Consider the following 115,363-nt stretch of genomic DNA (forward strand, 5'->3'; position numbering starts at 1 on the left):
CGGTTCATTAAATCCATAAAAGCTGCTGGTGCATTCGTCAACCCAAATGGCATAACCAGAAACTCGTAATGACCGTAACGAGTCCTGAACGCCGTCTTAGGAACATCATCCCTACTAATCTTCAGCTGATAGTACCCAGACCTCAAGTCTATCTTAGAAAATACACAAGCACCTCTCAGCTGATCAAACAAATCGTCGATACGAGGCAATGGATAACGGTTTTTAATCGTCACCCGATTCAATTGTCTGTAGTCGATACACAGCCTCAAAGTCCCATCTTTCTTTTTCACAAACAACACTGGAGCGCCCCAAGGTGAAATACTAGGCTGAATGAATCCCTTATCCACTAATTCCTGTAATTGCACTTTCAATTCCCTTAACTCAGCGGGAGCCATACGATAAGGAGTTAATGAAATAGGATTGGTACCTGGAAGCAACTCAACAGTGAAATCCACATCTCGATCTGGGGGTAAACCAGGTAAATCTTCAGGAAAAACATCAGGGAAGTGTCTAACCACTCTCACATCCTCAATTCTGCTTGGAACGGCCTCCTCTAGTACCACATGAGCTAGATACCCCTGACAACCTTTAGTCAACAACTTCTTCGCTCGTAAAGCCGAAATAACACCATGTCTTACTCCACTCGGCTCACCCACAAAAGTAACCTCAGGTAATCCAGGACGGTGAAACGTAACTACTTTCCCGTAACAATCAATGTTGGCACGATAGAAGTGCAACCAATCGTTGCCCAAAATCACATCAAAATCGACAATATCTAACGGGATAAGATCAGCGGGCATAACAACACCCTCTACTAACACTGGACATCCTGGGTACATACAATCTACAACACATCTCTCTCCTCTAGGCATAGCGAACTCTAAATCGTACCCTAGAGGTGTGGGGCGAGGTTGCGTTACTTGAGCAAATGTATGAGAAATAACGGAATGTGTAGCTCCACAATCAATTAAGACTCTAGCAAAATAACCAAGAATGTTTAACGTACCCATTATCAAGTCCGGGTTGTTCTGAGCATCCTGCAGGGAAATATTGTGAATACGCCCCTGGCCCTGCTGTCGTCCTCCACGACCTCTGCTCGCTTGAACACCGCGACCTTGAGCTCCACGCCCCTGACTGGGCTGACCCATTTGTCTCGAAGACCCTGCACTACTAGTAGCATTCTCATTCTGCTGATACTGTCCTCCTTGGTACCACTGAGAACCACCCGTTGGAGCTGGAGGATACGGCATGTAGTTGCTGGGATACGAGGGATAACCACCTTGTGAATACGGGTCCTGGGGGTACTGATACGGTCCCGGAGCATAGGGAACAGCATCACCCTGATAGTGATAGGCACCACCTCTACCTGTTTGACCATAACTACTCGGACCTTGGATTTGCCGAATCGGTGCAGGTGGCGGCATAAAGGTCTGCTGCGGCTTCTGTTGCTGACTCTGGGGACAATTCACCGCTCTATGTCCCATCTGCCCACACGTGAAACAAGCACCGTTGCCACGCCTACACTCGCCGAAATGTCGATTATTACATCTACGGCAAAATGGGAGTCGGTTTCGGCCACCATCATCTTGTCTCTGGCCTCGAGCACCTCCATAAAACCTACCTCCACGTCCTTGTCCAGAGGCACTGAAACCACCACTAGACGAACTTGAACTTGCACCACCCCTTTTAAAGTTCTGAGTTTGGCGAGGCCCCAACGATGTTTGACCTTTTCCTTTGTCGTCTTTCTTCTGATTGCCGTTTTTCTCTTCGTCACTATCACTTGACATATTCTCAGAGTCCTCTACCCTCAACAATATCTCATAGAACTCCTGATATGACTCACAGTGAGTAGTAGTTACCATAGAACGCCATTTCTTCTTAGTGCCCAAGCGAAAACGACGAAGCATCTCCGCCTGATTACCAGCGACATCGGGATAGTAACGAGACAAATCAGTGAACTTACGATAGTACTCGTTAGCCGTCATCTTTCGCTGTTTCAATTCAGTGAATTCCTGTTTCTTACGGTCGATATACTCAGGGGGTACAAATCTCCTTTGAAACACGTCTTTGAAAACATTCCAATCGGTCCTCTGAGCTGGAGTCAACCTACGAAGTTCTTGCTCCCACCAAGCTGCAGACTCCATCTCCAGAAACCAAGAGGTTGTCTCAACCCACCTATCCATAGGAAGGTTCCCCTGGTTATGTAACACACGAAAAGTCTTCTCTATGTGTTCTAACCAACGTTCTGCGCCTTCGTGACCCTCGTTACCTTTAAACTTATCCAACTTCAAGTTATACATAGTCTCCAGAGGAGTCCTCTGGGGAGGGCGCATCACTGTTTGAAGGGCTGTAGCAATCACTTCCCCCAACTGAGTAAGATCAGGAAAACTAGACTCATCTGAGCGACGTGGTTCCCGACGAGGCGGCATGATTCTGACATAAGACACCAACTATTAGAATACTCACAAAGACACAGGACTGCCAAACCTAGGCTCTGATACCAAGCTGACACACCCCGACCGAGATCAGGGCGTGCTGGCCGTCACACGAAGGTGACGTAACCATGTGCGCGTGCGGAAGCTAATTAAGAAGGTAATATAAAAGTACGAATAATTAAAAACCTAATAACATACAAAGTACTAGTGTATGTGAGACACAATTCAGAGCAAGTCTACAACAGTCCAAAAGGAAAAGATACGACATATGTACACCCGAAGGTGACCCTACAATGGTGAGTGTCTGTCAGAAATTGCCGGGACGCCCTCTGGGGAAAACCACCGAACCTTCTAGACCACTAGAACCTGGAGGGGCGCAAAAACAAAAGCGTGAGTGGGCAAAAACAAAGTTCTTTGAAAACTCTTTAGCAAAAAATGTTCTAACCCCTCGCCGTAAAACCTGTATACTTCCCAGAAAATGAACATATATACGTATGTATAGATATGTCAATCATGCTCCACATATGCCATTCATGCTCACAATATGCCATTCATGCTTTGTAATATGCCATTCATGCTTGAGAATATGCCATTACAGAATATCATAATCAATTATAAATGCTCAAGCGTAATTCACATCGAATATATATAATCTGGCAGCCGGGAGTCACCTAACGTGACCTGTACGGCTGCATATAGAGCTTCAATCTCAACTCAATATCTGAATCTGCACACGAGTCGGAACCACCTAACGTGGTCTGTACGACAAGACTGGGTGTAATATATACGCTCTAGTGCTACGATCACGTGAAGACTGTGCGAATAATCGCGGGTCACCTACGAGTCGGAACCACCTAATGTGGTCTGTACGACAAGGCTTGCACCTAACTTGGATCCAAGGCGAGCGTGTGGTGCTGGTGAACATCACGTGAAGGACTGTGCCCTGGCCCTGGGCGGGAGCACTAACACCGGGGGTGCAGATTATGAGCTCTCTAAGCATTTCAAACTACTATTGCATAATAAACAGGAATGCATAACCACATAAATACCGCTTACCTGGCACTTACCTGTGCGTCCACAGCACCAAATACACATTTATATATGTATGCCAACTACCAACGCACGTGATGATGCGTAAACAATATTCAAATGATGCATGGCATAAAACATATAACCTTTTCTATTTAATTTCTGGGAATTAATATGTATATAGGTATATACGGAAAACAAAAGCCCACTCACTGATAATTAGAAGGGTCGTAGCCCCCCTGCCTCGAGTGTGTACGCTCGTCTTCGGAAAACGAATCACCTATACGCGACAAAGTTACGAAAACATTAATTTAAAAGCACCTAAGCAACTTCTCGTAATAACTTCTCATACATTGCTCAATTTGGACAATTGAATATACCAACGTGACCTACACAACCTCAGGATCACACCCATATTTTTAGAAAAAAATTTTGGACCACGCACGCGCCCCCACGCGCCTGACCCCGCACGGACCTACGCGCCCCCACGCGCGGCCCACGTGCACTGCACACTGACGGCGTCAGTTGACGCCGTCAGGAATATTCCGTTAACTGACGGAATATTCCGTCAAATCTAACCGGATTCTGTCACTGCCGTTAGGAATATTCCGTTAGACTTAACGGAATATTCCTCTTTCTTCTCCGGCGAACCTCCGGCGCCGGCGACGGCGCCGGAAAACTGGGTAATTTTCAAACCTTGTTTTCTCCTTCGTTTTTCAACCAAATTTCACGTTCTTTATACCAAAATGAAGCCTAGGACTAGTAGAACAACGTTAGACTAATTTTAAGGCCTAAAAATTGCTAGATCATACCTGTCTTCAACTTCAAGAATCGGCCAACTTCGTACAGGACGATCCCGACGTCCAAATTCACCCAACGAACCACTCCGAGGCTCCTTGGGACCTCACAAACACATCTACAAGCTTAGAATCTCCTAAAACAAGCTAGATTAGGTTTGCATGAACAGTGCAATAATCGGACCTCGTTGAAACGACGTGAAAACAACGATATCCTTACCTGAAAATGGCACCTTTGAACTCCTCTCAGCTCCACGAACACGATGGTGGTCTTGGTTTCTTGTTTGGTGAAGATTTGATTAGGTTTGTATGTGTGTCCGTGTGTAGAGGAAGAAGAAGAAGGTGAACTCGGGGAGGAAGAGAGAGAGAGAGAGAGAGAGACTGAGAGAAGAGACAGAGAGACAAAGAGTGAGGGAATGAGGGAGAGAATCCCGGGAGAAAAGAGAGTGTATGAGTGTGTGTGGTCCCACCACATCACACAACACAAAACTAATCGTACACGAACGAACTAGGGGTAATAACGTAAATTTAAATGTACGTTTCTTTAGTTTCGGGACGGGATGTTACAACGATATTATCCGTTTTGGGCCCCGACCACGCCCTCACGGTTTTGTTTCTGAAAACTCACACAAAAACTTCCCAATGGGTCACCCATCCTAGAATTGCTCTCGCGCGAACTCGCTTAACTTCGGAGTTCCTACGGAACCCGAAGCCAGTGAGCTCCCAAAAGGCCTCATGCTTGATAGAGATGAGAATATACATATAAGGCTTACATGATCCACTTCCCTAGACGATGTGGAATGTTACAAGGGTGGTGTTGGGGTTAAAGCTTATATTTTAAGCTTTATCCCATGAGTTAAAAATAATCTTTAAAAGGTGATATAAAAAATGTAGTAAGAATAACGTTTTTGTTTAATACTTAGACGATGTCGAAATGTCGTAAGATGGTATTGACATGTGTTGATATCGTCGATACTTTAGAATCCTCGATGAGCTCAAGTGTGTAGAGAGTTATCTGCATTTTTCATGACAATTTTGATCAAATCTAAAAACTCTAAACAGCGGAATATTGGATATTATGTAGCATTGGCGACTCATCTTCCTTCACTTATTTCTTCATGCTGCTCTCGTGGGACCAAATCACTGGACATACAATTGACAAGAAAATAAACAATTCGTTCAATGCTGTAATAGTTGTGCGTATCAATCCGTTCAGTGTTGTAATTAACACGTTAAGTATCCCGCTTGAAGAATACTTTCCCAAGAATAAAACTCAAAAGAATTAATGAAGCCACACAAGTGGTGGAGCATTTGTTTATTAACTTAATTCTGCTATAACGGGAATTAATGAAATTAACTTGCTTCTAATTTTATTAATTTAATCAAATAAGGTCCCTTTGTTGTGTTCAAGTGTGAGGAAATCCAGCTAAAATAAGGTGGACTGCATATAACATAAACTGAATTTTAGTCGTTAAATCTTTGATCGAGTCCAATAACAAAAAGACATAACTAAATTTTGTCAAGTCCAATAACAAAATATATGACTCAAAATTCCGGCCGCATAAGATACACAAAAGCACAAGAGAAATTTTTTCGTACAGATTACGAATACAGAGTTTTGATCATACAAGAGAAACTCAAAAAAACACTCTTAAAACACTTGATGCCGGAACTGTTCTGTATTTTTCACCATCTTTTCACGAGTTTTTAAGACAGAAGGTTTACTCATCCATGTCAACATCTTCATCAATTTCCTCAATCTTCATCTTCTTAACAGCCTGTTCTGCAACAGACCTTGGCCCGTTGGCATTCGAGACCTGGATCAACACATCCGACTTCTGCCCTGTCGCCGCATTGACAAGCCCTCCGTTCTTCTCAACCCGGTACACCAGCCCGGTTCCCGTTGGTGCTACATCTATGAACACGGTCGAGTTTTCATCTATTTCTTCTCGCACAAGCATCCGCGACAACTCCGTCACCACCCTCTTCTCGAGCCATCTCCGAATAGGTCTAGCACCGTAAACCTGGAAAGGGAAAAAGAGTACTTGTTTAGCATTACATATGATACAGGAGTAAAGCAGTAAAGATTTTGGATTCGCGAAACTGATGCTTACGGGATCATAACTCTCGTCTAGTATGTAATCCAACGCTGCGTCTGTAACTGCCATCGCGACGCCCCTCTCAGCCAATCGGACTGCAACATCTTTCATTTGCAATCTGGCAACCTTCCTCAGTTGATCGCGAGAAAGAGGATCGAACACAACAATCTCATCGAGACGATTCAGCAGCTCAGGCCTAAAGTGCTTTCTCACCTATTCAAGAAACAAACTTGTTAAGTATTCAAAGAACCAAGCGAAGCACGATAATTCAGAATTAGGGTAACCAAAGATGATACCTCTTGCATAACTCGATCACGCGCAACCTGCATCGAACACTTGCCCATCAAACCGGAGAGGAGATGTTCTGCTCCCAAATTCGAAGTCATGATGATCACCGTGTTTCTGAAATCAACTGTACGGCCTTGTCCATCAGTTAGTCTTCCATCATCCAAGACTTGGAGGAGAGTGTTGAAAACGGCGGTGTGAGCCTTCTCCACTTCATCAAACAATACAACGCTGTAAGGCCTCCGCCTCACAGCCTCTGTGAGTTGCCCGCCTTCATCGTGACCAATATACCTGTAAAATATGAATGAGTCAGATTTCATAATGCTGCGGATGAGCTCACAAACAGGCTTGTGTGAAGAAAACTACAAATGCACTTACCCAGGGGGAGCGCCAATTAAGCGCGAAACGGAATGTTGTTCCATATACTCGGACATGTCAATTCTGACGATCAGATTTTCGTCATCAAAAAGTTGTTCAGCAAGCGCCTTCGCAAGCTCGGTTTTACCAACACCAGTTGGACCCAAGAACAGGAAGGAACCAGTAGGCTGTTGTGGCCTTCCTAGCCCCGCTCTTGACCTTAAAACCGCCTCCGCGACAGCTTCAACTGCCCTGTCTTGCCCCACTACTCTCTTATGCAACCTTTCCCCAAGTCCAATTAACCTTTCTTTGTCATTCTGGCCAAGCCGCGTGACAGGTATGCCAGTCCAACGGCTCACCACCTCTGCAATTTGTTCTGGTCCAACTGTCTCCGTCAAAATCAAGTTTTCGTCGGTACTACCTTCAAGTTTTGCAATGGTGGTTTCCACCTCCTGAATAGCGCCATAACGCAAGTCTGCGGCCCTAGCTAAATCGTATCTTCTTTCGGCCTCTGCTAACGCTACCAAGAGCTCTTCACGCTTCTGCTTAAGCTTTCGAAGCTCATCAACCCTTTCCTTCTCCTTTCTATACTTCATCACCAGCGGCTGTAGCTTGTCTCGCAGTTCATCGAGCTCTTTTCGCACCTGAGAATAAAATGGTAGAACAACCAACGTAAGAACAAAAACCATCAAGAAATTGAATAGAAAAGAATACCTGCGACTTCATCAGACAAATATTCTCAAATCATAAGTTATGGATGAAGTAATCACCTCGACAAGACGAGCTTTGCTAGCTTTGTCCTTCTCTTTCTCAAGTGCGTGAAGCTCAACTTCCAGCTGCATCCTCTTCCTTTCGAGGTTATCAATTTCTTCAGGCTGGCTGTCGAGTTGGACTCTCACATTCGCACAAGCTTCGTCAACTAGATCAATCGCTTTGTCAGGGAGATGTCGCCCTATAAAGCAAAAGGAAGGAGGAAAACTTCAGAACCAAGTAAATTTTACACAAAATTAAATTCAAAATCAAATGCTTCACAATCCCTAAACATAGAAAATTGACCACAATTATTAGCTAGTTTTAATTCATACCTGTGATGTACCGGCTAGAAAGCTGTGCAGCAACAACAAGAGCTCTGTCCAGAATTCGAACACCATGGTGACCCTCATACTTCTCTTTCAGTCCTCGAAGGATGCTAATTGTGTCCGGAACAGTAGGCTCCGCCACGAAAACCTGCTGGAACCTTCTCTCAAATGCAGCATCCTTCTCCACATATTTTCTGTACTCCTCAAGAGTTGTTGCGCCAATGCACCTCAGCTGCCCCCGTGCGAGCATTGGCTTGAACAGGTTGGCTGCATCCATAGACCCCTCTGTCCTTCCAGCGCCAAGAACAAGGTGAATTTCATCAATAAACAGAATCACCTTCCCCTCAGCCTCTTCCACTTCCTTCAAAACGGCCTTCAGCCGCTCCTCGAACTCCCCTCGGTACTTAGCCCCGGCCACCAAAGCTCCCATATCCAATGCAATGAGCCTCACATCAGCCAGATTACTAGGGACATCCCCACCCACTATCCTCTGAGCCAGCCCTTCAACCACAGCAGTTTTTCCAACTCCCGGCTCTCCGATCAGAACCGGATTGTTCTTAGTCCTCCTCGAAAGAATCCTCACCACCCTCCTTATCTCCTCATCACGGCCAATAACCGGGTCAAGTTTCCCAGCCTGCTCAACAAGGTCCCGTCCATAAGTCTTCAATGCCTGAAATGCAGTATCCCCTGAAGCACTCTCCACCTTCTTCCCTTCCTTCCCACGAAGCTTTTCAACTTCAGATTTCACTTTGGCCGTAGCAACGCCGGCTTCCTTCAACAAGTCCCCAATCTGGGAATCCTCAAGCAGACCGAGAATCAACTGATCAACGGCCAAGTGTGTGTCCCCTCGTGTCTTCTGTGCCTTCTGTGCTCTCCTAATCACTTTGATGAGGGATGAACTGGCTGGGATTTCGTCCGGCGGAGGTGATTGAGATGGAAGCTTCTTCAGGGCCTGGTTGAACACCCTCTCTACGGACTTTGGAGCATCGGGATTGCCAGCGCCGTTGGCGATGGCTTGGCTGAAAATGCCGCTGGGATCAGATGCCAATACGGTTGCAAGATGGAGCGGCGTGATCTGTGCGTGGCCGGCTTCCATGGCCAGGCCATGAGCTCCGGCAAGTGTCTCATTGGTCTTGTGAGTAAAGCTATCAGGATTCATTTTCCTTCACCAATTAATTGATACCTAACAAACACTGCAAAACATCATATGTGAGAAAATGAAAAAAATCGTCGTAAAAATTCAAACTTTTGATCTGGGTAACTTCCAATTCAAATAAAAATTAAAACTTCCAATCTGGGTTTCTTTCATTTCAACTAAAAATTAAACCATTTTATCTGGGTTCTTTTCAATTCAACCCAACAACACGTAGAATCATTGTTCATACTTTTCTCAATTTACGAAATTCAGATTTTCATCTGGGTAACTACGCAGTTCAAATTAAAATTAAAACTCTCTATCTGGATTCCTTTCAATTCATATTCTTCCCAGTTTACGAAATTCATCAACCTCTTCGTTTCTTTTTCCAAAATTTAAGAAATGCAGAGGCTATGCAACTTAACAAATATAAATTCGTTCAAAACCCAAAACCCCATAAGAAAATCAACTCTAACAACTCAAAGCAACTCTAAAAACTCAAAGATTCACAGAAAGAGAGAGAAATCTTGGACGTACCTTGTAAAGAGGAAGCTGAAGCTTTTCTGCAGCAATGGCGGGTATATATATACAATTGCGTCTAAAGAATTTGAATTGGTATTTCTTCTGGTTGATGGATTGCTTTGATTTGTCTGTGTTGGTTGTAGATGAACAGAGACGAGAAGTCGAAACGTTCTGAATTTTCTGATGGATGCTCCGGAGAGTGGGAGAGATTTTAAAGGAGGATGAAACAACTGGCCGACACGAAAGCAACTGGAACATACCAGAGTTTAGACGAAGCGGGAAGCTTCCAGGGCATTTTTCGTAACTTCCAGAATGTTCTCTTTTTTTTCTTTTTTTTTTTTTCTTTTTTTTTTTAAATGTAAACTTCGGCTTTGGACGTATCAAGTATCATCGAGTAAGTTCCGCGGGACCCAACGTAACTAATTACGCAGCCACTTTTTAAAATTTTTTATTAATTAATCAATTTTTTAAAATTATTTTAATGTTCATGTAGATCAGGTTGACATATGACGTCTCATTGTCCATACTCGCATCACAACACAAATTACGAATCAGACTTATGGTTAAAACACTTGATGCAGGAAACTGTTCCGTAAAACTTTTCCTTGGATTTGGGTTTTGCTTCGATTCCAAAACTTTGCCGGCTGTTGTGGAGGGGTGTAGTCATTCATTCTTAAAGTTTTTGAGTTCCAGATGTTATATTTGTGATAACTGGGTATTTTTCGATATGGGTTGCTGTTTTTCAATCCGTTAAGTCCGGAATATTTCGCGGTTTTTGCGTTTGTTTATGTCTGATTTGCAGTGATTTTGGTCACAGATATATTTCTGATTTTGTTTTCCGTTTGAGCAGCGGTTGTTTTTGCATTGGTGAGAAGTTAATTTTCTGCAACTGAGGTATGTTTTCTAAATGCAGATGGTAACAGGTTGGCATACCACTGCTTTCAAATGTTATTCCAGGCAACAAGAAAATTCAATCTTTACATTAAACGCAATTGAGGCTCTTTTCATGCGGGATAAGCAAAGATGGAGAATCTCATGTTGTTGAATGGAAAGAAAATGATGGTGTAATAAAGAGGAATTACGTAGGATTTCAAAAAGCTGTGGCGAATTTGTATAAAGCTTTTAGCTGTTGAAAGTGTTTTATCCATCCTAGCAAGCAGTCTACTAACTTAATGCCTAATTTGTTAATCCCCTACCAAAATAAACAGATCATTTTAGTTAGTTTTGGCCAAATTTTCTTTCAATTTTGCCCCTCACTTTTAAACACGACATGAGGAGGGCAAAATAGTAATTTTGTACATTTTGACAAAATAACAATCATATCCTCATTTTTTCTATTTTACCCTCACTTTTGATGCAGTATATTTACATAATAGAAGGCAAAGTGGTAATTATGTAATATTAAGACGAATATACCCTTATTAAGGAGAGCTATTAAACTCACCCCATTGTCCTATTTTTCCATCCACATTTTAATAAAAATTTCAAAGACATGTATATCCTTTTAGGAAAAGACTTTAAAATCCCTACATGTTTATCTCCCCCACCGCCTCTCCCTTCTCCATTCTCTCTCTTCTCGGCTTCTCCACCAACCGTTACATTTTTTCTTCCCGTCTCTATCTCGGAAACCAATCTCAAATCATTCGAAACTCTCCCTCTCTCTTCCCCAACCCAAATCTTATGTCACCTACAATCCTAGCGGAACCTCTCCTCACCCAATATCCCTTTTTACCCTCTTTGTCTATTTATGATTTCTATTTGCTTCCACTGTCAATTTTGTTTTCGAATTAATTTTGGAATTAATCAATTTTCGAGCTAGGGTTCATTTTTATTTGAATAAAACAAGATTGGTTGTATTCGCATTTGACTCCAACAAAACCAATGACTATGTGGCCTTCAAGGTTGTAAATTTTCACCCTTTTTAATTTTTCACAAGGTAAGTTCATTTCTAGGTTTGTTCAGAGATTTGCAATCTTGATTTTGGTACAAAGTTATTTCTTAGAGGTGTGGCGTTTAAAGGTTATTTTAGGAATAACAATGGGTGAGGAAATAAAATTTTAAGTTCTTAATTTTTTATGGTGGGTTGAAAAATAGATCAATATAGTGGATCTAACATCACTCTTATTAAGAAATCTCATCATTATTGTCTCATACTTTTTTTAAAAAATTGAAAAACTAATCACTCCTTAATAAAAAAAACAAAAATTAAAATGAAACTCTTCACACACAAAGTGTGTGCTTATTCCCTAATCTTCTACTGACACAATCTTTTATATATTTGAAGCATAATTTTTCATACGATTTGTAATCCCGCGCGTTACTATTTTCCAGTCTTCATCTATTTCCTCAATCTTTCATCTTCTTAACAGCCTGTTCTGCTCAGACCTTGGCCCGTTGGCATTCGAGACCTGGATCAACACATCCGACTTCTGCCCTGTCGCCGCATTGACAAGCCCTCCGTTCTTCTCAACCCGGTACACCAGCCCGGTTCCCGTTGGTGCTACATCTATGAACACGGTCGAGTTTTCACCTATTTCTTCTCGCACAAGCATCAGCGACAACTCTGTCACCACCCTCTTCTCGAGCCATCTCCGAATAGGTCTAGCACCGTGAACCTGGAAAGGGAAAAAGAGTACTTGTTTAGCATTACATATGATACAGGAGTAAAGCACAAAAAGATTTTGGATTCGCTAAACTGATACTTACGGGAACATAACTCTCGTCTAGAATGTAATTCAACGCTGCATCTGTAACTGCCATCGCAACACGCCTCTTAGCCAATTGGACTGCAACATCTTTCATTTGCAATCTGGCAACCTTCCTCAGTTGATCGCGAGAAAGAGGATCGAACACAACAATCTCATCGAGACGATTCAGCAGCTCGGGCCTAAAGTGCTTTCTCACCTATTCAAGAACCAAACCAGTTAAGTAGTGAAAGAACCAAACATAATTCACAATTGGGGTAACCAAAGATGATACCTCTTGAATAACTAGATCGCGTGCAACCGGCATCAGACACTTGCCCATCAAACCCGAGAGCATATGTTCCGCTCCCAAATTCGAAGTCATGATGATCACCGTGTTTCTGAAATCAACTGTACGGCCTTGTCCATCAGTTAGTCTTCCATCATCCAAGACTTGGAGGAGAGTGTTGAAAACGGCGGGGTGAGCTTTCTCCACTTTATCAAACAATACAACACAGTAAGGCCTCCGCCTCACGGCCTCTGTGAGTTGCCCGCCTTCATCGCGACCAATATACCTGTAAAATATGAACGAGTCAGATTTCATAATGCTGCAGCTGAGCTCACCAAACATGCTTGAGTGAAGAAAACTACAAACGCACTTACCCAAGGGGAGCGCCAATTAAGCGCGAAACAGAATGTCGTTCCATATACTTGGACATGTCAATTCTGACGATCTTGTCATCAAAAAGTTGTTCAGCAAGTGCCTTCGCAAGCTCGGCTTTACCAACACCAGCTAGACCCAAGAATAGGAAGGAACCAATAGGCTGTTGTGGCCTTCCTAGCCCTGCTCCTGACCTTAAAACCGCCCCGGCAACAGCTTTAACTGCCTGGTCTTGCCCCACTACTCTCTCATGCAACCTTTCCCCAAGTCCAATTAACCTTTCTTTGTCATTCTGGCCAAGCCGCGTGACAGGTATGCCAGTCCAACGGCTTACCACCTCTGCAATTTGTTCTGGTCCAACTGTCTCCGTCAAAATCAAGTTTTCGTCGGTACTACCTTCAAGTTTTGCAATGGTGGTTTCTACATCCGGATTACAATTCAAATAAAACATCCTAGGAAAATCACCTCTTCTTAGAGCCTCTGCAAAGAGCTCTTCACGCTTCTGCTCAAGCTTTCGAGGCTCATCAACCCTTTCCTTTTCCTTTCTACACTTCATCACCAGTGGCTGAAGCTTGCCTTTCAGTTCATCGAGCTCTTTTCGCACCTGAGAATAAAATGGTAGAACAACCAACGTAAGAACAAGAACCATCAAGAAATTGAATAGAAAAAAATATCTGCGACTTCATCAGACAAATATTCTCAAATCGTAAGTTATGGATGAAGTAATCACCTCGACAAGACGAGCTTTGCTAGCTTTGCCCTTCTTTTTCTCAAGTGCGTGAAGCTCAGCTTCCAGCTGCATCCTCTTCCTTCCGAGGACTCTCACATTTGCACAAGCTTCGTCAACTAGATCAATCGCCTTGTCAGGGAGATGTCGCCCTATAAAGCGAAAGGAAAGAGGAAAACTTCAGAACCAAGTAATTTTACACAAAATTAAATTCAAAAAATGCTTCACAATACCTGAACATAGAAAATTGATCACAATTATTAGCTATCTTTAATTCATACCTGTGATGTATCGGCTAGAAAGCTGTGCAGCAACAACAAGAGCTCTGTCCAGAATTCGAACACCGTGGTGACCCTCATACTTCTCTTTCTGTCCTCGAAGGATGCTAATTGTGTCCAGAACACTAGGCTCCGCCACAAAAACCTGCTGGAACCTTCTCTCAAATGCAGCATCCTTCTGCACATATTTTCTGTACTCCTCAAGAGTTGTTGCGCCAATGCACCTCAGCTGCCCCCGTGCGAGCATTGGCTTGAACAGGTTGGCTGCATCCATAGACCCCTCTGTCCTTCCAGCGCCAAGAACAAGGTGAATTTCATCAATAAACAGAATCACCTTCCCCCCAGCCTCTTCCACTTCCTTCAAAACGGCCTTCAGCCACTCCTCGAACTCCCCTCGATACTTAGCCCTGGCCACCAAAGCTCCCATATCCAATGCAATGAGCCTCACATCAGCCAGATTACTAGGGACATCCCCACCCACTATCCTCTGAGCCAGCCCTTCAACCACAGCAGTTTTTCCAACTCCCGGATCTCCGATCAGAACCGGATTGTTCTTAGTACTCGAAAGAATCCCCACCACCCCCCTTATCTCCTTATCATGGCCAATAACCGGGTCAAGCTTCCCAGCTTGCTCAACAAGGTCCCGTCCATAAGTCTTCAATGCCTGAAATGCAGTATCCCCTGAAGCACTCTTCACCTTCTTCCCTACCTTCCCACGAAGCTTTTCAACTTCAGATTTCACTTTGGCCGTAGCAACGCCGGCTTCCTTCAACAAGTCCCCAATCTGGGAATCCTCGAGAAGACCGAGAATCAACTGATCAACGGCCAATTGTATGTCCCTTCTTGTCTTCTGCGCCTTCTGTGCTCTCTTAATCACTTTGATGAGGGATGAACTACGTGGGATTTCATCCGGGGGTGGTGATTGAGATGGAAGCTTCTTCAGTCCCTGGTTGAACACCCTCTCTACGGACTTTGAAGCATTGGGATTGCCAGCGCCATTGGCGATGGCTTGGCTGAAAATGCCGCTGGGATCAGATGCCAATGCGGTTGCAAGATGGAGCGGCGTGATCTGACAGTGGCCGGCTTCCATGGCCAGGCCATGAGCTCTGGCAATAGACTCATTGTTCTTGTGATTAAAGTTATCAGGATTCATTTCCTTTACCAATTTATTGATACCTAACAAACACTGCAAAACATCATGTGTGAGAAAATGAAAAAAAAAATCGTGATAAAAATTCAAACTTTTCATCTGGGTAATTTCCAATTCAACTTAAAATTAAAACTTCCAATCTAGATTTCTTTCATTTCAACTAAAAATTAAATTATTTTATCTGGGTTCTTTTCAATTCAACCCATCAAAACAAACATGCAGTTCGAATTAAAATTAAAACTCTCTATAGGGGTACCTTTCAATTCAAATCAACAATATCGAAGTGCGAAAACAGAGCGTACAAATAAATCGTAGAATCATTGATCATATTCTTCCCAGTTTACGAAATTCATCAACCTCTTCGTTTCTTTTTCCAAAATTTAAGAAATGCAGAGGCCATGCAACTTAACAAATATAAATTCGTTCAAAACCCAAAAACCCATATGAAAACAACTCTAAAAACCCAAAGCAACTCTAAAAACTCAAAGATTCACAGAAAGAAAGAGAAATCTTGGACGTACCTTGTAAGGAGGAAGCTGAAGCTTTTATGCAACAATGGCGGATAAATATACAACTGCGTTTAAATAATTTGATTTGGTATTTCTTCTGGTTGATCGATTGCTTTGGTCTCTCTGTGTTGGTTGTAGATCAACAGAGACGGGAAGCCGAAACGTTCTGAATTTTCTGACGGATGCTTGGGGGAGTGGGGGAGAGATTTAAAGGAGGACGTACCAGAGTCTGGACGAATCAGGAATGTTCCAGAGGCATTTTCGTAACTTTCCATTTCATTTGTAAACGTCGGCTTGGGAACGTAAGTACGTGTAACAAGTATCATCGAGTAAGTTAGACGGAACTCAACGTCACTGATTACGCAGCCCCTTTTTTTCAATTTTTATTAATTAATTAATTTTTAAAAAAAAAATTTAATGACAACATAAATCCAAATTGACATGTGACGCTTAATTATTGTTTATGCCGATGTCATGTCATAGGTTAACAGCTATTTTAACATATTGTTCTAACAAATATATAAAAGTATCCTAAAATTAACACTTTATGTACCAGTCTAGGATGAAAAAAAACTTTACTTATGAAATGTTCAAAACTAATAAACTTCTGTTTGTGCAAGATTACATTTCTGCCCATAATTTTATTTTGTGACCGAATATCAAATTGATTTTTCACTCTCTTTTAATTGACAAAGAAAATTTTATTAGACAATTTAGATTATTTTGTTTTATGTTTTTACTAATTATATACTATTAAGTAAACATACTCTAAAGATTAGTGGTTGGAACAAAATAAAGCTAGACTAATGGCATGTTTTGTTGTTTACCAACATTACCAAAGTGTCCTATTAAAAAAATGTGTTTATTAATATAAAATACTTTTAGAGATGTTTAATTTAAGAAAACTTTAATTTTAAGAAAATTTAGGCTAAATATCATGTTTTTATTTTAGGTACGGATGAAGAAATCAACCAGAACACTTCTACATACACTACTATAATTTAAAATATTTACATGATTGACAATTCTATCACGTTTTTTCACCGGCCAACTTTTTCCAACTTTTTCTTGCGACTGCTTGAACAAACTTTCGGACAACCAGCCAATCAAATTTTTTTTCCATCTCAATGTCACTGTTCAATAGCGATCTCGAAAAAAATTGATGTGATGAGATCAAAATACACAAAATCTTTATGCTTTTTACTTTTTTTACACAGCTTTACAGATGACGTCATCCGAGCGTCCCTTTTTCCCAATAGGCCTGGTTGATGGGCAAGGCTTAAAGCAAAACCACTTTGAAATTTCACGGCCAGAATAATTCTAACTATTCCTCTCCTCCTTCTCATGAAGCATTTTGCCATATATAATCAGATTATTCATTTCAAAGGGGCAAAAACTGTTCGAGAGATCTCCCGAATTCACAGCAATTTTGCCAATTTAGCAAACTACTCGTTGCTATATACACACAGACACAAAACAAAGTTCCAACACCAAAGCAAACATTTGAAGAAACATAAATCCGACCAACCATAAGTTTTGTTTCCGAAGACCCAATTTGAGACTAACAATTCACGTCATCTTTGAACCTATGGCATTTTGGTTTCGTCTCTGGATCATCCACCCGGGATGACAAGGCTCAGCCTAGCCGAGTTGTCTGCAAAGTAATGTGAGATGGCTAAAGAGTGAAAAAAATCATGACGTCTTAAAGGTGGCAAAGTACTCACTGGAATCATCCAACCGAAGGTTTTATTCCTCATCACTATCATAAACAACAGCCATTCTGCGATGTGGTGCGGCCTTCCTAGGAGGAGAGTCTTCATCTGACTCGACTGCCTTGCGCTTGTGTCCAGAGTCCTTAACCTTTTGCTTGGGCGCCTACAAGTATACCGAGAAACACGTGTAAAAGTAGAAGTACATAGGTTGTAGAAGAGTTGACCAAGACCATAAAATTTGCCCTCGTGTCAAACGACATTATAGGCAAACTAATTCCGCACATAGTAACAACTAAAGAACCAAAGAAGCTTTTCCCTCCGTTTGAAGAGTTAACAGCAAGTAGATTTCCACTTAAAAATACGGAACGGTAATTGTCAGGGGGAAAATCCAACTCAGAAGCAAGATTAATGGTGCCGTATTCTTCTATTTTATATCTTAGTGATATGTGACTATGATTCCTATCAAAATAAATTGTTGACATATGATAGACCGAACTACGAGAAACACTTGCGTCTATGGTAACAACATAACAGATCCACATGCTCAACAATATATATACAGAAACATTTTTACTAAAAAGAAGAGGGACATACCTCAGCCTCCACCTCCTCTGATGCATCATTAACCTCGGCATCATGATGCTCTTCCTCATCTTCTTCTTCCGAATCTTCATACTCTGGCTCTGAATCCTCAGCCATCTTACGTGGAGGCTCCTCATCTTCCCCATCAGTCTCATACTCAGACTCGTCTGACAAACCCATTGAACGCCGATATGAATTGGCAGTTGGCAAGGATGACTTGCGTGGGATATCTTTAGGTCCCTGTGACTAAAATTCCAGGTGTGAACACTTTTTCCAGAAAAGATACAATCAAATTATGTGCAAAATGTAAGAATTAAGTTGTAGGACCTTCTTAGCATTTAAAATGCGTTTCTCTCTTCGAGCTTCCATTTCGAAATCCTCCTCCATATGGCGGCGAGAACGACGAGAGTCATGATAATTTGGTTCTTCATCCTGAAAATCAGAAGTGATCAGATAAGACACTTAATACATAGGTAATAAATACAAAATTCCAGCATGTATTAGAAAATGACTATAGAGGCTTCCACACCCATAAAAAAGTGAAAAAGAGAATTTTCTTCAAATGTCATAAACAGGAAAGCTATACGTCTTAGCATTTGATTATGCTGTAAAGGAACAAAACCATGAAAAATAGAGAGAATACAAAGGAAATTCCCACCGTGCCCACCCTCCACTCCTACCCCAATAGCAAGACCATACCTCATCAAGAGCATCTTCCAAGAAACCAGGTGAAAGTTGGCGCCTCCTGTCCCCAGTTGTTGTATACTTTCGGCTCACCTTCTCCTTCTTCCGATTAAGAAGCGAATTAGCTCTGATATTTTGACTTTCAGCCTACAGAACCAAACAAAAAATCAATCTACATGTTCCATGAAGAAATAATAATAATAAACAGATACAACTAGCTTGTGCAACAACTTACCCTTTCTTTCTCCTCCTTTTCTCTCTCAGGATCGATGTCAGTAACGCAGTTCTTGACCTTGTATACTTTTTTATGTCGAGAATCAACCAGAGCAGTCAGCAAACGATGTGAATTTGATGTCAAGGACGATGGCATAAACCTCATCTTCTTCAGAACCTTTCCTTGTGACTGGAGGATTCCCTGTAAGAACAATGCACAGGTATTTATGACAATTCTTTGTGAAGACCGAGCTTTTTTAGCTGCTTAGTAGACAGTTAAGAATTCTTTTCAACCACTTTTTTTAGCTGTTTTTCCAGATTTATGATGGAAACAGACCATTGGGTATATATTCATGGATTCCACAACGCCAACAATATGGAATTTTACCTTTTCATGCCTGAGAAATAGGTGCGCTTGATCATGCTGTGCTTCTTGCACAGATATATCTAGAACTTCATTCCCAATTAATAGCTGCAAACTGCCATCAGACCATCTCACAAAACGTGCATTGCTTTCACTCTACAATCATAGGAAATAATAGTTGAAGCACTGAGTGCATATATTTGTAAACAATGCAATGTAAAATGGGTATTGTGGTAAACTTAAAACTATATTGCCTTTCAAGATGAAAAGAGAATTGTAAAATCCAACAACAGATATGAGAAAAATCGAAATGTTAAAGTTCCAAGGAACTGCAAGTCCACAGACACAAAGTTTTCCTAATCTTGAAAAAAGAAGCCCCATCTCGAACAAATTACAAGCCATTTATACATGGGAAGTTTTACTTTGGAAAAGTGATACTCAAGTACTCAAATGGATAACCCACTATAACATTGATCCAACTCAGTGTACACTTTGCAGACGAGGAAAAAAGTACACAAACACAAAGTCCACCCACTGCAATTCAATGACAAATAAATGCAAGCATGGATCTTTGACACAATAATGACACATAAAGTCTGCAGCAATCCATCGCATTGCACACATGCACGAATATATATAACAGAATATAATAAAGATGATGACTTACAGTTGTCGTGCCATCTGGATTTCTAACTCTCCTCCAGCGCACAATGTTGTTCTCCAAACGTATACGCTTCTTAGATCCTGATTCATCTGTCACAAATGTATCCTCTTCCACATATGTCTTTGGATCAAATGGTTTGGGGTCAATGCCCATGATATTTGAAACTTTGATCATGTTCATCTACATCAGGACAAAATTTGAATATTAATATAATTTTTCTTCTAACTATTTCATATCTGATGGTAAACAGACTCAAATCATTCATAAAGTATCCCAAATGATGCCCAAATGAAATAAATGAGGATGGACAAATAGATCATCCCAAGGTATGTAGACGATGTTTCTACTAGGCAGCCATATCATAGCTTACACATCCATTACTTCATTGATGACAGTATATGTTGGCAAATCCTGCTGTAACCCATCCAACCGTTTGAAGAAATAGCACCAGTGCATTCGCATCGTACTTTTGAGGTCCGTGAAAATAACTGGTACGTATTTTGTATTTTATCTGATTGCAGTCAGAAACTTATTTTTTCCATCAATAAAACTGAAAAGCTATTTTCTGGAAGTCATTTGGAACCAAACTACAGTCCATGTTCCCAACAATTAGTGCATTATATCTCTTCAACATAAGCAAATGGGATTATTCTTTAAACCCAAAATTAACTACAGTTTGTTCCTGTTAATACAACAGCAATCTTAAACTCTATCACCACCAATTTATATGTCATCTTACACAATTGCATCAATTTTATATGGTCTTAGAAGCTGATACACAAAACAAACAAATAATATTTTAAAAAGAAATTCCACCATGTAGAATAAGAACTCAAACCTTTTCTGGACGAGCAGGAGGTGGACGTAGTGGAATCTCTAGCTCCAATGGGGGGCCAACCGGTTTATCTCTAGGTTTAGCCTCAATATTGTCCTCTTCTGAATCATACCTAGCATCTTCATCAGGCATCACATCCTCTAGTCTTGGACTCTTTCCATAGCTGCCTTCCTCCTCCATTGGTGATCTCTAAGACAGGAAATGATGTCACATCATTTTAAACACCATGACCGACTGACAGCATTTACAAAAGAAAGATTTTAAGGATATTGCTTTCCAAATTGGTACTAACATTTGATTCATGCTGGATGTCATTCCGAACAGCATAATCTGTCTCCTCTTCTTCTTCTTCTTCATCAGAGTCACCAAATACATTACGAACAGCAGAGTGTGCGATGTTATTATGGTCCTCTTCCTCCTCAGGGGATCTACCGTTGGCAATCAAGAGAATTGTCCTTAAAGTCAAACTAGGTAGTTGCTTGCTCTAAACAAGTCTATGTGCAAGAAGCATACAGTCATCTTTATGTTCTTCTCTTTGGATACAAAAATAAAAATGACTGGTGAACAAACCATCATGAGCCCCAATCCCATAAAAATCCAATAAGATATATGAGAATAAAAAATGTTGCTTCAGATACTGGACAAGCGTGTGTGTGAGAGAGAGATAGAGAGATGGGCAGATGGAGACAGAGATTTACCTTGAACTTCTGGCCTGATTAACCTCATCTTCAATGTCAGGGTAATGGTTTTCCATAGACCTCTCAGACCCACTTTCAATCACATTTCGTCTCCGGCTGGTTAACTCTTCTTTTTCATCAGTATCTGTATATTTTCCTTCACTTTCTTCTCTATGATCACCAATATCTACTTCTTGGGAACTTTGTTCTCTTTCGCCCTCACTTTCTCCGGGATCAGGATCAGCATTACGCTGCTCACCATCACTCTCTGCTTCTACCTCCCCCTGGCCCTCTACTTCACCTTCAACCTCAGCCTCCAGAGCGCCCTCTCCTTCATCCTGGAAACAAAACCATTACGTAGTTGTTTAAGCAAATCACTCTGCTAGCGGTATAGTTGTCAAAAGTACTAAAGGATCATTTCGACATAAGCATAATCACGAGACATTAGAGCTAACTACATGTTTCCCTAATAACTTACTATCACCACATCATGTATAAGATATACAATTTTTAAACGCTCCCAAGTTCCTTATGATAAAAAATTCCCTCAGGTTCAACCTTCCACACATTTTCGCCTCTAAAGAAGTTTCAGGATTCCCTTCAGCGCGTAGCTTACATTCCAACTGTCGCGGATTAACAAGTAATACAATACAAAAAATTTCCTCAGGTTCAAACTTCCACACATTTTCGCCTCTAAAGACATAAAAGTTTCGGGATTCCCTTCAGCGCGTAGGTTACATTCCGACTGTCGCGGATTAACAAGTAATACAATACAAGTTACAACTATTATCTTCCAGCTTAAATTCTGAATCCTTCATTCTTCCACAACAAATAGCAAACCTACACAATTCCAAACCCTAGAAACAACCACAACCAATAAAATCCCCAAGATACATTCGTTCATCCTTATTCCACCGCCATTAACAAAAGCACAAACTATATCTTCCTTCAGTTAAGAACATAGCAAAACTGAAACCCTAAACATTCCCAAAACATGCAATTGGAATCTGAACCAAAAGGAAACGTGAAATTAGAGGATCGTACAGAATTAGGCTGGGGATTGGACTCGTGCTCGGAATCGACCTCTTCTTCCTCCTCTTCGGATTGATCGCCGAACAGGTTCTGCATCATCTGGTGCCGCTTCTCCTCCCCCATCGCTGCTGCTGCGTGTTGCGTCGGAGCTCACGGGGATTTTAACTTGGCCGCGGATCTGGGCCGGTTCTCCTGCACCCACTGATTTTGTTCTCTCGGCGTTTAACCCAAATTCGAATTTATTCACAATTTTATGTAAAAGTAAAATAATAATAATAATAATAATAATAAATTTAAATTAAAATACCCCTTTTGTCATAGGGTCAACCAAATTTCTTGATATATTTATCTTCTTTTTTTGAAAAAATAAAAGAAACAAATTCTTATTCACTTGTGACTCACTAGATATTCTTGCTAGTTCAAAGGGGAGAGACCGGATCCGAAAATATGAATTAGATTTAGGGGTGGTTTGGTATGGAATCTTAAATTGAAAATGATATATTGAATTTCAAATTGAAAATTTTTGGGACGAGAATTTGAAGAATATTCACAAACCGAAATTTTGGTATTCTCAATTTTTTAAAATTCATGAAATGTTTTCAGTATTTTAGGATGGATTGGGGACTGAATTTTGAGTTTTGGGCTTTTGGGTTAAAGTTTTAGATTTTTGAGTTGTGGGAAATTTTGTTGTCCAATTTCATATTAATTAAAATTTACTTTTTTTACCTCTTACCAATTAGAAATTTCATACTAATTCATCCATACCAAGTCAAATTGACGTTCTAAAGTTCCAAAATATTTAATTTCATATTTTTATTTCTAATAGTAGTCTACTATTAAATTACTTAAATTCAACATTACAACCAAATATATATATATATATATATATATATATGGTTCAATTCGGGATTCCCAAACCATGAATATGTATTCCCGATTTCCATACCAAAAAGTTGTTGATCGGTTCGGATGTGGATCTATAAAATTTCGGTATTATCGGTTTCAAAAATTTTCGATATAAGATCGGAAATTTTTTAATATGATCTGAGATTTTCGGAAAAAATTTGGCAGTAGTTTGTCTAGAAACCGACGCTAGACGACAAAGATCTGGCTGAAACCACAACCACCTAATTATATGCGTAATTAACACACTAAATTTACTAGACAAAATGACAACTTCACGGTCGCACTCCAAACAAATCAAGTCAAAGTCAAAGAACATATGAACAGGAAGTGGACGGAAAGAAATGAAAATGCAAAAATCTTTTTTTCTTTTTTCTTTTTTTTTTTTTAACATTCAATTTTCTTTTACTAACGATGGATGGTAATTTAGATAACCAATATATTTTGCACCATGTTATATATACCTATATTAGAAAAGAGGAGATCACAAATAAGAGAAAGAAGGTAAAATATAGCTACACTTAGTAAAATAATAATAGACTTTGTTGGTTTTTTTTTTTTTTTTTTTTTTTTTGTTAAACAACAAATTTTGTTATATTATATGTTAGATCAGTCACCGATGGAGTTTAAATCCATGCCATCATGCAAGGGATCAACACCATTACACCACTATAGTAAAGGGCCTCTTGTAGACTTTTTTGGTTGAGTAAATAAGTACTCTTTGGGAAATGACTAAAAGCGATTTAAGATAAAATGTTTTTGAATTCAAAAACACTTGAAGTGCTTCCAGGAATAAACTCCAGTTACGTGTTTCTTCCAGGAAGCAGTTTGAGTACTTTTTTATGATTCAATTGCATTATTATTAAGGATTAGTTTCAAAAACATTTTATTACAAAAAACGCTATTAATCATTTTAAAAACATTTTCAAACGAGCTATAAATGGATGATGTGGTTGGATGTTTTAGGGTCGAGACAAATGAATAATTGCTTTGATACAAATAAGTGTTTAATTGGCAGATAAAAAGTCAATGTAATTTTCTTTCAATTTTTATTTAATAATTTTGTTTTAATTAGTCTAAGGCATTTCATATTAAAAATTAAAAAAAAAAAATTTTAAGGAGTTTCGAAGCCATTGGTTACAAGATCCTTTTGCTACATACATAAAAACATCACGTTAAGAATTTATGGTTACTTGTTTAACGATAAATTCATACACATACTTGTTTGGTCTACCGTAAGTATTTTCAATACACAAACTCAAGAGAATACATTTTTGCCACCCTCTTGTGAATGTGATTTTTATATCCTTTCGATACTCCTAAGATAAAGAAGTTAAAATTAAATTAGGTGTGTAAATAATAGACTATGAGATTTTTATTTTTTATTTTTGTTTGTGAACAAAAATTGTCTTAATTTACTATATGATGTTTTGAAATCACTTTAAGCATGTTGTAAGCTATTGTCTGCTTGAGTTAATAAGACGCCTCACCAAAAAAGAGAGATTATTGTAAAGAGGCGATTACACTTTTGTCCACGTTTCAACATTCACAAATCACGCTACACATTATTGTAGACTTGGAGTTATACGGAGGATGAAAACAACCTTTGCCATTTCGACAAAACCTATCTCTATCAGTCTATCTCTTCTATTTGATTTTTGTCTCCAAAATGGATTCATTTCTTTCAAGAGACTACAATGCAAAAAACTTCTTTGATGCGATATTTGTGATTTCCGAATAAGATAAAGTTGAGAAAGATGAAGAAAAAGAGACAATTATTGGCAAGTACAATTGTTTGCATTAGGAAAAAAGTAGTTTAATTGGGGTTTTCGTGATGATTCAACATTTGCTGCAACTTACACACAGCAAGCCCTTGTTAGAGACTTCAATTCTTTTTACTGCTACTTTACTGGTGAAGTGATGTCATATCATATGAGTGAATTATATAAATTGGAGGGAAATAACAAGTGTTCTTTTTGTACTTTCATTATGGTGAGAATCTCTCAATACAAGGGAGTGGAGGAGTCAAAGGTTGTGCGATGTACCTTCTCATTTGGATTTTATTACGAGCGCAATTCTCACTTTACCATTTTAAGTACCGTGAAATTCGTATTTTGCTAGATTTAATTTTTTTTGTCTTACTTTCGTATCTAAAGTTACAATATGCTTTTAAAATCGTACTTCTGTTAGTTTATGGCTTATTTGGATGTGCTTTTAAAATGATTGAAAGTATTTTTAGAGAAAATGTTTTTAGGTTCCAAAAGTAGTTTAAGTGTTTTCTATAAGAAGCATAAGTTATGTGCTTTCTATAAAAAGCACATTTTAGGAAGCATTTTAAGTGTTTTTTTTTTTTTCAGGATTTACTAACATTTTCACTAAGGATTGTTTCCAAAAATATTTTCACCAAAAGCATTTTCAATCATTTTAAAAGCACATCTAAACGAGTTATTAGTTAATCTCTAGACAAGTTTTTCATTTTAAAAGCACATCCAAACGAGTTCTTAGTTAATTTCTAGACAAGTTTTTCGATAAACAATGACATGGTAGGCCTTTGGCCCACCACAAAAAAATTTAAAATCGTGAAAAAAGTTTGGGCGATAAAAACATCATAAATCTAAAAGAAAACTACAAAATTGAAAAATCTTTGCTTGCACTTTACAATCCCATCCTCTGTCTTTTATGGGTGGGCACAACATCCTCTGTCTTTTATGGGTTTGCTGGGTTTGTTGTTCAATTTTATATCAATTGAAATTTACTTTTTTTACTTCTTATCAATTCGAAATTTCATACCAAGTTACACTGACATTCCAAAGTTCCAAACTATTTAATTTCATACTTTTATTTTTAATATTAAACTACTTAAATTTCAATTGAAATCTACTATCAAACTACTTAAATTCAGCATTCAACATGCATGCAACAAAATATATATATATATATATATATATATATATATATTCGGTTCAATTTGGGATTTCCAAACCATGAATATGTAATCCCGATTCTCGTACCAAAAAGTTCTTGATCGATTCGGATATGTATCCCAAAAATTTATGTATTATCGTTTTAAAAAAATTTCGGTATGAGATCGGAATTTTTGGCTTGGTTTGATATTTTCGGAAAAAAATTTGGTAGCGGTTTGTCTAGAAACTGACGCTAGACGACAAAAGATCTGGCTGAAACCACTACCACCTAATTATATGTGTGTAATTAAGAGGCTAAATTTCCTTAACGTGATGACTACTTCACGGTGGCAGTCCAAATAAATCAAATGAAAGTCAAAAGAACACATGAGGAAGTGCACAAAAAGAAATGAAAATGTAAAAATCATTTTACTTCTTATTTTTTTTTTTTTTTTGGTTAGAAAAATCAATTTTCTTTTACTAACTATGGATGATAATTTAGATAACCAATATATTTTAGGAAGTCATAACAAAATACTCTCGGTACTATTTACTTTTAAAGAAAAATTACACTTTTACCTTTTACCTTTTACTTGTACTATTTACTCACATTCATTTGTCATTTTTCATTAAAACTAAAGTTTTTTTAGGCTTTTCATTAGTTTTTCTTATATTTTACACCTTGTTAGATTAGATGTAAGATTAGCCACTAACGGGGTTCAAACCCACACCGTCATGCAAGGGCTCAATATCATTCCACCACTGTAGTAAATGGTCACTTGCAGACTTTTTTGGTTGAGTAAATAAGTACTCGTTGGGAAATGACCGAAAGCGATTTAAGAGAACATGTTTTTGAGTTTCAAAAGCACTTGAAGTGCTTCCAGGAAGAAGTTCTAGTTATGTACTTTTTCCAGGAAGCTGTTTGAGTATTTTTTTAGGATTCAATTGCATTTTTATTTAGGATTAGTTTCAAAAACATTTTATCACAAAAAACGTTATTAATCATTTTAAAAACACTTCCAAACGAGCTTTAAAAACACTACAATGATGTGTAGTGTGATTTGTGAATATAGATATATCTATCTATATCTAATTTTGTTTTATTTAGGATTCAATTGCTCGAGTTAATAAGGCACCTCACCAAAAAAGATAGATTATTGTAAAGAGACGATTACACTTTTTGTCCACGTTTCAGCATTCACAAATCACGCTACACATCATTGTAGACTTGGAGTTATATGGAGGATGAAAACAAACCTTTGCCATTTCTACAAAACCTATCTCTATCAGTCTATCTCTTCCATTTGATTTTTGTCTCCAAAATTGATTCCTTTCTTTCGAGAGACTACAACGCAAAAAACTTATTTGATGCAATATTTGTAATTTCCTAATACACGAAAGTTGAGAAAGATGAAGAAAAAGAGACAATTATTGACAAGTACAATTGTTTGCATTGGGAAAAAAAGTAGTTTAATTGGGGTTTCCGTGATGATTCAACATTTGCTGCAACTTTACACAGGGCAAGCCCTTGGTAGAGACTTCAATTATTTTTAGTGCTACTTTACTGGTGGAGTGATGGCATATCATATGAGTGAATTATATAAATTGGAGGGAAATAACAAGTGTTCTTTTTGTACTTCTTTTATGGTGAGAATCTTTCAATACAAGGAGTGGAGGAGTCAAAGACTCTGCGATGTACCTTCTCATTTGGATTTTATTACGAGCGTAATTTTCACTTTACTAATTTAAGTATCGTGAAATTCATATTTTGTTAGGTTTAGTTTTTTTTGTTTCACTTTTATACACCTAAAATTGTGATTTGCTTTCAAAATCATATTTCTGTTAATTTAGTTAATCTCTAATCAAGTTTTTCGTTAAACAATGACCTGATAGGCCTTTAACCCACCACAAAAAAAAAAAATTTAAATCATGAAAAAAGTTTGGGCAATAAAAACATCATATATATAAAAGAAAACTACAAAATTTAAAAATCTTTGCTTGCACTTTACAATCCCATCCTCCTCCTCCTCCTGTCTTTTATGGGTGGGCACAACATCCGTTATCGGCCCTTTTTTTTTTTTTTTTTTTTTTTTCTTCTTCGAACAAACAATATTATTTATACTAAGTCAGCAATAACGTGGTTTAATTCGCCTTTAGTAAGAATTAAACCTAAGATTTGTCACTTACAAGTGAAGATGAATACACTAGACGGGAGTACTAAGTGAGTGACATATTTATGTTTCTTTTAGTAACATTTTTTTATATTAACTTTAAATTTTTTGGTGAGCCAAAGACTTGCCACATCATTGTTTAACGGAAAACTTAACAACTAAACTGAAGGAAGTATAATTTTGAGAGCAAATCGTAACTTTAAGTATAAAAGTGAGATAAAAAATAAGAATATCAAATGTGAATTATACGAATACTTGAACGGAGTAAAATAATAATTATCCTAAAATTTATCATCAAGCAGGCGCCACACTCCATAATTCCACGTGGCAGAATATAATTGCAGGAGTACCTAACTCTCCCTCTACCCTCAACAACTCTTCAGAAATACCCACCCCGACGCGTTCGCCAAAACGCCTCCCTTTCCCTGCACCCAGCTTCGGATCCGAACCACCCAGCTTCGGCTGCCGAACCTCAGTTTTGTCCCTCGGTTCGTTGAAAATTTCGCAGTATTTCGATCACTCTCTCTCTCTCTCTCTCTCTCTCTCTCCCTCTTCCCTTTCTCTCTCCCTATCTGAAGCTGAAAGACACAGTCCTCTCTCTCTCCGATTCGAACCCTAACGCTTCTCAATCTGACAGTCTCGGAGGATCAGCTTCCAGCTTCAATGGCGGCCGCGCAGCGTCACTGTGAGTTTCCCCATTTTTTTCTATCAAAAAACCCTAATTTTCTCTCCGCACGAACCATCTCTGCTGGTAATTCAAATCTAAGCTAGGGTTTTGGCATGCCATGGCTGGGCAGCTCCGTCTGCTTGTACAGTTGAAGTGTCGGTGCTTTGCTTTCGATCTTATCTGTTTTTGCTATAAATGTGGCTTTAGCATTCCTTTTGGTTGCTCATAAATGGACCGGAAAGGAAAGAATTAACAACTCAAATTTTAAAACTTTCTGTTAGTTTTTAAAATTTAATTTATTACAATGAAGCATTTTGGCTGGATTAGTTTTGTGTGGTTTCGTAGAGAAATTCCGGGAAGTTTCGTTCTTTTGCCTGCTACTTGCATTATAGCCAGCCAATTGGAGCAACAGGTTATAGTGTCAGATTTGGGTTGGGTTGATGGATTTCACATATCTGACTGCCTCCGGTTTTCCCCACTTGACGATTTTTTCGAGTGAGGTGCTCAAGAGGGCAGGGAACACTGTCGATTGTATATTCCTTTTCACTTGTTTGTATGACTGTTGTTTCTGTGAAACTGTCTTTTATTTTAGTTAATGCTTTAATGTGTTATCATAGGATACACAGGTTTGTGTTGTTTACATATAGGTTTGAAATCATTGCTGGATAGCAGTCCATTTCCCCACCATTAAATTTACTTGAGAGTGGGTGAACTTTATTGACCTACCTCACGGTGTAGTTTGTTAGATTGACCAATATTTATAGGAGTGTAATGTAATGAGCAAACCATATGAACTTGTCATGGAATTGAAGCCGAGTTTTCTCAATACAAATATACATGCACAAGATAATAGAGTATTCTGAAAAGGGTCCATATATTGCAGTCCTATAGTGCAACTTAATCAAACCATATGAATTAGAGATCTACCAAATATCGGTTCTGGTATTTTGATTGGGAATTTTTTTAACAGGAATTATCGTGATGGATATCTGATAGCTGTTATTTTGCCTCTAATACATGATGTACTTGATGTGTGCCTAACCGTCACATGGTTATATTCAGGATAAGTAGTTTGGGCGGGGAACATGGCAGTTGGATTGGCACTAAATTATATTGGAAAAAGGTGTGTTTCTGAATGGGATTTTGTTTGGTCGAACTTAATATGATTTTCTGGTATCTTAGAATTGTTGGAATATGGTAGCTCTGAACTCTATTCATATTTTTTGTAGGTAGTATTTTTCTTAAAAGAACATTAGCTGCTGCAAATTTGTGGCTGGATTATCTATGCCTGGAAACGAAGTTGGAGACAGGGTCCATAATTTCTTTGGCCAAGAGAACTTGTCACAGGGTCAGCATCATCCTCAGGCTGTTGACGGGAACTGGCCAGGACTTAGCAACAACCTGTGGGTTGGGGGCCAGAGACAAAGTGGAGCTCCTGTTAATTCAAGTTTAAAGAATTATAATGTACTGCAACCAGGTACTAGTCATTTAACTTCTTGATTACTATAAGGTTGTAATGGTTTTTGTGTTGCCTGAGCCATCACCTCTTTCTAAACATCTCTATTCTTTTATTACGAACAGATTCGGAGAGAGGGCATGGGGGTCAGCCGTACCATGTGCCTCATGGTTTGAATTTTATGCAATCAAATGTGAGACCCGAGTTTGGCAGAGCTCAGTATCAAAATCAACAGGCTAACCTGAATGGCTATGCTCATGGGCACCAGATGTTTAGAGCAAGGCAGAATGAAGCTAACTTTTCGGGTGTGGATTCAGAATCTGATCGGCAAAATTTAACATCTAGAGGCTTGCCGGTACATGAATCACAGAGAGGAAGTGGCCCTGAGCATAAGAGTAATTCGGTGAGATTAGAAGCTTCAGAATCCCCAATTGGTTTTGATTTTTTCGGTGGTCAAGAGCACATGAATGGTCCACATCCCGGCATGATGCAGTCTTTGCCTAGGCAGCAATCAGGGATTAGTGACATGCAGCAGTTACAGCGACAGGTTATGTTCTCACAAATTCAAGAATTTCAAAGGCAGCAACAACTTCAGCAACTAGAAAGGCAACAGGTTTTTGCAAATCAGGCTTCCTCCATTACAAAACAGGCTGCTGGTAACCACTCACCAGCTCTGATCAATGGTGTTCCCATCAATGAGCCATCTAACAATCAATGGCCACCTGATCTTCTGGCTGGTAACACAAACTGGCTACAGCGTGGTGCTTCTCCTGTTATTCAGGGTGCCTCTAGTGGACATGCATTGACCCCTGAACAAGCCCACTCACTACGCATGATGGGTTTTGTTCCTCAACATGCTGATCAATCTCTGTATGGGGTTCCAGTTACTAGCACAAGTGGCTCAACAGGTTCATATCCTCATGTTCAAATGGATAGATCGGCAATGCAGCAGATGTCGGCAAGTAATAATTCCTTTCCAGGTAATCAATATTCTGCATTTCCAGATCAGGTTAGCATGCAAGATGGATCTCGGATTTCTAGACAGGATTTTCAAGGCAGGAGTATGCCTGGGCCTATTGCTGCTGAAGGTTTGAATAATGGGTTTAATTTGGAGAACTTGAATCAAGGAAATCCCCATCAAAGAAATGAACCCGTGGAAGAATTCCAAGGGAGGCCACAACTAGTTGGATTTTCAGAACCATTGCAAGAGAAAGCAGTAACACAAGTTGCACCCGCACAGAGCGTGGCTACACTAGATCCAACTGAGGAAAAGATTTTGTTTGGTTCGGATGACAATCTATGGGATGCCTTTGGCAGCAGCACAGATGTGGGAATGGGAGGTTCCACTGTGTTGGATGGCACGGAAAGTTTTGGAGGACTTCCTTCTCTGCAAAGTGGGAGTTGGAGTGCTCTTATGCAATCTGCAGTAGCAGAAACTTCTAGTGCTGATATAGGGCTACAAGAGTGGTGTCCTCCAAGTTTTGGAAATCAAGAACCTCCAATTGTGAATCAGCAGCGCTCAAATGTTGGTAATACTCGCAAACAACAATCTGGTTGGGCTGGTAACAACTTGCACTCTTCCTCCGACTTGAATTCTAGAGCTTCTCCACACTCTGCTGATGCCCATAGGACGAATACGACTGCTAGTTTTTCTAATGTTCAGGGATTTCAGCAACCAGGACCCAAAACTTCGCATGAACGAGGTGAGGTCTTTCAGAATGATTCTCCTCAGAGATTTGTTCATCAGGTTCCTGAACAAGGAAGTAAATGGTTGGATAACAGTCCTCTACAAAAGCCGCCTGTAGAAGGTAGTCATTCATCAGGTACAGAAATAAATGCAAATAGCATTTCAGGTTCCTGGAACCGTCAACAAAGCATTTCGTCAAATAATGGTGATGGCCAGCCGTTCAATATGTTAAATGGTAGGAAATTTATGGAATCTATGCCAACAGATATGGGTAATAATCTCAAAAGTCATGGGAATCAAATTTTATCACGATCAATACCAGGTGGTGATCGTAAGAGAGGCATCCATGAGGAAATGAGCCATGCTGCTGGTATATGGAAGGCTGATTCTGTTCAGAATTCAAATTCTGAAATGGAGCATGCAAAATATCCCTTTGGAAGTCCACAGATGAATAGAGTGGGTTCAGCCACAAACAATTTAGGGAAATCAAATTCCAGCAGTGCAAGAGTCAACCACGAAAGCCAGAAACAACTCACAAACAATCATGAATTCTGGAAATCAGTTGATTCTCAAATGAACTCTCAGGGAAATGAGGTTGAGAGGAAAAACCAGCATCATCTGGATAAGAATCATCTAGTCTTGGAGTCATCAGGGAACAATGGCTTAGAGAAGAGAGCAGTTGAGATGCATGATATGGAGAATGTGAATAGAAAAGAGAATTCTAATGATACTTTTTTCTCTAATGCACACCACCCTGCTCCAATTGGTGGTTTGAAGGAAACTGTTGCCTCTGATGCTGGTGATTCATTTGCTTTTCCGGGAAGTAAACAAAAATCATCTAGTAATGCTGCTCGAAGACCCCCTGCAACTCGCAAGTTTCAGTATCATCCAATGGGGGATGTGGATGTTGAAGTGGAACCATCTTATGGGAAAAAACATGTGACACATTATTCGCAAGCTATGTCCCAGAATGTACCTCCAGGTTTTAAAAGTTACAACCAAGGGGGGCAGTCAAACTTTATTGGTCACACTGATAGAAGTTCTATGGAAATTGAGAAGGTGATCAATTGTATTTTTTTTTTTTTTTATATCTTTGAGATTGATGCCAGAGTTTTTAGTTTTGATTTTCTTGATTCATCTATATGTTTTTGCTTTAGGTCTTCTTATTTGATTTTCTTTCTTTCGTAATCCTAAAATTAAAGTTTAGTTGACATTTTCTACCCACTTGTGCGTTTACCTGGTTGTCAGGGTGATGCAAAACATTTAGATGAGACACCTTCCAAAAATTTGCTTCCAGGTTTTGTACCAAGCACGTCTACTCCCTTTGACAGATTCCCTGGTAGTAATGCCCCAATTAAGGCTGCGCCATCAAGGTAATTGAATAATTTTATCTTTGCTACCATTCTTATTTTTGCTTTAGTTGAATACTGCATATGTACAATGCATATATAGATAGATTTGCTTGATGATACAAGGCTTTAATATTTTCAATTCCTTGCAGTCAACATATGCTTGAGCTACTTCACAAGGTGGACCAACCAAGGGAGGGTGGCAATGCCACACACTTCACCTCTTCGGATCACAACACATCATCAGAGATGCCTGAAGTGGAAACTTCTGATGGATCTGTAGGTCAAATACAGAGAAAACAGTCATCTGTTTCTCAAGGTTATGGTTTACAGCTGGCTCCTCCATCTCAACGTACTCCAATTGCAGATCATACCTCATCTTCTCAGTTCTCTTCACAAGCAGTTGTCAGTTCATCCCCTGTCCATTCTGAGATAGGAGAAAAGGGTCGTACATGGTTGGCCTCGGCAGCATCTGCCCCGTCCTTGCCTTCTTCCCGTGAAGCATCTCAAGGTGAATTTAGAAACAATCTCTCTGGTACCTCAGGACAGATAGGGAAAAAGGCTTCACCGTACAATATTCAGGGAAGTTTTCCTACAGCTTTCAAATCTGGTTTTCCTCTTTCAAGAAGTCAACTAGAAAATCAGCACATGATTGGTTCAAGTGGACAAGCAACAGCAAGCCAGTCTGTGAACATACCTTTTGATAGACATGCTTTCCGATCGAAACAAATGGGTGATTCTCGTGACATATCTCAAACTAGCCAATCTGCCCTGCCATCAGTGCCAGATTTGTCTGGAAATACTTCGCAGAATAACCTTGCCTCTGCTTTTGCAGAGTCATCACATCTGAATGTTGCTGATCAATCCGGTTCACATGTTGCTGCCCTGAAAATCCCTGGATCAGATGTTCTGCCAGGCTCTCAGCCTTCTGTTGCATCGGGTATGTCCCATCAAGGTGCCATGTTTCAAGGGTTGACTAATGCATGGACCAGTGTTCCATTTCAGCAACCTTTTGTAAGTGCTGAATCACCAAAGCTCAATGAGCAAGATACCCGGGAAAGAGGGCATGGCTTGTCTGCCTTTGGTGCATATTCTTCGAACATGCAAAGCTTTGTTGGGAAAGAGCAACCATCCAATCTAAGTACTAGGCAACAAGCGTCACCTGAGAACATTCAGAATGCCCAAAATATCAATGTCTCGCAGGCAAAAGAATCCATTGCAAATAATTTGTCAAGCTCTGTTGCTACCCAGAGAGATATTGAAGCTTTCGGTCGCTCTTTAAGACCAAATAACAGTTTGGATCAAAGTTATTCCTTGCTGGACCAAGTGCAGGCTATGAAAAGTAAAGACGTTGATGGAAATGATCAGAGTGTGAAGAAGTTGAAAGGTGCAGATTCTGGTGTGGAGACTCAGCAGGTGAGTCCCCTGGGAGGATCACAACCACCTTATGGATATAATAGTATGGTAGGAGATTCATCAGCTGATCATACTTTAGTTCCCTCTGGAGATCCTAACATGCTTAGCTTTTCATCCAAGCTTGGGGATACTCGAAATTCAAATGCATCTAGTCACAATATGTTTGCTTTTAATCAGAAGAATTCCCAGAATTTCTCTAGTAGTAATGCATCTTCTCTTAGAGGTGAACAGTCTCAAGTTAGCCCCCAGATGGCACCATCCTGGTTTGAACAGTATGGAACCTTTAAGAATGGGCAAATATTTCCAATGCATGATACACTGAGAACCACTATGAAGGCTATGGGACAACCTTCAGTTGCTGGAAGGGCAGGTGATGATCTGCATCCTTCGGAATCAATGGAGCAAGCAAGTGCTGCTTCTGATGCTAGTAAGCTTGTTACCACCCCGCAGAGTTCAGCTCCCGTACCTATTCCCAGGGAGCAATCACCTTCACCTCATTTATCGCATTCTGATGTAGCTGATCAAAGTTTAATTGTTGAGAGACCAATGAAGCGTAAAAGTGCTACATCTGAACTCTCACCCTGGCATAAAGAGCTGACTGAGCTTCCCCAAAGGCTTCTGAATATCAGGTGGGTTGCTTGACCCTCTGCTCGATAATTAAAGATGCTCCATTTTAACTTTAGTTTCTTTGTTATTTTTATGTTTCAGGGAAAAATATTAATATTTTTTTCTTTCATGAATTTCTAACATATGGAAGGTTTATACTTACAGTGCAGCTGAAGCAGACTGGGCTCGCTCAACAAACCGACTGGTTGAGAAGGTTCGTTTCAAGTTCACCCACTAAGCTCACAATTAAGCTTTAATGTACTGTAATTCTATTTGAGAGTTCTAATTTCTAATTGCTTCATATTGGGTTGATAGGTGGAAGATGAAACTGAAATAACTGAAGATGGACCGCCAATACTTAGGTCCAAAAGAAGGATAGTCTTGACTACACAGCTTATGCAGCAACTGCTTCGCCCTCCTTCTGCAGCAGTTCTTTCTGCAGATGCTAGCTCATGCTATGGGAGTGTGGCTTACCTTGCATCTAGATTATCCCTGGGTGATGCTTGCAGTGCAATCTCCTGCTCTGGAAGTGATGCTCAAACTCCATTGCCTCTTGACAATATAAACCTGTAAGAGTTGTTTAAAATTTATGTAAAGTTTTCCATTAAGGCAATGAATTGATGATTGGTGGATTTTGCATTATTCATTGCATTCTAACATTCAGTCTTTCATTATATGGTTTATAGTTTGCCGGAGAAGCTTAGAACACACAAGAAAATCGACAATCAAAACTACTCAAAAGTTGTGGAAGACTTTATTGATAAAGCAAGGAGGCTGGAAAATGATTTGTTGAGGTAGCCTCCACAACCTTTTCCTTTCCTTCACGCCTCTGTATTTTATTACTAGTTTTGACATTGTAGTTAACTTTAATCTCTATGTTAGATACTAAATATTATCATCTTATCGTTCTTATGTATGCTCTCTCTCTCTCATACTCTGGTGTAATCTTCCATTCATGCAGACTGGACAAGGGAAGCTCAATCTTAGACTTGAGAGTGGAAAGCCAGGATCTTGAGAAGTTTTCTGTCATCAATCGTTTTGCTAAGTTTCATGGGCGGGCACAAGGTGAGGGGCCGGAGGCCTCATCGTCTTCTGATGCTCAAAAATCCGGTCCCCAGAAATATGTTACCGCACTTCCAGTGCCTAGAAATCTGCCAGACAGGGTACAATGTCTTTCACTTTGATTATTAATTTATTATTTTTCCCTCAGCCATTTGTCTCCACCTCCCTTGTGATCCTCTTGTCAATTATCTTTCAACTTATTTATTGGGACATGGTTCACAACAGCAGTTGCACAAATTGGAATGTAGGAGAAGAATGAATTCTAGATTGTCTCCTTTAATAGCAAAGGAGACTTTTAGTTCTTTTCACTATGGGCCATTGACGCCATTTTTAAGAAATATAAGATGGTCTCTGTATACTCTGAAAGTTTAGAAAGGAACTGCGATGCCCCATCAATTTTTTGGCTAAGGGGGGGAGGATAGAACCGCAGTCCCATTACTCAAAATTGTACACACTTCTATAATTCATGTAATCATGTATTCTCGTTCATAATCCTAAGCCTGTGAAATCCATTGATTGAGGTCTTACAACTGGGATTTATGAGAAGAGGGACTCTGTGGTCTTAAGTTCTGAAATCAGTTGAGAAATTTTGCCTTGATTTTGGTTCAGTTGTGTAAAAGTCAATGGGCAGTTATTTTTCTTGGTAGTTTATGACATCCACAGGAGGCTTAGTAAAATGGGGTAGTTGAAATTCTGCTGCACCGCTCTCGTGCTACTAGTTTGAGTGTCAAAAGATTACAATGGTGTCTGGTTGTTATCCTTTGATCAGTTGTATCATGAAATTCACTTCTAACGGTGAAACAACTCCAGAAGAAAGTTTGAAGCACCGTTTAAGCTCTTTATTAATATGTTAGCTTTGTGTACTGCATACATTATGTTGGTTTCTTCTTTTGTTTTTCTTTCATGGCTGATTTTCGCACTCCCATTTTCTTCGCGTGCACTCCTCCCTACATTTCTACCCTTTGGATTGAATAAATGAAATGAGAATCAGGGGACAAAAACAAGGGGAGTAGTGCAGTTGGAGAAAATGGAAGTGTGAAAATCACCACCCTTTGGAAACGTGGCCTTTCTTTACTAGATGTTTTGCTTCCTTTATCCTTTCATGTGTGTTTTAGCACTTTTAGAGACTTCGGCATACTCAACGTCCGCCATTTTTGAAAATACTGTAAGCAAAGTATCGTGCTTGCTGAGTTGAGACTGGTCCATTTTGTACTTGTTCTATCAGTTTGTGTGTTAAGCATTTGTTATTGCATAATGTTGAAACCCTCGAGGGGACCTCAAGGGAACTGTGCATGTGTGGAGTGTGACTCATTGCTAGGCGAGCATTGGCCTGAAAGGATTCTTACTTGTATCGTTGAATGGTATGCTATGTGACATTCAGTGTACCGTGAGTATATTCTTGAAGTTTGTAGGATAATTCTAGCTGAATTTTAAGCTTTGGATGAATATTTTGATATTTTTCGAAGGATATATGTGTTCGAACATGCATCTGGAAATGTGTCTTGTTATGGTGTATCCAACTTAAACTTTACCAAATATATGTTATTTTGACTCGCTGCTTGGAGAAGAAAGGGATGCATATTGCCTGGAGGCTTGGAGCATGTTTCAGGAGTGCTTCGCCACCCGTGGGTTGACGGGTTGTTGGAGCTCCAAAGCATGACCAATAAGAAAATACTTCTTTCACTATGAACTAACAGTTATATTTACCAAATTCCTTCACCTTTGACGGCCATTAGCCGGAAAAAAGAGGCTACACTCGACTGAAAATTGCAGTACGGCATTCCAAGCACCGGTTCTCAGGCAATTCCGAGTGAAAAGACCGAGACCAAACCAGTGAAGTTGCAAAAACTATTACGCCAAGGATCGGTATTGCAATCGACCTGCACTGAATTTCATCCTGTAGCCCTTTCTGCCCTTTGGCGACGGTTCTTTCTTTTCCTTCGGGTTTTTGGGGGCCGCTGAGACTTGCAAAATCGAGCGTCTGCGTATTTCTTCACTTGCAAGTAACGACGGACACTTCGGAGGAGCATCAAAACTTAACCCTAGCAGTTTAAGAGAGCTTGACATGCACTCCCTTCTCAACTTCCGCAAATATATCAACCAAGCATATTACTTGGTAGGGGAAAATTGTGTTTTTCTTGTCACATTAAAGGTTCCAAAACTCATACAGTTACCATCTCAATTCCGATTTATGTAAATTCACAAGCATCTCATATGAACCACCACAAGGTGACCAGTGGTTGAAAACGAATTTTAGGTCCGTATTTCACATACCATATCTTTGGTTCGATTCATGGCGCAAGTAGTCATACGATGATGGTCAATGGGCTAAAATGTCTATATGTATCTTCCCAAACCTTGAAAAGGATGGACTGCTTGAATTCTACTCGAATTCTATATAACGAACAACTTTGATGAGAATTCCTCCCCAGTCAAAATTGTTTTCAAATCCAACTCCTCGTCAAATCAATTATAAAATGTCAATTTTGGTTGATCTTCCAAACAAAATTTTTGTTTAGGCTCTGTTTGAGTGAACCGTGTTTTCCTTTTAGTTTGGGTCCGTATACATTAACAGAAAAACCAAACACGACCTAATAATTTCTCTGTTTTCCTCTTCACATCCAACGTTCCAAAACTCGCGCGAGAGCCAGAGATCCATCAGATCACTCGCCGAGAGAGAAAAGAGAGATGTCATCGACGGTGAACGACCCGCGCCAGCCCTCCGCGGCGAAGCGCTACGTGCCGTCCGCCGTGCCGCCGCAAGATCTTCCAGTGGATTACTCCGGTCTCATCGCCGTCGTCTTCGGCATCGCCGGCGTCATGTTCCGCGTCCGTACTCTCTCTTTCTCTCGATTGCAATTTTGCTACTTTTGATTGGAATTTGCTGATGTTTGAGGTGTGATTAATTATTTGAATGCATGAATTTGCAGTACAAGTTGTGTTCTTGGGTTGCGATTATATTCTGTGCTCAATCGCTGGTGAACATGAAGAACTTGGAGAACGACCTCAAACAGATCTCCATGGCCATGATGTAAGTTCACAATTTACTTTTTACTTAATTATTAAATTTTCCTTGTAATTTCTGCATGATTACCGATTTACCAAAGCATTTGAGATTTGGAAGTTGTAAATTTCAGCTTTAGCTGAAAAGGAATGACTCTCAGCATGTTTGGAAGTGCTAAATCGCTTTTCAGATAAACAGAAGCGCCTCTGACAACGTTTTACTGTAAAAGTTAAAATGCTTTTGAGTTAGAAGAACCCTGGAAGTGCTTTCTAGAAAACCACCTACTTCATGAAGCACGTGGAATTTTATTAAATTTTTTTACTTGCATTGCATCTAATAGAAGCGTTTTCAGTAAAAGCGCTTATGGTCGGAAGTGCTTTCGAAAGAAGTAATCCCAAACGGGTGTTGTGTTAGGCTTAAGACTTAAGTGCTACTTGTATTCACCATAATTTATGGGCTGATTTTATTATTCTTGAATGGATGTGATGCGATTGTGAATTTTGTCATGTGTTTTGTTCTAAGATCTTTCCTGTTTCATATGTTTTGTCTGACATACCAGGTTTGCTATTATGGGATTGGTAACCAACTACTTCGGACCTGCTCGACCAGGGACACAAAAGAGTTGAAACTTGTTGAAAGAGAATTGAGATGTAATGCTAAGCAGTTTCGCTTTATCCGATTATCGTTTTGTTTTTCCTAGATGGAAACTGTCGTTTAAGTTTGATGCCATCAATTTTAAGGGATAGTGTGCTTCTTATATCAATTCAATTGAAGTTTTTAGTTATTTCTTGATCTGCAGTCAATCTCTCTTTTGTTGCTTTTTCATGCTAATGTTCCTTTCGATCTCAATGAGCTGGGCTATATATAGGCTAAGAGCCGTACTATGGTGAAACTGGTTCCGACAGGGCTCCTAATAGCAGATGAATTATGTAAAACTAACTGGCAGTTTATGTTTTGGGAATGCATTACATTGTAGCAGAATTGGCTTAGGGATGCATATTCGTCAAACCATTCTATTGTTTGGAATTGTCTGCATATTTTCAATGCTATATCATCATATACTTTGGGATTATAAAGATATGTAGAATCATGATTCCAATCTCTGGACGTATTTCGTTTATTTTTTTACAATATGTATCAGGTGACAGTGATAAGTTCCTCAACTGTTATAAAACGTGGTTGTCACAAATCTTATAGCAGTGGAAGGTGTGGCTGGCCTTCTGTTATATAGTTCTTGTTTTTATGTTTTTCTTTTTGTTTTTTTGCACTTTATTGGATGATAGTTTATAGCCAATCATTCTTGTACTATAAAACAGTTCTCTTCCTTTTGTGCCAAATCTTGCATTTGATTCAACATGGAATGTTATGGGCCCCTAGGATGCATGGACACGGGACACGTTAAATTTCTAAAAATGAAGACACGATACGTTAGGGATACGGTAATTAAAAATATAAATAAATAAATCTAAAATATTATAAAATAAGCATTCAAATTTATTACTCAAGTTCAAATTTATTTCAATAAACTTCAAACAACTAGAAAGATAGTCCATCCAATAAGCAATTAGTCTTCAAACTTTGAAAAATTAAAATGAACAGTTTTCGAAAAAATTAAAAAAACATATAAACAATAAGAGCTCAATCCACTTCAGAATAATATATTATAATATACAAAATACAATATTATTATCATTATCATATACAAAAAGTTAAAAACAGAGATCAAAAGGCAAAAGGCTTTTAGTTTCAGAGATGAGAAAAGCAAAGCAGAAGGGGCTTGTAGTTTCAGAGATGGGTTTTACCTCGGGGAATCAGTTAAGCTTTGAATATTTCAATGATCAGTGAAGCAGAGGAGTAAGCTTCGAATAGCTCTCACCAGCTGTTGCAGACGGAGACGACAGAGACGACGGAGTACTTGCAGACGACGGTCAAGCACGATTCTGATTTCTGAGGTTCGAGCGAGTTAAATAGGTAAATCCGAATTTTAATTTAGCTAATTTCAATCAAGCACGATTCTGATCATCCTCCGATTTTAGTTGAAACGTATCTGAAAAGTGGGATACCCGTATCTCCACAGTACGATACGCGTATCTCATTGTTCAACAACGTATCCCTTCACTCCGATACGTATCGGGCGCGTATCCATGCGTATCTTATGCGTATCCGTATCCGTATCCTCACGTATCAGATACGGGATACGCTGGTTTTCCCCCGTGTCCGTGAATTTTGAGCTTTCAACATATTTTTCTGCAGAAAATCTGGAAGAGAAAATCTTTATCAAAGATGAATGACTGCTATTAAGTATTATTTATGTTCTTTCATGCAAAGATGATGTTGGTTTTTCGCATAACCAACGACGAAAATGGATGAATGCTACTTTGAAAACTAATATATATTCCTGAAAATATTGCAATGCTTACTGGAGCAGTCTTTCACTTTGAGGTTGTATACATAGAGGAATGAAATATTTTCTTCGTCCTCGCTTTTACTTGTGAGTTACTTTTCTGGGAAGAATTTTAGAGAGAGAGTGTGTGGAGATGGAACACAGACAGCTAACTTCCTCCAATCTGGAAAGACCAGATCAAGAAAAGGCTACCCATGTTGTACTTGTTTCATACCCTATACAGGGACATGTTGCACCATTCATAAAGTTGTCGTATCAACTTGCCAGTCGTGGAATAAAGGTCACACTTGTGGTAACAGAGTTTTTACATGCACGTCTGATGGCTTCCCAGCCGGAGTTGGATGGCGAGCAGTGTGATCAGGTCAGCCTTGTCGCTGTACCTGATGGGTTACCAGAAGAAGATCCGCGAAGTGATGAACGCAAAGTGGGTGAGAGTATATTCAAAGTTATGCCTGGCCATCTGAAGAATTTGTTAAACAAGGCCAACCTGGAGGGTAATCAGGTGACCTGTATCATAGCTGATGCAATTTTCGGTTGGGCTTTAGAGTTTGCTGAGAAAAGGGAGATTAAGTTGGCGATGTTCTGGCCATCTACACCTGGAGGTTTGGCCTTGGCACTCAGCATTCCGAAGCTGATTGAGGCCGGGATTATAGACTCCAACGGTATGTAATTAAGTCTTTCAAGGCTTGAACTACATATATTTTAGCCTTTCTACTGTTGGCTAAAGTAGAGAACTAATTTTGTGATGTATTTGAAAATTGACTTCACAGGAACTCCAACACCAACAATGAAAGGGAATAAGGTTCAACTGTTACCGGACCTGCCACCGCTGATTGATGGTGATTTGGTGTGGAGCTATCCTGGAAACCAGATTGCGCAGAAGATGATATTCCAGAGCTTATTTTCCATTCAACAGAACTTAGAAAAATGCTGCTGGATTCTGTGTAACTGGTTTCATGAGCTCAACCCCCTGTTGGTGATACAATCCCAAACATTCTCCCACTCGGTCCATTGCTTGCAAATGGAAAACCTGCCGGGACCTTCTGGCCGGAGGACTCTACTTGCTTAAGCTGGCTGGACAGACAACCTCCCAGATCAGTTATTTATGTTGCATTTGGCAGCATTGCCAAACACAGCCAGCACCAAATTGATGAATTAGCTCTCGGCCTTGAACTTCTTGGCCGGCCATTCTTATGGGTTAACCGATCAGCCCTCACCAGCGGCTCTTCTTCCAAATTCCCAGACGGGTACGAAAAGAGAATACCGGTGAGTCATGGAAAGATGGTTCCCTGGGCGCCTCAGGAGAAGGTTTTGGCTCACCCATCTGTTGCTTGTTTCTTAAGTCATTGTGGGTGGAACTCAACCATGGATGGCATCAGCACGGGCGTCCCAATCCTGTGTTGGCCGAATTTTGCGGATCAGTTTTACAACCGGAGTTGCATCTGCGACGGCTACAAAGTCGGATTATGTTTGAACCCGGATGAGTATGGGATTGTTACAAGGCATGAAATCAGAAGAAAATTGGAAAATTTGATTGCTGACGAGGGCATAAGAGGAAATTCAATGAGGCTCAAGGAAATGGCTGAAGAGAGTTTGAGGAAGGGAGGATCTTCTGCAAAGAATTTGGAAAGCTTCATTGAACAAATCAAGCAATGAGGCATATTAACATATTAACCCAATGTTAGAGCATTGAACATCTGCATCTGACGTCTTGAGTTCGATTCTCCCCCTTCTTCAATACCGATGGTAAAAAAATAAAATAAAAAATAAAACAAAACCTAATCTTGGTCTCTGTTAAAAATGCATCCTTCAGCCTTACTTGGCTGCCTTTATTATTAAAAAATAAATTATCAAATGGGATATTGTTTTAGACACATAAAATTAATGTCATTGTTAACGCGCTCTCAAATTTCACATATAAAGGTCCGGTGTAATTGTATTAGTGTAAGTAAGATATTAGTTTTGTGTATCTGAATAGTGTTCGCATGTTGTGGTGCTAATAAGATATTTTGTGTATCTAGAGAGTACAATTTGTATTGTATTGTATGACACTGGTACACTACAGCAGTGATGTCAGGTGTCAATAATGCATGACATTGGCACATTTCGTGATAGTGATGTCACGTGCTAATAATATAAGGACATGTAAAGAAAAATTAACACATGTTCTTATATTATTGGCATGAAACGGTTCCGCAGCGATGTACTGGTGATGTTAGTCAAAAGAGCACGGTTGATTATCGTGGCTTTTGGAGATTTAATGTGCGATTTGACCATAACTTACGTGTTTTCCTCATAATTTCAATGTCCCTTCATAGGTAGAAGACTCTCTTCACTTATTCAATCTTTTTTTCATCTTTGATTTTGGTAAAAAAGAAATCATTAGGGTTCTACAAAGAAAAAAATCAACTGCATACACATGTTGTTTTTTAATTTTTCTTTATGTGTAGTTGTTATCATTATTATTATTTTAAAAATATGATCAGTTGGTGGCTTAACCATAACAATGCACTCTTCTGAGAGCTGAGAATATTCATATAGGCATTTCAGCCTCCCTTTGATCATCATCATGTGAATCACACACGACATGAATTGATCCCAGAACATGCCGCATAAAATACGTGCCTGAAATTCATCTCCAACCACTTCTTTATGTGTAGTTAATAGTTAATGCATGAAGTGCTTTTTGAATGAATATCTTATGACCAGTGGTCCATGAAATGTCCATCTCCAATTTTCAATGCCAAAATCATGAATTTGTGTACATTTATATCCTATAACATTGAAAACAAAAATTATATGTCATTTCAACCTTTTATCTCGTCAAATGTTGGGTCAGATGAAAAATACATCATATCTAAGTTTTTATCAATTAAATTATTGAAAAAATTTTAGACAATAATGTCATAAAATATAAAAAAATTTCAGTTCACTTGCTATTATATTTGTGTTAAAATATTGGAGGAAACTAAAAAAATTAAGGTATAATACAAAGCAAAACCCACCGTGAGAATACTAGCTTACACGTAATGAATCTTTTTTATTTTATCGTTAAGTTCTAGTCAAATAATCTTTACTTTTTTGACATATGCAGGTTTTCAATAACTCCTTCACCTAGAGAAACTTACATAATCGGTGAGAATTCAGAAGCCTTTGGTTTTAGATGCAAACGTTGAGTTTATACATCTTGAAAAATACGTTTTCGATAACTCCTGTTTGCCTTATGACGTAATCATGCGCCCTTCATATTTCCTTATATTTGTTGTGACAGTTTTCTCAACAAAAAAAAAAATCTAAAAATAAAATTGATGTCCTTTTTGGTGGTTTTAAAAATAATCAGTATTTCTCAAATTGTTTGTTTTTAATTTCTTTTTGGTGCATGGAATTTTCTGGGTAAATTACATTTTACCTCCTAGTGCAATTGCAATCTCATAGAGCATCTTTAAATATTTCAATTCTGCACACAAACTTATATTTAATTACAATTTCATATATCCGTCTTATTTTCTGCCAATTCTTAATTGTCTACATAAGGTCCCACTCTATTTCCAACTAGACTTCCACAGACTCACAACCCAAATAAAAAACACACCCTTGTCAATAACCAATTTAAAAATTAAATTAACATAATTTTTTTGAGTTCTTGTTCTTGGGCTGATGAACGCCAAAACTTTATGGGTTCTCTCTTCTTGTTCCCGTCATCTTATGCACATGCCACAAATTCTGTCTCGAATTATAAAATTACTTCAATCCAATATTCATTCATCGCTTGCAGATGGTAGCAGTGGTGTGGCAGTGCTAATGAGTCCTAACAAGAACATGGTGCTCGTTCAGGATCAGTGTGAGAGCGGAAGAAGGCTGGTTCGACAACGGAAGGGGAATCGTGACTAAAAGTAGATACAGAAGTTCGAGGGCGATCAGAATGTGAATCTATATTTGCATAATAAGAAAGAAGGAGGTGGTCAATTTGTCTAGGCTCTCCTCATCCCCAAATCTAAAATTTCGTAAAAAAACCAAAAGCTTATAATTTCTCAGCAAGCAAACCACTCCAAATTTATCGTCGTCTAATCATTTAATAATTGCAGTTTCCGTAACATTGAAAACATGTGGAAGGCGGGATAGAAGCGCGACGCAGAGTTTTGCTTTCTCAAGGAACAATTTGGCCTCGTCCATTAAGCAATTGCCATCCAATTCCTTCTCTTCCTACGTTTTTAGGGTTAGACTTTTTGTTCACTTAAAATTCCTTTATTAATCCCTAATAAAGTACAAGTTAATTGCAAGAACGTTTGGTTGGAGAGCTGAGCAAGATGAAAATTTGGGTTGTCACCAAAATGTGGGTTTTACGCTTGTCACATCATCACTTAAGTTATTTTGACAGATTAATTAACTAACAATTGTATGAAATTACAACTAAATACAATTATACAAGTTTTGGTATGAAGTTAAAATGTTTTGAAGATGTTGTATGAGATTAAAATTACACCCAAACTCGAGGGTGCAAAATATAATTTACCCAAATTTCTTTGTCATCTATGTCCATTTGATGTGCAAATTTTTTGTATTATAGATGGGGTGTCTCATTACTTGTCATTATTCTTTCATTTGATGTTCCACTCCTGTCAATCTACTGATCCAATTTCTTATGGAAAACGAACGAAAATTGTATGTATCATATATTAGTGTGTATTTTGTTGTCGCAATAAAGATTGTTGTTATTGTTTAAAAAAGAAAAATAAAATAAAAGTACAAATAAAATGAAGATTAGGAAGGGACTTTCGCAGGGCGCTGTAATAAAGAGAAAATCTTTATACATGACCAAATATAAAAAGAAAATGTAAAAAAAACTTTTCACATGCGCTCATTGTGACATCCCACATCGTCCAGGGGAGTGATCCTTAAATGTATATTCCCATCTCTACCTAGCACGAGGCCTTTTGGGAGCTCACTGGCTTCGGGTTCCGTAGGAACTCCGAAGTTAAGCGAGAAGGGGGCTAGAGCAATCCCATGATGGGTGACCCACTGGGAAGTTGCTCGTGAGTTCCCAAAAACAAAACCGTGAGGGAATGGTAAGCCCAAAGCGGACAATATCGTACTGAAGGCCAGTAAGAATTATATATGAGATAGGGAAAACAACATTGATTTATATATAAGGATTACAGGAGATAGGGTTGGGCATAACCACCCGAACAGCATCGGCAGCTTGGTTTGGTTGATTTGATTTGATTTGATTTTTATTATTTTCGGTGGTTAAACCGAATCGCACCGCCCTTAATCAGTTTGGTAATCTGTTCCCAAAATTCTTAAGGTGCAATTAATCGAACCGACCCACATACATTTAATTTGTTTTTTTAATCATAATTAATATGTGTAGTAATATAAATGGTTAATTATTTACGAGTTACCGTGTTTTTGCCACATGAAAACAAAACCTAATTAGTTTAAGAGTCCCTTTGCAGAAGGACAGGGAGACAATTTGGAGAAGGCAACAACTACTGCTTTGGTGCTCTTCTTGGGCTGCTTCATTTGTGCTTTCCTTTGAGCAATCACTTATATCGGTGCTACGTTTATATCTTTTGAGAGAAACTTGTCATGTATTTTTGTCTTCACACAAACCGAGAACTGATCTAAACCAACCCGCCAATGTCAGTTAACGGACCGGATCGATTTTAGACGCAGCTTGGTCGGTTTCAGTTTGTAATTTTGCCCAACCGACTAGATCGGTTTGGTTTTGATTTTGGCCCAAAATCAACCCATGACCATCACTTGGAGGGCAATCAGAGTCGCGTGGGCAGGTGTTCATCATCTATAGAAAACGATATCTAATGCAAAACTTCCATGGTTAGCTTGGATTCCAAGGGTACATAGCCTGCAAATGTGATTATGTCCAAACAGTTGGGCCTAATACGTACAACCCTTTACTTTCATTAAAAACACAAAAATACAAACCCCCATTCGGAAAATGATAAAAACATACTAAAGACGAAAAGTGATTCCTTGTTCTTGCGTTTACCTCTTTTTCAAACAAAAAAGTATCTCTCATTTTTAGAATTTAGTAGGCAACATAATTCCTAACTATATTGAGTTGGGTGAGCAAAAATTGAATTTTATATGTGTTGTTTTCCACTTCATTTTTTTTTAACAACGATTTTATCTACACTAAAGGGGACGAGGGTAGACTTAGCCTCACAATGAACTAGCAATAATATGGTTCAAATTCTCATTTGGCGAGAATCCACCTTAAGACCTCTCACTTACAAGTGAAGAGAAATACCACTAGACCGTAGTACTTAGTAGCACCTAGGGATGACAATTTAACCCGTCAAATCCAATCCCCGATCCAAATGGTTCGGTTTCGGGTAAAAATTTCAAGTATTTTATGGTTATGGGTAACCGTTTGGTAAATTTTTCGGTTTCGGGTTCGATTATGGTTATTAGGGTATCCGTCCCAAACCCATACTTGAAACCGAACCATTTCATCTATGAATAAAAATATACAAATATTTATTATATGAAAAGGGGTTGTTAATAATCATGCATTATTAAATATGAAATTAATTATTTACTTTTATATCATTAATAATAAGAATTATATGCTTATAATTTTTAAGAGTGTAAATGTTTTCTTAGTAATATAAATTTTTAATATTACTTATTAGATGCATTGTATCAATTGTATTAATAATAGCAATTTAATATCATTTTTTTAAATATTCTTCATTTAGTTAATAATATAAATAAATATATAAATATCATAATGGGGAAAACCGTTCCCCGATCAAAAATCCGTCACTTGACGGGTTCGGTTATGAGGAAAACCCGTTCGAGGATTCTATGTGTTTGGGTTCGGGAAAAATATACAAATTCGGGTATAGGGATGACACATTCAAACCCAGTCTGCCCCGTTGCCATCCCTAGTGGCACCTCCTCTTTAACTATGCCAATTTTATTCCTAGTGCGTTAGCAAATGTAATATACTCAGCTTGAAACAATTTTACTGTAAATTATACTAAGTTACGGCACATATTGCATTTATTGACACACAATGAAGGAATTTTTTTTTTAGAGGAACGAAATCTTATAACACGTGTATATGAAAATAACCCTCAATTTGGACGAATTATTTATAGAATTAGTGACGAGATTACATTGACATGAATTGAATTTGCTAAAAGAGTATTGAAAGAAAAGAAAATAAACTTTCATAATATAGACTAATTTTCTGTTGTAGAAAAAAGTATTTTATTCACGAAAATAATGTATTACAAGATCAAAACAATTCACAGTTAAAACGGTTCATCCAAAACTCAAACGTGAAAATTAAAAAGCGCCAGGTCCGCAATAAGAAAAAAAAATCGGTTTTACTCATCCTACGGCCACAAATAACAGGAGAAACACGTCTACTTGATCCACCGTCCACGATAGGAATTAGAATTTCGGCAGAGAAATCCCCAAATTTTCCTTTCTTTTTCCTTTCTACTTTCCCAACGGCCAGACAGAAAAAATAGTAACGTGCAACTGACAAAAACTGTGGGGGACGGATGAGGAAGCCGAGCACGAAAACTGAGAAATTTGCGGGACGACGACCTCTCTCTCACCCCATGGATGCTCAAGGTCTCTCTCTACAACTGGTAAAATTTTTGAATTTTTATTCCAATTTCGCTCACTGGGTTGTCCAATTTACAGAGAAAGAGTTGGTTCGTGAATTCGAGAAGAGTCAAGCTCAACAGTATCGTTTATGGAGGGTATAGTTTCTCTCTAACTAAAACAAGTTTACATTTTATTACGTTTTGGTTTCTTACAAAGTATGAAGTAATTTTCTTGCCGATTCTGATTTACCATTGAAATTTACCATTTTTGTACAGCACAGGCATGAAAGTGGGCTTTTTTTTTTTTTTTTTTTTTTTCCGATTACGTTTCGATTAATCCTTTGGGATCCATTGGATTTCAATTAGGATGTGTTTTTTGTAATATTGATTATTAACAATGAGACTTAATACAACTAGTGATTATGTGGTATCTTCAATCAGTAATAGTAAGGATAGCGGTTCTAAGATCAAGTTGGAAAATTTCACCGGGTAGAGCTTGTTTTTGTTGAAAGGATTAGATATAAGTTGTGGGTTGAGTGCATTTTTGTTGTTAAAGGGATTAGATTAGCCGACCCCACTTAGTGGGAAAAAACTTTGTTGTTGTTGTTGTTGTATGAAACCTCGGACATTTGACTCGAGGCATGTCGTATTTTCTTGTCTTTCTTAAAGGATGAATCTTTAATTTTCATTTTGGGTCGCTCTAATATCGATAATGACATTGTTTAACGCCATGGAGTCAGGTGGGCAACTACTGGCAAAGTTGGTAGCTATGTTTTTGAAAAATATATTTACTTACTCCATGAACTGTCATATTTTGTTGTTGATCAACGGCGTTTTGATGCTTACTTCATGGATGAGATTTTGTTCGTGGTTGATAATATTTGCAGGTGATTTTCCAATACTATCATTAGTAGAGTCGTGCCATCAGTCATGATATGGTTGTAGCGTTATAGTTTAATTGCTCAACCAACTTAGAATAATATATTTCTTATTGTTGGTTCTTTCGGAATTCTGTATACGAGATATACCTGACTTGTTTCAGGTGGGAATAGGCAATACAGTATGTGTGTTATATACTCCATGTATATTTTTCGGGTTTTGAACCTAATCCTGTGATTATTCACTGTTGAGGAAGTAAGCTTAGCATAATGTGTCTATGCTTAGATGGCTGTCTTCTACATTATTTTGATATGAGATAATTAACTATTTAAAAATTTAACAGATTGGGTAGTTGTTGTAGCATGTTCACTAGCAATCGTAGGATTACTTCCATTCAAAGCATCACCGGCGATGGACTTGGTTGTACTTACAGTTTTCTGATTGAATACATGCTGAGGTATGTTTACTTCTCAAACTCACACATTCTAACATGAGTTATTTATCTTTTAATCTTGACATTTTTTCTTTATCACCATAACAAGTCTTCGAAACTGAGTACGATGAAAATTTGAGTGGAAGGTAGCTAAATAGAAAGAAATATAACTATTACATTAGAATAAGATCTTATTTCCTTATATGTCTTTCATTCATCCCTTGAGACAGTGGCCATTTATTCATTTGACTGGTGCGAAACTTGACATAATGTGCAATTCATTTTTTGTGTTGTAACATGGGTACACTTGCATTTTTAGTTTCTGATTTGTGTTCAATTTGTTTTCATCTTGCATTGCTCAGTTTCTCTTGAGGTAAAAATTAATTTTCAACAAATATGATACTTGTGCAGATTGTCAAGGGTTCGCTCGGATGTAATATGGCTTCCATTTGGACCTCTAAGGTATGTTAAATCTGATTCATGTGTTCTTGTCCATAAGTTGCCCATGCAACTTTTAAATTTATTCATGACCCATATCTGGAATTGCAGTGGAGTTGGACTGACTGTGTACGTTGACCACCTGCTAACTAATTCATCAGAAGAGATAAGAAAACTTTGAGGCTATGTTTATGCTTACAAAGCTATCCGAACCTTGTGTATGTTTATCTATGGTAATTCTCTTTAATCACATTTTATAAAATTAATTTTGAATCAACTAATTGTATTCTGTGAGCTCCGTTTGTGTCCTTGGTAATTTGTTTTGGTTCAAACATCAATCCTATTGCTAGATTATTATTTTAGTAATTCAATTCAATGAAGTGGAATTGGAAAATTAAAGCTGGAGGTTCTGAAAAAAGTTATTGAAAGAGTAAACACTTTGGTTGTACTTGTGTGTTTTTCTTGGAAGTCACTTCTTGCTGGAAGGTAGGGTGCATAGATAGATACCAAAGTGGCCAATTAGATGATAAGTAAACGCCTTTTTATTTTGGTCCAACAGAAGCATACAAGAAGGTAGGGGAAAAAATTAGAATTAATACAGGGAAGTGGGATTTTGGTCCCTATGAACGACTAAATATTAGAGATTGTATTGCACCAAAATAAAATTTAAAAAATTAGTGATTGTATTAGAGTCGAACACTTTAATCTATCCTCTGTGAATTTAGTCTTAGAGGCCTTTGATTCTGCCCTCCTTTAAAGTTCCCTCCTTCAAGAATGAATCACCTTTCACACCACATGGAAACATTCACATATTAATGGAGTTTCATAATGTTTTCGGGTTCCTATTCACATGGTGTTCTGGTGGTTGTCCTCATCTATTGTAGCGGTTCATGTAAACGGAGTTAATTCAATGAGTTTCCAGTGACCTGGTTCCTCTTTACCGTTGTTTCTGAATGAATTTTGCTTTATTAATTCAATTAACTTTATTAATTTGCTTTTAATGCAGCTTGGGCTGTATGAATTTGCAGGCTTCAAACAATGGGGATGTGCAGGCTTCATGTCACCAGGATATCATAAAAGATCACAAAGATTACTTAAGAGAGTAGTTTTAAACGATATTTCTTTGTAATGTCTATAAACATAGACAATTAGAGAGATAGTGATGAGGGGATATCTGTAAAGATACATTTTATAGTGAAAAAGCACTGTCTAAACAAGGAGGGGAGAAGTTATACTTTTTCTTCGACTTTTAGCGGCGATTTATTTAACCGCTGCCTAAAACACCTTTGGCCGCGGTTAGTGACGGAAATCGTCGGTAATTCTTTTAGATACGATGGAAGCCCTGAAATGGTCATTAAAAGTAGGAAAACGGTCGCTAAACACTGGAAATCGTCGCTAAAGACGAAAAACTGTCATTTAAACTCAAAAACAGTCTACTTTCTGCTGATTGAAGTGTTTTTCCTCCGTTCTTCAGTAGAAAACCTATTTTCCTTTCCATAAAATACTATAAGAAATTCAGTAAGCCAAAATCTAATAATATTTATTAGTTATTTCCTCAAGATTATATTTACAATTAACAAGGAAGACAATAAACATGTATTATCTCAATAATATCATGTGTAATAAACATGAAGCCTCCATCTAAATGGGTTCTCTTCGAGATGCTTGTCTAGTAGCCTTCATTGCTTGAGTTCGAATCCCACCAACTCCATTTTTTAGTCATTCATTTTCACCTCAGGGAAAAGAAAAAAAATTAGACAAGCTATGACTCGATGAGATTGGCAACATAAAAACGCGACCAATGCCAAGAAAGAAAAGGGCAACACCATCAACATCATGTAGAAATGGATTCCAGCGTATTTTCTTGAATTAATTACTTTCTTAAAGCCACTGAAATGATCGCTCGACGTTACTGTACTTCCGCCACAAGGCATGAGATGAGAAGAAAATTGGGGAGCTTGCTTGCTGGTGAAGGCACTAAATATAATAAAATAAATAAATAGGCTTTATTTTATTTTACCAAAATAAGGCATACAATCGTTGCAGTCCCCCCATGTAAGTAAAGTATGGTTATATTTCATATTGTCAACTACAAATCACAACTGTGTAGTTCGCTTAAAAATTATAAAACCGTTAATGTGGCCCGTATGTGGTAGAAAATTAGAAGAGTCGCGCATGAGATCAAAACAACGCATAGTTAAAACGGTTTATTAAAAACTCAAATGTGAATATTGAGAAGAAAGACGTCATCTTAAGAAGAAGAAGTTTTAACGAAAAATCCACGGTACTGTTCACTTTAACGAAAAATCATATTTTTACATTAAAAAGTTAATCTTAATACTATTTACTTTACTATTTATTTTATCTTTATCATTAAAACTCAAATCTTTCTATTAGTTTTCTTGAAAAGAATCAGTTGCGGGAATAACAAAAAGCACCAGGTCCACTTTCCCAACGGCCAAACAGGAAAATTAGAAACCTTCAACTGAGAAGAACTGGGAGGGATCGATGCCGACCACAAAAACTGAGAAATTCGCAGGACGATGACCTCTCTCTCCGCATGGATGCTCAAGGTCTATCTCTTCCCCCTCTCTCTCTACAATTGGTAAAAAATTTGAATTTTTATTCCAATTTCGCTTACTGGGTTGTCGAATTTACAGAGAAAGAAGAGTTGGTTCGTGAATTCGAGAAGATTCAAGCTCAACAGAATCGTTTATGAAGGATAAATTTTCTTTCCAAATAAGGTTACATTTTTTTACTTTTTGGTTTCTTACGAAGTATGAAGTAATTATCTTGCTAATCCTGATTTTACCTTTGAAATTTACCATTTTTATTGGTTTACAGTTACAGCACACGCATGACAATGGGTTTTTTTTTTTCCCGATTACGTTTCGATTAATCATTTGGGAATCATTGGATTTCAATTAGGATGTGTTTTTAACTTTTTAGTAATTTATTGTTAATGAGACTTAATGCAAGTGATTATATGGTATCTTCAATCACTAATAGTGAGGATAGCGGTTTGAAGATCAAGTTTGTTGAAAGGATTTAGAAATAAGTTGTGGGTTGAGTGCATTTTTGTTGTTCATGAAACCTGGGACATTTGAGGCGTGTCGTATTTTCTTGTCATTCGTAAAGGATGAATCTTTTATCTTCATTTTTGGCGCTCTAATATCGATAATCAGATTGTTTAACGCCATGGAGTTAGGTGGGCAACTGCTTGTTATATGTGATTTCGTGGATATGTTTTTATCAAAAATATTTTTACTCCACGAAGTGATATGTTCTGTTTTTGACCCGGATGGCAACTACTTGTTCTATGCGAAATTCATAGCTATGTTTTTGAAAAATGTATTTACTCACTCCATGAACTGTCATATTTTGTTGTTGATCAACAGCGTTTTCATTCATACTTCATGGTGGAGATGTATTCATGGTCGACAATATCTGCAGGTGATTTTCAAATACTTATCATTAGTAGAGTCATGTGCCATCAGTCATGATATGGTTGTAGCAGTATAGTTTAGTTGCTCAACCAACAAAGAATAATATATTTCTTATGGTTTCTTCTTTCGGAATTGTTTCATGTGGGAACAGGCAATACAGTATATGTATTATACTCCATGTATATTTTTTCGGGTTTTGAAACCGAATCTTTAATTATTCACTGTTGAGGAAGTAAGCTTAGCGTGATGTGTCTATATGCTTAGATGGCTATCTTTTACATTATTTTGGTATGAGATAATTAACTATTTAAAAATTTAACAGACTGGGTAGTTGTTGTAGCATGTTCACTCAGCAATCATAGGATTACTTCCTGATTCAAAGCATCACCGCCATTGGACTTGGCTTGCAGTTTTCTGGTTGTATTACATGCTGAGGTATGTTTACTTCTCAAAGACTCAAACTCGCATATTCTAACATGAGTTATTTATCTTTTAATCTTTGACATTTTTTCTTTGTCACATAACAAGTCTTCTATATAAATATTGACAACTTAGGAACTTATAAACTGAATACGATGAGAATTTGAGTGGGAGGTAAATCAATAGAAAGAAATATAACTATTTCATTAAAGTAAGATCTTATTTCCTTGTGTATCTTTCATTCGTCCCTTGAGACAGTGGGCCTTCATTCATTTGACTGGTGCAGAAACTTGACATAATGTGCAATTCATTTTTTGTGTTGTAACATGGGTACATCTGCATTTTGGTTTCCTATTTGTGTTCAATTTGTTGTCATCTTGCATTGCTCTTAAGTTTCTCTTGAGGTACAAATTAATTTTCAACAAATACGATACTTGTGCAGATTGTCAAGGGTTCGCTCGGATGTAATATGGCTTCCATTTGGACCTCTAAGGTATGTTAAATCTGTTTCATGTGTTCTTGTCCATAAGTTGCCCATGCAATAATTTATTCATGAACCGATATCTGGAATTGCAGCGGAGTTGGACTGACTGCGTACGTTAACCATCTGCTAACTAATTCATCAGAAGAGATAAGAAAACTTCGAGGCTATATGTATGCTTACAAAGCTATCTGAACCTTGTGTTTGTTTATCTGTGGTAATTCTCTTCATTCACATTTTATAAAATTATAAAACTAATTTTGAATCAATCAATTGTATTTTGTGAGCACCGTTTGTGTCCTTGATATTGGTTTTGGTTCAAACATCAATCTTATTGTTAGATTATTTTAGGAATTCAATCAATGAAGTGGAATTGAAAAATGAAAGTTGGAGGTTTTGAAAAAAATTATTGAAGAGTAAACACTTTGGTTGTAATTGTGTGTTTTTCTCGGAAATCACTTCTTGCTGGAAGGTAGGGTGCATAGATAGATACCGAATTGGCTAATTAGATGATAAGTAAATGGGATTTTATTTTGGTCCAACGGAAGCATACAAAAGGTAGGGAAACAAAAAGAAAGTAATACAGGGAACTACAGGGAAGTGGAATTTTGGTCCCTACTAAATATTAGCGATTGTACTGCACCAAGATAAAATTTAAAGAATTAGCGATTGTATTAGAGTCAATCACTTTAATCTATCCTCTGTGGATTTAGTATTAGAGGCCTTTGATTCTGCCCACCTTTAAAGTTCCCTCCTTCAAGAATGAATCACCTTTCACACCACATGGAAACATTCACATATTAATGGAGTATCATAATGTTTTCGGGTTCCTATTCACATGGTGTTCTGGTGGTTGTCCTCATCTATTGTAGCGGTTCATGTAAACGGAGTTAATTCAATGAGTTTCCAGTGACCTGGTTCCTCTTTACCGCTGTTTCTGAATGAAGTTTGCTTTATTAATTCAGTTAGCTTTATTAATTTGCTTTTAATGCAGCTTGGGCTGTATGAATTTGCAGGCTTCAAACAATGGGGATGTGCAGGCTTCATGTCACCAAGATTTCATAAAAGATCACAAAGATTACTTAAGAGAGTAGTTTTAAACGATATTTCTTTGTAATGTCTATAAACATAGACAATTAGAGAGATAGTGATGAGGGGATATCTGTAAAGATACATTTTATAGTGAAAAAGCAATGTCTAAAGGAGGGGAGGAGAAGTTAAACTTTCTCTTCGACTTTTAGCGGCGATTCATTTAACCGCTGCCTAAAATACCTTTGCCGCGGTTAGTGGCGGAAAAAATCGTTGCTAATTCTCTTAGATACGATGGATGCCCTGAAATGGTCATTAAAAGTAGGAAAACGGTCGCTAAACATGGAAATCGTCGCTAAAGACGAAAAACTGTCATTTAAACTTAAAAACTGACTACTTTGTGCTGATTGAAGTGTTTCCCCCCGTTTTTCAGTAGAAAACTTATTTTCCTTTCCATAAAATACTACAAGAAATTCAGTAAACCAAAATCTAATAATATTTATTAGTTATTTCCTCAAGATTTTATTTACAATTAACAAGGAAGACAATAAACATGTATTATCTCAATAATATCATGTGTAATAAACATGAAGCCTCCGTCTAAATGGTTTTTCTTCGAATAATTATGTCTTTTCTATCATTTCGATTACGAATCTAATGTTGTCTTCTATTGATTTAGAAACGATTGTGATTATACTTTGTAGTCTGCAAAGTTTTTTGATTAAATACACTAATGACTCGTATAGTCGAGACGCTTGTCTAGTAGTCTCCATTGCTTGAGTTCAAATCCCACCGACTCCATTTTTCCGTCTTTCGTTTTCTCCTTAGGGTAAAAAATAGACCAGCTATGCCTCAAAGAGACTGGCAACATAAAAACGAGACCAATGCCAATAAAGAATAGGGAAACACCATCAAAATCATGTAGAAATTGATCCGAGCAAATTATCTTCAATTAATTACTTTCTTAAATCAACAGAAAATGATCACGCGACGTTACTGTAATCACGCCACAGGGCATGAGATAAGAATAAAAATTGAGAGCTTGCTTGCTGGTGAAGGCATAGAAGTTAAAGCAATAAAGAACCAAAAAAAAAAAAAAAAAAGAAAGGCTGAAGAGAGTTTGGGTGAAGGAGGATCTTCTGCAAAAAATTGGAAAGCTTGGTTTAGCAAATGAAGCAAAAAATATCTCACAAAATTGCAGATAAATAAAATAGGACCTTGATGAAAGGAGAGATAAATAAATGTTCTTATTACAACAACAACCACTGAGTCTCATTACACTAAGTGGAGTCAGCTGTATGAATTATGGAACGTCGTCACACTTAGCATTGCGCAAGTCTTCTGTTTACATTAATAAAATGTTTCATGCAACAACATTTTATAGAAAAATTGGTGAAATTTAATCCTGGAGGCTGCCTTTGTTATTTAAAGAATAAATTATATAAAAAAATTCCAAAAATTTGCAAAATCCTCAAAAACCAGTGTAATCCGTTCCTCTTAACATTCGGCACAATACCAATTCTCTTCTCGGCACTGCATCCAAAAGTAGTATGTAGAATTAGAAAGTACTTCTGAAATAAGTAACTTATTTTCTAACGACTAAAAAACCATGTACTTCTTTGAAAATAAAATGATGGAAACTAAATATAATAAAATAAAATAAAATAAATAGGCTTTATTTTTTTACCAAAATAAGGCATATAATCGTTGCACTCCCCATGAAAGTAAAGTATGGTTATATTTCATTTTGTATTAGAAGAGTCATGCCTGAGCCACATTGATTTTGACGAACTTAAGATGGGGGCAAGTTAGACAAAAAACGTCAATCAACAAATTTCATCTATATTTCTGACATGCGGATTAAATATGACAAATTGTCACATGACATCCTTAGAGTTTTATTTTAAATTTTCACGTTTTTGAATGAATTTCTATCAGTTCCATCAAATAGAACCAATATTGATATCGATATATCCATTGATATTTCTACAAATTTGTATATCGATATTTTATACATTGCTCAACATGCAACTTAACCGTAGTTTCGGCAAGCACTATGATTAAAGAAAGAAAACAAGTATTTTTATGTTTTACCTTGGTACTTTTCTTCTGTGTTAGACTCGACGTGATCATGTTCATGTAAATAGTACTCCACCATTTTCCAATGTGTTCTCTTTGCACGCGAAAGACTACTTGTTCTCGAGAAGTAAGTGAGAGAGATCTTGGAGGCAAAGGCATTGCCATCCTCATCGCAGATGGGATCTTCTGATCCGTTCGGTTTCCAAAACCCTAATCCATTTCCAACTACTCGGATTGATCTTCTTTGGGATGCATGACTACTTTCACTTTGATGGATGAAGAAAAACCATTCTCTCTCCCCACAGGAGAACGTCACTGCATGCAAGGAAATTATAGGGTAATGCAAAATTATATAATGGTTAATAAATTGGGATTGAGATCCACTTAGGACTTAAGTGTCCGGAGTTTGCGGACTGTGCCGACCGCTTAATTTCAATCATACGGAGCTCATTAGCCCATCACACTGGCCAACTTCACAAAAAAAACTCAAAAACTTGAACGGTCCGGATCTCTTTCACTCTAACTTGAATGGTCCGGATTTCTTGGTCTGTGGGCTCTAGACACTAAAATCCAGAGGAGATCTCATTCCAATAAATAATACTCATATAAAAGAAAGGGTAAATGCCAAGAGCTCAAATTGCTAAACCAAATGATGTGGACGTTGATGATTGAATTATTGTTTAAGTGTTGACTAACGTGCTTATTTCCTATTGGTAACACATCATTTAGTTTAAATATTTGGTCACCTTAACATTATCCTAAAATAAAATGCTAGATATACATATAGATATATTCGTGTGTATGTGTGTGTGTGTGTGTATATATATTCATACAAGACTTTTGGTCGAAATATACAGTGCCATGCACGTACGCAACGACTTAAGTTTTTATTTGCTTTCGTTCTGTTTGTGATTTTTTTGACTCCGAAAATATGTGTGTTGTGTGGTGCTACATATTCATATATGTGTGTGTGTGTGTATCACTAAGTTGTACGCCTTTCACTTTCATAAAATATGTGTGTGTGTGTGTGTTTCACTAAGTTGTTGGCCTTTCACTTTCAGATACGTTAACTTTTCTTGCAGTTTCTATAATTTTTTTTAAATTTTTTAAAACTTTATGTTTAAAGCATTAAGTGGTATATGAGAATTTGTATTTTCCAAAAACTAGTCATTACCTATATTTTTTTTATTTGTTAACAACGTCTAATCTCTTTTGTATTTTTGTTGGGACAAAGTACACAGCAGCTAATTAGTTTCACTATTTTTCTGATTGAAAATTTCCTTTAGAAAATATGATTGTATTTACGTATACATTTCATCCTCAATCTCTATGTATTTTAGTTAGACCTAATTACTATTACCAAGTACACTTTGTGCTTCATCAGGGCAAATTTTCTCCCCTCTACATTTTGTGACACATGCGTATCACGTGATAAGAGAGATACTAACTAGAGATAGTGCTCTAGTAGTACCCAAGAATCCGGTCCTCCAAGCAACATGAAAAAGACATGGACGACTTAGAAATAGACTCTAAAAGACATTGAGTACTTGGAGCTAACAGAAGACTTGATGCAAAACCGAGCGTAGTGGCGCTCTAGAATTCATTACTGTTATTGTTGTATATAAGCAAATTTTACCTGGAATGTACAATCGATCGATCATCATATAACACATGGATCTAATCGGATCATATAACCGATTTTAAAGTGTTAATTATGTCATACATATATACATACATCATGTATAGACACTGAGCAAACAAAATAACCATACGAAAATATTTATTCTAAAAGAACCAAATATAAATCATCACAAATATATATACCTAGATTCTTAGGATGTCCGCCATAGAATCCGGCCGCATCGATCTCTCGAATTTCTTGTGCAGCTGGTACAGCCCGATGAAATACCTTGTTCATTAGATAATGAGTGACCAACTCTTCATCCGTTGGCATAAACCTAAAGCCGACCGGCAGCTGGTCTGAGTTGATGATCATTTCCGAGTCCGATTGGCCGATGACGGATCAAATTAATCTGTGATCTAGCTTGGAAGAAATGATCTCGGAGTTGTGGTGGCACAGAGAACTCAAGTAAGTTTAAGCTGGAATGGTGCATATATATAGAGAGATAGTAGCTTGTGTAGGTGGCAGGTTTGGAGTTAGTGAAGGTAATTGAATCCGAGTAGAACTTTGATTACAAAGACATAACCAAATACACCTTTTTTCTCTTAATTTTGTTGTCATTTTCTTGTGTCTCATCTCCGAATCTCAAACTCCAGGGTAGACAGACTCAATAATCCGGATCATTCAAAAGAGAGAGAAATGAGGGCGTGATTTTTGTGTGAGTTGAGCAAGTGAAATTAGGTTAATGAGGACCGCATGATTTAAATTGAATGGTCCAGATTCTAAGTCCGTTAGCTCCGAAATTTTAGATTCGGAGATGATCTCAATACATATATACTTGGAAGCCTTTGAGCTTAAAGTGGTGTTTAGTTTTTTACTTTATTTTTCTGTGGGATGGATATATCTTGAGAAAAGAGACCTAGTCAATCAACCCTTTGTTTTACGTACATTATCAACCCAGGAAAAAAGAAATCCTACCAATATACAACCAAGCAGAAACTTTCAAAATTTAAATACATATTTTTCTTAAGAGTGTTTCTTCTTATTCAATCACATTTTTACCTGATAAGTTTTTTTTTTTTTAAATTAATTTTTTTTAATAAGCGTTCTAATATAATTAAGTCCCACGTACAAGTGACTTGCATTATTCTATTAGGGTTTGGGGCTCAATGGTGGAGCTAGAAATTTTTCATCGGGTGAGCTAGCTTAAAAATTAAAACTTTATAAACAAAGAAACTTAATACTGTATTTTTCACAATATCAGCTAGCTTAATAAAATTTTCACAAGGTGAGTTAAGAATTTTCGTTATTCAAACAAATTCAAACTTGTACATGTATAAGAAGAGATGAGAAAAAAGTTGTGAGAAAAAAGAGATGGTTTGTAAACTGTATTATATAATTAAACCGAGATAATTCGAATTAGTAACTAAATATATGGTGGGCTACATTAAAAAATCAGTAAAAATTACTGTAAAATTTTATTTTCTACCGAAAACTACCTAGGCTACAACCCAGGGTAGCCTTTAATGTGGCTCCGCTGGTGTTGGGGCTAAATGGCAAGGCCCTCCTTTTCATTTGGTCAACCCAATATAACTGTGTCGAGGTTGAGTATGATAACAAACAACGTTTGGATGTAGTTTTAAATGGCGAAAAATGCTTTTGATGAAAATGTTTTTGGAACCAATCATTCGTAAAAATGAAAGTGAATTATGGAAAAACACTTGAAGTGCTTCTTGCAAAAAGCACCAGTTGGAAGCACATAACTGGTACTTCTTGTAGGAAACACTTTAACATTTTTTGAAACCCAAATTATTTTCTCTAAAAGCACTTTTAACCATTTTAAAAGCACTTCCAAACGAGCCATATAATTCGTGACTTCATAGGCCAATATGAGATTTGATTTTAATTTTAAGGACGCTAGTATAATTACATAAGGGTAGAGCTATCCATACACCTCTTTTTACCTCCTACACACTTTTCTTAATTTTTGCTTGTTAGATTGATGAACTGAAGAAGATCAAAGAATATAAATTAACATGGGGTGTGTGGGGAGGTAAAAAAATATGTGTGAATAGCACAATCCTTACAAAAATGTTCTTTTGATCACTACGTGATGAATGAATGCAAGGTCACTCTCCATTAAATTGGATATTATGGTGAAAAATAAATTAATATTGTTATTTTAATCTCAATCCCTAATATCAAATTCAAAGATAGGTGACCAAAAAAACCTCGATTACCAGATGACCAAGAGACCGAGCCTTGGACTCATAATATGTAAGCCCATGTTTTTGACCCACAATACTTGGGCTTGAGTCTACCGTAGTCCCAAAAACCCAAAACTGAGATTCGAAGAAAAAATAACGAACGGGTTTCGTATTTTCCAATTGGGATCAATATGCTTCAACAGCCGAACCGCATAAAACCCTAATCCCAAACCTTGGTTACACTCCTCCCATACGCACAAGCCAGAAGAAGACTCGGACGTGCTCCGCCGCCGCAGCAAGCAGGAGAAGGAGAAGGAGAAGGTGAAGCAGAGCTTTACGTAATCGGAAGATGGAGGCGGCGAGAACAGTGAAGGACGTGTCCCCCCATGAATTCGTCAAGGCCTACGCCGCTCACCTGAAGCGCTCCGGCCGAGTCAGTCTCTATCTCTCATTTGTGTGCGTGTGCATATATCTGTGTTGTGTGGCTATGAGCTCGTTTGGAAGTGCTTTTAAAATGACTGAAAACGTTTTTCGTGAAAATATTTTTGGGACCAATCTTCCGTAAAAATAAAGTGAATCCTCAAAATGCACTTTGCAGGAAGCACTTTAAATACTTTTATAACCCAAAAACATTTTCGCCAAAATCACTGTCAGTTATTTTAAAAGCAAGAGCCCTATATATTTTAGGATCGATACACTTATTGTCATATGCACAGATTGCAAGCTTGGATAATCGCAACATTTGGTTTCAATTTTTGGTTCTCCAGCATTCGAGTTTGTTATAGTTTGTATGCTGAAACAAGTGTAAATTTGTGAAAAATGGGAGGCTGCGTTTGTTGTGGGTTTTGTTGGATCTCTTACATTGGTCAATTTGTGCGATTTTAAGAGAGGAAACTGAATTTTGGCTCGTAAAGGGAAAAGGAAATTGCTGAACTATAATGCTTCGGAAAAACACCGGATTGGATATGCCATTTTCGCTATTGAGTGGCGCTGAGGGAATGCGAGTGTTCAATTGTTATGAAAACATAGTAGATCCTTTGAAATTACTTTTATTTCTGCGTTGTGTTGTTTTGGTCTCTGAAAGGTTCATTAGCAATTAAGCATGTTATAGTCGTTTGTCTCACTTTCTTCGAGTGAACAAAAATTGCATACAACATGTGTAAACTACCGTTACGTTAGGCCCTTTAGTTGTGGCCATCAGTAATGGATGCTGGATTTTGTATCTTGTACCCGCTCTGGCTGCAAGTTCTTTAGTTTTGTTACGAAAGAAATCTTATTTAGCTGGTGTATCGTTCTTTTTTTTTTCTTTCCATTTCTGAAGACAAAAAACAGAAGTTCTTATAGTCACGTGATATCCTTGAAGGTAGAAACGTAATTGCCAGTAGGTTTACTTTGTTTAATGATTTTTTGTATATGATATCTCTTCACTCGCTAGTAGGTTTACTTTGTTGCCCCTTTTCAATGAGGAGTCTCTTCTCATTTCGCATGATAGATTGAGCTTCCTGACTGGACCGACATTGTGAAGACCGCTACATTCAAGGAGCTTGCACCGTACGACCCTGATTGGTACTACATCAGATCTGGTATGTGGAATTCTCTATCCCTTTCTCCACATATGCACAAAACCTTCCGCTAGTTTTGGTGTGATAAAACTGTTTACTGTGCGTATCTTAATCCGAATTTAATTATCTTTGCAGCATCCATGGCAAGGAAAATCTACTTGAGGGGTGGTCTTGGTGTAGGTGCCTTCCGTAGGATTTATGGAGGAAGCAAGAGGAACGGCAGTCGCCCGCCTCATTTCTGTAAAAGCAGTGGCGCTATTGCTCGTCACATTCTTCAACAATTGCAGAGGATAAACATCGTTGACGTTGACGCCAAAGGGTGAGTTCCTTTCACATAACTCTTGGTTTCATTATGACAAACGACAACGTGAATCGAAGTTTTTGTCGACTAAACTACTTGTATTCCTGTGTTTAGTGGAAGGAAAATCTCATCTAGTGGCCAGAGGGATCTCGACCAAGTTGCTGGACGGATCGCTGTCGCAATCTAAGCGGGTTACGTGAAAGTCTTGATTATGGATGCAAAACAAGTTAGAAAACTTTTTGCAGTTTTGCTTGAATGAGTAGATATAGGAAGGATTTTGATGTGTTGTGTCTTGGCACTTTTATGATCAGGAACATCGCTTCCTTCGTTATTCGGTTTAATTTTAAAGTGCTATGTTGAAATTGGTTTTCTCAATTTTAAGTTTTGTTACATGAACCCTTCTTACTCACCTACACAGTTTGGAGATGCATCTCTATAAAGTGCTTTTGCTAAGAAGTGCTTTTATTGGAAGTGTCTTTTACTTACAGAGTTACAGGCACGAGAAGTTTTTAATAAGCGACTTGGAAATTGAAATTGGAAGTATTGTTTGGAGCGTCTTTTTTAGAACACTTTTGCTCATAAGCATTTCTAGTAAAAGCGCTTCCATTAGAAGTATATTGAATTTTTTAGTAAAAATGCAAGTGCTTCTTCAAAAAGCACTTTCAGTCTTTGAAAGAAGCACTTGTGTGCTGCTTCTTAAAAGTTTTGGGGCTATTTTAAAAGCATTGGAAGTGCTTTGAAAATAACACTTTCAAATCAGCACAGGCAGTCCTAATAATGTTTGCAAAAAAAAGAAAAAAAAAAAATTACAAAGTGATTATGTGTTGAAGAAACACTTGAAATGCTTTTTGAAAGAAATATCCGTCGTGTGTTTTTTACATGAAGTAGTTACAAATGCTTTTCCAGGAATATTGAATGTACTCCAAATTAAGAGCTTACTGTTTCCGAGCAAAAGTGTTTCTTTTTTATATAAGAGCTTATTGTGAAACTGCTTTTGGGCAGAAGTGTTTTTAAAAGAAGTGTATTCTCCTAAAATATCTTTGATGTCGATTGAAGTGTCTAAAAATTTTGGAATTAGTGAAACAATCAAATTTCACGAGTAACTAAAATCCAATTTAAAGTTCAATCCTAATTTAGGTCGGTAGTTTAGGGAAGGATTCTTTTTATTCCATCTAATCATTCTTATCAAATAATTTGAATCCTTGAAATTTGATTCAATGGTTAAAATTATTATAACTTTTAGAGTGTGCCATTGTTTGTAGCAGTTAAATCAAATTTTAAGAACTTAAATTATTTGACGAAAAGAATTAAGTGAAAGGGATCTGGAAATGATCATTTTCCGGTGGTTTAATCCTAATAGTTTCTATATTTTTGCTGTAAAAATGAAAAATTACACCGATGTCGGCCTGATAAAGACCGGAGCCCGAAGAGAGCTGTCAAGTGTCAAGTATTCGAACAGCCGGGGAGAACGGAGGTTCCGGGTCCCACAAAAAGCGCTCCACGTCATGCCCCCTCCGTCCGCCACGTAGCCTACGCGCCATCTACACTACACAGCCGACCACTTCACCTCATAATCTTACAACTATAAATAAACAAAAATTAAATAATTAGCGCTCAAGAAAAACAAAAAATCGAATTCGAAATGCCATTTGCTTTTCCTTGGATTTGGGTTTTAGCTTCTGATTCCTACACTCTCCAAAGCTTTGCCTCCCGGCGTGGATCAAGCTAGATCGGCGGATCGCACCTCCGTCCTCCGCCGTCCGTCACTGTAAGTCCTTTTTCGTTTTCCAGTTTCAATCCTTTCATGCTTCATTTTCTGAAATCTTCATGTTTCCGTGCGTATATAATGTGTGTGTATATATAGTTAGATATTGGAATGTATGTATGTTAATTTGTATTTAGATTTTCTGTTTGGTTGCCGAGAAATTGGAATAGAAAATGAAGTATTATAGGAGGTTAGGTTGGGTTGTTTGCTTGGTCTGAAAATATGGAAGTTTATTGGTTTGACTGGACTATCATCTATGTTTAAATGTTTAGATATATATATTTTTTTCAATAAGCTGCCAATTTTTCTGTTTTAGTTTCATGATAGAACTATGTGTTGAACAATCCAATGTTAGCAAGTACCAAGTGCTCTGCGGAAACATTTGGAAAATTGGAATAATATTCGTTTTATGTGTTGAACAATTTTTCTTATTTTTATGAACTAGGGTGTATGAATTAAGTAGGATGATGAGTTGGGTGTGGGAATGAGTTTGAGGGTTTTGATAGTGTTAGCGAATGATAAAATCGTATTGGAGGATTTATGACTTTGATTTCTAATTAAATTGGGTTTTAGGCAGTTTACTGGGTGCGTCTATGTAGATTCGAAGAGGTAGTCACTGAGGATGGATTACGATGGAGACTTTGATATGTTTTTGCCCTATTGGAACAACAAGAATCCAACCGATCGCCTTTTCATAGTCTCTTGCTTTATTGCAGCCCTAGTTGGAATTTTTACCATAGCCTACTCCGCCTTCCAATGGAGGAGAAATATCAATTTAAGTTGGATGAAAGCCATAGCCAGGTCAAAGGAAAACCCGAAGGCACGTCAGAAGGTTCCTATAGCTCCTCATGCTTGGGTTATAGAATCTATATCTCGTGGAAAGAATTTGAATTGCTGTGTTTGCCTAAAATCCATGAGCCCTTCTCAAACCCTTGGGCCTATGACAGCTTCAGATAGTTTTAGTCACCATTGCAACATTTGTGGTGCTGTGGCTCATCTGAGCTGCTCTTCTAGTGCGCATAAGGATTGCAAGTGTGTTTTCATGATGGGGTTTGAGCACGTGATGCACCAGTGGGCTGTCCGTTGGAGAGAGGCAGCAGATCTACCTGATGAAACTTCTTTCTGCAGCTATTGTGAAGAACCATGTAGTGGGTCTTTTCTTGGTGGATCCCCAATATGGTACTGCTTGTGGTGTCAAACAGTGGTACATGTTGATTGCCACAGTAGCATGTCCAATGAAACAGGCGATATTTGTGATCTAGGTCCATTCAGAAGGTTGATTCTGTCACCCCTTCATGTAAAGGAATTGAACCAGACTTCCGCAGGTGGTTTTTTGAGCACCATTACTCATGGAGCCAATGAAATAGCATCTTCAGTACGTGCAACTATTAGAAGCCAGAGCAAGAAGTCAAAGCATGGAAATGAAAACTCTGTTGTCACGGGAAATAGTGGTAGTACTGGGGATGTGTCTACAGAAAGCATAGCTGGTACTTTTCAAGCTGTTAATGGTTCTCATGAAGTTGAGGAAAACCGCAATGGTACTGTGAATGTGGATTTGCAGCACCAAGATGATGATGTAGATAACAAGTTGGATTCTAAGCCCAGTTTCAAGAGGAGCACGTCAAACAAAAAGAAGGACGAGTCTCAGGTTTTACGGATGAAACAAAGATATAAGTTGATTGATTTATCACCAGATGCAAGACCCTTGTTAGTTTTTATCAACAAGAAGAGTGGGGCTCAGCGTGGGAATTCATTGAGGCAACGTTTGAATATTCTTCTCAACCCTGTTCAGGTTTGATTTCTCTACTATCTTGAATAGTTGGAAAAAACAATTATTTTCCATTGTTGATATTTGAACGAGTCAAGAAAGGTTATTGCATACCATGGTGGAAAAAAAAAAACTATTTCTTTTCGTTTCTATTTATGTGGGTTAAGTAATGTTCTTACTAAGGTTTGAGGTTTGAATTTTGTGGGAAATGCCACTGCACAAATGGGATCTAATGGGAGCAACAAAAAAAAGACCTGCCAGTTTAGCTCCTTAATGTAATAGGAAGCCCTAAAAGCAATATTCTAACCGCTACATTTTATCAACATTACATGGAGGGCTGTCTCCTCAATTGATGTCTATGAAGTTTGATCAACCGGTTCGTTATTAGTAGTTGTGGTATCTCATATATTTTTGTTTAATGCTTGCATGTACTTGTGTTTCATATAGGTTTTTGAGCTGAGCTCAACACAGGGACCAGAGGTGGGTCTTTATTTGTTCAGAAAGGTGCAGCACTTCAGAGTTCTTGTGTGTGGGGGAGATGGTACCGTTGGTTGGGTTTTGGATGCCATAGAAGAGCAAAATTTTGTTTCTCCTCCTCCAGTTGCTATTCTTCCTGCTGGAACGGGGAATGATCTTGCTAGAGTTTTGTCATGGGGAGGAGGTCTGGGCTCAGTGGAGAGACAAGGAGGCCTTTGGACAGTTTTGCACCACATAGAGCATGCTGCAGTAACCATCCTTGATCGTTGGAAGGTAGCAATTGTAAATCAACAGGGGAAGCAGCTCCAGTCGCCAAAGTTTTTAAACAACTATCTTGGTATGTAATCATAGTAGCTTGTGATTATCTGGTTTATAAATGAGATACACCTAGAGTAGTTGGATGGAATACTGTTATTTTGGCTTGATCTTTCTTGTTCTCGTGCTGTTTGTATGTCTCATAGTTATTGACTTGAGTTTTAACTCAGATCAGTTCTCAAACTATATACTCAGCTCACATTAGCTTGTGAAGTCTTGGTTACCAATCTCTGTTGTATTGGGCCAGTTATCAATTTGTTGGCTTTTACATCTTTACCTTCATCTTTTCTTTCAGTCTGTATACAGCTCACTGTCACTATATATCATATGTATGAGGTGAAATGGAATATTTTCTGTAAGGAGAAAAGAAAACCTTATGAAATTTATCCCAAATCTGATGAAACAATGTCAATATGGTCGGTTGATGAGTTAGTTCTGAGTATTCTGGCTAACTTCTACGCCTTTTTGTGTGAGATTTTCATCACATTGAATGAGATCTCACCAGACTTACCATTTATCACCAACTCTGGCCTGCTTCATTTGCAGGAATTGGGTGTGATGCTAAGGTTGCTTTGGACATTCATAATCTACGAGAGGAGAATCCAGAGAAGTTTTATAACCAGGTAATATCAATACTTAACTAAAATGGAATTCAAATTATTTAGAGTCAATCTCCCTTGTGCTATATTAGGCAATAGACTGATGGATTGTGGTGCTATATTGCATCTTCGAGTCTGAGATCACATGTCGTTAACTATAATTTAGAAAGCAATTAAATACAATCATACCTCACCCTGGGTGGATCACATCACATTTTAAATCGGTTCCTGTTGTAATAGTTGTTTGTTAGTAGTTTTATTCAGATTTTACTTTGACGTGTCCTGCTTAAGATACGGAGATTGTTATCTACGTGCAGTTCATGAATAAAGTTCTTTATGCAAGAGAAGGTGCGAAGGGTATAATAGATAGAACATTTGAAGATTTTCCGTGGCAAGTTCAAGTTGAAGTGGATGGCGTTGAGGTAGATGTCCCCGACGTGAGTATGAAAAGATTTTAACCATAAATACACAGCACAATCATTACTGATTCAGAAATCATCATATTGCTTCAAATTTGGTTGTCTGGATATAATTATGATTGACTAATTTTGAGATTATCAGTGCTTGACAATTTTGCACGCATTTTCAGGACGCGGAAGGTGTGCTTGTAGCGAACATTGGGAGCTACATGGGTGGTGTAGATCTGTGGCAAAATGAAGACGAAAATTATGATAATTTTGATCCACAATCTATGCATGATAAAATACTTGAGGTTGTGAGCATTTCTGGAACATGGCACCTTGGGAAACTTCAGGTACTCTACCTCACTATATGTGTGATGCATATATTACATATCGGAATGATGTCTTGCTAGTTAGTTTCAATTCAAAAACGGATCATGGTTTTCCATATCCAGCGTGAACGCTAGATTTCGATAGCGTGCTATTTTTCCGATCTGCTGTTATGTTTGGTACAGGTTGGGCTTTCCCGTGCTCGAAGGCTGGCACAGGGCCAGTCAATTAAGATACAGCTCTTTGCGGCATTGCCTGTTCAGGTCGACGGGGAGCCTTGGTTTCAACAACCTTGTACGTTGGCTATATCCCATCACGGCCAGGTCTCTCTTTCTCTCTCTCTCTCTCTCTCTCTTTCTCTCTCAAAATTCTCATCAGATGACAATCTAATTTATAGCTAAACCCCTCACTAAGTTTGCCATATTATGTCGTGCGCAGGCCTTCATGTTGAGGCGGGCAGCCGAGGAGCCACTGGGTCACGCAGCCGCCATCGTCACCGATGTTCTTGAGAATGCCGAAACCAACAACGTGATAAACGCTGTGCAGAAGCGAGCTCTTCTTCAAGAAATGGCGCTGAAGATGACTTAAAAACCCACCACACATAATTTTATTCCTTTTTTTGTTTTTTTTTGTTTTTTTTTTGGGTGTGGTTTTAATAGCATGCTTCTTGTGGAAGCGTTGTTGTACATGAAACTTCATCATCAATGGAAATAGGAAATTTTACATTTTTTTGACACCGGCCAAAAGACCAACGGTGTATCCTATTATACGAGGACTCAACACCTATACTCTCTGGTAAGTTACTAATGTTACTGTGGCGTCTCAAATCAATAATATAACGGTGGGATACCAAGCGGCGGATGGAAGTCTCTCGTACTATACATAACTGAAAGTACATTGAAATTAAGAAAATCATATATTACCAGGAGATTGAACCCGATTGAAGTTGGGATGCATGACTACTGAACTGCAACAGAAATGTGCTCAGGGAATAGCTACCGGCTGACCCCTTCGGTTTCTCCGAAGGACGAAAGATTTGAGCGTGCCGGAGTTCTAACCGGAGAAGATTCGTGTCAGCCTAGAATGCTATACATAAATAGTTTACAACCTCCAAAGGCTTATTGAAACTGCTCATAACTTCAGGAGGAGACCTGCAAGCAGTGTAGTAGTAATCAACCCTCATTCTTTTGCTTGTTCTTCAAAAATCCTTGCTTCAATTTTCTCCACGCCCTTGCCACAAACCCCTTCGTCACCGCCCCTGCCGGCCTTGCGCTTGGCTTTTGGTCCCCGGTAGCTACACAAGACAACCGCGGCGGGCACAATTTTATCTTCGGTTTCTTGGCACGCACTTTGACAATGCGACTTAACCCTTGTCTGTACATAGGCGAGTTGAAGCAGTACATATAACGACTCGACGAAGAAGCTTTCGAAGCTTGCATGGCCTTGTTGAGTTGGTGAGTCACAGCTCGAAACTCGTATGAGTCGTATAGCGTGCTGCCGTTGTGACTCGGGCTCAGCCGCCATACGGGGCTTATCATGCGGGGGTGAGCATGTGTCGAGGTGGCTATTTGTGGCTTTTTGTCTGCCGGGATTTCCAGGAAAGTTGCTAGGTCTATAGGCGTTGAAGCCTCTCCCATGTTTTTTTGAGAGAGTTGAGAGAGCTTGAGGAAGTGGGTTAAGGTATGAATATTCGGTTTTGGGAGTGTTCATGGGTGGATGGGTAGTTTGCCTTGTAAGTAACGTTGGTTAAGTGAATGTTACCAAGTGACTTGCATTGTTTTATACGTACTCGATGGACATTCTTTTTCCACATTGAGATCATAAGTTTTTCAGAAATGTCACGTGGTTACGTAGTGTGGTAATTGGTATGTCAAATCACTTTAATGTTTTTATTAATATTATATCATAAGTTTATAAACATCAATTATACCGTCAAAGATCAACTAAGATTATACCATTTGTAAATTAATAATATCACATGACGGTCTGACAGTCAAATGCGAAAAATTAATGAATGGTGTTAGACATGAAAGCATCAAGTTATTTATTTTTATTTATAGTTTTATGTCGTGTGTGTGTGTGTAAATTGGGAAGTGATTTTCACATCTTTTTTATCTTCTTATACACTCCTGTTTAGTATGGGCCGTTGACTGTGTTTAATTTATTTGATCTGATGACCATAAATAAAAAGAGATGTGTAAGAAGCTAAAACGCTTTCCTCCAAATTATGTTTTTTTGTTGTTGTCTTTTTAAAGGTTTTTGACAGTGTGAAGGTTGGGAAAGTGGCATTTTTCTTTCTCATCATATGTTTGCACATGCTTTACTTGCTTCCAAATCTTAAATTAAGTGATTAATTAGCAAAATAATCTTAAGTGAAGGAATGTATTAGTGGAGTAAATTCCACACTCAACTCTAATCTTCTAATATCCAAGTATTGACTTTTGACAATTGTAATATAAAGTATTTGAGGTACATGCATGCATATAATCTTATAAATCAAGTAAAACTTACAAGTTAGATCTACTTTTGTTTATTTATAAAAAGATACTTTTGTTTCTTTAAGATACTCTTTATTTACATTTTTTATTAATTCAAATTAAAAGGAAAAATATCACAAAATCAGTAGTTAGTTGTGATTCAAATTAAAAAGAAAAATATCACAAATTCAGTAAACAAAAACATGTAAATTAAAATCAGTCATAAAACCTTTCATTTATAAAACTCAATGATACTGCATTTATACTTGAAATTATCCACTACAAATTTATTCAATGCATGTTAATTTATTTGAATTTCTTAATTATCTTTATGAACTGTCAAGCAATGCTTCCATAAGACAAATCATATTCATATCTCATGATTGTTTAAAACTGAAAAAAGAAGAAGAAAAAATAACGTACATTCCCTAATAAAAAACTCTCCATAAGGTAATATTGGTTTGGCCAAAAAAATAAGAGAGCATACCACATATATGGCATTCTGGTATGCTAAACTTAATGTGTGCGCCTCATCTCATACAAAGTATGTGAACCTATTTAGAAGAGATTAGTGTTATTTAGACACAAAACTAATACATTGGTTGTCACACGCTGCGCAATTTCACTCAATGTGCTAAGAGTGCATTTGTTCGTCATCACTAGCCTTCATTGGACTCAGTGGCGGAACTAGAATTTTAACTCAGGAGGGACCCAAAAGTCTCATCCTAAAACGCTTCTCTAATCTAAGAAAAATAAAAATATGTCATATCCTGAGCTATCGACCACCATCATTTGAGTTTGGTATGACGTCGTTCTTGTCATTCTCTTCCTCAACTTAATTGCCATGTCTAGTATCACGACTCAGATTCAAAATAAAAGTCATTTTACGTGAAATAACGAAGAAAGCACTCTCCCCTACTTTCTTTCTCTCCCTCTCTGATCTCCCGAGTCCCCAAAACTCACAATGACGTTGGTTAACTGCATAAGAACCATCATCCTTAAATCAAACCTAGTGTAGAAAATAAGGAAAAGATTATAGTCAGAACCCTAATACCCTGAAAAATCTTTGGAAATCAGAGGCATAATCTTTTTTTTTTCTTTTCTTGTGTGAAGAAATTGTCAGAGTAGACCTGAGCCCATTCTGATCCCTATATAGCTCCGCCAATGACTTGACTGAACTGGACTGGACTAAGAATTAATATAATCTTGTGTTTATTACCCACAAGAACTAGTTTTAATGAAATTAGAAGACTGGCTACGACTGAAGACCTCCCTAGACGGTCTTAGCGAGATACCTCGAAAAGAATAGGACTGCTAAGACCTTCGCTTCGTCTACTTCGTCTTCTCCTCTCTCCCGCTCCCTTGCTCTATCTCTTTGCACCGACAACCCCACCCACCGCCTAAATCTCAAAATCTGATTACACGGCTCGATCCGAGGCTTCGATCGATGTCAACGCCACCCCACTCATCTTCTCTGATAATTTTAGCCTTAACGTGGGATGTGTCTCACAGGAATTCGTGGCACATTCTACATCGGTGAATTGCCTCAAGATTGGTAGAAAATCTTCTAGAGTTCTTGTCACTGGTGGAGAAGATCACAAGGTCAATCCCTAAGCCACTGGGAAATTAGGCATGATGTACAATTAAGTTCTCCTTGTGAGGTTAATATTGATGATGCTGCAAATTATCCAGAGATTAGGCATGTGGGACAAGTAAGCTATAGCGGTTGATAGCTAAGAGAAGGCAAATTTGGAGGTGGGCTTCAAAGATCTTGTAGGTTTAAACGGGGCAAAAGGTGAGAGAAAGAAGTAAAAGGTTCAAACGAGAAGTAGATTTTGTCGGCGGCGAGAAGAGGGGTTGCCGCTGACTGGGGCGTCGACGAGAGCATTTGTGGACGGTGCGAAGAAGAGAAGGGAAAGAAAAAGAAGAGGAAGAGAATGAAAGAAAGAGGCTGGGGGGGGAGAGAGTGAATTAGAAAAAAAAAAAAAAAGTGTGGATTAATAATAATACAATATTATTTAGATGAATTAAAAAATAATAAAAAAGTATTTGGCTCTCAAAAATAATTTAGTTCAATATTTCATCAAACACTTCATTATTCTTATACTACTTAGTTCATACCAAACCAATTCAATTTAGTTCCTAGATTTATTCTAGTCTGAGATAATCCGACACAATAAACGCTCTCTAAAATTATTATAAAGTCAAAACTTATAACTACCACATTTATGACATTCTGGTAAATTATAATTATTTTGTGTGCGTCATTCCATAAAAATAGAGTATTCATTGAGTATTTATCTATGGCATTCATGTACCTACCAAATAGAAAAAAATTCAATGTGTTAGAAATACGATCCTATGCATCAAATGTCATGATACAATTAGTTGGAAACTTGAAAAATTCAATGTGTTAGAAATACGGTCTTATACATCAAATGTTATGATACAATTAGTTGGAAACTTGAAAAATTCAATGCGTTAGAAATACGGTCCTATACATCAATTGTATTATAACACTTAATGTATTGAACCATTTTCGACACATTGAAAAGTCCTTCAGAACATCCGCGTTAATACGCAAATCCTGTTAAGTAACTAAATAAATATGCAAATACTGCTGCCTATATAACACATTTTATTGCGATACCTGATATCTGCCTCCGGTTGCATAAACTTTGCAGACTCTAAAGCAAAAGCTCCCTCCCCTTTTCAAAATTATATATATATATATATATAATCCTTGTGTAGTTTACTTCACGCTTTGCCATCAACCTTTTGTTTCTTGTTTGTGCTGATTTGTGGGCATCTTCTGAGGTACGAACACGTTAATCTCATTTGTTAATTGTCTTCTGAATCAAATATCGTTTATCTGTCACTTTTCTGCAATTTTATATGAGCTAATATTAATTACCATCGCCATGGCTTTCATCTTACTCAAACATTCTCTCAGCCCCACCACACCAGTCACCAGCACATCCTTTCCTTTCTGCACTTTGAAGCTTCCTCTATTAACTAGCTATGGTGATTAGTAAAATTCTAAGTGTTTAATTTTTGGTTAATGCGCAGAAATAGAACCGATTATAAAAATTTAAATAAAAAAAAAAATTAAGGGTTACTAAACTAACAATAAATCGTGTATAAACTATGATTTTGCGCCTTTTTATTGTTTGACTCGTGTCCATATCCTGTAGACCTCTTTTCTCCTTCTACACGCTTCTGTGGTCATATTTATTCACTCAATCCAAACATCATAAATAAAAAACAAAACAAAGGTCAAAGAGAAAAAATATGTGCGGAAATCACATTCTCTCGATAAAAATCACGTCTCTTCATTTAAAAGTTTGTAACCGAATCTATTTGTGCATATTTCTAAATAAAAATCACATCCCTTCATTTAAAAGTTTGTAACCGATCTTGTTTGTGCACATTTCTCACCCATGAGGTGTTTAATGATCGCATAGTGGCACATGAACCAAAAACGCGTACAGTCCAGCTTTTACTCTGATCACCCATTTGTAATGCAATTGCTGTTCTATCGGTTATGTTTGGCCAGACTCTTTGATTCGAACCCTTGTTTTTATGCCAAAAAACTGTTTTTGCTTCAATTGACTTCAATTTTATCTGTGTTTTAGTGACATGGGTACCCTTGGAAATCTGCTTTTCTCGTAAGCAGTTTTCATTCTTTGACTTGAAAGGAAATAAAAAACAAAGTGGGTGGCTGTATTTCCCTTGTTTGTTACTGAAAGCGAAAGGTGGTGTTTGGAAACGTGTTGAATGCTCCATTCCCGCTTTTCTATTAATCTGACCTTGCTTTCGTTTGTGAAAGTAACAGAATTGATGTAAATCTCACAAGTGCTTTTGGGTATTTAAGCACCTCTTTCCTCTCTTTCTTTCCTGCAGTAGTTTGTGCTCTCTCCTCTCTCGCTCTCTCGCTCTCTAACCTACTTTACCTTCTATTTCTTTCTTCCATTTTTGAAGCCACCAGAAATTTTATCAAGGTACTGCCATGGTTTCTTGTGTAAAATTAGGTTAAAGTATTTCACCATTTTCTTGCATGTTTAGATGCCCTACTTATGAGTTATGACAATTTTCTTGCATGGTAGAAAGTTTTGAGCAAGTTAGTCACGTTAGAATTGTGGACACTTGGTTCATCGTCTAGATTTAGTCAAGTTTTGTCAAATTAAAGGTTGAATCTTCTAGATGTGTGTTAGGCCAGTTAGTTTCCGCCTGTGCACCCAAATTCGAATCCCCTTCCACAAATTAGAATAGTCCATCTTTAAGTTTTGAGCAGGTTAGACATCTTTTAATTGTGGACACCATTTTTTCACTTCCTAGATTTAGTCAAATTTTACCATATCAAAGATTAAATCTTGCTGACGTAGGTTAGGCCAATTGACCAACGCAGTGCGTCCCGTCCCACCGAACCCAAGTTCGAATCTCCTCTTAGAGTAGCCTATAGTTTCGTGTTTTTATAGAGGACGCTGCATTTTATTTTCTCTTGACAGATTGCTTTGTTTCATGTTTTCTAACAGAAGAAAAAATGGTGAAGATCTGCTGCATTGGAGCTGGCTATGTTGGGGGTCCAACCATGGCAGTGATTGCCCTGAAGTGCCCTGGCATCGAAGTAGCAGTGGTAGACATCTCCGTGCCCCGAATCGCGGCCTGGAACAGCGACCAGCTTCCCATTTACGAGCCAGGTCTTGACGAGATTGTGAAGCAATGCAGAGGAAAGAACCTCTTCTTCAGCACTGCTGTCGAAAAGCATGTCGCGGAGGCGGACATTATCTTTGTGTCGGTTAACACCCCAACGAAAACCCGGGGACTTGGAGCCGGCAAGGCTGCAGACTTGACATACTGGGAAAGCGCAGCTCGAATGATCGCTGATGTTTCAAAATCCGACAAGATTGTTGTTGAGAAATCAACTGTCCCAGTGAAAACCGCCGAGGCGATTGAAAAGATTTTGACACACAACAGCAAGGGAATCAAGTACCAGATTCTCTCGAACCCGGAGTTTCTTGCCGAGGGGACAGCAATTGAGGATCTTTTCAAGCCCGACCGCGTGTTGATCGGAGGGAGGGAAACACCGGATGGCCAGAAGGCAATCCAGGCATTGAAGGCAGTGTATGCAAATTGGGTTCCGGAAGACAGGATCATAACAACCAATCTGTGGTCAGCCGAGCTGTCAAAGCTCGCAGCGAATGCCTTCCTGGCGCAGAGGATCTCGTCAGTGAATGCAATGTCAGCTCTCTGCGAGGCCACCGGAGCGAATATCTCAGAAGTTTCCCATGCTGTTGGCAAGGACACCAGAATTGGATCGAAGTTTCTCAATGCCAGCGTTGGATTCGGGGGGTCTTGTTTTCAGAAGGACATTCTGAACCTGGTCTATATCTGCGAGTGCAATGGCCTCCCTGAAGTTGCAGACTATTGGAAACAAGTGATCAAGGTGAATGACTACCAAAAGAGCCGCTTCGTGAACAGGGTTGTCTCTTCGATGTTCAACACTGTTTCGGGCAAAAAGATTGCGATACTTGGATTCGCATTCAAGAAAGACACCGGGGACACGAGGGAGACCCCTGCCATTGATGTGTGCAACGGGCTGTTGGGGGACAAGGCGCACTTGAGCATATATGATCTGCAGGTTACTGAGGAGCAGATTCGGAGGGATCTTTCGATGAAAAAGTTTGATTGGGACCATCCGATTCATCTGCAGCCAATGAGCCCTGCCGCGGTCAAGGAAGTGAGTGTAGTGTGGGATGCTTATGAGGCAACAAAGGGTGCTCATGGAATCTGCATTCTGACCGAGTGGGACGAGTTCAAGACGCTCGATTACAAGAAGATTTACGACAACATGCAGAAGCCTGCGTTCTTGTTCGATGGGAGGAACGTAGTCGATGTTGAGAAGCTGAGAGAGATCGGATTCATCGTGTACTCGATCGGGAAGTCGTTGGATTCTTGGCTCAAGGACATGCCTGCTGTGGCATAAGATGTGTGGATTTTTTCTTTCAGCTGAGAGAGCAGAAGTGATTCTTTGAACGTGTACTTTTCACCTCATGTTTTTACTTTCATGTTATCTCAGACAGTGTGACATTTTTACCTTTTTTTTTGTATCCATTGGTCCTTATGAGATAATAAACAACAAATTTTATTAATGCTTGCTTACTGCTGACAGAGTGACGAATGACTCGTTTGGAAGTACTTTTAAAATGAAAACGTTTTTAGGTTCTAAAAGCATTTTAAATGCTTTTTAAGATTCACTTGCACTTTTACTAAGAATTAGGTGTAAATTTTATTTTACTAGAAGCGCTTTCAACTATTTTAAAAGTATTTTTAAACGAACTCAAATTAGGCTTTCTAATTTTGAAGTTTAGCAATTTACACTGTTTTGATGGTTGATTAGAACAATTAAATCAATCATTAAGTGAACAATAATCCATACTTCTGCAAGGGACAATTGATTGACTACGTATTTGACAAATGTTAACGTCAATCGTGTATACGAGTAATTTGCAAATGCATATGCAAAATTGACATGTGCAATCTTTCCGGCGAATAACCAATATTTATTTGAAAAACTGGTCCAATCCCATGAGCCTACTTGTAGCCTTCAGCCCTAGTCCCCCCGTAAAAGAAAGAACTTAAGTGACGATACATCAACCAATCACATAATATCATGCCGAAAATTTCAATTATGACGGCGTATAATAGGCTGGGGACTTGAGATACCGCCACTTGTAGGTAAGTTTCTCTCCTCGCGAGGAGCTCCTAACCGAAAAAATACAAAACCTACCATCTTGAGTGAAATAAAAATCAATCAATGGATAATAATCCTTACACAAATGTTTGATACAGAATACAACTCAGCTGCCCAACTCCTCGTCAAGACATCATCACTACCTCATAAACCTGCTATTACACAAGATTAACCTGTATTTAGTGTTCCTGAGAGTTTGTACATGTGATCAAAACATCCTCGTCTACCTCGAACAAAATCGTAACCTGACAGTAAGTATCCTCGGATTCTCTTGTAGAAACAGTACCGTGACTACGAAAGGATCCATCTCTAGAAATGCCCGCGTCGTTAATTTGTCAACAACTTGATAAAGTACACAGTTTAATACACAAAATTGTACTTGCAGGCTTCAACAAGCCACCAGTGATGTATATACAATTATCTTCAAATTCTCAGCCTTCTTGCGCACGCCCTTCTCCACGAGGCATTTTCTTTGATAACGCTGCCATTGATAAAAATAGTTCAGCAATTTGATCAATCAAATGATACAAGAAATCTTTTTACTAGAGAAATCAACAGTTATATGATTGACGATAGAGGTAATCGTACATTAAAGTAGCAGAATAACAATACATAATAGAGAGAGAGAGAGAGAGAGAGAGATCATACCATCTTCAACATCCTTCAGCTGGTAATAATGCGGAGCTATTTCCACTAACCACTCTGGCTTTAATTCTGTCACCTGCAATTTAATTTGTAGGCTTTAGCTGTAATGCAAATAACGTATACGAAATATTGATCATGGAAAATGAAAGGTACAAGGGAGCAGATACCTGTCTCATATATTCCTTGGTCGTAAGTACCAATTCATGGTATATAACCCATCTCGGAAGCACCTGAAGAGAAATAAAAAGAAATACACAATTGAGCAATCCATCAGATGAAATCTGCCATCAAATTACCATAAGATGCACAAATGTGTTCAGATGCATTAAATCTCCATTAATGGTTATCCAAATTGTACAAAAGCCTTTTTATAATTGGTATCATGTATATGTGTTCATATGCGATATAATGAGTTAGAAATAAAGCACAGCATGAGCAAGATCAGTTTAGATTGTGAACCAAAAGACTAAACTCATATGGAAAGTAGCAACGAGGATAATGCAATTCTTCTTTACCTGTGACAGCCCTGAGCTCGGATGTATATGGACAGTCTGCGGATGTTTGACTGTTCTATAAGATCCATTCTTTTGAAGCTTTGCGGAATGAGGGAAGAAGCCTGATAGAAATAGCAACCATTACAGTTTAATTCAACAATGAACAAGAGTAAAAGGAAGAAGGATTTCACTTTTAAATCATTATGGTTATAACGGTAATGGTATATTTACCAGATGTAATGGCCTTCTTTATAGTCTCGTTATCACTCATATTTGAAACCAGCTCAATCTCCACCCTCTCCAAGAGTCCCTCGAGCTGGTCTCTAATATCTCTAGCACGCTTCATGCTTCTCACCTGTAAGAGGAGTGTTGATAAATATTCAAGAGTCAATATAGTGTAAATTGATATGGTAAAAGCAAGATGTTAATCAGTACCTATAAGACAACAGAAACGCCTAAACTAGTATCAATGTTTCAAATAAAAAATACATCCAAGATTTTAACAAGCATTGGTCTCAAATATCAAAACGTACCTGTATATAATTCTCGTAACACCACTGGGTTGAATAATTGGTCTCTTTCCATGAATTATAAACCTATGATTATAAGAAGAAAAAAACAGTAACATATGGGGTAAATAACAACTGAAATGTTACTTGACACAGTTAGTAATTTATCTTAATTAACTTGTTTCTGATTCAACGGTTGTTATATCTTTTATAATAGAATCAGTACCAACCTCATTCAATTCATTATAAGTTTATAACTACTTAACGTTAAAATATGAACTTTACCATTTTCTCATCCCCCAGTCCCAAAGTCATGGTTTAAAGCCCTAAACATCAGACATGTTCGCTAAAGGGAATATGGAAACAAAACTATACAGTAAAGGAAGGAAAAAGTATACCTTGAGCAATGCAATGTGATCTCCGACGTTTCCCATGTGAAAATTCAATCGTGCATTGTCCGCATGGACTTGCTTGTCCTTTGGACGGTAAAAGATTGAATTACCAATGGAAAGCATGGCAGCAATGGAAATAACCTCGTCTGAACACTTGTACTTATCAGAAGCAACTATCATCTTAGATAGCATGGGGTCAAGTGGAAACTCTGCCATCCTTCGACCAACTTTAGTCAACTCACCCACCTTATTTAATGCACTAAGTGCAAATAAAAGTTCCAGGGCTTTTAGTAATGCTTCAGATGGTGGAGGGTCCATAAAATCAAAATGTAACAAGTCATGAATACCAAGGCTCTTCAATGAAAGCACAACATTTGCGAGATTAGTCCTCTGCACTTCTGGTACTGTGTTATCGTCCAAATCATTGTAATAATTGTACGCAGTATATAAGCGATAGCACTTTCCAGGACCCGTTCGACCAGATCGACCTGCCCTCTGCATTGCTGATGCCTTTGAGATGGGAGTGATTAGCAACGACTCCATCCCAGTCCTTGGATTATAAGACTTCATCTTGCAGAAACCAGGATCAATAACATATTTGATCCCATCAATAGTAAGCGAAGTTTCTGCAATATTTGTGGCAAGGACAACCTTCCTTGCCCCTTCGGGTGTGGGCTCAAAAATTTTTGATTGCAGCTCAGTTGGTAGGTTTGCATATATGGGACAAATAATCAGCTCAGCAATTTTTGTCCCTAGACCCCTTGTTCTGTGCTTCATTATTTCTTCTGCTGTCTCGATTTCTTCTTGACCAGTGAGGAACACCAATATATCTCCAGGTGGTTGCGTCACATGGATTTGAAGTGAAGTTACGATTGCTGCATCTAAGTAATCAGCTTCTGGTGCTTTCGTGTAATGTATTTCAACAGGATACCGCCTTCCCGGAATTTTGAAAATTGGAGCAGAATCAAAATAATCACTGAACTTCTCAGCATCAAGCGTTGCACTTGAGATAAGCAGTTTAAGATCGGGTCTAAACCGAGCAATATCCTATTACAAAATCCACTACCCATCAGATATTCGAAGAAACCAGAGGTATCCATGAGTCTATTATTAAGTGCTTCCCGCAGGGTGGTCATTATAAATCATTTTCAAAATCATCAGCTCAAATTCCGGCACACATAACCAGAGTTATTCCATAAAGCATGCACAGTATTTTCACTAAAAAGAAGAAATATGCAAAAGCCAAGAAAACTAAATCTTCAACCGGGGTCAACTAATCAGTTATTGCCCACAAAGGTCACTTAAAAATTGGAAGCACTGATGGTTTGGTCCAACCATTAACGAATAATGCTGTTCACAAAAATCTCTCTAAAGAAATGACTAGAAAGCATGAAAGAGTTACTGCTTACCTTTACTAATCCAAATAGAATATCAGTTGACAGTGTTCGCTCATGGGCCTCGTCCACCATCACCACACTGAAACAGTTTCAGACAGACAGTGAGACAAAGCCAAAAAACCAATATTCAATCATTATGCCACTAAGTTAGCTTTACCTGTAGCTAGCCAGATCTGGTTCACCAAGGAATTCTCGCAACAGCATTCCATCTGTCATATATTTCAAAACAGTCTTTTCGGATGTGCAATCCTCAAAACGAATGGAATAACCAACCTGTATATGGCATAAAAAGCACTCACTACCTCTATTGCTTTTTCTAGTTTTGGGTACATTTTCAGAACAGATAAGAAACCAGAAAAACATTTCAAATTGGTAAACAAAGAATAATGCATATCATCAGTAAGTACCATCAGAACATCAGATCAGAGTATCACCTCTTTGCAGGTCATTAATTTGTCTTTTAATCCATTCAGGTTATTAACTTATTAGTTATTAGCATAATGAACAAAGACCAATTCAACGAAATTTGGATACCTCATGCCCAAGTTTGACCCCCATTTCTTGAGAAACCCTTGCAGCAACACTCATAGCAGCAACTCTCCGTGGTTGTGTGCATCCAATCTGAAAGAAAAATGAATAAGGTCGTATAACTTCAACTACCATCAGACAGTTATAGTATAATCATGAGTCCACCTTTTTTATTGGTCTAATAATTTTAAAACCTTTCAGGTAGTTTGAGAAAGTTAATAGATTGTTAGTCTCCATAAGTAAAAAATAGGCAAAAAGTTTATGACAATGAGCTATCCCGTATTACTGTCCATTTCAATTAAAATATCATACTAGAGTCGAATGGTTGCATGATAAACATAGACAGATTTCTATCGCACAGCCATAAAATTACAAGAAACAAAGTTTACACCTTTCCACGCTTTGTGTATCCAGCCTCGTGAAGATATTGGGGTATCTGTGTAGTTTTTCCAGAACCAGTTTCACCAACAATAACAAGGACCTAGAAAACCAAAAGATGAAGGCATGTAATACAAGAAAATGCTTAGAGATTTGTTAATATCATAATATGATATTTATTAGAATTCTCTATGGCTTCTATTGTGAAAGTAAAACATAACCATTTCGCGCAAGATAATCATCTGTTACAGTGCATTTGAATGAATGCATCTCTAGTAAAAAATAATAAATTTGTAACAGAAAACATTAACAAAAACCTGATGTTTTTCAACAGCATCGAGCAATAAGTCACGGTATGTGTAGATGGGTAATGTTTTTCTATCCTCCTGAATAAGCAAAAAGTAACGTATATGATTAGTAAAACACAACAATATAATCTCCTATTATTTAATACCATTAAAGGTTAATTATATAGTTAACTAATAAATGACAGGCACAAATTAAATTGACACTGCAAGAATCTCTACTGCTTCAAAGTGTACCAACAGAAAACAACCAACAGCCTGAAAAAACAAAGCCAGACTAGCAAAGAGCCCCCTTCAAGTCAAGTACGTCATACCAAACACAGTTAAACATCTTAGCAAAAAGCCAAGGAAAATATAGAAGCAAAAAAAAAAAAAGGAAATTATCAGCAACCTGGAGCTTCTCTAAGGCTGATTTTGCCCTCGACTCAAGTAACTCAGAGGGTTCCCCATCATCATCAAACTGCACCCACAAAATAAGCAATGAGAAGTGTAGTGTGATACCAGAGAAATGTGTCAAGTCAAAACTGGTACTGTTAATAGAAATACCTTATCACCATCCATCACTGATGCCTTGATAAAGTCAATCTGGTCCTCAAATACAAATCTGAACATCAAAAGACATAGGTTAAAAAACTTAGCATGCTTATGCAGAAACAAAAGAAGCTATCAGAGCATGCCTCTGCTATAAATTTGGTTCATTACACACTGCAACTTCAGATGGTAATAACAAGCAGGTAAAACAGAAGCAAAAGGATGAAACTTTGTAAACTTACTGATAATCATCTGACATTTGCTTTTTATTTTTAGAACCAAATTTCAGCGTTGCCTTTCCTGCAAGATGATGACATCAAGATGAAAATTTCTGACATTTGTCTAAAATTATATAAGAAGGTTCACCTAGATGCTAAAACTTCACCATGAACTCACCAATTTGGTGATCCTCCCAAGCTTCCTGTTCTGCAAATGGATTCATTTTATCCCCAGCACTCTGGTCCCTATACAACAAAATAGGTATTAGAAAAATTTCAAGAAGACAGAACAAGACCAGTTAAGAATATGTTTGGGTATAATAGTTGTAGTTATTCTTCATTTCCTCAATAATTACCTGTAGCGTTGCACGGCCACAGAAAATCTCTTCTCCTGATTAACACCATTCTCGTCATCATAGGCGTCTGGCATCCTGTACTGCATTACCAAAAAAATGAAAGTATAGCGCATAATCAGATGATAACATTGATGTGTAAGGAGATTAAGTAAACCCACAATATAATAAAATAATGATATGCCAAAGCATTTCAATCACTTGGTCACTCCAAAGTGAACAGGAAGGAAAATTCTCAGTAGAAAACTCTTCTCGAAACAGCTCATGTAGGCAACCTAGCCAACCATGGTTAATTATCAAAAGCCCCTAATTACCTCATTGGCATCCTCAGGCTCATCTGACCTCTTCTTCACAATTTCGTATATTTGTTTCTTGTAACTGTACAGCACAAAATCAATGAATAGACAAACATTAGACTCTGTATATAGAAATGGCTGCCGATAAAATAACTGACCATATTTTTTTTATTTATAGTTGGTTCATTGAAGTTATTAAATGCTAGGCAATAATCCGAGACTGAGCAGAACAAAAAAAAATCAGCAGCTGATTTTTCATTACCTTAATTCGCGATATTCTGCTTCAGTGAGTTTCACGCCATCAAATAAGTATTGCTCATCCTCTAAATCGTCTCTGAGATACATTTCAAAACAATAATTAACATTGATTCTGGGAGGAGGGGAAGGGAGTGGTGTGAGCTAACTTTAGGAGAAGGCAAAAGGTATTTCTCTTCAAACCTGATTTCCTCCAACTTCTTTTGCTCCCTTTTCTTTAGATATTCTTGTCTTGAAACTTTTCTGAAGCAGAGAATAAAAAATATCAGACCAGTTGCTTATCAATACATAAACTAAGAACCCTGTTTGGTGTCATACAGAAAACACACATACATGTACATATTTTTAATTAGTACTTTGCTCTCTAGGGTGAACCTAAATAGCTCCAGCATATAAGCGATCTAACCAGACTATCGGTCTACAAAACAATCCAGAGATAGGGGCACATTTTCTATGTGTAAATCACAGAGGTTTCAACAGGAGTCACTTACACAACGATACCAAAGTGTCAACTCAAAAATTGTGTAGGGCAAAATCTAGAAAGCAAATGAAAGTGCACACAACCAGGCAAACAAAAAAGAGCGAAGACCCTCTTTCCTAAGGTTAAAATGAAACACCAAGTTCTTTTGCAACGAGAAAACACAGTTTGGAATCCTAACATAACTTGAACAGACAGTACAACACATACATGATAGTGGATATTATAGTGCAAAAACTTAAAGGCTTTAACGAAATAAGAAAGAAAGGCAAATATGTTCTCTTGCCCAAAAGTTTTAATCAAAATGCTAACTGCTAAAGGGGTAGAATAAAAATGAATAAGCATATTTTAACTATTTAAAAAATAGGTATTTTAAGTTTACTTTTGCCTACCAAAAGAATAGAACTTTACCTGTAAGAACGAACCCAAATAAATAAGCAGGACTTCAGAGTTAGTCAATTCATGATATATAGATAATGACATACCTTAAATCTTCAATTTCATTTTTCTCAAAAGCATTTGTTCTCCGAATAGCCTCATCTGTTCAATAGTACAATGCATCATAATGAGAACTTAAATCCTGAATATGCATCTAGATGTATAATCGCAAGCACAGAATATGCAATTCTTGACAAATATGTGTCGATGTAATTATATCCTCAAGTTGTCGTACCTTCTTCCTTTTTTGACAACTTTCTCTCTGTTAACTGTTGGAAGGGCGAAAAAAAAGATGTTAGTGACGAGAAAGGAAACAAGCAGTGTCAGAAGTAGCTCAAAGCAAGATGACAATCCAAGCTGATTTGATACCAAAGAAAAAGTAGAAAATGAAAATCAGCTCATAACTAAATTTGTACCTTTCGTGTTGCTGTTGTGTCCCGCTCCCTTATATTCCTCTCCAATTGCTCCCTCTCTCTTTGATCACGCAATCTTTCTTCTTCTGACTGCATGCCATTATAAATAGAGGACATGTTAAAAACTGGTAGAGAAGAACAAGGAAAAATCTATAACTGGAAAATGAATATAAAATTGCTACTCAATGTACTGAGCTTTATTATAATAAGAGATATAGAGAGAGAGAGAGAGAGAGCAATAAAAATTTGTAACTATAGTGCCCATTGTGAACGATGCAGATAATACCATTGGGTAAAAAGATGTCAAAATAATCATTCACACTACAAAGTGAGTCTGGACAAGTATTGAAGAACTATATCAATTCAATCAAATTTATCTCTGCTTCCATCATGCATTATTACTTAACTTTGTTTTTCAATTAAAACAGCGACAAATTACGAGAAACTGAACCTAGGCATAAATTTAAAAATATATATATAAGAAGAAAACCTCTGAACCATCATCTTCATCTGGCGAAGTTCGTCTTTTTACCCTTCTCTTTTCTTCCTCTTGTGCAATCCCCTGCAGCATTGCACTAAGTTAAAACAACGATTACCCTGAAAAACAAAAACAGAATATTATATTACAAAAGTTTAAAGGAACCTCATCGTCTTCATCTTCTTGACTCAAACCCTTCTTCCTAAACCGCTTCTTATGGGAATCTGGTTTCCTTGACTCTGAAACAACAGGGACAGATGATCTACCTCCATCATCGTCGTCGTCATCATCTGCATCCAAAAGAGCATATGTCTGCTGCTTCCTGACCAACATTGCAGCTTCCCTCTCTTGTTTCTGATATTGCTGATATACATAACAAACAATAGCAACAATCAGGAAAGGCATGATTTCATAGACGGATAAAACTGGTGTCGAAAATCCTGAGTCTATACATTCATTTGATTTAGAATAAGAACTCACGTTCAAACCAGATTCTTTACGAGGCACTCTAGAAAAAATGTCTTCAGCAAATGCACTTGTTTCAGATGAAGAAGAAAACCCATATTCTACAAGCTTGCCTACAACACCAGCCGGTGATTTTGCTTGTTTAGCTGCAAGAAATGTCAATTTTCCATTAGTCAAATCAAATTGCATACAATGCTGCTATCATCCGTTTGAAGTTCACAAAATCGAAAGCAAATAACTGGTAAAGTGGCAAGGACGAAGAACAACTAACTTATTCCGATAATGTACTGAACAACCGTGGCATTAGAGTATCCAAGCAACATCATTAGCTTATCGGATACCCACGTCTTCAGAGTGCTCTCGCTCCCCATTTTTACTGCATTGACCAACACAGTCGTTCTCAAATTAAATTCGGAAAAAATGGAAAAATAGAGCATGGAAATTTGGTGCCAATTCAATTTAACACTAATTCAAGCTGCCTAAGCTAAAAAGCAACTAAATTTCAATGGAATTATCGCAAATTGAAACAAAAAGGATCACACTGGAACCCTAAGTAGTATTTTTTGTTAGGGATTTTGAATCAATCGAGAAAACTCACCTTAGGGCAACAAATAATTTCTGAAGCCGGAATCAGTTTTTTCTACCCAATATACCCTTATCTCCTTCCCCTTCCAGCCTTTTCAATGGTGTCGTCTCCGGTAGCACAGCACCCAGCACCTTCAGGTTTCAAATCAAAACCCAGTGAAGAAGCAGGCGTACGAGAGAGACAGAGACAGACGACCAATATAATAAATAAATAAATATTTGGAAATAATTAGTTATTTGGAAGAAGAAAAGAATCCAAGGGGAATCAGAAGAAGAAAGAGTAATCAGAAGAGAAGAAGAAGATTCAGAAGGGAAGAAGATGTGGATTTTTAGAGGGCTGGGAGGGGAGGGGGGAGGGCCTGTGTTAATGTCGTTGTTTATTGGTATTTTTATATGGTAATAAAGGTTTTTTTAGGATAAATAATTGTATTAGTTTTATATATACAAGTTAAGTGAAATTTATATTTGTTTTGTACAATGGTATTTTAGTAATCAAACTGCTTTTGATTATGATTCATGTGCTAATACAGAATATGTATTATTTGCACTCTGATTCCACACAGTTTTAGGAGGGTGTATTCAATTGAAATTTTAAGAGATTTTAATTCTTTTAACGAATCTAAAGGTATTCAATTAGGATTTTAAGTGATTATTTGAAATTCAAGGTGTATTCAATTAGAATTTTAAGATAATTTATTAAAATCCTTAGAAATCTGAATGTATTCAGTTAGGATTTTAAAGAAGTTTATAACATTTTAGATATATTCAATTAAAAATTGATTTTAAAGAATTTGAGAAAGTTGAGGAATTAGAAGGAATTTAAGATATTTCGTAATGTATTTTAAGCATCAACAAATTTCATATATTCCCACGAGATTTCGAGGGAATTGAATCAAATTTTTTGTAGAATCTCTACAAATCGATTAAACTCTATAAAAATCTATAGATTTATAAATCAATTAAAGTCTCTCAAATTCTCAATTAAATACATCCTCCTAAGTAAACAGCTTCAAAAAAAAAAATCTGATTTTGATTCCGTGTCAAAAAAAAAATCAATTAAAGTCAATTTAAATTACTATTTGTAATAAAAACTCTAAATTTTTTAAAACTCCAAGCCCAATCCGATATCCAAAGCCCAGAACTCCAAATTCGTTTGATCTAAAAAGTCCGATCCAGCGTCGGTTCAAAAAACTCGCGCGAAGTCCGCCCCAAAAGCGCCAAACATGCCAAGGAGCAAAAGTCATGATCCCCTGCAGTAAAAACCGCACTAACCAATCGAACCCCCAATCAGCGTAAGCCACGTAGGAAAAAGACGCGGTTTTCGGGACCCAGAAAAAGGGCAAAACCAGTCGTTGAAAACGACGACTGGACTGCTTCGTCTTCTTGGTCTCCATAGCTCCGAGCTTGACCCCCGACTAAACCTCTCTGCACAAATCTCATTTCTCTCACTACTAATTTCAGAGGCGAAATTCTCCGCGCAGAGAGGAAAATTCAGAGAATTTATATACTTACGTATATATAAAGAAATAAATAAATAATTTTTTTTTCGAATTTTGTTGCTTTTTGTTTGGGGAAATTTTGTGAGATCAATTTGGTGGCGACGAGATGGGTTGCGCTACCAGCAAAAACGTGGATTCGAAAGCGAGCCGGGCCGCTCGGTGGCGATCCACCGGCATTGTTGGCCTCCGCGACTCCAAATTGAAGGCAATTTCTCTCTCAATCTCTGTCTCCCAAAGCTTATATATGTGTGTGTATGTATATATCTTCGTCTGTGTATTGGTTGTATTTATTAGGGTGGTTGATTGAAAATTTGGTTATTTTTTGGATGATTGTTGTGGAGTTGAATAATTGGGTGTGAGATATTGGGGAGGTGGGTGGAATAAATTGATTAGTTTTGATGAAGTTGTTTCATTTGGTAGTTGGTCATAATTTACATTTTCCCTGTGTCTTGTGATTACAAATTAAATACAAGAATCGCGATAAAGTTCAAATCTTTTTTTTAAGGGTGCTGTTGATTGAGATGTTTTGGATGTGTTTTGGTTCAAATTTTAATTGAAGTCGAAAGAGAGCTTTGAGTTTATATGGAGATGTTTTCAGTTTTTGTTGTTGGTGTATTTGGTTCAAGCATCTGACACGGTTTCTCTCTAGTCCTTTGGTTTAGCGAGTGAAACAGTTAATTGACATAGTGATATATTCTGTATCGTGCATAAACACCTAGTTTCGGGTTATATCTACGCATTTTAGATAAACACAAAGCACTACGAAGCTGGTGCTTTGCCTCATTTCATGTGTGTGTGTGTGTGTGTTTGATGCTATGTATTGATTGGTTACTTTCTCTGGAACAGACATTTCCAGCTGAAGTTCTCGACCTGGACAGGTCCATACGTACTATTGATCTAACAAACAATAAAATAGGTAATGTTCTATTCTCTGAGGCATATTATTCACCAATTTAACAATGCAGTTTAATTTTTGGAAGGCATCTGATTTCCACTTAACCTTCTTTAACAAAAAGCTTCAATGGGTTAACGTAAAGATAAAGGTTTTTTCATGGCTTGGTGTTCAAGGTTTCAATGTTTTTAGAACTTAAGCATAAACATCTAGTAGTTTACTTCTGTTTTTCTGCATGCAGTTGAAATTCCTATGGATATCAGCAAATTAGTAAACCTGCAGAAACTGGTAAGAGTATGTATTTGTCTTTTGTACATGTACTATTTTTCTGATTTCTAAATTCATGATCTACAAGCAATTTGTCATACGTAACGTTTTTAAGACCTTGACGTTCGCCAGCTCTGTTGAACAAAAAAGGATAAATAAATAGTGGCACAATTTTTGTAATGAAAATGGTGGTCCTCTTATTGAAGGTTGTAATCATGAGTGGACTGTTGGATGGGATTCAGTTCTTTCTAAATCTGACAATGAATTGCATAAGAGTATTCGGTTCAAAATATATGAACAAGAAATAGTATTCGATTCAAAAGTTTTTATTTTATTTTTTTAAACCACAAGAAGAAGAAAGCCTTATCCCACTAAGTGGGGTCGGCTTTATGAATCCTAGAACTCCACTGCGCTCGATTTGTGCCATGTCTTCCGTTAGATCCAAGTCTTTTCTTAGAGTCTCTTTCCAAGTCTTCCTATTTTATTTTCATAAACAAACAGCTAAAATACTTCACATGAATTAAGTAATCTCTACATAAGGCAATTTGTTGATATAAGTGTACAATTATTCTTTCATGCGTTTGGATGATCAGTTGACAGTTGAATTTGATTGCTCTATTTTTTCAGATATTAGCTCATAACCTCATTGACCGACTACCGATAAATTTGGCAAAACTAGAGTCCCTAAAAGTTATGACATTTGATGGAAATCGAGTTACTACCTTGCCTGATGAATGTAATTCTCTTCTCTAAGTAAGATAATGTATGGGACCATTGTTTCTTCAACTGCATGGGACCATTGTTTCTTTCAAAGACTTCATCATGGGATGTCTAACTAACAAGATCTATGTTTCCGATTTCTAGTGGGACAGTTGGTCAGACTTGAGCAGTTATCGATCTCCGGAAATTCATTAGAGTCTTTGCCTGCGACTATTGGAAGCTTGCGGAATGTAAGTGCATTGGCATTGTCCTCCTGCTTTTCTGTTTTGCTGTTCCTGCTTTAGGAATTTTATGTCCGAGTTAATTATCAATATCTGTTTTATACGTTTGGAATTTGCCAAAACATTGGAAAATGCATTAATGAGTATCTGAATTTCACTTCTACATTTTTTGAATATCAAATATTTAGCATTCCTTGTGAAAATCCAGGATCTAATAATGGATTATTTGATGCAGTTAAAGCTTTTAAATGTATCGAAGAACAAGTTAAAATCTCTTCCGGAATCCATCGGAAGTTGCTTCTCTCTGGAAGAATTACAAGCTGATGGTATGTTTAAATTGTTGCGTTAGTCAGCGTTAGTCAGCTAATTGATGTCTGTTGTATGTGTTTTTTTTTTTGTTCAATCTAAATAGGTTGATCGTTTCCTTCTCTATGTGGTTCTATGGTCGTAATTCTTTGATTTACCACTGACAGCTTCATGATTCTGCGTTGCGTTTCAGATAATTCAATAGACGAACTTCCTGAGTCAGTCTGCAACCTTATCCACGTAAAGTCGTTTTGCTTGGACAATAATAATGTGAAAAAGGTATAGTTTTTACCACTCACAAGTTTCGTTTTACTTACTTAACCACATAAAGAATGGCAAATTGGTGTACTCCTTGTTTGACAGATACCCACTAATCTGTTGAAAGACTGTAAAGCGCTGCAGAATATTTCCCTCCATGGAAACCCTATTTCCATGGATCAGTTTCAGCAGGTATGCCACATTTTCCTATGTAGTGTTTTACTTCTATCCCTTTTTTCCCGCAATATATTTGAACATTTACCCCGTGATAAAAATCTAGATGGAAGGATTTCAAGAGTTTGAAGCAAGAAGGAAGAAGAAGTTCGACAAACAAATTCACTCAAATGTGATGATCAGTTCTAAAGGCCTTGATGAGGGTATCGATCTTTGAGAGTATGGCATTGACATTCCTGAAATGGTAAGTTCTGCACCAAAATCTCATTTGAGTTCTAGTATCTGTACTAGCACAAAGATAGGAGTTGTTGGACGAATTCCGATTCTTGGTTGTGGCCCTCTCATTACTGCTCCTCTGGTTTTGTCTACCATGCTGACATTTTAAATAACTTTTGATATTTTTCAAACAAAATAAGCTTATTCAAGCTAAATTGTTCGCCGTTCCCCCATACACATTAAGCTTTTACTGTCCTCGTCGTGTTGTTCATGTGATAGCTATCAGTATGACTAATTGACTGGAAAAGCTAAGTATCTGGTGCTATCTTGAAACAAATTGATAGTTACGTGCTGAGAAATGAGATTTGCACGTCTGTTAGTCTTCGATTTCCCTAACTTCAAGACCTCTTTTCGTGTAGTTTTTCGCTTATAATAGCATGTCCATTCGACATATTTCTTCTTGCTTATAACGACTTGCATTTAACTTGTTTTTGTAACGGATCAGATGACAGATTCTAAAGAGAGCCAAAGCCATTCCAATGCAAATGAGGGGGTGGTTTCTTCGCTGCTGTAAATTCGTGTGAGCGTTCTTGTAGCTTCGGATGGCCATCGTTACGACCTTGTTTTTTGTGATCAGTCTTGTCAGATACAAAATAAAACGTATCTAAATTCGGTTCTGTTGGATTGTACACTTTGATGCTGTTTTCTTTAGTACTTGCCAGACTTTGGCAAACTTGTATATGAAAGGGTTTGATTACATCTACACATTTGAACTGTAAAATGTTTCATCTGTTGATACAACATGGGGAAAGTGAATATAATGAGAACATTGAATCCAATCTATTTTTCTTTTCTTTTTTAATATAATGTTATTCTACATTACGGATTTATCATTTATTTGACGTAACAGTTTGAGTCCTAGAGACTCCGATCATACCATCAAATAAATGAATTCCAATCTATTCAAGTGGATTATCAAAATAATGGTACTTAAGATTCATATTATAACTTCAATTAGCAAGGTCGTCCACCACAAAGTTCTTCTCCCGGTTAACATGAACCAACTCTCAATCTGCTATGTGTACCATAATTTTTTGCACTGATCAATAATGTTAACAAGAGAATAAAAGTTGGTAGTAGTTACACTGTTAATCAAATTAACCACTATAACCGATTCCATCTCCACACAAAGGCTTAAAATACTTTTGTCTACTGCAAGCTGTAGACCAAAATAAAGCTCCCAAATTTCAGCATCACCTGTTATTTGCCCAAGTTGACCGAAAGCTTGATATCAAATCCACTGTAATCATCTCAATATCCGTGTGAGTTGAACTTTAGACATTCTCAAACAAAGTGAAGACCGTGTGCTGCTAGACCACCTTGACATGTGTATCTAAAATAAATAATTAATAACAACGATTTCACTTGTCTTTGCCGAAATTTTTCTCTCATGTAAATTTAATGAATTACGTTTGCACATTCGTCAACTTATTTATGAACCCAATTCAATATGAAAACATTTGAGAGAATGGTAACAAGAAATCCACAATTAATCAAATCAAAATCCCTAACCTAATCTTCTAATTAAATGGCAAAAATCCTTGTTTCTAAAAGACAAAATGACAAAACGACAAAACATTCATTACCATTTCGTCATTGTAGGAATTGTCATCCTATCCACCGATAAAATCCACACAATATGCAACTGAAAAAGGTAATGAAATATTTTTATTGTGCCGAAAATACGATTTGGTATACTATCAAATTGTAATATAAGTACTAAATACTTAGAAAAAAAATATCAATCATTCGTAATATGACATTTATGTAACATGTCGTGTTCCTGATACTAAAAGTTTTCTCGGCCAAGAGACAAATCTCAAGTACAGCTGTCCAGAAGCCACTTTCCTCTAACAACACGCCATGTGTCAATCACTAGTCCCTTCCCACACTATGAGGGGTATTTTCCGTAATTACGATCCCATACGTGTCTTTTTTTGTTATTTTCGTTCTTGGACAAGCCACTTACAAAAAAGCCCCATTTTCTCTAATTGCCGCCCCTTTTATCAACCTCGACCATTTCTTTCGCCTGATTCCATCTCCATTTTTTGTCTCGATCCAGAAATTGATCTCAGATTCGATCAATTCATTTTATCCTCTGTCAATCGATCCCAATTTTATCTTGATCCGTGTTCCCTATCCAATTCTAGGGTTAGGGTTTCAAGAAGTGTTTGATCTTCTTCTTCATTTGTAGATCTGACTAAAATTTTATCGGATTAGTGTTTTTTCACTTCCCGCTGTAATATTTTTTCCGATTTTTGTAAATTTGTTCGAATTCTTTTTGTTGTTTAGGTTTTCTGATTTTTGGGTTTCGATCCATAGATCTATAATTCTTTGAGGTTTTTTTATAGTCCATCAGCTGTATTTGTCTACAGACCTAGATACAATTTTAGGGATTTCATAAAGAATTCAAGATCTAGGGTTAGGGTTTTTCAAAAATTTGGGGCTTTTCTTGATTTTGTGAAATTAGGTTGAGGAAAAGTTAGATTGATTCGATTAAGCTCGGTTTTCCCTTTGGGTGCATCTCAATCAAAGCTCCTATCTTCCAATTCAGCGATTTGCTTTATTTCTCGAAGATTTTTTTCCTAAGGTATAAACCGAGCTCTTTTGTTAATTTATGATGAAATTATTAATTTTTGTATGAAAAATAAATATAATAAATAAGTAAGGGAAGTGTTATTGACATTCAAAAAATCTCACTCTACATTCCTCACAAGTGTATTTTTCTTTATAAATATAAAAAGTTTAGAGTGTAGAATGAGACTTTTGAAATACTAATAACAATTCTGACAAGTAAAATCATTTCTTGCTGAATTATGTGATGTGATATGGACACCTTGTTTCTAGCTAAAAGGGGCACATGTTTTTAACTAAAAGAGGCACCTTGATTTTTAGCTAAAAAGGGCACCCTTTGATTAGAAATAAAGCAGCATGTCATATTTACCAAATTGCCCTCCTTTACTATTAGTGATGTCTGTCTCTTTTATGTGGAGGGTGCTCAAATAATTGGCCCCACAACACCCGATATCAATTATAATTGTAATTTTCTTATGGAAAAAAAAAAAATTTGATGGACTTGTAGTTATATGAAGTAATGTTGTGAATAAGACGTCAACTGACATGGGGAACTATAGTGTCATTGATTGGGGAAACAAATAACTTTCAGAAGTAACCATTCTTAGCAGGAAAATTTACACGTTTGAGGTATCTATTTGTGTTTGCTGCATTCAGAAGTGTTTAATTTACGTACCTTGTTGCTTTGTACTATTAAAATTGCGTTTATGCGAGTCGAAGCAAGTTGATATAACATGGACTTGTGATTGTAATGGTATTTGATATGTTTTGGATGTGTAGAAGAAGGTGTAAAATTCTTTTAGGCATTTCTTTTGCATTTTATCTGAACGTTTCTTGTCTCGTTCCTGCAGTTTAATATGGTACATAAACGATCACTTGATGATGATGAGGAAATATTTGTTTCTTTCAACCACCCAAGACAAGTGGGACATCATAAGGACCTTGACTCAATCCGAGGATATTTATTCTGTTCTTTTGGATCACCCTCCTCGGAAGTCTGCCGCCATTGGACCAGAGCATCAAGCTGATGTTCCACTGTGGGGTGCACAAGGAATCCATAATAGTTCTCTCGAGGATGAGAAACGACTAATGGGGACTTGCGTAATTCCAATGGAGCAGGATTCTCTTCCTTCTTATTCTCATCTCATTCTCTTCCCTCCTCTCTCCTCCTCTCACATATTGTTTTTTATCTTATTGTTTCTATAAAAATATTAATCAATATAAGATATTGACGTGACTTAACATAACCGTTCAAATAGGAGGGAAGAGAAAGGGAGAGATATTAGAAAGGGAGATAATCCTCCTCCGATTCAAATGCCTGATTCTGATTTATTGGGAGATGAAAGCTCGCCATCCCTGTAACATAGTGAAATAGAAGGTAATTTGTTGTTTAGGTCTCTCTTTTATTAGCTGGTGTGGAAATGGAAAATTCCTTTCATACCTTCATTAGGAGATCCAGAATTGTCATCTTTGTAGGGTTGTCCTGAAAATATACCAATAATGTAAGAGTAACGGTGGTCTTCATAGTAAGATACCGCGATGTAGTTTTGAATTATCATCGTAAATTGACAGCTATAGTAGTTTTGAAGATGAAAAGCAACACCTTAAAGCCGTAGTTTAAGTTAATTGGTCGAGGCAATGTATTCATCCCGTTTGACCCGAACTCAAACCCTACTCTAGGACTACGTAGATTAGAGTGGTCTGTAACGTGATAACATTGTCTGGAAAAAGTTAGCAGTGGATGCGATCAGTCAAAATGATTTATGACTGCTGGCAGCAGCACAGTGCTGCACTATGGAACATGAATATGTTCTCGGATAAAAGCATAGAATGTTTCAATTTCTTGTGCTAATTATTTGAAAATTTGACAACTCCTTAAATCCGTTCATACCTCAGATTTATGAAGGCTGGTTATAAATTTTACTTACTGGCCAAGACCATCTAAAGAATTAAAAGTTATCTCGTCGATTATCAACTACGAATACAGTCGCTACTTAGAAATTCTTTGTGCAACACATAATCGCTATTTAAAAAGATGGATTTTGTATTGACAACACCTTAAATCCCAGATCGATTTATGGTGGAATGGTAAGCAATTTTTGTCAAAATCTAACAAGCAAAGCTATTATGCCTTGTGAGAAATGCTAAGGAAACTATCCGTCATTTCATATTTTTGACATAATATTTTATAATATCGACACGATTCTCGTGCCAAAAAGATGAGGCAGACAAAGTTTTAATTTTGAGAGTTTCCTTAACATTTCTTATGTCTTAATATATGAGCTAATCTTTGATTCCATAACCCACATGGCTTTGGATAAGGAGGGAATATGCAGTGCATCAATTAAATAGGGTAAAGTACAAAAAAATACCTCAACTATTGGTGTCATGACACTTTCATACCTCATTTTTTAAAAGTGACAATGTCATACCTCATCTTACGAATTTGTGTCAATGTCATACCTTCAATTAGCCTGCCGTTAATTTGTTGGTTAAATACTGACGTGGCTTGATCCAGACCCCACTTTCTATTAAAAAATTAATAAAATATTTAAAAAAACTAAAAAAAATCATTTAATATTTTTAAATATTAGAATAATAAAGAAAAGTCAAAAAACAAAAAAAAAAACAAAACAAAAATAAAAACCTTTCGTCCCATCCACCCCCCTTCCCCCTTTTCTCTCTCCCCATCTTCTTTTTCCTTGCGTAATCTTCAACCAAAAAAAAAAAAAAAAAATTGAAAACCCATCAACCCCTCGAAGAAGAAGAAGAAGAAGAAGAAGGGGAAAAAAAAAAAAAAAAAAAAAAACCCCAACCCAGTTCGTCAACCCCCACCCACCCAAAAAAAAAAACAAATCCAACCCCCTGCAACCCAGAAAGAAAAAAGAAAAAGGAGGAAGAAGAAGAAGAAAAACCCAAGATCCCATTCGCCAGACCGATTCCGCGAGGGGTGGGTGCGAGGTTGGGTGGGTGCAGGGGGGTGGATGCGAAGGGAATACGAACTGGGATTTTCTTTTTCTTTTTTTTCTAGGTTGCAGGTAGGGCGTAGGGGCTCGGGTGAGGGAGAAGAAAGAAGGACGCGGGGGGGGGGGGGGGGGGGTGGGGAGGGTGGGGAGGGATGAAGTTTTTTTTTTTTCTTCTTTTGTTTTCTGGGTTGCAGGCTTGGAGCAGGTAGATAGGGGAAGAAGGGAGGGAAAGGGACCAAATGTTTTGTTTTGTTTTTTTTTTTTTTTTTTTTTTTGTTTTTTTTTTCACTTTTCTTTATTAGTTTAATATTTTTAAAATATTAAATGATTTTTTTTTAGTTTTTAATAATATTTTATTAATTTTTTAAATAGAAAGTGGAATCTAGATCAAGTTACGTCTGCATTTAACTGATAAATTAACGGCAGGCTAAAGGAAGGTATAACATTAACACAAATTTGTAAGATAAGGTATGACATTATCAATTTAAAAAAATAAAGTATAAAAATATCGTAACACTAATAATTAAGGTAATTTTTTGTATTTTATCCAATTAAATACTTTGCAGTACGCTAAACCAGTAGACCCATTGCTTAGTGAGCTGAAAAGCAACAAATAAAAATGGTTAAGAAATTGACATAGGTGCTAAACCCAAAGCAGAAAGAAGCCTCTTCCAACCAGAAGATTTAGCAAGGTACGAGGAGGGTCCCACAAGACAATTTTAAATTTTCGCTGACACCTTTCTGTTATAAATAACGGAAAATATCAGTAAATTATATAATATTAATGTAAATACAGAATTCTTACGTAGTTCAGATATAAGTCTTTACAATTAATTGAAGACTTTTGTATAGGGTATGGTTCTCAACCTTTCACCTTACTGTTTGCTACAACTTTCTTTGCTTTATGATTGCCATAGCCGTAAAATTATAGTTGTTGTCTATGTCATTTTTGCCTGTACAAAGGAATCATATTGTAACTATGAAGAGATATAGAAATACTGAATTTGCCCTCCTTACAAACAACAAACAAGATTAAAAACAGAAATTAATAGTACAAGTTTCCATCGCTTCTCTTCTTTAACATTCATAGTCTGACACAACTAAAAAAAAAAATAGTATAACACATTGCTCCCCGTTTCACCATGATTCCTTAAAAGCTTGTTATATATTCTTTCTCGTTTTAAAGTCAAATATTTGACTGGTTTGAGTATTCCTTAAGCATTGCTGGTGAGTGCTTGCTCACTAACACATGCAGCATTATTACTCTTGAAGAAACATATGCATCTTAATGCATTGGTCCATAAATATATCTATATCTATCTATCTATCTATATATCTATATATATATATATATATATATATATATATATATATAAACAAGCTAGTGGATTTTGTAGTTGCTTCATAATATACACTCACACACTCATATATCACTACGTAAAATATATATAAGGAAAAAAAAAAAAGATAAAACAAATCTGGTTGAGATTGCAGACTTTTTTTTAGCAGATGCACTCAATTTTAGTTTAATCTGTCACTGTGAAGCTAATTAATCTGTTAATAATTGTGATTAATTAATAGCATTCGAGTGAACAAACCCCAACCGCTAAGACTACTAGCTTAATTATGACTTAGTTAAAGCTTAATATGCTTATAACTAATGCAACTTTTGGACCATTTTATATCCATGGCTATGATGACTTCTAATCTTTTTCATTTTAGAGATTCGAACTGTGAACCTATTGCAATTCAAACCGTCTTTCTTACTGTAAATAAGTTTGTGATTGTCAAGTTCTGGTTGACGTAAAACGTTGTGATGAATGATTCAGCACCTTTTGGTTCAATTTAGCACAAAAGAGTTAATTGTAGTAATGGAAACTGAAATATATCCCAAGTTGAATTTTCATCCTTAGGGCCGGTACCCAGCTACAAATATTTGTCATTTAACTATGTGGAGTTCATGTGAATAAAGTGCGCAGTTCAACAACTAGTGGCGACTGGACTTAAATTACAAGCCTCCTAAGAACAAAAATCAAGATGTGGCTGCCAGAAGAGATACAACTCCATGCACTTTTTCTATCATAACTCATCAAAAGTCCCTAGTGAAATCCTCCAAGCGCATAACCACAATAGCAACATGTCATGTTTAGTTTATTAGGTGAGGTAGACCGGAATTCTAAAGCATTGCAACATCCCACCTAGCTAGATGTTGGGTTGAGATCACCAAACTTGTGTATGGACATCTCGACCACGCACTATTCGTAAATAAGCTCATACGAAAGCATGAGATTCTCCGTGTTTTGGGTTGATCCGACCCCAGGATGTTCCACCTGGTGAACTGCCCTAGCTAGCCAAACATTATCGTTAAAGTTTTTCTTTGAATAGTGAGGAGTGGATATGATTTTTAGAATAGAATACAAGTGGGTAATGTGTCCAAAAATGAAAGTAACTCAATGTGTAGTCTCTCCCATGATGGTTTAAAAGATTTGGTGTTGGATGGTGAGGAAATAGGGGATGGAAAGAAGGAAGGAAGCTTAAGAAAAGCATAAAGAGCCAAAGTGGGGGTATCTTCTTATCTTATTAGCCTCTTACAACACATTACAAGGCATGGCAGAAAACAAGGAGTGGCCTGTGGCCATCCTTTCATTTGAAGAAGTCATGCTAGTCAAGTTGAGCATCACTTTTGGAGGGCCATCTCTCTTGACTCTCAAGTGAAGTTTTTTGTGGGCTACCATACATATCTCACATACATTTTTACGTATACATGTCGTATCTAAACGCGTGCATGTATACGTACACTTGCACGAAAAAGATATTTTATGATCTCCATACTTGCTCGTATGTGTCTATAATATGACATCTCGTGGATCCTTTAAAATACAATTGGAGAGAAAAGAAATGTAGGGTTTACAGCTAAACATTGTACTAAATACTAATTAAAGAGCTGGCAAAACGGGCACAAGGGAAGGGGAGTTATGCAGTTAACTGTGGTTAAGGGTTTGCTAATAAGACATTCAAATTACGATTAGAGCAATGAAAGCCGGCTGGCTCCTCCATCACCAATAGAGGCCGGCCAGCACCGGTAGTTTGGCCATGCTAGCTGCCCCATTTCTGACTTTGATGTAGGGCTGCACCCACAACCCTAGACATGCAGCAGGTATCATGGGGTTAGGTTCTTTTAACTGATTAATCAAGAAGATCGACGTCTGTTAACAATCAAAACATGGTCCTTAAGCTAGCTACTTTTGTTTCGTTAAAATTTAAACCCGATATTGTTTAGGGATGATCGTTTCTTTCTAATCAACGCTACGGGAGATTGGAACTTGGGACCTTTTTTGACACTGAAAACAGAGTTACCATTAAATTATACTAAAAATTAGTTGGTTAGGTTAGTAAGCTAAAAACTAGGTGGTTAGGTGAGCATGTACATTATATATTATATATCTGATATTATATGTTGGATTGTTCTTCTAATACTGTACATATTCACAGACCTTTATAGCCTATTTGACCTCTAAATATAAGTAATATATATTTTGATCAAGTGGCATGTGAGCAGGACATCCAAATATATCCACTTAATTAAGTTTCACAAAAAGGACAAACTATATTTGGTACTGGAACAGTATAAGATTCTAGCTGCTCCCATTCTTTATACTTAGTGTTCAAAATTTAGTGCATGCATGTATCAAAGGAGAAATATTTCAGTGTGTAAAAAACACGACTTGATATACTAAGTGTCATAATATAAATGATTGGATTTTTTTTTCACGTATCCAACCACTTGTATCATAACACTTGGTGTGCCTGTTTATTGAAAATGTTGATGGAATAATTTAAATTAAAACCCTTCCTCTGCATAAAAGGAACTGAATCTTAGAGGCACTTGCATTGCATATTCTATGGAAAATTAAGTGATTTCTTATGTAGTTTTTCATTTGTTTAAAAGATATATAGCTTCCAATAGAAAGAAATCTGATATGGTTTTATGCATATACGAAAAGTGTTGGTGCCAGATATGCTTGTGGTGCAAGTTATATGGTAAAATATGATCAGAATTACCTCACTTATCAGAGATCACGGTTAACAAACTCCTGTGGTTTTCCAGAAATATTTCATAGGTTACCTAAAAAATAAAAATTGCTGCATCCATGGTAAGACTAACCAAGGTTAATCATTTGATCATTTCTGGCCATTGGGATAAAGTTGGTAACCGAACAATATTATTAATATTGTCGATACTTTAATTTGCAATTATCGATATGTGGCCGATCTAGCTATATCAATACTTCCCCGACAAATTCGACGGAACTCTTAAACAACTGCAATTAACCATTGCAAAGATGAACTGAATTATAGTATATAACCATCTTATCCAACTCACATAAAGAGTAGGGAGTGTGGAATGCTATGCTTTGTTTGAAACTGAAGGAAACTGGATAGATGGGACCGACCATGAAAATTAAATCTTGAAGTTATTTAAAGTTTATAATTAAAAATGTTATTCATACCATGTTTTTGTACCACATTTTCATACCATCTTAGGTGGCATTTGATGTGGATAGCCACATCATTTGAAAGATTAGCAAAACCTAAGGAAATGAAGGAGAAAAACTCCTCGTATATCATAATCATTATATAATTAACTAGTTTTTCTTAATTATTAGTTTATTAAATAATGAACTAAATTTAAAAATCTGATTAATTTAAATGATGTGATTGTCTACATCAAATGCCACCTAAGATGGTATGAAAATGTGATACAAAAATATGCTATGAATAACATTACTCTTAATTAATTAAGCAAGATGAGGAAAACTAGAGAAAGAAGAGAGTCCAAAAGAATAACGGCCCGAGAGTGGGGCCCCATTACTTGGTAGGTGACAAAGGAAAGAATAGTTACGGAAGAGGGCAGTTAATTTTAAGTAGGGCAACCGTTTGTAAAATGTCAATTTATTTGATGCATATGAACATCTAAATAATTTTTGATGCAATTGGTTTCTATTAAAAACGGATTATAAAGATAATTAAAATCATCAATTGTTTCAAGTTATGTAATTTGAATGTTAAGATTATACTAATTACAATTAATGAAAGAATCGGCTGCATGTACGAAATATGTATTTTTCTTTTTAAGTAGAGTTTCTTGAACCATAGGATGCTCACATGGGAATCTCGGCCGTCGGATTTCGAGTTGGCGTAGGATCCTCAGTTGAGTACACGTGCTACTACCTTTCCTCTCTATTACCTCACTTTAATCTTTGCTTCCATGCATGGATTTCTCCTCCAAAAATAGTCAAGTTCACAGGTAGAGAGAGAGAAAAACTAGAGAGAGAAAGCGAAAGAGAAACAAACGCTCGCTCGCTCACTCACTCTCTCACTTTTCATTTTTCCTCTCTTCCTTGTGCTTGTTCGTCGCCATCGTCACCACCAACAAAGAAAACAGCGGAGCAGAAGAGCAAAGCTACTGATATATGTTTTTTCTTTTTTTAATTTTTAACCTTTGTCTAGTTCCTAATTCATGAAATCTGAGATTTTTTCTTTCTCGGGTAGTTCAAATAGCAGCAACAAAGCTTGATCTGATGCAATTCTCACACCGAGTTTGAGTTTTCGCGTCGATTTTCTGATCCGGGTTGTATTCTGTATCATTACATTTATCCTGTTTTAGTGTAATGAGATCAAGAATCTCGGAGCTTTACCAAGTTTCGTGATCAGATTCGAAGCTTTTCTGATCTGAATTTCCGTATTTGGTTGAGTTTTGATTCAAACCGATGGAAGAAGATCAAGAGTTGAAGTATGTATGCAAGTTTTGCAGCAAGAGCTTCCCCTGTGGCAGATCATTGGGAGGTCACATGAGGTGTCACTTCATCAACAATGCGCTGGAAACAGAGGAAAAGCTCAATACCGGCGGAGTTAAGCTCTCGTCCTCCAACAATGGCGGTTCTGATTTCGAAGGCGGAACTCATCAGCAACCCGGTTATGGTCTGAGGGAGAATCCCAAGAAAACATGGAGGCTCACGGACTCAAGTGAGGACACTTCGTTTCATCCGGACAAGTTTTGTAGAGAATGTGGCAAAGGGTTTCAGTCTTGGAAATCTCTTTTCGGTCACATGAAATTCCACTCGGAAAAAGAAAGAGTTTCGATTGAGAGCCTCGAGGAAGAACACGAAGATTCTTGGACTAGCCAATCGGAGAACAACACTACTGCTGCTCCTCCCAATCGGGGAAGAAGATCGGGAAGAAAAACAAGGTACATGGGAGCAACAACTTCATCTTCTAACTTTTCAATAGTTGCTGCTGCTGCTACTACTTCCTCTGTTTCCGAGATTGAGCAAGAACAAGAAGAGGTTGCTATGTGTTTGATGATGCTTTCGAGGGATTCGGGTCACTGGGGCGGCTTAAAATTAGTAGCTCGTGACTCTTTCGATGGAAATTCAGGGTTCTCGGATCCTCCATCATCAGTTGGAACAACTCGGGTTGCGGATATTAAGAGTAAGATTGCTACAACTTTGAAACTGAAGAACAAACTCAATAAAAAGGTGTTGGAGCCTCGAAACTTCGAGTCCCTAGCAGTACTTGAAGGTAGAAAATCCAAGTTTTGTTCTTCTGCTGGCGGGTTTTCGAATAACGATAAATTGGGTTCCAACAAGTACAATTCAAGCAAGAGGAAGATCAAAGAGACTTGTAATTTTGAATTGAGGTCAGATCAGTCCCCAAAAAATTTGAGTACTAGTAGAGCTGATATTTTGGATTCTGAAGTAGTAGTTTGCAAGAGTTCACAAAAGAGAAGCAAATTCGAATGTACTACTTGCAACAAGGTTTTTCGATCGTACCAAGCTCTCGGAGGCCATAGGGCAAGTCACAAGAAGACCAAAGGGTGCTTCGCTTCGAAGATCGAAAGCGGTGAAAACACCATGGAAACTGACATCTCCCCCGGGTCTTGCTGCAACAATGACAACCCCATTGAGCAAGAAATAGCAGAGAGCGGTGCAAAAAGTACTAAAGGGCATTCCTGTCCAATTTGCTACAGAGTTTTCTCCTCAGGGCAAGCATTGGGAGGGCACAAAAGATCCCATTTGATTGGTGAGGCTAAAATTACCAGCCAAACCCTCGTGATTCAGAAGCCTGCAGCTCCTGAAGTGAGAAACTTTCTTGATCTCAATCTTCCTGCTCCTGTGGAGGAAGAAAGCAGTAGCAACCATGATGCAGCCGCAGTAGCATTTAAGCCATGGTGGGTCGGGAGCAGCAGCCATAAGCATGAGGCTGCCCTTGTAGGGCTCATCTCCAAATGAGTTTCAAGTCCTTTGGCCATGGATTTTCGATAGGAAAGTGATCTCGGCACTCTCGGTTTCTCCTCCTGCACTCCTCCTTTTTTCTTCTAACTCTTTGATTGAATAAATCAAATGAGAGTAAAGCGAAGAAGAAGAAGAGTGCGCAAGGAGAAAAATGAAATGCGGAAATTACTATCCTTCCAATAAAGGTTCAAGAGGTACAAATACATATTTTCTGGACATCATAATTCATTGATTCTTTACAGATTTTAGGGCTTGCTGAGGCAGTATTGCTGCTAATTTGCCTTCCAAGTTAGGCCTTACCAAATCCTATTTTTGTTTTGTTATACCAACAATGTCATTTCCTTTAAGATTCAGGCTCATTGATTTTGTTTGACCTCAAAACTTCAATGCTGTAATTACATTTCATATATAAGTCTTTGGAGTAATTATATTGGCTAGTGATATTAACTCTTGGTTAAGAAGTTTGAGATCTTGAGAAGGATTGCTCTTTGGAAAGCATAGTACGATAAAAGTTGTAAGTTGTGTTAAAGGAAGTTATTGCCTCACTCGTCTCTATAGTAGGAGTCGGGACCGAAGAGGCGATAGTTTACCATGTAGCAGATTTCAACGTTTGAGTCCGCTTATCTCCAACTTGCAAATTTTGTTAATGCAAAAATGTGTGATAGCACTCATCTATAAGTATATAAAAGTTATAAAATATTCGGTTTAGAATGCAGATGGCTAAAAAAAAAGTGTTAGAATCACTATATGAGTGAGTAAGGTATTGAAAAATGAAAAATAAGAATGGTATGTGAAGTGATGAAGTCATGAAGAGATAAAAAAGCAAATTTAAAATGTACACAAAGAGGTCATGTGAGCTAGTTGAAGGTGGTTGTTTAGTCACCTACCATTAAACATGACACCCCATCTCATCTCACTTCTTTCTCTACTCTTAACTGCTACTAAGCTCACTATTCACTCATAAAATAAAATAGTAATAATTTTTTATATTATTACGAGCAATATTACTACTCTAATAGATTAAGAAAATGAGTATTTTCAACCTGTGATGCAATCAATTTAAAAGAAATATCCTATTCACCAAGACAATCCGCCCTTGCAGTAATAATTTACACACATATGTGTGTTTGTGTGTGTGTGTGTGTGGGTGTGTATAATTTTATAAAATATTTGGACCACTACAACTAGAAGTGTGTATACAAGCAGGTATAAAGTCGGTTCAGCGCACTTTTACTTTTCTGCCATCAAATGAACTGCAAATGGGTTTTGATTTGGGTGGGTAAGGCTGAAAAAGCACATAATATTTTATTCTCTAATTTATCAAATTCTATATGCTAGTTTTTGGCTTTTAGCCATCGGGTTTTGGTTACCCCTTAGTTAGGGCTAAACATCTAAATTCTGCTCAAACTTTTAATGCAGTTTACTTCTGAAAACTACATCTTAATAACACTTAGAGCACCATTTGATTTTCAAATCAACTGTTATCGCGCCTGATTATTTTTGTAGCCAATATTATCAGCAAAGTGATGATTTTTTTTTTTTTTTTTTACTTTAATTTGATTTTAAATGCATTTTTATTATGACTGACAGTTGTGAGAGGAGTGTATTTTTCTTTTTAAAAAAGAGAATTGGTTGGTAGGTTTTCCATGACAATCCATCATTCATGGACCCAGAAAGACTCAAAGAAGTACTTCAGCTTTCCTAGCCACCATTGTGCGATTCACTAATTATATATTTAACTTTAGCTTTTTTTTTTTTTTTTTTTTTTTTTTTTTAATCAATTTTGTGTGGCAATATATGTAGAACTCAGAAGTGGTTGTTTCATATATGTAGAACTCAGAGGTGGTTGTTTCATATATGTAGAACTCAGAAGTGGTTGTTTCACTTTCACTTGCTCTGATGGCTGGCAGTTGGTAGTGCGTTGTCAAGAAAGCAGACACACATAATGATAATATTACGAGAAGTGATTTACGCTCTTAAGACAAAAAAAGCGGTATTAAGTTTTTTATTTTATTTTTTTATTGAAAAGGATAATGCATAAATAAAGTGATTACATCACAACCAGTTTCAGTTCAATCAAAGAGATAAACTTTTTCTGCCGTAGAGGGCAAAGACCTATTCCAAACATGAAAATCGGTTTGTCGAAGGAGAGATTTTTTCAGCATGCAAGAACACTTCCAACTACTTGTATTATAACTTTTAGTGTACCAAACTGTATTTTTAACACATTAAAAAATTTCTTGTGTCCAATGAGAAAAATGTGTAAGAAAATAATATAATAGAGATATTGTATTGGCCTATCAACCACCTTAATTGGGAAACTGCCCACGTGTCAACATCTAGTTGTCCTAACATGAAAGAGACCATCTCCGGATCTCTTTCTCCAAAGCCACTAAATCAAAGACTCGAATCACTTGATTTGGTGGTTTTGCAAGAAGAGATCCAAAGAGGAAAAGAAGAGATCCGAAGAGGATCTCTTTCCGTCCTAACAGTCCTAATTATAGATGTAAGAGCTAAGTCATCACTCACACTCATCATATTAGTGGGCTTTCTCAAATCCAAGCAAGAATATTACCTTTTGTCTTGGTCAGCACGTTTGAGTCAACTTTTATACAAAATCAATTGGATTTTTTTTTGGTCAAACGATAAATTTTATTAGATTAGTCACCGACGAGATTTGAATTCATGGCGTTATGTAAGGACTCAACACCTAAACTAGGTTTTAAAAGGTTGATTTAAATGTGGACCAGGCCTAATGAGATTATTACATAATTTAATACGATAATCTTTGGTTCAAAGCATCAAATGACGAGAGATATATTAGTAAAATGATATATCTCAGTTATATTGAATAATTCTCTCTTATTATGGCTAATGGGAAAATAAATTTGAATTAGTTTGTTTTTTTTGGGCACAAAGGTAAAATTTCATTACTAATAAAGCAAATGTTTATAAATGGGATCCAATTACAAATAAAACCCAAAACTAAAATATGGATCCCAAAGCGAAAAGATCCAACCCAAAGTTTGAGCCAATGCAAACAAACATAAAGCTGACAAAAAAAAACCCTAGCAGGTACACAGAAGACGTCAACACCGTCACCACGGACCATCGCCTCTTGCAGTCTCCGATGATCCCACCAAACAAAGCTTCCAAATCGGAAAAGATGAAGATTACACCCTCCTCCATCAAGCCACAAAACTCAATTCCGCAACCACCAAGTAAATGAAACCGTGGGAAAAACATCCCACGAGTAACAATGCCGACAACAGCACATAGATGGAAAGTGGTGGTGTGACCACCGAGTTGGAGCTTTACATACCTTCCTAGAAAGCCCCGACACGCGGTAAAAAGCAAAAAGTTGCAGATTTGGGAAATTGTGAGATCAAGAGAGGTTGGAACCATTAGGGAGAGGTAGAAAATGGGTTGAAAAGTGTCATGGAAGTGGAAAACCAGCAAGGGAAGAGAAAAAAAGATGGTTGGAGTTGAGAATTTTCGGATGGAGGACTAAGATCAGATAGATCAGAGGCAAGAAGAAGAGAAAAAAGGCCGGAAACAGACGGTAAGGGAGGAAAAGAAGAAAGAAGAAAAGAGGGAAAGAAGAAGAACAAGGGGTTGCCGCCGACCCTGACCACTGCTAGGGCCGGCGGCTGAACGAAGCAAGCAAGGAGGGGCACACAAAGTGAGAAGCACTCTCACCACGAGAGAAAAACTCTCACCGAAAGGGAGAGAAGCTTTGTGTCTTGAATCAGTTTGTTTCTAAGAGTACTTAGAAATACCTTCTTCTTCTTCTTCTTTTTCAATAAATCTGTTCGTAATTTTTTGCAAAAAGAAATCATGTTGAGGCAAATGGAAATCAAACCAGAGATATTAACTTACCATTATGCCCAGCTCAACTATTTTTAAAGGAGTTCAAAAGACTATGGAATTCACAACTTACGGAGCTTATAATCAAGTAATTAAGAACGTATACTCCTACACTCGAGACTTTATATTTGAATTCCTCTGTTGAAACTAGGATTTTATTTGGAAAATTATAGTCCCTCAAAATTTACATTTAAATTTTATTTCCATTTTCCCACCTCAGTCACGCTTTGTATAAAAATAAAAAAATAAAAAACCAAATTATTCTTTGTCAACCTTAACCCAATACTTAGCTAAAGCAATAAAAAAGACATGCTAATTTATAGAAATTATAGCTTTAATTTGTGATGTATATTTCATATATACATTGTACAATGGTTCGGGTATATATGAGGAAGGAGACTAAGAAAAAACAAAAAAACATTCCCCTTAAAACAAGGAGTAAAACAAGGAGTAAAACATGGAATAAAACAAGGAATAAAACATTCCTTAAATCAAGGAATAAAACATTCCTTAAATCAAGGAACTCATTATTTTCAACACTCCCCCTCAAGTTGGATCGAGGAGGTTCACTGAGCCAAGCTTGCCCAATAACCGATGAAACTGAGATGATGCTAGTGCCTTTGTAAAAAGATCTGCTAGTTGATCATAGCTTCGTGTGAACATGGTCCGGATGATTTGCGTTTGAACTTGAGCTCTGATGAAATGACAATCCACTTCAATATGTTTGGTTCTTTCATGGAACACAGGATTGGCAGCAATGTGCATGGCTGCCTGATTATCACACATAAGCATCATAGGGGTAGAACTAGGAAACCCTAAGTCTGAAAGAAGCCCTTTAAGCCAAATGAGTTCACAAGCAGTGGCTGCCATGGCTCGATACTCAGCCTCTGCGCTGGAACGAGCAATTACCTGTTGCTTCTTACTCTTCCATGTGACAAGGTTTCCACCAACAAATGTACAATAGCCTGTGATTGATTTCCTATCAATTGCATTACCTGCCCAGTCTGCATCTGTGTAGCCACTAATGACAGTGGACTGATTGTTATGCATTGTAATTCCTTGCCCAATTGAACCCTTAAGATAACGAAGGATTCTCTTAACAAGGTTAAGGTGATCAACAGTGGGAGAGTGCATGAACTGACTAGCCAAGCTCACTGCATATGTGATATCTGGACGAGTGATAGTAAGGTATATGAGCTTGCCTACTAATCGTTGATAGTAGCTTACATCATGCATGGCTTCTCCATCTATGCTGAGCTTCAGTTTACAATCAACGGGAGTGATAGCAGGCTTGCAGTCAAGCATTTTTGCTTCTTGAAGGAGGTCCAATACATATTTCCGTTGATGTAGAAACAGTCCTTTTGAAGATGTTGCCATTTCGATCCCCAAAAAATACTTTAACCTTCCCAAATCTTTGATAGCGAAAACTTGATGTAGTGAGAGTTTTAGTGCCTCAATCTCCACGGTATTATCTCCAGTGATGATAAGATCATCAACATAGATGAGGACCACCAACTTCCCCCTGGTGCCAGTTCTTACAAATAGCGAAGAATCAGCATTACTTCGCATGAATCCAGCCTTTTCCAGAACAGAACTGAGCTTGGCATACCAAGCTCTTGGTGATTGTTTCAATCCGTATATTGCCTTGTGCAATTTACAAACCATGTTGCCTTTAATACCATCATAGCCTGGAGGAGGTTGCATATACACTTCTTCCTGCAGCTCGCCGTGAAGGAAAGCATTCTTCACGTCCATTTGGTAGAGTGACCACCCACAATTGATTGCAACTGACAGTAAAACCCTGACTGAGTTCATCTTGGCCACCGGTGCAAATGTTTCCTTATAATCTACACCAAAGGTTTGGGTGAAACCTCGAGCAACAAGTCTAGCCTTGTGTCTCTCGATAGATCCATCAGCTTTGAATTTAGTCTTGTAAATCCAACGACTTCCAACAGCCTTCTTTCCTGGTGGTAGGTGAACTAGGCTCCAGGTGCAATTCTCTTCCAGTGCACGAAGCTCTTCTTTCATGGCTTGGTTCCATTGTGGGAGAAGAAATGCTTCTTGAAAGCTTCTTGGTTCATAGTGCTTATCAATTTCACTGAGAAATGTAGCATGAGATGTTGAGAACTTACTAAAGCTGATACATTCATTGATTGGATGTCGTGAGGCATATGTAACATAGTCCTGCAACCTGACTGGAGGTTTTCTGATTCGAGGAGGATTTCTTTTAATCACCTAAGACTCTGTAGAGGGCGGAGAATGATCAGAGTAGAACTCGTCTTCACTCTCACTGGCAGTAATTTGGTCAGTTTGAACTTCTTCACAATCTGGACTTACAATGACTGATCTATTTTCCAACATCGGATAATTAAAGTTTTGAGGGAGTGGGAACATGTCAACTAAATCCTCCCCCTGACTTGTAAAATAGGGATAGTCTTCTTCGAACTTCACATCTCTTGAAACTGTGCACTTCTTAGTGACTGGATTGAAGCACTTGTATCCCTTTTGAGTGGTCGAGTATCCCATAAACACACACTTGGTTGCCCTGGCATCTAGTTTGTCACGGTTCAAGGTTTGGATGTGAACAAAACATACACAACCAAACACCTTGAGATGTGTCAAATCTATTTTCCTCCCCTTAAGAACTTCATATGGAGATTTAAACCCTAGCACACGACTTGGAAGTCGATTGATGAGATAAGTGGCAGTAAGGATGGCAAACGACCAAAATTTCTTTGGAACGTGCATGTGAATCATGAGAGCACGAGTTTTTTCCAAGAGATCTCTATTTTTCCTCTCGGCTACTCCATTTTGTTGGGGAGTCCCCACACAGCTGGTTTGATGTATGATACCCTAAGAACTTATGTATTGAAGCATGTTGTTGGATAGAAATTCAGTGCCATTATTTGACCTTGAAACCTTAATGTTTGATTGAAATTGCGTTTTAACATGCATGTGAAAGTCTTTGAAAATGGTAGGGACTTCACTTTTTGATTTCATAAGATATAGAAAACTTGTTCGAGAGAAATCATCAACAAATAGAACAAAATATTTAAAACTTTCCATTAATTCAGTTGCAGGTCCCCATACATCGGTGTGTACCATTTCAAAAGGTTTACTTGTCCTAGACATTGAATTACCAAAAGGTAGCCTAGTAAACTTAGAAAATTGACAAGTATCACAAGTAGGATAAGGGTTACAAAAAATTGGAAACAGTTTCGACAAGACAAGTTCAGAGGGGTGAGCTAATCTCCTATGCCAAAGTTGATTTTCATCTATGGACTTTGATTGAGCTTGAAGAGCCTGAGTGAAACATGCATTCTTGCACAGGTAGTAAAGTCCATTTATGAAGACCCCTTCACCAATCATCTTCATGGTGAGAACATCCTGAAACATCACTTTATTTGGTGAGAAAATAGCACGGCAGTTTAGGGTGTTGGTGATCTTTCCAATTGACAAAAGTTGGAAGGGAAAGGTTGGTACATAGAGGGCAGTGGAAGGTGTTTTTTGAGAGAGTAAGTTTATTTCTCCTTTTCCCAAAACTAAGACATTTTTTCCATTTGCAACAGACACATGTGAGGGGCTTGAAAATTTTTTAAAATGATGTAAATTTGTAACTTTGTTTGTCATATGATCTGTGGCGCCTGAATCAATTATCCAACAATCAGTTTCAGTACTAGTTAATAGGGCAGTAGTAAAGGCTTTGAGTATACCTGATGCTTCTCCCTTTGGAACTTTCTCATTTCCAGCAAGAAATCCGGCAAATTGTCCCAACATAGCTGTGTGACTACCCTCTTCATTGCCTTGACCATGTGTGCCTCATCCGTGTCCCTTACTTTGTAGGTAAGCTGCAAATTCATTGATCAATGACAATGGATTGGCAGTGAACTCCATGGATCCTTGTGAAATAGTAGGAGCGTGAGCATTAGCAAGTTTTGCCTTGAAATGAGGTTGAAATTGTTGTGAGGACCTTGGTATCATCCTTCCATCTTTGCTGAACTTAGGCTTGAGTTCAGGATGAAGTTCCCAACACTTGTCTTCCTCATGACCAACACCATTGCAATATTTGCATTTTAGATGTGTGTTTCTTCCCTTGTATACCTTGGCTTCTGAGTTCTTGTAATTTGATGCATATGCCCGAGTCTCCGTTAATCTAGGATTAGGATCAACATTCATAACCTTCTTCCTTGCTTCTTCTCGTTGGATAGTTGCACAAACATTGTTGAAGGTAGGCAGGTCTTGACTCATCAAGATGTGACTCCTTAGGTCCTCGTACTCAGAACTCATACTCCCTAACAGCTGATAAATTTTGTCTTCCTCAGCTCGTTTTAGGAGAATGGTAGGATCTGTGGTATGAGGGAGATATACATCCAACTCATTCCACATGGCTTTGAGACTCCCAAGGTGTTGAACAAATGCTTTCCCTTCTTGTTGAGCACTGGCAATGTCCTTCTTTAATTGGAAGACCCGTGCATAGTTGTTTTGATTTCCATACATATCCTGCAAAGCTTTCCAAAGATCATGGGCGGAATTGGAGTAGCTAAAAATTTCAGCAACATGTTTCTCCATGGTGTTGAGCAGCAAGGACATGACAAGTTGATCTTTGCAGAGCCATGCATTGTATGTAGAGGAAGAACGATCTGGAGCTTCCACGCTTCCATTTACAAACCCTAGCTTCCCTTTGCCTCCGAGAGCTAGGGAAACAGCTCGAGACCAAGGAAGATAATTGAACTCGTTCAAGAGAACTGAACATAAACGTTGATTGGTGTTAACCTCAACGTCTGAGGAGTTTGGAGAGAGATTGTGCCGGGTTTCCTTATCATGGTTGACAGAACTTTCTTCAGTCATGACTTAGACCTTGAAAGAAAGAAAAATTCGCAGCAGCAAGAATGGCAGAGACAGGTTACAAATGAACCTGCTCTGATACCATATAGAAATTATAGCTTTAATTTGTGATGTATATTTCATATATACATTGTACAATGGTTCGGGTATATATGAGGAAGGAGACTAAGAAAAAACAAAAAAACATTCCCCTTAAAACAAGGAATAAAACAAGGAGTAAAACAAGGAGTAAAACATGGAATAAAACAAGGAATAAAACATTCCTTAAATCAAGGAACTCATTATTTTCAACATAATTCAAGATGTGAAATAGAGAGTATGAAGAGATATCGGCGTTGGAGCATATAGCTGCTTTGAAGCTAAGAAAATACAGGAAGAAGAAACTGCTGAAGAAAATACTAGGATGAGTTTGTTAATTCAAGATCTTGAGCTGTTCAATGTTTGTGATGGAAAGAAAACTGCTGAATTTTTCGAAATGGAAAATAAGGAACTTAGGAGGAAGCTTGATACACATCGGAGACAAATACTAGGATATTCTG

At 37.6% G+C, this 115,363-nt stretch overlaps 13 protein-coding genes, 1 long non-coding RNA gene and 1 pseudogene across 31 annotated transcripts; 10 read left to right on the top strand and 5 right to left on the bottom strand.

Annotated features, from left to right (window-relative positions):
- Positions 1-5,723: 5,723 nt before the first annotated feature.
- Positions 5,724-10,052, bottom strand: LOC137710538 (chaperone protein ClpB1). The gene is made up of 7 exons (XM_088695391.1): positions 9,754-10,052; positions 8,088-9,274; positions 7,773-7,954; positions 7,024-7,646; positions 6,657-6,936; positions 6,376-6,573; positions 5,724-6,285 (listed from the first exon to the last, which is right to left on the bottom strand). Exons 2-7 carry the CDS (start codon positions 9,238-9,240, stop codon positions 5,983-5,985), a joined length of 2,739 nt encoding a protein of 912 aa, XP_088551517.1. The 5' UTR covers positions 9,241-9,274; positions 9,754-10,052; the 3' UTR covers positions 5,724-5,982.
- Positions 10,053-11,842: 1,790 nt separating this feature from the next.
- Positions 11,843-15,971, bottom strand: LOC137710540 (chaperone protein ClpB1-like). Its single transcript, XM_088695392.1, has 7 exons — positions 15,760-15,971; positions 14,092-15,274; positions 13,814-13,962; positions 13,086-13,687; positions 12,718-12,997; positions 12,445-12,642; positions 11,843-12,353 (listed from the first exon to the last, which is right to left on the bottom strand). The coding sequence occupies exons 2-7, from the start codon at positions 15,239-15,241 to the stop codon at positions 12,093-12,095; spliced, it is 2,640 nt and encodes an 879-aa protein (XP_088551518.1). The 5' UTR covers positions 15,242-15,274; positions 15,760-15,971; the 3' UTR covers positions 11,843-12,092.
- A 1,136-nt stretch (positions 15,972-17,107) lies between these two features.
- Positions 17,108-22,784, bottom strand: LOC137710381 (protein LEO1 homolog). 3 transcript variants are annotated; one of them, XM_068449340.2, is made up of 12 exons: positions 22,523-22,784; positions 21,500-21,816; positions 21,094-21,229; positions 20,805-20,990; positions 19,970-20,146; positions 19,327-19,458; positions 18,961-19,140; positions 18,741-18,872; positions 18,369-18,473; positions 18,054-18,287; positions 17,472-17,622; positions 17,108-17,401 (listed from the first exon to the last, which is right to left on the bottom strand). In XM_068449340.2, the coding sequence occupies exons 1-11, from the start codon at positions 22,631-22,633 to the stop codon at positions 17,494-17,496; spliced, it is 1,839 nt and encodes a 612-aa protein (XP_068305441.2). In that variant the 5' UTR covers positions 22,634-22,784; the 3' UTR covers positions 17,108-17,401; positions 17,472-17,493. The 3 variants fall into 3 exon arrangements, with proteins under 3 accessions (XP_068305441.2, XP_088551519.1, XP_068305442.2); XM_088695393.1 differs by having other exon boundaries at positions 18,054-18,281; positions 22,523-22,751; XM_068449341.2 differs by having other exon boundaries at positions 17,108-17,622; positions 18,054-18,281.
- A 6,311-nt stretch (positions 22,785-29,095) lies between these two features.
- On the top strand, positions 29,096-37,222 carry LOC137710361 (uncharacterized). The gene is made up of 10 exons (XM_068449315.2): positions 29,096-29,172; positions 30,217-30,277; positions 30,384-30,631; positions 30,736-33,356; positions 33,546-33,670; positions 33,799-35,691; positions 35,834-35,882; positions 35,984-36,237; positions 36,355-36,462; positions 36,630-37,222. The coding sequence occupies exons 3-10, from the start codon at positions 30,439-30,441 to the stop codon at positions 36,850-36,852; spliced, it is 5,466 nt and encodes a 1,821-aa protein (XP_068305416.2). The 5' UTR covers positions 29,096-29,172; positions 30,217-30,277; positions 30,384-30,438; the 3' UTR covers positions 36,853-37,222.
- A 2,008-nt stretch (positions 37,223-39,230) lies between these two features.
- On the top strand, positions 39,231-40,518 carry LOC137710849 (protein Asterix). The gene is made up of 3 exons (XM_068449991.2): positions 39,231-39,559; positions 39,661-39,761; positions 40,294-40,518. The coding sequence occupies exons 1-3, from the start codon at positions 39,419-39,421 to the stop codon at positions 40,358-40,360; spliced, it is 309 nt and encodes a 102-aa protein (XP_068306092.1). The 5' UTR covers positions 39,231-39,418; the 3' UTR covers positions 40,361-40,518.
- Positions 40,519-42,125: 1,607 nt separating this feature from the next.
- LOC137710848 (UDP-glycosyltransferase 83A1) lies at positions 42,126-43,993 on the top strand. Its single transcript, XM_068449990.2, is given in 3 exon segments — positions 42,126-42,800; positions 42,909-43,106; positions 43,109-43,993. Coding segments are annotated over 3 exon segments (1,413 nt in total). The 5' UTR covers positions 42,126-42,271; the 3' UTR covers positions 43,795-43,993.
- A 5,549-nt stretch (positions 43,994-49,542) lies between these two features.
- LOC137711746 (uncharacterized) lies at positions 49,543-52,706 on the top strand. 5 transcript variants are annotated; one of them, XR_015963330.1, is made up of 6 exons: positions 49,543-49,749; positions 49,822-49,880; positions 50,001-51,060; positions 51,448-51,498; positions 51,586-51,707; positions 52,481-52,706. XR_015963330.1 is itself a non-coding variant. In XM_088695395.1 (5 exons), the coding sequence occupies exons 1-5, from the start codon at positions 49,741-49,743 to the stop codon at positions 52,549-52,551; spliced, it is 282 nt and encodes a 93-aa protein (XP_088551521.1). In that variant the 5' UTR covers positions 49,552-49,740; the 3' UTR covers positions 52,552-52,706. The 5 variants fall into 5 exon arrangements, 2 of the variants coding, with proteins under 2 accessions (XP_088551521.1, XP_088551520.1); XR_011065097.2 differs by having other exon boundaries at positions 49,567-49,749; positions 50,947-51,060; positions 52,503-52,706; XR_011065096.2 differs by having other exon boundaries at positions 49,572-49,749; positions 50,947-51,060.
- A 1,174-nt stretch (positions 52,707-53,880) lies between these two features.
- On the top strand, positions 53,881-57,090 carry LOC148696113 (uncharacterized). 5 transcript variants are annotated; one of them, XR_015963333.1, is made up of 6 exons: positions 53,881-54,047; positions 54,135-54,218; positions 54,873-55,355; positions 55,783-55,833; positions 55,917-56,038; positions 56,816-57,090. It is a non-coding gene; the product is annotated as an uncharacterized LOC148696113 (long non-coding RNA). The 5 variants fall into 5 exon arrangements; XR_015963334.1 differs by having other exon boundaries at positions 56,838-57,090; XR_015963331.1 differs by having other exon boundaries at positions 55,917-55,994.
- A 5,846-nt stretch (positions 57,091-62,936) lies between these two features.
- On the top strand, positions 62,937-64,982 carry LOC137710709 (small ribosomal subunit protein eS19x). Its single transcript, XM_068449813.2, has 4 exons — positions 62,937-63,190; positions 64,250-64,340; positions 64,455-64,638; positions 64,735-64,982. Exons 1-4 carry the CDS (start codon positions 63,107-63,109, stop codon positions 64,805-64,807), a joined length of 432 nt encoding a protein of 143 aa, XP_068305914.2. The 5' UTR covers positions 62,937-63,106; the 3' UTR covers positions 64,808-64,982.
- A 1,046-nt stretch (positions 64,983-66,028) lies between these two features.
- Positions 66,029-71,000, top strand: LOC137711684 (diacylglycerol kinase 1). Of its 7 annotated transcripts, none has more exons than XM_068450944.2 (8): positions 66,191-66,388; positions 66,959-68,177; positions 68,601-68,967; positions 69,492-69,568; positions 69,862-69,981; positions 70,134-70,298; positions 70,461-70,598; positions 70,714-71,000. In XM_068450944.2, the coding sequence occupies exons 2-8, from the start codon at positions 67,008-67,010 to the stop codon at positions 70,861-70,863; spliced, it is 2,187 nt and encodes a 728-aa protein (XP_068307045.2). In that variant the 5' UTR covers positions 66,191-66,388; positions 66,959-67,007; the 3' UTR covers positions 70,864-71,000. The 7 variants fall into 7 exon arrangements, with proteins under 7 accessions (XP_088551523.1, XP_068307045.2, XP_068307046.2 ...); XM_068450945.2 differs by having other exon boundaries at positions 66,963-68,177; XM_088695396.1 differs by having other exon boundaries at positions 66,963-68,177; positions 69,862-69,966.
- A 5,619-nt stretch (positions 71,001-76,619) lies between these two features.
- On the top strand, positions 76,620-78,904 carry LOC137711507 (UDP-glucose 6-dehydrogenase 5). The gene is made up of 2 exons (XM_068450746.2): positions 76,620-76,753; positions 77,288-78,904. Exon 2 carries the CDS (start codon positions 77,296-77,298, stop codon positions 78,736-78,738), a length of 1,443 nt encoding a protein of 480 aa, XP_068306847.2. The 5' UTR covers positions 76,620-76,753; positions 77,288-77,295; the 3' UTR covers positions 78,739-78,904.
- Positions 78,905-79,546: 642 nt separating this feature from the next.
- On the bottom strand, positions 79,547-89,043 carry LOC137710755 (pre-mRNA-splicing factor ATP-dependent RNA helicase DEAH1). The gene is made up of 28 exons (XM_068449875.2): positions 88,678-89,043; positions 88,351-88,455; positions 88,095-88,225; positions 87,780-87,977; positions 87,627-87,698; positions 87,140-87,226; positions 86,959-86,992; positions 86,771-86,825; positions 85,991-86,050; positions 85,815-85,886; positions 85,571-85,634; positions 85,260-85,339; positions 85,082-85,149; positions 84,928-84,985; positions 84,701-84,758; positions 84,546-84,614; positions 84,167-84,235; positions 83,863-83,952; positions 83,478-83,564; positions 83,101-83,216; positions 82,956-83,022; positions 81,553-82,593; positions 81,179-81,241; positions 80,877-81,000; positions 80,667-80,767; positions 80,319-80,381; positions 80,155-80,227; positions 79,547-79,987 (listed from the first exon to the last, which is right to left on the bottom strand). The coding sequence occupies exons 2-28, from the start codon at positions 88,448-88,450 to the stop codon at positions 79,938-79,940; spliced, it is 3,150 nt and encodes a 1,049-aa protein (XP_068305976.2). The 5' UTR covers positions 88,451-88,455; positions 88,678-89,043; the 3' UTR covers positions 79,547-79,937.
- A 951-nt stretch (positions 89,044-89,994) lies between these two features.
- Positions 89,995-94,056, top strand: LOC137711070 (plant intracellular Ras-group-related LRR protein 7). 2 transcript variants are annotated; one of them, XM_068450271.2, is made up of 10 exons: positions 89,995-90,368; positions 91,010-91,079; positions 91,297-91,343; positions 91,950-92,058; positions 92,187-92,272; positions 92,499-92,589; positions 92,763-92,848; positions 92,933-93,019; positions 93,108-93,245; positions 93,723-94,056. In XM_068450271.2, exons 1-9 carry the CDS (start codon positions 90,270-90,272, stop codon positions 93,216-93,218), a joined length of 786 nt encoding a protein of 261 aa, XP_068306372.2. In that variant the 5' UTR covers positions 89,995-90,269; the 3' UTR covers positions 93,219-93,245; positions 93,723-94,056. The 2 variants fall into 2 exon arrangements, with proteins under 2 accessions (XP_068306372.2, XP_088551525.1); XM_088695399.1 differs by having other exon boundaries at positions 90,025-90,368; positions 93,730-93,862.
- Positions 94,057-104,120: 10,064 nt separating this feature from the next.
- On the top strand, positions 104,121-106,573 carry LOC137710223 (uncharacterized). Its single transcript, XM_068449160.2, has one exon. It carries the CDS (start codon positions 104,589-104,591, stop codon positions 106,107-106,109), a length of 1,521 nt encoding a protein of 506 aa, XP_068305261.2. The 5' UTR covers positions 104,121-104,588; the 3' UTR covers positions 106,110-106,573.
- Positions 106,574-110,525: 3,952 nt separating this feature from the next.
- LOC148696114 (uncharacterized) lies at positions 110,526-114,945 on the bottom strand (annotated as a pseudogene).
- Between the last annotated feature and the right edge of the window lie 418 nt (positions 114,946-115,363).

This window comes from Pyrus communis, chromosome 6 (genome assembly GCF_041283825.1).
Source record: "Pyrus communis isolate YQ-2024b chromosome 6, ASM4128382v1, whole genome shotgun sequence".
Lineage (NCBI taxonomy): Eukaryota > Viridiplantae > Streptophyta > Magnoliopsida > Rosales > Rosaceae > Pyrus > Pyrus communis.

Bases quoted from the DNA above. Each gene is read 5' to 3' on its own strand.
- LOC137710538 (XM_088695391.1), bottom strand. From the start codon at position 9,240: ATGAATCCTGATAGCTTTACTCACAAGACCAATGAGACACTTGCCGGA. The intron at 6,937-7,023 runs GTAAGTGCATTT...CATATTTTACAG, and splicing joins TTAATTGGCGCTCCCCCTGG to GTATATTGGTCACGATGAAG. The intron at 6,574-6,656 runs GTATCATCTTTG...TTTCTTGAATAG, and splicing joins GTGATCGAGTTATGCAAGAG to GTGAGAAAGCACTTTAGGCC.
- LOC137710540 (XM_088695392.1), bottom strand. From the start codon at position 15,241: ATGAATCCTGATAACTTTAATCACAAGAACAATGAGTCTATTGCCAGA. The intron at 12,998-13,085 runs GTAAGTGCGTTT...CATATTTTACAG, and splicing joins TTAATTGGCGCTCCCCTTGG to GTATATTGGTCGCGATGAAG. The intron at 12,354-12,444 runs GTAAGTATCAGT...TTCCCTTTCCAG, and splicing joins TAGACGAGAGTTATGTTCCC to GTTCACGGTGCTAGACCTAT.
- LOC137710381 (XM_068449340.2), bottom strand. From the start codon at position 22,633: ATGGGGGAGGAGAAGCGGCACCAGATGATGCAGAACCTGTTCGGCGAT. The intron at 20,991-21,093 runs GTTAGTACCAAT...TTCCTGTCTTAG, and splicing joins ACATCCAGCATGAATCAAAT to AGATCACCAATGGAGGAGGA. The intron at 18,288-18,368 runs GTCCTACAACTT...CTGGAATTTTAG, and splicing joins GCATTTTAAATGCTAAGAAG to TCACAGGGACCTAAAGATAT.
- LOC137710361 (XM_068449315.2), top strand. From the start codon at position 30,439: ATGCCTGGAAACGAAGTTGGAGACAGGGTCCATAATTTCTTTGGCCAA. The intron at 33,357-33,545 runs GTGATCAATTGT...CCTGGTTGTCAG, and splicing joins GTTCTATGGAAATTGAGAAG to GGTGATGCAAAACATTTAGA. The intron at 36,238-36,354 runs GTAAGAGTTGTT...TATGGTTTATAG, and splicing joins CCTCTTGACAATATAAACCT to TTTGCCGGAGAAGCTTAGAA.
- LOC137710849 (XM_068449991.2), top strand. From the start codon at position 39,419: ATGTCATCGACGGTGAACGACCCGCGCCAGCCCTCCGCGGCGAAGCGC. The intron at 39,560-39,660 runs GTCCGTACTCTC...ATGAATTTGCAG, and splicing joins TCGCCGGCGTCATGTTCCGC to TACAAGTTGTGTTCTTGGGT. The intron at 39,762-40,293 runs GTAAGTTCACAA...CTGACATACCAG, and splicing joins CAGATCTCCATGGCCATGAT to GTTTGCTATTATGGGATTGG.
- LOC137711746 (XM_088695394.1), top strand. The intron at 49,881-50,946 runs GTATAGTTTCTC...AAAATTTAACAG, and splicing joins AACAGTATCGTTTATGGAGG to ATTGGGTAGTTGTTGTAGCA. The intron at 51,061-51,447 runs GTATGTTTACTT...ATACTTGTGCAG, and splicing joins CTGATTGAATACATGCTGAG to ATTGTCAAGGGTTCGCTCGG.
- LOC137710709 (XM_068449813.2), top strand. From the start codon at position 63,107: ATGGAGGCGGCGAGAACAGTGAAGGACGTGTCCCCCCATGAATTCGTC. The intron at 63,191-64,249 runs GTCAGTCTCTAT...TTCGCATGATAG, and splicing joins ACCTGAAGCGCTCCGGCCGA to ATTGAGCTTCCTGACTGGAC. The intron at 64,341-64,454 runs GTATGTGGAATT...TTATCTTTGCAG, and splicing joins TTGGTACTACATCAGATCTG to CATCCATGGCAAGGAAAATC.
- LOC137711684 (XM_068450944.2), top strand. From the start codon at position 67,008: ATGGATTACGATGGAGACTTTGATATGTTTTTGCCCTATTGGAACAAC. The intron at 68,968-69,491 runs GTATGTAATCAT...CTTCATTTGCAG, and splicing joins GTTTTTAAACAACTATCTTG to GAATTGGGTGTGATGCTAAG. The intron at 70,599-70,713 runs GTCTCTCTTTCT...TGTCGTGCGCAG, and splicing joins CTATATCCCATCACGGCCAG to GCCTTCATGTTGAGGCGGGC.
- LOC137711507 (XM_068450746.2), top strand. From the start codon at position 77,296: ATGGTGAAGATCTGCTGCATTGGAGCTGGCTATGTTGGGGGTCCAACC.
- LOC137710755 (XM_068449875.2), bottom strand. From the start codon at position 88,450: ATGGGGAGCGAGAGCACTCTGAAGACGTGGGTATCCGATAAGCTAATG. The intron at 88,226-88,350 runs GTTAGTTGTTCT...CATTTCTTGCAG, and splicing joins TCAGTACATTATCGGAATAA to CTAAACAAGCAAAATCACCG. The intron at 80,382-80,666 runs GTAAAGAAGAAT...ATTTCTCTTCAG, and splicing joins CGAGCTCAGGGCTGTCACAG to GTGCTTCCGAGATGGGTTAT.
- LOC137711070 (XM_068450271.2), top strand. From the start codon at position 90,270: ATGGGTTGCGCTACCAGCAAAAACGTGGATTCGAAAGCGAGCCGGGCC. The intron at 92,849-92,932 runs GTATAGTTTTTA...CTTGTTTGACAG, and splicing joins ACAATAATAATGTGAAAAAG to ATACCCACTAATCTGTTGAA. The intron at 93,020-93,107 runs GTATGCCACATT...ATAAAAATCTAG, and splicing joins CCATGGATCAGTTTCAGCAG to ATGGAAGGATTTCAAGAGTT.
- LOC137710223 (XM_068449160.2), top strand. From the start codon at position 104,589: ATGGAAGAAGATCAAGAGTTGAAGTATGTATGCAAGTTTTGCAGCAAG.